The sequence below is a fragment of the Acomys russatus genome, chromosome 27 (genome assembly GCF_903995435.1).
Source record: "Acomys russatus chromosome 27, mAcoRus1.1, whole genome shotgun sequence".
NCBI classification, from domain to species: domain Eukaryota; kingdom Metazoa; phylum Chordata; class Mammalia; order Rodentia; family Muridae; genus Acomys; species Acomys russatus.
The window spans coordinates 7,738,325-7,860,220 of NC_067163.1; the positions used below are offsets into that span (position 1 = coordinate 7,738,325).

General features: G+C 50.6%; 2 protein-coding genes across 2 annotated transcripts in view; both read right to left on the reverse strand.

The window, feature by feature from the left end:
* Window positions 1-1,931, reverse strand: part of C27H13orf46 (chromosome 27 C13orf46 homolog) — a 10,051-nt gene extending 8,120 nt beyond the window's left edge. Inside the window, exon 1 of the mRNA XM_051169789.1 lies at window positions 1,630-1,931. Within this exon, the coding sequence (XP_051025746.1) occupies window positions 1,630-1,819 (190 nt within the window). The 5' untranslated portion in view covers window positions 1,820-1,931. The remainder of the gene's footprint in view (window positions 1-1,629) is intronic.
* A 6,136-nt stretch (window positions 1,932-8,067) lies between these two features.
* Rasa3 (RAS p21 protein activator 3) lies at window positions 8,068-120,790 on the reverse strand. The gene is made up of 24 exons (XM_051169963.1): window positions 120,579-120,790; window positions 76,420-76,537; window positions 59,340-59,443; window positions 50,343-50,437; window positions 42,940-43,016; window positions 38,570-38,650; window positions 38,103-38,175; window positions 34,511-34,587; window positions 32,856-32,960; window positions 31,542-31,698; window positions 30,671-30,819; window positions 29,801-29,915; window positions 28,964-29,038; window positions 28,233-28,356; window positions 26,992-27,098; window positions 25,859-25,936; window positions 24,886-24,963; window positions 21,078-21,151; window positions 19,601-19,707; window positions 18,696-18,778; window positions 18,251-18,459; window positions 16,823-16,926; window positions 10,695-10,878; window positions 8,068-9,259 (listed from the first exon to the last, which is right to left on the reverse strand). Exons 1-24 carry the CDS (start codon window positions 120,631-120,633, stop codon window positions 9,184-9,186), a joined length of 2,505 nt encoding a protein of 834 aa, XP_051025920.1. The 5' UTR covers window positions 120,634-120,790; the 3' UTR covers window positions 8,068-9,183.
* Window positions 120,791-121,896: the final 1,106 nt, after the last annotated feature.

The window sequence follows — 121,896 nt, forward strand, 5'->3', positions numbered from 1 at the left end:
AGGCCTCCTTCTGGACTCTCCTCCAGTGTTGCCATCTGTGCCAGAGCTCAGCATGGACAGCTGGTGTTGCCTGATCCTCGTGGTGGCTATGGGGCTCAGACAGGAGTTTCAAAGTGTGAAATAAGGGTTCTGACAAAAACCCGAGCTCAGAGACTGGGTCGGGGGCTGCGCTGTTCTGGAGGGTTCTGACACAGAACCAGCCAGCCCTTTCTTGGAGGTTAGCTTGCAGGCTAATTGAGGCCAGTACAGGGGAAACTTCCTCACCAGTTGTTCCTCTCATCTTTCCATGCATCCCAGCCCCCACCCTCACCCCACATGCTGTCCTTCAGAGGTGTGCTGGGCACTTTGCAACCTGCCTCCTTCCCATAGGAGGCTTGTGTCTTCCTGTGCTCAGCACACCTGGCGTTGGCCTATGCCATGTGTCCCCTTTCTCAAGAGACCTGTTCTTGTCACTCTGCCGCCTGCAGTGCTGCACTCAAGACTTGTGGACACCTGTGGAGGCAGCTGCCTGCCCAACATCTGTGAATGGCAGCTGCCTGCCCAACAGAGAGAAGCAGGAGGCTGAGGCCTTTTAGCGGGGGGGGGGGGGGATGGGGGGGAGGGAGATGGGGGACGGGACGGGACTGTTGGGGGGTAGAGGAGGCTGTTACACAACTTTGCACCTTGGCAGTTCTCACATCCTTCAGGGAGGAAAAAAAAAAGGAGGCTTCAGTCCCATCCCAGCCACAGATTGAGTCCAAAGGCTCAAAAGGATAAGAGGAGAGCGCAAAGGAAGGCCTGCACTCTGAAGGACTTAAAAATGGAATGGAGCCGGGCAGTGGTGGCACACACCTTTAATCCCAGCAATTGGGAAGCAGAGGCAGGCAGATCTCTGAGTTCAAGGCCAGCCTGGTCTACAGAGTGAGTTCCAAGGCAGCCAAGGCTACACAGAGAAACCCTGTCTCAAAAAATCAAACATACATACATAATTATTTTTTAAATGGCTGGAGAAATGGTGTTAAAAGCACTGGCTGCTCTTCCAGAGGTCCAGAGTTAGATTCCCAGCATCCACATTGGGGCTCATAACTCTAATTCAATTCCAGTGGGATCCAATGCCCTCTTCTGGTCTCCACTACAGTGCACAAACACGGTGTAGACATGTAGACAAAACGTCCATACATATAAAAATAAAGGAGTGGGCCAGGCGGTGGTGGCGCACGCCTTTAATTCCAGCATTTGGGAGGCAGAGGCAGGCAGATCGCTGTGAGTTCGAGGCCAGCCTGGTCTACAAAGTGAGTCCAGGACAGTCAAGGCTACACAGAGAAACCCTGTCTCAACAAAACAAAACAACAACGACAATAATAGTAATAATAAAATAAAATAAGGAATGGAAGCTCTCTAGCAGGCCCACCTGAGGACACATGGACACGTGTTTGTTTTAGAAGATGCTAACTATTAGGCAAATCCTTTAGTCCTGATCCTCCCCGTTAAGTGCACTTAGGAAAGAGTAGTCAAGAGAAATGTAGGATTCCTACTGCTTGGAAAGTAGCTACCGTCTCCTAATAGGAATGTGTCCTTCATGATGGCAGACTGTCCTTTCTGGAGGCTGGGCCAGGCCTGCCTGCCCTCCGGGAGGGCACCACCCCCTACCTAGCTCCTTGTGTAGTAGCTTGCGGATGCAGACCGGTGGATCTCCCTTCTGGTGCAAGCCACCCACGCTCCTGCTCCTCTGGAGTTCAGCCCCCTCACAGGCTGCCTTGGAGTATCCATGGGTTATTCCTGAGGACTGGGCTCCAGGCCCAGGTCGGTGCCTCCTGTGAGTGGTGGGATCCTTCTCCATCCTGACTCGGAGCGGAGGAGGGGAGCCACTGGCGCAGCCTCAGACCAAGAGCATCTCTGCCAGCCTTTTCCCTGTCTCTCCTCCAGCAAAATGGTCCAATGCGACCCACTCCCTGTTGCTATGGCGCTGCTGTGATGTCACATGTTAGAGTTGAATGGTTGTTGAGGGCCATCCCAGAGGTCCCTGTAGGCTCGAGGTTTTTTGAGTGGTTTGGCGACTGTGGCTTTCCTGTACTTCTGGATTCTTCAACAGCCAGGGCCTTCCAGTTCTGTGTGTCCCTGACGCCTGCACTCTCTCCCATTTAAGAACCTTCCTTTTTCTTCAGAGATGAGGACAGCAGGAAACAAAGTCAGGAGAACGTCCCTGGGGCAGTGTGATCTGATTTACATCCTCTGGGTCAGAACTCACCAGCAAGAGCACGGCTTGGTAGAAGACATGTTGGTGGTTTAAATTACACTGACATTAAAACCCTGCCCTTACAGGATGGCAGCCTTGATGGCTTCAATGGGAAAAATGTCTCCCAGCTGATGGTTGGAGGGTAAGATCAAGGAGAGGCAGGGCTGGCTCCCCTGCAGCCTCGCTCAGGGTCTACAGATGTCATCTTTATGAGACCGTCACTCAATCTGTGCCTTTGTCTCTTCTATGATGATAAGCACACTGGATTGGGGCTCTCCCCAGTGTCAATACAACACACAACTCTCCACTCAAAGGAGATAAAGGTTTATACTGAGCTAAATACAAGTGACCATGCCCCAGAACACATTCAAATGACCCTCAGCTCCATGCTCCAAATGGGAATAGTTGGTCCAAGTTTTCTTTTAAATCGTGTGTGTCTGTGCGCGTGTGTGCGTGCGCATGGTGTGTGTGTGTGTGTGTGCGCGTGTGTGCATGGTGTGTGTGTACATGGTGTGTGTGTACATGGTATGTGTGCATACGTGGTATGTGTGTGTGTGCATGTGTGTGTGTGTGTGTCTGTGTGTGAGTGCAGGTGCAGCTGCTGGCATGGTCCAGAAGAGGATGTTGGATCCCTTGGAGTTGGAGTTACAGGCAGTTGTGAGGCATCTGATTTAAGTGCTGGGAACTGAACTCTATGAGTGATGTGTGCGCTCAGCAGTGAGCTATCTTCAGCAGGGCAAAGAAAGTCATAAACAAGGGGACTTCTCAAATACATTGGTGGGGAAATTAAATAGATGGGCCACAAAAACCCGCAGGGAATCTCAGCTCTCAGCTCGGGGACTAGCCAGTGGCATTTCTAGCCTTTTGGTTGGGGAAACGAGTTTTGCTACTACATCCCAAACGGTCGCACCTGCTAGTCACAGACAGACGTTGGCAAGGGATGGCTATGAAGGTGGCTGAAAGAGGGCCCAAGATAAATTGTAATTAGGCTCTGGACTGGCAACATTCCAACCTCCCCACAATCATTGAGGGTCTTATCAGTTACAGCCAGGTGCAGTCCAGGTGTCCGTTCATACAGAAGCATTTAGTCACAGTCCCCTCTACTGGCCAAGAATCATAGTTTGTGTCCATGAGACCATGTGTGTTATTTACTAAGCACTGTGAATGTCCCATGTCTATGGAGAAGCCTTCCTAGGGTCTGATGAAGTGACAAAGGTAACGCTGAGTAGTGGTGAGTAGTGTTCAGGAGATCGCGGCGGGGTGTGTGTGTGTGTGTGGTGAGTGGGGGTTGGGGGCAAGGAGGGGTGGATAAAGGTGCTATGGAAGAGACTCTTGGATCCTGTCATTAAAAACTACCAATCCTTTGTATCTCACATAATGTGACATTTAATAGTAATATACCTAAAATTAAAATAATCCAGAATATTTATTATCTTATTAGACAGAGTGAAGGTACAGATGAGGATAATGCGCACTTTAAACAAACAAAATTTACTAGATCAACTCTGCTTCCTGTGTATTTACAGCTATTTGTTTTCTATGAACTGTTTCGTGTTTGGAGGACTTAGATTATATTTTCATTTTAATCTTTCTATTGGCTAGATTTATTTTACAGGTATAATCTGTTGTGGCGAGGCCGGCTCTAATCCTTAAGAAAGATTGGCGTCTCACTAGGTCCTCTGGGTATACAATATAGATATATTAGGCTTTCAGTTTACCATTTCTATGGGGCTCCTGAATATGTGGAAGAGTGGGTCTGACTCCTGTGCCTTCCCTTGGGCTCTTTTCCGATGGTTTGCCTTGTCCAACTTCAGTGTGGTTGCCGCTGTTCCAGCTTATTTTTCATTTTGTTATATTTAGTTCTTTCCTTTCTTACAAGCCTGTTCTTCTTTATCGGGAATCAAAAGGGAATGGATCAGAATGGGGTGGGGGAGAGAGGGGGACCTGGGAGGGACAGAGGGAGGGAAAACCGTAATCAAGACATATTGTATGAGAAACTAATCACTTTTAGTAAAAAGAGGAAAAGGAAAAAATGGTCTTCATTTTATAAGTTCATAATGCTCACCTGTGGGTACTATGACACTGGCATTGTGCCAGACTTACCTGGGGACAGGAAATGGGAAGTTGCATGACAGGAGAGGTTTGGCCTGGTACAGGAGAGTATAGCGACATGGTACTCCTTTAATTTCCTTTTAACAAGATTATCTTTTCCCGTATTTTGGCACAAATAATACCAAATATTATTTGTAACAGTGATAAAAATGAGATGATGTCAGACCTGCTAGAACAGGAAACGCCAGTCTCTAACAATAACAATATCCATGATGTTTTATACCATAAATACAGGTGTTTCTTGATTAAATGAGTATTTAAGGTATCCTATAGCGGAGAATAATAGCCCACGGTAAAGTGCACTTAGGCTCTGGATCTGCAACCTTCCAACCTGTCCACACTCACAGAGTCCTTACCAGTCAGCCAGGCCTGCAGAAGGCTCAGCATAAGGTAGCGTCCTTGCTAGGGACCCTGATTCGCACTAAGCACCTTATTTCAGTTTCCTAACTTCCCAACATGGCCGTGCTGAGGCCATACGTCTTCAGTGTATGATGCTGGGGGCGCAGCTCGACCTAACACTGCCTAACAAGGTGCTGCTCAGGTGAACAACCATGTACAGCCACAGGGCTGGGGGAAGGGCAACCTTACTTTCCAGGGTTTCTGGTTGGGCCTGAGAAAGGAAGAAATTTAGGTGAACTTATTTGCCTGACATGAGACCTATGCTGGTTAGATTTTGTTAACTTGATACACAAACACATCAGCATTAAAACCATACATTTTCCTTTGTTGTTTGTCGTCCCTAAGATGTCATGTTAATATGACAATAGAAAACAGAGTTTAGCTTTTAAAAGCCCAAGTCCTTTAACAATTCCAATAATTTAAAAGTTTAAGTTCTCTTTACAAGTCCAGCATCTCTTTAAAAACCCAAGGTTTTTCAACTGCGGGCTCTTGTACAGTAAAAAACTTCCATATTTTCTTATTCCAAGAGGGGAGAACCAGGGTAGTTAAAAGCAAAGCAAAGCAAAGCAAAACCAAAATCAAATAGCTTAGTGTCCGAAGCCTGGGACTCACACATGATCCTCTAGGCTCCATGGGGCAACCCAAGCACTGCACCAGCCACTTTGCTCAATGGGCCCTGCCTCCACCCAGACTGGAGCTACTACTGTGTCTTCCCAGTGGCTGGCTCTGATGGTGATGTATCAGACAAACCCCTTTCCTCCCCAAGCTACTCTTGGGATTTATCACAGGAATGACAAGTTGACTAAAACACAGCTTCATAAGGAGTGAAGCCTTAAGTAGCAGAACAAAGGTTTTTCTTCTAGTTAGATAGTGAAGAGTGCTGAGGGCATTGGGAGGGGTGGGGGAAGGAGGGCAGGCATCCTGCGGGGTGGGGGAAGGAGGGCAGGCATCCTGCGGGGTGGGAGAGGGAGGGCAGGCATTGAGTGGAGTGGGGAGGGAGGGCAGGCATCGTGTGGGGTGGGGGAGGGAGGGCAGGCATCGTGCGGGGTGGGGGAAGGAGGGCAGGCATCCTGCGGGGTGGGGGAGGGGGGAGGGGCATTGCGTGGAGTGGGGAGGGAGGGCAGGCATCGTGTGGGGTGGGGGAGGGAGGGCAGGCATCGTGGGGGGTGGGGGAGGGAGGGCAGGCATCGTGCGGGGTGGGGGAGGGAGGGCAGGCATCGTGCGGGGTGGGGGAGGGAGGGCAGGCATCGTGCGGGGTGGGGGAGGGAGGGCAGGCATCGTGTGGGGTGGGAGAGGGAGGGCAGGCATTGCGTGGCGTGGGGAAGGAGGGCAGGCATCCTGCGGGGTGGGAGAGGGAGGGCAGGCAGGGTGGGTCAATGCGGTCTGCACGCAGAGTCCCTTATTCCCCTCTCGGTGGAGACAGAGTTACCCTCTTCCTGGCACGGGGAGGATGTGAACTGGGGTTATCACCGCCCTTGCTGGGTTTTCAAGTGGCTCTAACATCATTCCTGTCAAAGAGGCTGCTCTACCCTCTTCAGAGACAGTCAGCTTGCCTTCTGCAAGATGGAAGCCTAGAGGTAGCTCATGGAGACTGCTTTCTCCAGTGACTACAGGCCTTCTGGACGAAAAGCACACAGACACGACTGAGGTGTCTACCATAGAGAGCTATGGAGGGGCTGTGGGCCCCTGGGGCTCTGTGTCATCTTCTGTACCACCACCCTGCCAGGGGCACGTCTATTCCTAGCCTCCTAGTTCTCATCCCTAGGTTGACTCTTAACCTGACACACCAAGTGTGAACCCCTCGCACACTTCAATGAGCTGAATCCTAACTAGGCTGGGGTGTATGTAAGCTGGGCCTGGGCTTGACATCTTGGAGCAAACCGAGCCTTACCTAGGCATGTCTCAGTGTGAACGGAGTCCAGTTAGGCTCGTTTTGATCTGAGCTCAGGTGTAAGATGAGTTCTGGCTAGGCATGCTTGAACATGAGGTGAGCCCTGTCTGTATTGTCCACTTCCTCATGTCTGCTTTGCTTCCTGACGACCAGGCTGACAAATTTGCCTGTGGCCAGGGCAGCAGACACTCCGAGTGCGACAAAGAGTTCACTGGCAGACAAGAGGCCAAGGAGCCAGGCCACACCTTCCTCACTCCACTCCACACTCTTCTGTGGCCAGAGGAGGCTATCAGTGACCCATGCCAGCCTCACCCTGTCCGGAGACACCTTTTGGCCTGAGTTCTTGGCCCCAGCAAGTCCCCCAGAGAAATGTCTGACTCGGTGCTCTCAAAGCTAAACTCCAGCCTTTTCTTCTAATGGTTCAGCCTTCCAATGGTGGAGGAGGAGGAAGAGGGGGAGGGGGAGGAGGAAGAGGAAGAGGGGGAGGAGGAAGAGGAGAAGAGGAAGAGGAGGAGGAGAGGAGAGGGAGGAGGAGGAAGAGGAGGGGAGGAGGAAGAGAGGGAAGAAGAGGAGGAGGGAGAGGAGGAGGAGGAGAAGGGGGAGGAGGAGGAGAAGGGGGAGGAGGAGGAGAAGGGGAAGAGCAGGAGGAGGAGGAGGAAGAACTGAGCGAAACCAAATGGAAAAGAGGGGGGAAGGCAATTAGGTGCTGTAAGTGAGGAGCCGCCATCACTCCCTGGGTCTCCCAAAGGCCTCTGCTTGTTCTCTCCACACATTTCTGCTGCGACCCCAGCTCACTGTAACCATGGAGACACGGGAGGACTCTGCTTCCCCTCCTCCCAGGGCACCCAATGCCATGACCCTTTGGAGGGCACCATAAATTCAGGCTGTCACAGAGTCATACATGGACACATGTCAGAGACATCACGAGCTATCAGAGATGCCACCTGCCATCAGAGGCATGCCACCTATCTGGTGTGACAATGACGCTATCTCCCTTTATCTGCCACCCCCTCCCTATAGGGAACCTCCTGCCCACTACTCCCCTCAGGTGAGCCCCTCCGGAAATCCAAACCACTCCTCAGAAAGAATAAAACATCTGTTTTAATTGACCAGTAAAATACATTGCAAATTGTTAGTATCTTATAAACAGAAACATTAAGTTACAAATCCATGTTAAAAATGAGATCAGTGCAGCCTGACTGCTGTGTCCGTCGCTGTGCGTTTTTGTTTGTTTGTTTGTTTTATCCTCCACTTCTGTGACAACCAAGGCTGCTGTCATGTCTTCTAAATGCAGAGTAAACTTCCCAACAAAGAGGGACCAGTACCGGGATGTGTGGTTCTGCTCTGAAGCAGCGCCTGCCCACAGGGCGCCTCTCTCACAGCCTGTGGAGATGCGACCTGGGACGAGGCTCCAGCAGCACTGTGGGACCAAGCTGATACGATATGATTCAGCACCCTCCCATCCCAATCAAAATGGCTCCAAACACTGCCACACGCATCTTGTTGGGCTTAGAGACATAGGTGTGCGAAATACCACGTTTGGCCTTTATTGCTGACGGTGCAGCCTCCAGCATAGGGCTCCATCCCTGAGGGCCCTTTGGCTTTGTGAGAAATCAATACTGTTCCCTTTGGGTGTCCCTGTGATATTCCCCTTTAGTGTGTATAGGTGTTGATGTCCCCAACTGCTTTGTATCAAAATGCTATTTAGAAACAACCCTTTAAAAACATTAAGAGAAACAGCTTGGAAAATGCACATTTTAAAAATTGTTGCCAAACTTTCACCAAGGTAGCAAGCTAGTTTAAAACCTCACCTGACATCCATACCTGTGTTCAAACTGAGGGGTGATGGTCACCCAGAGAAGGCTGGGCTCACAGGGACTCTGAAAAATAAAGGACCCTGTGCTCCCAAAGATCAAAGGCCTCCTGCACCATCCTGACCATCCCAGGCACCAAAAGACCCTATAGCCGGGAACAGACCAGCATAAGCCAAGGAGAAAAGCTGCCTGCCAGGAAAATACTGCTTCTAACACCCCAGACAGGGGTCAAGTAGAAACACCAGGAGTAAGTACAATGCTAGGGCTAGGACCAGACCACAATGTGTGTGTAGACACAGAGGCCAGCAGGCAACAAACAGGAGACAGTGCACACTGCAGAAGGTGCGCGTCACCATGAATAAGCCAGCCATGCCTCCGTGAAGAGGAACTGGGCTACGTGGAAACAGGTTTCAACAAAGTCCACACTTCCTAATATTTAACAGATCCCTGGATCCCCATAAAACCAAAGTAGTAAAAAAAAAACAAAAAAAAAAAAACCAAATGATCATACATTCCAGAGTGGCTCGGGTCACCCGTGCTGGCAACCAAGGAGAGTGCACAGCCCAGGCGACAGTCCCTGCAGAGGAAGAGCATGCTTGGCCCCCAGTGGCCCCACCAGTTTGGTAGGACCTGTGTGGATGGGCAAATGTGGCTCCTCTCCACGTATGTGTTCTGTCTTTTTGTGTCTGCTTTTAAAGGTCGTTGGTTTCCTGGCATGGCTCAACAGCCCCATTCTGGGAGGTGCTGCGGCCTTAAATGGAATGGGTGGAGATCTCAGACTGCTGCCTGATGTAGTTCTGGAAGCTCTTGTCTCCAATAGGGTGCTCCCTGGAGAGGAAGCAGAGAGGAGGAAGTGAGGCCCTGCTCCCCAAACCCCAATAACCACTGTTCTCTCAGGGGTCTTGCGCATATTTGTCACTGCCAACACATGCTCATCATAAAAAAGAAATATGCAAAGTGCAGATCCATAAAGAGCACGGCATATAGCACACGCTACGTGTGTGTGTGTGAGATGTGATGTGTATGTGTGTGTGTGGTGTGTGATGTGACGTTGTGTGTGTGTCACATTTAGGACATACACACTATATACACATGCATGTGGGCTGTGCATTCTGACCATGTATGGCACATGTACACAGATGTATGCATGTGTTAGTGTGGACATATGTGGGCTATGCGCACACATGTGTACTGCACAAAGCATGCAACAGTTGTAGTATGTGTATATGTGTGTTCTGGGAGGGCATGGCTTTGCCTTCCCATGTGCTGGTAAATGCCCTATGCTAGGACAGGGCCTAGAGCATTGTGGGTGCTTGGTAACTGCTGCTCCTTGGTGAGTGCACACCTCACCTCTCTCCATGAAAAGCGGGATAATGCCTCTCACTGTTCTCAGCCTGTGAGCTTTGACACACGTGTTCAATATGAACAAAGCAACACTTCTAGAAGGCAAACGTGCGTACCATTGTGTGTCCAAAGGGATCTGGTAGGACATGAGACTGGTTGGGAACCAGTACAGGTAGCTCTGAGACCAGAGTTAGCACCACCTGTGGCTGCTAATACTCAAGTCATGTGAGTACCTGGGGCAGCCAGGCCATGGACCACAGCCATCTCCAAGGCTCCCAGTGCAGTTGGGACTGGGCCCTGTCAGTGTCCCTGAGCATGGCTGTATCTTCCTCTGGAGGGGGACATGTAGGTTTCTGGGCTCCATGTGGCTCACCCACCCCTTAAGGGATATGCCACAGGCACTTGTAGAGAAGCCCCAAGCAGTCCTTAGGTGGACGCAGTGTCACGCCACCTGCTCGGTGTAGTTCAGGAGTGGCCCTAGCCTTTCTGGAACAACTTGATCTTTTCCAACTCTTCAGCAGCAAAGCTTGACCCACTTGGGGTCACACGGCCAGAGTTAAATAGGCTGACTGTCCTCATCTAGTGTGTGTGTCCTCTACCTCTACCAGGGACAAGGAGGTGGTCAGGTTAGTGACCCTGTACTCAGAGGCCCCAATGGCCTGGGAAGATGGCAAAGGGCATGTGTGACAGTAGATTGGTTGGCCTGAGCTGCTGCTAAGGCCTCAAGCTGGAGACTAGTGGGATGGGGCTGGCTCCATGCCTGCCAGGGAACAGAGCTGGGTACCTATTCTAAAGGAGGCAAAAGGCTAAGCTAAGTCCAGGTCAGTCACTGACCTCCACGGCACCCCGGGACCCGTTCACATGACTTAGACGCTCTACATAGCCAACCCCGCTGGTCCCGGAGCACCCCGGCACTCACTGGCTCCCGTATCTCGTCTTCTTGAACTTGTCCCTCCTGTATTGTGCGTGTTCCTGCTCGAGGGTCCCCACCCCAGCGATGACCTGCTTCAGCGTCTTGTAGGTCTCCTGGGGGTCATCGATGACGAACGTCGAGTATTCTTCCTGCTCAGGGCCGTCGTACACAGACTTGCTGCCACAGGCCTCTGCCACAGGGTGTATGCGGAGGGAGGTGTCAATGTGGGATGTAGCTGAGGATTCCGCTTTCACTAGTCCTGTCTACACAGAATACTCCAGTGTGCTCCTCAGAGCACTGCCTCCCTCAAAAAGCTTCCATATCCTGCCAGGCAGGCAGGCCAAGAGAGATGCCCACACTTGCACACTGGGCTCATCTCTCCGTGGGCCTGTCAGGATGAACTCACCAGTGGCTTCTGGCCAGGACGTGCCAGCTAGGAGGATAGCAGGATAGAATGGCTGTTCAGCAGTGGCCAAGGACCTTTGCCCTCTTCTACTGTCATCTCCCTGGATTGCCTTCCTGGTCACTCCCACTGCAGCCACGCTATAGCCTCTGGCCATCAACAAGGAGCAGCCAAGTGCCCGAGCTGCTCCCATATGACCCCAAATACTTCAGCTCGCATGCTTCTGTCTCAGTGTCACAGGCTAGGCACATACCCAGACTAGGAACTTAAGGCCTGCAATTCTGCATATGTCATAGAATGAAAGTGTTTTCCTTCAAAGTTATACATTGAAGTCTTTTTTGCCTTTTGAGCTAAAGCAGTGAGTCTCAACCCTCATGATGCTACGACCCTTTAACACAGTTGCTCACGTTGTGGTGACCCCCAACCATAGAATAATTTTGTTGCTATTTCATAATCATAATTTTGCTACTGTTATGAATTGTAATGTAAACACCTGCACTTTCCAATGATCTTAAGCAACTCTTGTGAAAGGGTTGTTTGATCCCCAAAGGGGGTCTCAACCCACAGGCTGAGAACCACTGCACTAGAGTCTTGTTGCCTAGACCTGATTGGCCCCCACTCGGTATGCAAATCAGGACGACCTTGAACTCTCTGAGGTCATCCTGCTTCTGTCTATTGAATGCTTAGGTTTCAGGCAAGTGTCACATGCCTGGTTTATGTATGGAAGACTTCGCCTCTAAGTGCAGTGTCAGGAGGTGGCCGGATCACGAAAGCCAAACTCCTGTGCAGCAGTGTGGTGTCTGGATTGCAGGTGCCCCATCCTCCAGAGGGTGCCACTGTGACCACAGTTCATGGCAGTCCAAAGTGACCAGTGCAGAAAAGGATGTGAAAGGTCAGAGCTGCTATGCAAGCGACCCAAGGACGAGAAGTGACTTGGGACCTGGACAGCAGAGGCTGGCAACTGCTGGGCACAGAGTCGGATAGGTGGCTGTGGTGAGGGGAGGTTGATGGCAGGTGCGTGTTCCCGGAACACCAACAAATAATGGGAAGAAAATGGCAGACAAGGCCATTCTGCTCAGGTCTCGCATCGACTAGGAAGAGTGACAAACGCAGAGAGAAGGTGGTCTTTGTCATGAGGTAACAAAGAACTTGGCCGAACTGGGTTTTGTGATCTGTTCCACGCAAGACAGAACTTGCTCATGACTTGCACATTTAGCTGAGGAGGTTTCTAAGTGAAGAGGTGGGTAGACGTCAGGTTGCCCCTGGCTGCTTATAGTGAAAGCCGGGAAGAGAGAAGCAGGTCAGTGGCAAAGTCTCAGCTTCCCGGGCTGTGAGGGAGGCAGCATTTGGAGGCTGGGAACACAGGGAGGGATACACAGGCCCCTCCCAGCAGGATCCGTGTGGTGCAAGCCTTGAACTCACCTCCCCATCTCCACAGAGTACAGGGGGCAAAGCAGGGCTCGCTCCACAGAAACTGCAGCAGGGACAAAGGGACACAGTGGACAGGAGGGAAGGCTACATCACAGCTTGGGCCCTACAGGACTGGACCAGGAGCTGCTGGCTATTGCTATGTGTGTTTGCCAAGATCAGGGAAAGCGGACCTGAGAGGCAAATCAGAGAGGAGCAGGGCTGACCCCCTCAGCACCCCGCCACAGAGAAGCCAGCCCTTAAGCTGCTGTCAGAAGCGGGATTCCTGACCGCGTTATTAAATTGATTCTGAACCAGAAGAGAAAAAGATAAAACTGGTATAAACAAGAGCAAATCAAGTAAGGAAATGGCATCTACTTGGAGTGGGGCAGCTTCGATTGTCAACTGGACACGATACAGAGTCATCTGGGAAGAGAGTATCAATGAGTTATTATCTAGACCAGATTGACACGTGTGTGAGTGTGCATGTGTGTATGTGCACGCATGTTTGTGCAAGTGTATGTGAGTGTGCATGAGTGTGTGTGAGTGTGCATGAGTGTGTATGTGCACCCATGACTGTGTGCATGTGTATGTGTGTGCGCATGTGTATGTGAGTGTGAGCATGTGTGTGAGAGTGAGTGTGCATGAGTGTGTGTGTGAGTGTGCATGTGTGTGATTATCTTATTTATGGTAACTGAGGTGGGATAACCCACCTACTGTGGGTGACACCATTCCTGGAGCAGGAGACTTTGAACGCATAGGAACTGAGCTCAGCACTGGTGTGAATACCTTAACTCACTGCTCTCTGCTCTCTGCTCTCAGCTGTGGCTGTAAGTTGACTGCCTGTTTCAATTCCCTGCTGCCTGGATTTTCCCCAACAGCTGGCTGTAACCTGGAGTTGTAAGCTAAGTAAATATTTTTCTCCCTGAAGTTGCTTTGGTCAGGACGTTGGAACCCAGTATCAGGAAAGGAAACCAAGACACTGTTAAGCCAGGTGTTCAGGGACCTGTATTGCATTTTCAGACTTCAGCAAGGTCACTGGCATGTCTGTACCGTGACTGAGATGTAAACTGTGTGCAGAAAATGACCAGCCAGGCAGGTACTTTTACTGACCAGGCCCCTCTGTTACCATTTGCCTGACTGAGAATGAGACTGAGGTGCTGGTCCAAGTCCAGAGCCTTGACTCAGGTGAAGTGGCAGTTGGAGACACCTTGGCTGTCAGCAGTGTGCACAAAAACTACAAGGGACGTCGAGCCATTGTCTGCTCTGTGGACACAGACCAGAGTGAACTCTGGCCTCTGAATCTGCTTTAGAGACCGTGACATGTGGAGACAGTGTCCCCGTTGCTGATGCAAACGCATGGAGTGATGATTGGAAGACTTCACATCTGATGGTTGTGCATAAGATGCTGGCACCAGAGACTACAGATGCTACCCGACTCGATCTCTCTTTCAGAAGGGATATTAAGGAACAACCATGGGTGCATGTGGCTGGACAGAGAAGAGATGGCGACACCAGAGGGACAAAGCAAGCTGTGGCCCACTGAGGACGGGGCTTTTTACTTAGATGAGATCAAGCTCCATTGTTGGCAGAAAGGGGTCTGTCTAATAGAATCTGAGTGTCCCAAAGCACTGGAACACTCCAGCAAAATGTGCAGAGAGAGACTTTGGAACACTTAGTCCCAAGTGGGATGTTGTCACTAGACTCTTCCTCTCAGGACTTGAGGAACTATGTAGAAGGGGAGGTGGGAAGATTCTAAGATCCAGAGGGGATGGCACCATGGAACCAGTGTCTTCCAGACACAACGGGACTGATGCACATATGCACCACAGAGACAGTGGCAGCATGCACAGGGTCTGCACAGGTCCAAGCTAGACAGGGTCCCAGTGTTGAGAAGGAGAAGTGCATATGAGCTCACATCCCTAACCAAAAAGCCATCTCCAATGGACAACTGTTTGCAAATGAAAACTTACTTTTCTTCAGTGAGGTCTCATTGGGTATATCAAACCACACTCAAGGGCAGGTGCCATGCCCAGAGTAGATGGCTCACACAAAACAAATGCTGGTATTTCTGTAGATTGTTTAGGTCTCATGTTACTCTGTTTGGTCTGTTTTTATTTTCTTTTATTTGCCTATTTGTTTTCTAAAGAGAAAAGGTGGAGCTGGATGGGTGGGAGGATTTAGGAGGAGATTTTTAACAAAACAAAGCCCCAAAACTCTCTAGCAACAAAACCACCAGGACAGTACTGAGATGTGAGGCAAACGCCTGCAAGCTGTGAAGCCCCTCACGTCACAGGACATGGTGCTGGATAAGGTGGGTGCCAAGGTTTCAGCCATCAACCAATGGACCCTTGCTGTTAAGGCAATCCCTTGCAGGGCGGGAGGATGCAGATGTGAGAACAGACCTCACTTGTCTTTCTATTTTCCATCCGTCCACTTGTCTCTCAACCCACATGTCTGCCCACCTGCCTGTTCAAAAGATAGCCATCTGTCTATTCCTATCTCTCACCATCATCTGTTCATTACTTATTCATCTGTTTGTCTATCTACCCAACCATAAGTCCATCTACCAGCTATTTACCCATTTGTCCGTCTATCTACCCATCAACTTGTCCATCTATCTGTTCATTTTTCCATCTACATGTCCATCTGTTCATCTGTCTGAGTCTGTCCATCTATCCACCCACCCATCTACCCATCCATCCATCCACCCATCTTTCCATCCATTCATCCCATCTTTCCAACCATCCATCCATCCATCCACCCATCCATCCACCTATCCTCCCACCCACCCATCTAATAGTGTTGGCATCTCCTTTGCACCAGGTAGATAAAACCTGTCCTTTGTTCATAGACGATCAGAGTATATAGTGAACAGTTCCGGGATGGCTGTGCCTGCAGCGATGGAGGTAAGAGCCCAGGCTGCTGAGCAACAGAGACTGGGCGGAAAATGCATTGGGAAACTGGGCACCAGCCGGAGTGAGGAGGGTAGGCTTTCCAGGTTGAGGGAGGAGTAGGGTCCTGGGACAGGAGTGGACCTCCACAGTGCAGGAGAGCCCCAGAATATGCAGCATTGCTAAAGCAGGAAGATACCTAGTCCCAGGTGTAATAAGCCCAGGACTGACTGAGTCTTCCACAGAGGCCTTGACCTTTCCAAGTCTCCTGTATTCTACCCTACTCTGCTTCAGCTACTGCTGTTGGAGCTGCCCACAGCTGGCCACATGTTTCCTGGGTAGTTTTAGGTCATGGCTGCATGGCACCCTGGAACCTCAGAGTAGGTACTGTGAGTGCCAAGCTTGCTGAGGGTGAAGATGTCACTTACATGTGCATGAGCGTGAGCCTATGTTGTGTTCAAGAGTCCAAGTGGACGTGCACAGTTGCCTTGCGTTGTCTGTGTATAGGTGTGTACATGCCCAGTACACTGTCTGTGTATCCACCAAAGCAAGTCAGTTGACGTGGGTAGTGACTGGAGAGCAGAGTGGCTGGGCTCACATGTGGGTACTGACATGAGGTCCACGGAGGTCCCACACTCACCCTACCAACCACTCTAATGCTGCTGGGACAGAGCAGAACCAGAAGGAACATGGCAGGCTCATTTCTTGGCTTTATTGAACATTTTCAGTTGGGCATAGGGCCGTTCCCATAATCCCTAAGAACAGAGCTGAAACCTCCCAACTCTAGGATGGACAAGGGTTCACTTGCCTTTGGTGGGCTCTGCACCTGCGCCTGAGTTATAGACCTCAAACAGCGTTCCGGTCACATCTAATTTGTCCCATCTAAAGACTCCCTGCTTTAATTCTGTGAAGTAATTACACGTCAAGGTCGACAAAGTAACAGATTATTTGAGACACACAGTATGTCTGCTTCACAAGCTGCTAGGCATGTGGCATACTCATGTGTGTCCACACTTGTGTGTGTATCCACATCCACATGTGTGCATGCATAACACACACACACATACACACACACACACACACACACACACACACACACACACACACACACACACACACACACACACATCCTCTGGAAAGCCACAAAAGAATGAAATCCTTTGGTGGTGTAGATGTCATTAAGAAAGGCTGAAGGCTTTGGGAGTTCATAGTTTGCATGTTAAAATCTACCTGAAAATGCCAGAATATTTCACAGGCAGACTACTTTCTACCAACTGCTCTTTAACCCCCACCATAAGCTCCCTATCCGTACGTGGCGTAACAGACACCCACGGGCACCAAGGAACCTCAGAGGCTCTGTAGTGGCATTTCGAATGTGACTCACCCCATCTTACAGCTGCCCATGGTTGGCGCCCAGGGCCCACACTCACCCTGCATCTTTTCCAGCTTGCCCATGTACAGGTTAAAGAGAGAGTAGATGCGCTCTGTTTCACGGTCCCCATCAATGTCCAGCTGGATGTTTGCTGGGAGCCCCCTGTCCAAACACGGCAAGAACAGAATGGTGAGTGAGCTTTCTTAAACACTGCGTGTGTGTGTGTGTGTGTGTGTGCGAGAGAGAAAGAGAGAGAGAGAGAGAGACAGACAGACAGACAGACAGACAGAGTGACAGAGACATGGACAGAGAGAGACAGACCGACAGACAGACAGAGAGACAGAATGACAGAGACATGGACACAGAGAGACAGACAGACAGACAGACAGACAGACAGACAGAGAGACAGAGTGACAGAGACATGGACACACAGAGAGAGAGAGAGACAGACAGACAGACAGACAGAGACATGGACACAGAGAGAGAAAGAGACAGACAGACAGAGAGCATGCTGCAGCCTTGGCCACGGTACTGATGTGGAAAAGGACTATGTGAGAAGAGGCTTCTTGATGTACATACTGTGGGAATGATCCAGAACAGCCCCACACACGTGTCCGTGAGTCCCCTCATCCTTGAAGGCTGCGGGGTTCTGGCTCCTACCCGACCCTAAGATGGGAGGAAACTCTGATCCCCTCCCAGGAGGGTTCTGGGAATACAGGGCTACACACACACATTTGAGAACCTGACAGGGGGCCCTCCTGAACATCAGGCTTTGCACTAGGGAAGCTGGATACAGTGACTCCAGGGCTCTTGGGGTGGGGGCTAAATCAGAGCCTGCAGAGTGAGTGCACCTGAACAGCCCTCCATTTTCAACAGCATGAGGATCTCATTGCTTCTTTTATGTGCACAAGCTACATACAAGTGAACAAGGGGGCACTGCCAATCTTTATAGCATAGGCTGCTTCCAGGATTGGCAGAGTTGGTACAGCCTTGCCAACTGCAGGAGGGCCAGCTGACCACAGGGCCCGGAAGGCAATGGCCTGCCTCAGTTTCTAAGAAGGCGATGCATGCAGTGGAGCAAATGAAGGCACAGGGGGAGGCACCTGTGAGCTAAGCATGTTCTCAGGGATGCACAAGCCATTCGTGCTTGTCTTTGTTTGTTTGTTTGTTTGTTTGTGTTTGTTTTTTGTAGAAGAGCACCTTGTCCTGGGTTCTCTGTCTTTAAATCTTCCACACAAGCCTACCACTCTGAAGACGTCTCTGCCTCAGGCAGGCGACAGATAGAAACGTGGGGCCCCCAACCAGCCTATGCAGAGCCTTTCAGAGGAGCACACCAAGGACTCTGTCAAAAACAGCTCTGTGCACGCGGCTTCTGGGCAGCTATTGCGTTTTGGTCACTATTCAGTACCTTAGCTGATGCGCCTTATATAGCCCAAAAGCTGACAGCTGGGCCTGGTTGAACAGGGCTGTAGAGCCACGGACCTACCCAGTGCAGGGAGAGCAGCCAGCAGCCGTGTCTGAGGAGGCCCTGCAGCAAAGCCAGTGGCCATTCAGGTAGGCAGACGGATGGTACGTGGTGAGGCGTTTCTGGTTGCACTGACTCACTTTGGTGAGAATGTCGATCCAGTCCTTGGCCTCCACACAGTTGTTGGCCTGGATGTACAGTGCACGCTCTGGCTGGATAACCTGGAACATCTGAGCACGTAGGGTGGGAGCGGGGCTGTTAGGCCAGCAGGTGCCAGGCCACATTCTTAACATCTGGTAGGTTCTACCACTAGGTTAGGTAGAGAAGGAGGTAGGAGGTATGAATGCCCAGGTGGCAGAGTCCCCAGGTCTGGATATGCGGGGGTGGGGTGGGGTGGGGTGGGGGTGGCACAGCGCCAACAGGAGAGGTGGACGACGAGGAGGAGGGACATCCTGTTGTCACTCACGTTTTTCATTCGGAAGGACTCCTCCTCTAGCCTCTCCACAGCCAAGATGTTCTCGATGGGGATGCTGCAGAGGGGCTGGTCACCTACAAAGAAGGTGTGAGAGTTGTACTCAGTGGCACAGCACGCCCTAGGTGTGAGGCTCCCCACGGCCCAGCGGCTGCAGAGCCACAGCTCCTGGTTGTCCCTTCCTGAAGGCCATATATATATATATATATATATATATTTTTTTTTTTTTTAATATATATATCCAACCCCGTGGATGCGGGGTTGGGGTAGGCATGGGGCTCTCAGAGCACAGTGAATATATAAAGGCAGGGCCTCAGGCCTGCTCTCACATTGGTGATAGTGTTTCACCCAGGCCCACAGGAACATGGCCCACACCATCTCGCACTGCAGCACACTAGCCAGTGTGAGCAGGACCGCTCAGCTCGATCCCTATGACTGAAACCCAGAACTTGGAGGTCCCTAGCCTGATGAGATACAAACAGGCCCAGCTAAGCAGGGTCTCCCCTAAGGAAAGCTTGCAGCTGCCAAGCCCAAGGCACCTTTCCTCTTCCCTTTGTTAAACCGCTGCCCTGAGGGGCTCAGCATCCTACATAGGAACAGGAGCAAGAAAGACAAAAGGGGGTGCCAGGGGCAGCAACGCTATAGACAGTTGAGAAAGTGAAAATAGGGTGGGGGGGAGACGTGGAGGGTCTGCTGCACCACCGTCAGCTCGGCACCCTCTGGTTCTATGGGGAGCAGATTCCCAAAACTAGAGTCATTTGCTCTCAAAGGGTCACACGCCCTAGGCTGAGACTTGTCTCGGGTCTCCCGGGCTCCTGTGGCAGTCAGCTTGCACTGTTACCTGGGGGAGCCTCCTGCCTTGCTGGGACCCAAGAGAGGGAATCAGAGAACCTCATTACCTTTGCTTTTCTGGTAGGTGAACTCGTGGTTCGTCAGCCGGAACCACCTCTTTTTAAAGTTCTTCATTCCAAACCGTTTCCTTCCTTGGGCCCGCTTGATCATGAAGCTGTCACAAAGGGCACAGGGCACTCAGTGGATGTTCTCAGGCCCGAGCTACCTCCAGACGCATGGCCATGATGATTCCACATCCCCGTGAGGCCTGGGTGGGCGGTGGCGCTGAAACCCTGTTCTCTGACTTTTTTGTACTAAGACTGAAGTGGAAGGGCACATGCTGCTGCTTTTTTTGAGCAGTTCTGCCCTTTACTAGTACTTTCTTAGAAGCCACAATTTTCTTTGACCTGTAAACACGTGTGTGTGTGTGTGTGTGTGTGTGTGTGTGTGTGTATGTAAAATTTGTGAACACAGCATCACTTGGAATGTTGGGGTTTACCATATAGAGGGGCAACTGTGTGCAGCTCTGTATGGCTGTAAGGAGAGGAACCCGTGGATCCCTCGGTAAAGGATTCGTACATTTTCTTGCTCAGTTCTTAACTCAAGTACCGCATGCACTAGTGAGGTTTTCTAACCGCCACTAGTTTTTCCTCAGCGGTGGAGGAGGAGGCAGTAGTTGTTCTTGGCAGTTTTCTATCACTCGAGGCTGCAGGAAGACCCCTGGCCTCACATGAGCAGGGCTAACTTAACCCAGAAACATGCTTAACTGTGCAACACTGACCTCACAGCCCTCTGCGTATTGGCAGGTATCGGACTGAGGAATGCTACGGCAGAGGTGGGAGTGATTCTAATCACAGTGTGGCACAGTTATCACGAGTGGACGTGGATGGTTAGACAGGACATGGCGAGAAGTGACAGGCCAGTCTCCAGGGTGCTGCTGCTCTACCGCATAGAGCTTCATCCGGTCTGGTGACAGGACTCTGAAGGGGAACAGCTAGCCCTTTCATATGGGGTAAAAGTCCAAAGCCTCTGCACGAGAAAGCAAGTGAAATTCTCACGGTGTGTTGGCTGAGCCAGAGAGGGTGCACCCACCACTCCTGCAATAGCCAGTCACCCTTCAGGCTTGCTACCATCAGCATAAGGGTTGCAAGCCCTGTACATGCTGGACCAAGGTAGATTGGTCCAAACCTGATGCTTTGGAAGTTGTGAATTAAATGCACATCACATGTCATGTGTAAAAGAAAGCGATTTAACGAAAGACAGCAGATACCGTTAGGGCAGTGTGGTGTGACCGACAAATGGCTCAAGCTGGAGCCAAAGGGACACTAAGGGACGCTAAGGGCCTCGCTGAACATAGTCTGAACAACTGGGCACTGGGATGCGGGGCAGGGCTCATGTAAAGTAGGCAATGCCTCTCAAAGTGCGTGCAAACAGGAGCAGGATGCATTCCCAGGACCCCTTAGGCAGGACACCATGGCGTGGATGCGGTGGGGGCGGAGGAGGAGGCAACCATGATACGGTCTCGACCACCAAGACCTAACTTACCCTTCTTTAAGCAGGATGGGCTGCTCTATGCTCTTGGGGTCCCTTCTCCCCGAGGATGAAATCAAATCCAGGAACTGAAGTGGAAGGAAATGAGACCATCAGGAGGGGAAACATGTGGACAGCATCTGTTCCACCAGAACCCTACCGGGGTGCTTAGAGCGCCTCTGAACCCAGCAGAGAGGTTTGGGGAGGCGAGTCCTGTGACAGCTGGTGTGTCTGCTCTTGTCTTCAGTATAGTAACCCAGTTCATCCCACCAGGTCTTGTCCCTCTGCTATGATGTTGCCAGAGCTGTTACCAGGAGCCAGAGGTGTGCTAGCAAAGCTACCTGAGCTTCATAGGCCTAAGTCAGGTTCTAGTGATACATCCTGGGGGCCTGATGGGATAGTGGTACATCCTGAGGGTCCTGATGGGATAGTGGTACATCCTTGGGGTCTGATGGGATAGTGTTACATCCTGGGGGTCTGACGGGATAGTGGTACATCCTGGGGGCCTGATGGGATAGTGGTACATCCTGAGGGTCCTGATGGGATAGTGGTACATCCTGGGGGTCTGATGGGACAGTGGTACATCCTGAGGGTCCTGATGGGACAGTGGTACATCCTGAGGGGTCTGATGGGATAGTGGTACATCCTGAGGGTCCTGATGGGACAGTGGTACATCCTGAGGGTCCTGATGGGATAGTGGTATATCCTGGGGGCCTGATGGGACAGTGGTACATCCTGAGGGGCCTGATGGGATAGTGGTACATCCTGAGGGTCCTGATGGGATAGTGGTACATCCTGAGGGTCCTGATGGGACAGTGGTACATCCTTGGGGCCTGATGGGATAGTGGTACATCCTGGGGGTCTGACAGGACAGTGGTACATCCTGAGGGTCCTGATGGGATAGTGGTACATCCTGGGGGCCTGATGGGATAGTGGTACATCCTGGGGGCCTGATGGGATAGTGGTACATCCTGAGGGGCTGATGGGATAGTGGTACATCCTGGGGCCTGATGGGACAGTGGTACATCCTGGGGTTCTAATGGGATAGTGGTACATCCTGGGGTTCTGATGGATAGTGGTACATCCTGGGGTTCTGATGGGATAGTGGTACATCCTGGGGTTCTGATGGGATAGTGGTACATCCTGGGGTCCTGATGGGATAGTGGTACATCCTTGGGGCCTGATGGGATAGTGGTACATCCTGAGGGTCCTGACGGGATAGTGGTACATCCTGGGGGCCTGATGGGATAGTGGTACATCCTGAGGGGCCTGATGGGATAGTGGTACATCCTGAGGGTCCTGATGGGATAGTGGTACATCCTGAGGGTCCTGATGGGACAGTGGTACATCCTTGGGGCCTGATGGGATAGTGGTACATCCTGAGGGTCCTGATGGGATAGTGGTACATCCTGGGGGTCTGACAGGATAGTGGTACATCCTGAGGGTCCTGATGGGATAGTGGTACATCCTGGGGGCCTGATGGGATAGTGGTACATCCTGGGGGCCTGATGGGATAGTGGTACATCCTGAGGGGCCTGATGGGATAGTGGTACATCCTGGGGGCCTGATGGGACAGTGGTACATCCTGGGGTTCTAATGGGATAGTGGTACATCCTGGGGTTCTGATGGGATAGTGGTACATCCTGGGGTTCTGATGGGATAGTGGTACATCCTGGGGTTCTGATGGGATAGTGGTACATCCTGGGGGCCTGATGGGATAGTGGTACATCCTTGGGGCCTGATGGGATAGTGGTACATCCTGAGGGTCCTGACGGGATAGTGGTACATCCTGGGGGCCTGATGGGATAGTGGTACATCCTGAGGGTCCTGATGGGATAGTGGTACATCCTGAGGGTCCTGATGGGATAGTGGTACATCCTGGGGGCCTGATGGGACAGGGGTACATCCTGGGGGTCCTGATGGGATAGTGGTACATCCTGGGGGCCTGATGGGATAGTGGTACATCCTGGGGGCCTGATGGGATAGTGATACATCCTGGGGTCCTGATGGGACAGTGGTACATCCTGAGGGTCCTGATGGGACAATGGTACATCCTGAGGGTCCTGATGGGATAGTGGTACATCCTGGGGGCCTGATGGGATAGTGGTACATCCTGAGGGTCCTGATGGGATAGTGGTACATCCTGAGGGGCCTGATGGGATAGTGGTACATCCTTGGGGCCTGATGGGATAGTGGTACATCCTGAGGGTCCTGATGGGATAGTGGTACATCCTGAGGGTCCTGATGGGATAGTGGTACATCCTTGGGGCCTGATGGGACAGTGGTACATCCTTGGGGCCTGATGGGATAGTGGTACATCCTGGGGGCCTGATGGGATAGTGGTACATCCTTGGGGCCTGATGGGATAGTGGTACATCCTGGGGTCCTGATGGGATAGTGGTACATCCTGGGGTCCTGATGGGACAGTGGTACATCCTGAGGGTCCTGATGGGATAGTGGTACATCCTGAGGGTCCTGATGGGACAGTGGTACATCCTTGGGGCCTGATGGGACAGTGGTACATCCTGGGGTCCTGATGGGACAGTGGTACATCCTGGGGTCCTGATGGGACAGTGGTACATCCTGGGTGTCTGACAGGATAGTGGTACATCCTGGGGGCCTGATGGGATAGTGGTACATCCTGGGGCCTGATGGGATAGTGGTACATTCTGGGGGCCTGATGGGATAGTGGTACATCCTGGGGGTCTGATGGGATAGTGGTACATCCTGGGGTTCTGATGGGATAGTGGTACATCCTGGGGGTCTGATGGGATAGTGGTACATCCTGGGGGTCTGATGGGATAGTGGTACATCCTGAGGGGCCTGATGGGATAGTGGTACATCCTGGGGTTCTGATGGGATAGTGGTACATCCTGGGGTTCTGATGGGATAGTGGTACATCCTGGGGTGCTGATGGGATAGTGGTACATCCTGGGGGCCTGATGGGAACCCCACTAGCTCTGCCTGGCTGAGATCACTCTTGCCCCTGGCCCCCAGCTTTGGTGTGTGACCACTCCATTCTTGGGATTCCTTCCGTCAGCTGAAGGTCATCCTGAGCTGCAATCCCGTCTTCCCTCGCACTGTCCAGGACTTTTATAATTTCTACGGGATAAGTCGGGTAGACTGTTTCTGAATGGCAGAGAGAAAGCCAAGCCCAGGATCCTGAGGTGTCTTTCTCTATACGTGCACCGGGTCAGGACTCAGGTGGCACACACAGGTATTAACACGTAGTCAACGTAAGACCTGTGCTGACCAGTTTCGGTCAATTTGGCATGACTCTAGACATAGCTAGGAAGCGGGACTTTCAATTGAGGGAATGTCTCCATCCACTAGTATGCTTGTCTGTAGGACATTTTCCTGATTAGTGACTGATGTGGGAGGCCCAGCCCACATGAGGCAGTGCTGCCCCTGAGCAGGTGATGTGGGCGGTATAAGAAAGCAAGCTGAGCAAGCTATGAAAAGCAAACCAGCCAATGGCATTCCTCTATGGTTTTTTGCTTTAGTTCCTGCCTCGAGGTTCCTGCTTGAGTCCTTGGCCTGACTTCCCTCGGCGAGGGCCTGTGATACAGAAGTGTAAGCCAAATAAACCCTTCACCGCCACTCCCCCCCCCACACCCCCCCTCCCCAAGTTGGTTGCACTTAATGTTTTATCCCAGCAACAGAAAGTAACTTAATAGGAAGCCCTTGGCACAGGAAACTGAGGGCGAGCCTCCATTTGAGACTGTGAGGGGAGACAAAGGTGCATTTAAGGCTGGTACACCTGCCTCAGTTTAAGCAGCGAGGCAGGTCCTGGGAACTGTGCCTTGAAGGATGTAACACTCACATTCTTTACAGCGTCTGCGTACTTCTGCTCGTTGAAGAACTCATAGAACGTTGCCATGTATGACTCCTTAAAGCTGGCCTAAAAATGAAACAGGTAACCTGCTTGATAAGAGCCACCAACGCTCATGGCCCAGGTCTGAAAGCTATAACATGCAGCGACAAGCTTGCAGTGTAACGGATGAGGTGATTCCAGGCCACATGGGTGAATGGTAAGCATGCTGCTCCACCCAGAGGCTTTGGCATGAAGCAGGGATGCTAAGCCACAAGCCACAGATATTTCTAGGGTGTCTATGTTGAAGCCTCTGGCACAAATCACATCTTTAGATTTTTATCAGCACCTGGGAATGGGGCTGTGGGCTACAAACGAGCTACTGATGGAGTCACCACAGCCTGGGGCTATGGGCATGGATCAAAGCTAAGGTAAGTCTGGAAGAACGGGGAGTCCAGGGCAGACCAGAGACCGTGGCATCAACCCTTGGTCTGGGACAAGTGACAATGAAGGAGAAATGCAGACTTGTGACCAAAGGGGTGAGAAGGGCTCAGCCTTTGCTTTCCAGGGTGCGGAGACTGCGTATGGACGACTGGAGCTGCAGACCTTCCCTGGGTTTCCACCTATAGCACCGACAGCCCAGCACAGCGATGGTCAGTACCACACGTTCCGCCTACTATGGCTACGGGTCCTGGGGCAAAGCTGAGAAAGCTCAGCTACCTCGTCCACCTAAAGTGTAGGATGGGGCTGATCTCACTACGGACAGTGAACCTCCCCATGATGCCTGGTCAGGGCGGAGGCAGTGGGAAGCTCTAGACTGCTTACTTTTGGAGCTGGCAGCTGGAGACACTGGCTTTAATTCTCTTCACCACCCTCTTAACTGTGATGAACATGCCCTCCCCTCTATGCCAAACATTTCATGTACAGCTTCTAAAGAGAAGAAAGCCCAAAGCCAGCGTTCATAGGGACAAAAGAGCAAACTTACAGACTTGGACTTGGACAAGCTCCCGAGAGTCTGGATCGTTTTTGAGATAAGTGTCAGAGTTCTAGAAGTCTGTGGATCCTGAGGAGACAGGACAAAAGGAATGTGAGTTTCACTAGTTCTGTCAAAGAGCAGCTGTCAAGCCCAGGATAAGACCATAAGAGCAAGGACACGGTCTAAAACCCACCACAGCAGGTCAGGAGCCTGTTTCATCAAGATACCAGGTCCCTGGCATTGCTAGCTGAGAAGACCCACCTTAGCCTCTCTGCCTGATATGTAAGGGACCCTCTCAAAATGAGAGCAGTCTTGCAGATCACTGCAGTCCTAGTTGAGTCTCCTCAGACCTTACTAGGAATGCCTGCAGCAATGTTATGGCTTGGAGGGTCTAACTTAAACCAAAGAAAGCTCCAAGAGGTCACATTATGACCTGCTGTGACCTGCTAGGGGGTTGCTCTCCCACACCTTGCCTCTACCAGGCGTATGTCTGTCACCCGGTGGAAAGCTATGCCCCACCCAGACAGGGCTCAGCCGTAGCACGTGCACTATGTGTAGATGAAGAAGTGTTTGTGTACCTTATACGGTGGGCAGGACACTGATCAAGGCTGTCGTGTAAGACCCTGGTCAGACCACGAGTTATTATTTAAAACAGTACTGAATGGGGGTTAGAGAGATAGTTCCGCTGGCAAAGTATTGTCATATGAGTGTAAGTTTGGTCCCCAGCACCCGCATAAGAAGTGGGACATGGTAGAATGCACTTGTAATCCAAGCGTTGAGGAAGTGGAGACAGATACTTGGAGCTCACTGGACAGTCAGTCTAGGGTAATTGGTAAGCTCCCAGTGAAGAGACCCCGCCACAAAAAACAAGATGGCTAGTGCATGAAGAAAGAAATCCGAGATTGACCTGTGCACCAACACATACCTACATACGCACAAATACAGAATAAGATAAAATAGTATTGATTCTTTCATCAGAGGGAAGAAGAAAGCTGCCCAACCCATTCTTCTCTCTCTTCCACGTGTAGAAGCTTTGCTGGTTAAGGAGAACCAGTTGGCTAAGTTAAGGAGGACTGGTTGGTTGAGGTGGACTGGCTAGTTGAGATGGACTGGCTGCCTGGCTTACAGGACAACTCGCTTACCGTGTGGTGGGGTGTCAGCTGGAAAAGGTTCGGGGACAGGATGGCAGGAGCGAAGAACCTCAGGAAGATGAAGCTGCTCACAGCAGTGTACCTCACATCCAAGTCATCTGAAGCAGACAGGGGACAGTTTCAGTCTGGGACAGAAGCAGGGCACAGGGGTTCCGATCTTGCCTGTCAATTCTCAAGGCCTCATAGGCAAGCCAGATCTGGCTTAAGACTCTGTTTCTGCCTCTGTGCCTGTTTATGCATTCCTTCTGTGCTTTCAGCTCTCTTCAGTCTATCTCTGTCTGTCTGTCACTCCTTGGTCTCTGTCTCTATAGTACTGTCAGTGTGCTTCTACGTGTCTCCCCCTGTCTGTCTCTTGCCTGTTTCTCCGTCTCCCTCTCTGTTTCTCTCATTATGTCACAAGAGGACATGGTCTGGCAGCTGAGCATCATAGATGTAACCTGACTCACTAAGGCCTCCTGAGGCCTCACTGTTGGGAGGTCTACTCCAATATAGGGTGAGCTGATCACTTTGTGTGTTTTGTTGTTGGAAACTCCCTCCCTAGTCTGCTGAGGCCTGCAGCCCCAGAGCTCTGGGGATGGAGCACCCTCGGGTCTGCAAAACACATGCAGACCCGTGTCTCCCCGGAGGCTGTGTGGCATAGTAATGGGGGCTCACATTGCTTGTGCAATGATCTGCTTGGGGTGGTAGGGGTGGGGCCTGGAGGGCTGTGGGTGGGCCAGGGGTTAGAATAGGAGAGCACTGGGGCAAGGGTTTGGAGGAGTAAGGGGACCTCCTGAGAGGTCTGGTCTGGTCTGCATAGCACAGGCTGATAGGGTCCAAGAAGTCTGGGGAATATCACGGTGTGAAGGGAGGTTGCCCTAAGGAGATGGTGTTTTGGTGTGTGTGGGGGCAGGGCATGCAGTTTAGGGAGGGCTGTGGGGAAGGCATCTCTGCTTCTCCAGGAGCCAGTGTGAGTAAGGACAGTGAGTAGAAGTGAGTCACCAAGAAACCTTTTCCCAGATCTCCTGACACATGGGGTTCTTCACGAGGAAAGGGCCCCTAAGGGGTTGGTCTACTTGGCAAGGCAGTAATTCAGAGTTCATGACCCTAAGAAGAAAACACGCAGAGGCAGTTCTGGAAGGACATCTTCACACTACAGGATTGGTGCTACTTCCTAGAAACCGGGAAATTACGAGCCAAGACGTCTGGTGGGGCCGAGTGCTCACCCCCTAGCTCAGGCCTCGGTGGCTCACCTTGGAAGCGCTTGGCGGCTGCCTCTCGCAGGGAAAAGAAGATGTCACACATGACAGTGGGACAGCTCACCCCGGACTTAGTGATGACGGTGAAGATGCGATCCACATACTGCCTCAGGCTCTCCTACAAGGGGTGAGCAATCAGACCCTGAGGCCAAGACAGCACCAGAGCCACGCCCAGGGGTAGGGGAGCCCAGACCTCCGCGATGTTTACAAACACCCCCTCTGCGAAGATCAGTATGGAGTGACCACAGTGATCCATCCCCTGGGTCCCTTTGCTGGGAGTCACAGAATGTAGACTGAGCCTCACAAGGAACCTGCACTTCTGTTTAAAAGTACGAGCCCAACAAAGCCTGCTCTGTAAGAAGTCATAAGGAGACACTAACACAGCGAGCCCTTGAGCAGCCTGGCATGCTGCATGCGGAGAGGTTTGTTTGTCCTGAGTTGAGAACTGGTGGAGTTCACGGGTCAGGTCAGAGCACAGCTGGAGCTGATGGAGCCTCTAAGACTCAAGTGAGTGGAGCAGTGGTTGATGGGAGGTGATTGGCGTGTGACGGTGATAGATCTTATGAGTTCTATATACTGTACTCAGGGCCAAGGGCCAGAGAAGTCGGGACCCAGCCATCCTTGCTCTGCCTGAGATCTTCAAACAAGTGTCCATGCGGCCATGAGCAGAACCCCGACAGGTGCCTGCCTTTGGCAAGTGCCCCAGGACAAAGCAAGTCCCTTACCATGTTGTTTTCAAGGTTTTCCCCATCCTTCAGCTTCACGGGGTCGATTTCACAGGACTTGTGGCTCTGGCAGATCTGGAAGAGTGTTAACATGCGCTGCCCAAGGTGGCAAGAGGGAGCTGAAAGGCTTCCCGCGGGAGCTGGCCCTCCTGTTTGGCAGCTCCCACAATGGACGCTGGACAGCTACAGGCATGGGGTAGCATCACAGGTCGTGGGCTGGACTGCAGCCACCCTAAGGGCCAGCCTTGACCTCACATAGCCCTATGAAATCCCTTAAGGTCCCATGGGACCCCACACAGGAGACTGCTGCCCCTACAGGAAGTGCAGCCCTCTATACTAGCCAGGCGGTGGCCATTTCCCCAAGACTGAATGCTCGGTTTACTCAGATGCCTCAAAACTTCAAGGACATTTTTCCTCCTCGAGTGTTCCCATGATTCTGCTCATAGATAAAAGCAGTATTCTAATTTAAATTCCACACATTGCAAAGAACTTGCTTTTCACAACCTGCTTTTAGCAATGAGGAAATATTTATCATCTATGTATCTATCTATGCATCTATCTCTGTATCTATCTATCTATCTATCTATCTATCTACCTACCTATATCTATCATCTATCTATATCCATCCATCTAGCTGGCTATCCACCCCCACTGTGTCTCTCTCCATCCATCTCCATCTGTATCCATTGATAATCTACCTGAAAGCAAAGAGGATTCTGGGATATACAACACATCCTCTGTAAAGCTAATAAAAACGAGGTCCCTATGGGTGGCTGGGTAGCACTGTCCCTCACAGAAGCCCTGATCGCCATGCCCAAGTGGCTAGGGTCGTCGCACCTCCTCGATGGCGGGCTTCAGGGTCACATGGAGGTAGTGCATGCCCGCCAGCTTCATCGTCTCATCGATGCACTTAGACGTCAGGGAGTTTCCTCGGAAGATGGTATTGGGGTCCCTGGAAAACAGCACAGGGGTGACTTCTGCCTTGTCAAGGCTCTAAAGGAGCAAAGCCTGGTCACCACATGGGGGACATGAATGCCAGCAGGCCTGGGGCTCTGTGGGGAAAATCCTGATTTCAACAATCTCCCTGGCTATTGATGTGCAGAGCCCGGTGGGCTCCGCCTCCACCCCTCTAGGAAGGGTGCCCCTGCAAGAACTTGGGCTTTTAGCACCAGAGCCTTGGGCTGCACACAAAGCCAGGCAGCAACTGGCTGCTGACCAGCACGCCACCTTCACTCTGGTTCACTCATCAATGAGCCTTACTGTTTGGGGGTGGGGGCAGATCCCACCTTTTGACTCAATAGTGTGGCTCTCCAGGGACACCTGGAGCTCACTAGAGTAGATGGACGTGGTCCTTCAAGCCCTACGTCCTAGTCCACTCCCTCCCCACTCTTTCTGGATATTTCCAGAAATGGTGATTTCTGAGACCAATAAGGAAATCTGATAAAGAGGGTCAGAAACGTGATTGGCCCCTGACGAGTCTGACACCTTCCCCCTCCCCCCAGTACTGTGCACAGCTTTGATGTTTAGCCACTGGGTAGCCAGGGGCCTAGCTTCCCATCAAGGAAACAGACAGTTGGGGAGCAGCAAGGTCAAGAGGAAGGCACAAAGAATGGGAGTGGATCTTTGTATGGGGCTGGAGGTACAGGGAAAATAGCATGGTGGTGGGAAGGGGGCTGGGCATGAAGGGGGGCAGCAGGGGGCACTTACTGGGTCCTCTTCACCTCTGCACTGGCGATTGCACTGATGAAGGGCACTACCCTGCCATAGTGCAGCAGGAGCCGTACCAGCGGGATGGCCGCCTCCTGCTTGTCTCGGCAGACCTCCCCCAGGATGTGAGCAGCTGAGGCTGAGACAGGCTGGACAGAGGGGCGGGGTGAACAGTGAGCTCATGATGTGCACCCACCCTCTGCACGGTGTGCCCCAACCACAGGCCAGTGACTCTGGACCTCACCCTGTGGCCACGGAGGCCACCGTGCAGAGGGCCATTCACCCCTGCTGTGGGCTCCTTTCAACATCCACTAACTATCCCATGTCTCTTTGCAGAGAAACCCACACCTCATGAAAACGGGAGTTAACACCGCTGGAGCCGTGCTTCTCAACCTTCCTAATGCCGCAAAATTGTTTTTGCTGCTACTTTACAGCCGTAATTTTGCTACTGTTATGAACAGGCATGTAAGTATCTGATATGCGACCCCTGTGAAAGGGTCACTAGGCCCTCACAGGGTTGCGACCCACAGGTTGAGAACCACTGCTCTAGCATGGACCTTGCCAGCTCTGCCCCCCCCCCCCCCCACCCCATGAGTGTGGCCTAAGCCACTCGCATCAACTCCCAAATCCAGCCGCACTGGGGTTGGAACACAGCAACCTGAGTTGGTCAGGCTCCTGCCACTATGACGCGAGAAGGGTAAGCGTCAGTCACGTGCACAGCGAAATGGATACAGGCATCCCCAGGTACCAAAAACAGGGTAGCAAAGGCGCAGTGTGCTTTGGGTAGGCAGAGCCTAACAGGTGAGCGTACGCAGGGCATGTTTGTGGAGCTGGACTAGGGCCTTCACCAACAAACGTGGCTGACACGCACCTCCACATCTGCAGACCTCAGCAGGAGGTCCCGCAGTGGGCTGTAGTACTCTGAGGAGAAGACGTGGTCTTCTGTGTAAACTACGTTTAGCCTCAGTGACCCCAAGTCATCTGGCTTCAGGCTCTTGCTGCCATTGTCTCGGGGCTGGAGGAAGTACCTGGGAAGGAAGGGTGTGGGCCCGCAGGTAAGGGCAGAGTCCTCCCAAGGGTGTTTCCAGGGCAGCCCAGTGCCCTGCCCCTGGAAGTCCTCAGCTGTCACAGATGGGTCTTGGGCAGAAAGACAAGGACCTGGGGCTATTCTCCAGGATGTCTCAGGGGCATGGCCACATGGATGTCCCCTGTAGCAGAGCCACAGACTTACGGGCTCAGGGGACATTAAAGCAGCAAGGATGAGGGAGGGGTGAGGAAAGAGAGAAGATAAAGACAGGAGGCAAGGAGCTTTGTTGTCAGCATCCTCTGAGGATGGCCCACCATGGACACTTTTAACACAGGTGTGTGACCTACACAAGAGAGGGTTAGGTTGTGCTGCTAGCCAGTGGGTCACTACAGTAGTATCTGAGGACTTCTCTCTCTCTCTGTGTGGCCCACCCTGGTCGGCCTTCTCTACCCAAACGTCCCTAGCCAGGCAGCCTCTCATCTGCTGGGGTGGAGTCCTGTGTCCCCAAAGCTGGCCATGGGACTATCGGGGGGACTTTGTAGAATTAGGAGCCTGCTTCAGAACCCTCAGAGTGACACACGGCATGGGACACGGGACAACAGGACACGGGAATCCATTAGCTTGGTGTCTTTAAAGAACCAAACTTGGAATAAAATGAAGACGCACTCTGGCTAAAAGCAGAGTGTCTGCAGAAACCAGAAATAAAGTCATGAGGAGCAAGCCTTATGAGTACCTGCAGGGGGACCGGGGTGCCCCAAGACCAAGAAAGTCTGTCCAAGGAGCCCATGAAGACACATACACCCTGCACACTGGCCCTGACCAGGGATCCGGAACGATCAGAAAGGCCATCCACAGCAAAGCCAGCCACATGCTGACTCGCTCTCCCAGAAGAGGCCCAAAGCTGTTCTCAGTTCTAAGACTTGCTTTTAACTGGGCCCTTCTTTCTCGTTAGGTTTCTGGCATCACTGGCCTCCTTCTCAGCGTGGTCACCTCTCTCCACCTGCTGTGTGTTACCTACTGTACCAAAGAAGCCTGGTCAGCAAGCTGAACCCTGTAAGAGCAGGCGGTGGTGAGGTCAAAGGTCAGTGCAGGACAGTGCCCCTTGCGGTTAGAAGCTATTTTGCATTCCAGGACTTACACGTTGAAATGCACACCTACCAGGCTTCGTAAGAGCTGGAGTGTCGCAGCACCTTCAGGGGGATCCTCAGCTCCCCAAGAAACTCGTCCCCAAACTTCAGGTTGCTGGCATTCCAGAGGTCAACTCTGAAACAGATGAGCAAGTGTCAGTCAGCTCTCACCAAGCAGGGCCAGCTAGTGGGCAGATGGAGGGAACCTGCTTCCCAGTGCAGGGGTGGGGGGCGGGGAATGAAGATGCCCCCCGCCCCCCTGCCCAGTTCTCAAAGCGTGTCTGTAAAGAATTTCACTGGGAGCAGGCGAGCCAGGCTACATGGTGGATAGATTTTGACTCTCAGTGCAACAGACAAGGAGTAGACAGACAAGATACCTGTGTCTGGGAGCCAGTGGGGGCCCCCAGCTCAGACTGGTGGAGGGAACTACTGGGGTCACTACCCATGCCAGAGCCAAATAGCTGCTCCACTCTTGGCTATGTCCTGGGTGTTTTCATCTAGGGGTGGCCCAAGGAGTCTAAGCAGGCAGTAGAGACACGCTAAGGACCAGAGGCCTTGGCTCTGCCCCAGATGTTTCTGTAGGACCAGCACATCGAGCAATAGAGGTGTCATGAGGCTGAGCAGCTGCCCACAAGACAAACCAGCAATCCAGGACAGATGCTCTGCCACGGCTATACCCGGGGGTGGGGCAGCACTGCACACCTGCTAGCTCTGCTCCTAAAACTTAAGAGCCCTGCCTCTGTCTCTGTCAACCACTAGACTGTGGGGGTATGAACCATGATCAAGGGAGTACCCTCTGGAGGGCCTGTAGCTGGGTCCCAAGGAACCACAAGCTACAACACAGTCTGCGGCCTGTTTGCTTCTTGCGGGGATGGGCCACTCGGTGATGCCTTGTCCCCAAGAGATTATTCCTTGATACCTCAAATTAAGAGCTGAAAATAGCACCAGGATAACGGTGGGTTGGGGGCACTAACTGCTTGACAAGGCTCATGGCCAGAGAGAGCCGAAAGCCTCATACAGGTTCTGTCACACCGTGGCTAATAAGGCATTGCTACTGAAGAGGGCGGTTCAGAAGACTGGGCTGTCCTTCTGTCATCCTTGCCAGCCCTACAGTCCTACAGAGCATACCTGTAGGATGGGGAAGGGGACTTCACGCAGAACAAATAGATGTTGGAACCCAGAGGGCGGCTGGTGTCTCCCACCCCAGTGATGAAGGCCCCTGCTGGCCAGCGTGTTTCCCAAACAGCTGAGATGGACTTAGTCCACAGCGGCGAGGGGGTGGTGCATACCAACCTTTACAGAAGACTTGGTTTCTATAGCAACAGAGAGGGAAGACCCATCCAGGGCCCACACGGCATCCAAAAAGAATCAATAACATCAGAGGAGACAGGCTCTGCAGGGGCAGCCAAAGCCCCATGGGCCAGACTCTGCTCAGAAAATAGCCTGGCGGAAGAGGTCTGCTGGGTGCCAGCAGCCTTTCCATGAGGCAGCGCTGATGAGAAGGCTCATCTTCTTCCCTGGTGCTTTCTAAAACTGATCCTAGACCTTTGAGGGTGAGGCCCCCAAACAGCTGTGGCTGCCATGTGCCAGGGTTACCTTAATAGTTTGGGGGGAGGCAGGGTGGAAGCTGTTTAAGTAACTATTCTTTGCCTCTTAGATGCCACCTACCCTTTGTCAGCGACTCACCGAATTTCGAGTTTGTCTATGTCTTCCTCCTCAAAGTCAAAGTGGGACCTTCTGTTGGAGTTGCAGGGTTTGGTCACCTGGATTCAGATGGGGATAAGCAATGTCAGATGCCTCTGCCAAGCAGCCGGGAGGGTACAGCTTGGCATCCCAAGGGGAAGGGCCATACACTTGCCCATGAGAATTGGGGCTGAGGGTTTCTAGGCTAGGAACTTGCCCTGAGGCCACAACAAGCCATTGGCAGGGGCTGGCTTCTCAAGACAGAGGCAGCTCCTTCTATCTCTAAACTGCCCGTCGAGTTCACGACCTTGTAGGCCTCAAGGATGCTGGTCCTAATGTCATGAGGCAGGAAGGCAGGTCTACAGGGCAGCAACCTGGGTTCTTACAGTTTCCTTTTTACCCTCAAAAAGTTATGGACAAGCCCCTCTCCCTCCCCCAACACAGCAGGTCACAGCAACAGTGACAAGTCACAACTCTTGTGGTGGTTCAACCTGTCTTCCAACCTTAGCAAGACACTCTGGGGAGTTTGCACCCTGGGAGAGGTGAGAAAACTGAAGGAAGGATCTAACATCCTTCTCTTCTGCAGTTAGAATGGCGAGCTCCTGGCCGATGATGTAGTGCCTGTCCACCATGCACAAAGCAATGAGGTCAACCCCTAGCACCGTATTAACACTCATGCCTGTACCCACAGCACTCAGAAGACAGAATCAGGGCAATCAGAAGTTCAAAGTCCTCCCAGCTGCATAGCGAGTTCAAAGGCAGCCTGAGATACATGAGATCTTTATCTAAAAATAATAATGATAATAATAATAATAATCAAGTACAGGAACTACAGTTCAGGCTCAGAGTACTGGCCAAGGGTTTGGCCCTACTTTGACTGTGCTGGGTGTGATGCTGCCGCACTCAGCATCCTTTGCAAGGGCTGGAGGGAGGCCGTCTGCTCCAAGCCCTAGTCTCCAACCTGACACTCACGCTCCTAACCCTACGTGCTTTAATTTACTGGATGCTGAGGCAATGGTGAGCACCTGCCTCCCTCCTAAACACCACACCTGCCTCAGCTGCTTCTCCCAGAAACGCCCACGGGACACGCTGTCTTCTCACACCAACCTGTCCGGATAGCACTTTGTCCCTACCGTCTCCTTGTCTTCTCACTAAGATGTCGGTGCAGCCCACCCATGGCGACGCTCAGGGACACATGCCCCATCTCAGCCTTGGGTATTCCTGAAGCATCACCTTCCCGGGCAGGCTCCAGGCTTCCGATCACCGCTACCCCCCAGCAAGGAGGACCCTATGTAAGTCTAGGAAGAAAGTGGTCTGGAAGCTACCTCCTCCTAAAATGTGCGCGCGCGCGCGCGCGCGCGCGTGTGTGTGTGTGTGTGTGTGTGTGTGTGTGTGTGTGAACAGTCAGCCAGGCATTTTACTTTACTTTCTTCCCATGTGTGCCCCACCCCCACAAGTCTGTGCCCAGCTTAAGCCATACAGTGATAAGGACTTGTAAGCTGGGTGTAGCTGCTGAGTCATAGGACAGTAAAGCTAACAGTGGCAGCACCTGAGTCTGGGACGGGAGGAACAGGGACCCAACCTGCCTTTGGCAGCCTGGTAGGTTCCCCTACAACACGGTTCTTAAGTTTCTCCAGGTCACCTAGTTAATCTAGGTTTGGAGCTCATATCTCTAGCAAGTAAATTAGCCGCACGTAGCCCCGAAATGCAGGGTCTCACATGGTAGGACAGTGGATGCAGTGTCAGGAGTGCCTGGCCTCACTCCTGCCTCGTTGTAACAGCCTAGGGGAGCTACTTCAGGGGGCCCAGACAAGGACAGACATGGCTGGCTTTGACTTTCAGTTCCTACTAAAGTCTCACATTTTCTGACCACACGTTCAGCCCTACCGGGAGAGCCTGCGGCTGGAGTGAGGCCTCAGGGCACTGCCTCACTCTGTGGCATCTCTGCGTGCCTGTATGGCAGGGATTTCCTAGCTGCACAGTGGTGGAGGGCTACTCCCCATCACACCGCCCTGTACCCTTCAGGCCGCATTCCTGCCTCGGGCATCTTGCTCCTGCCTCTAACCAACCTCCACTGTGGAGGAGCCCATGGGGTTGACTCTGAAGACTGTCCATTGCTCTGACTCCTAACTCAATGCCACAGCAGTCGTTCGTGCAGATTTATAGCATCGCACAGTTGTGATAGTGCCAGTCTTAGGGTGGGAGCCCTGTTCAGGCAATTCAAGATTCTACATCTGAGAAGCTGTGCCCCCCACAGCACCGCAGCAAGTCTTTGTGCCACCAAAGCTGTGTGGCTTTTATTAGTTGGGTTTGTGGATCTGTGTATGCTCTGTGCACTGTGTGTGTTTGTGTGGTGTGTGGGGTGTGTGTATGTGGTGTGTATGTGTGTGGCACGTGTGTGCTGTGTGGGGTGTGTGTATGTGGTGTGTATGTGTGTCATGTGTGTGCTGTGTGTATGTGGTGTGTATGTGTGTCATGTGTGTGGTGTGTGTGGTGTGTGTATGTGGTGTGTATGTGGTGTGTATGTGTGTCATGTGTGTGGTGTGTGGTGTGTGTATGTGGTGTGTGTGTATGTGTGTGTGGCATGTGTGTGTGTATGGCATGTGTATGTGTGTTTGTGTGTGGTGTGTGTGGCATGTGTTTGTGTGGTGTGTGTGATATGTATGTATGTGTGTGTGGCATGTCCTTTTCACTAAAGCAAAGCTCACTGATTGGCTGGCTGGCCTATGAGCATCAGGGATCCACCCCGCCTCCTCACCCTAAGAACTGCAATTACAGGTGTGCACTGCCATACCTGGATTTTTATGTGGGTTCTGGGGACCTGAACTCAGGTCTCTATGCTTGCATAGCAAACACTTTACAAACTGAGGCGCCCTCTCCCCAGGCCCTATGCTCTTGAAGTTAAGGCCTAGCTATGTAACCCCCATCGGCCTATAGACCAGGCTGTGCTTAAACTTGTGGTGACCTTTCTGTGTCTAACTCTTGAGTGCAGGAAGCTAAAGGCATTGGACCACCATGCTGGTCTACAGCCCGTCACACCACGAGGCCACGTGGCAGCTATGTTTTTGCCTTTCCCTCCTTCTATGTGGCAGGCTCTGAAGATGGGTCCCCCACACCCCCCAGAACCTGGTGCTAAAAAGTAAACAGGAGGTAGCACGGCTGAGAGGAGCCCCCAGCCTCACCCTTCTGGACTATCCTGGACTAGTTCTAAGAGGCCCCAGCGTGCTCTGACTGAATCATTTCCGCTTTTTGCTCAAACCCTCACGTTTCCGGTGAAATAAACCTCACCCTGCTTGGGGAAGCTGTGGTGAACAGGCAGGAAAACAAAAGCCTCAAAACCAAACAAACAACCCAAACGCAAATCCTGGTAACTGTGACAGCATAGATCTGCTTGGTCCAACCAGTGCCAGCTGGTTCAGAAAGAGACCTATGGCTTTTCTGTCCTGAGCGGGAGGAAACCTCTCAGGGACCTAAGTGCCATGAGGAGCTGAGGCTCCCTGGCCTGGGCCTGGACAGCTCCCGAGACACAGGTGGCTCACGGGTCTTAGGTGCCAAGGCTGAAAATTCTTCAGGACGTCTGAACTGAAGCACCAACCTCGAAGTAAAACACCTCATCGAACTGGGGGTTGTTCGTTTTCTTCCTCACCTTCGTTTTCTTTGCTTCAGACCTGTAGCGAAGAAAGGAAGAGTCAGGATTTGCAAAATGGCTGTCAGCTCCAGATGGGTTGGAAAGTGAGCTGTCAAACACACACTTGCTTACCACCTTTATTTATCTCACAAGCATTGTCTGTCTCCACCTCCAGATGGTATGTAAAACAGAGACCTTTTCTGAGCCCAAAAATACCCGGAATGAAGTCCACGAAGGCTTTCCGAGAAGCAAAGGCACTTTACCGCCATAAATCTATAAAACACACTCTGCTTCAAAGTGCACCCCCACCCCCCGCTCACCCCCCTGAAAAGGGTGCCACCCTCTTGAATCCAGAGCATGGCCTGCCATCCCCCACCCCCACCCAACCCAGATCTGAAACCCAGGCAGGGAAAGATGTCAGAAAGATGACTTGCCTGAAGGGTCCGGCCAAGGTCACTGTGGCGTAAGGGTCACACTGCCCGTTCACAATGGGGAGGCCCTGGCACTCGAAGATGCTGAGACAAAGGAAGACAGTAGTTAGGGAAAGGACACGTTGGTCACAGTAGACCAAGCCACTGCCCAGGAGTTCTAGGCCAGGAGGTCTATGGCCTGGCAATGATGTGGATTGGTAATTACAAATTCTCTAGGGTATTGAGCCCTGTGGCCACTGCAGTCATAACCCCTCCACTGAACCTAGGTGACATCTAAGCATCAGGGTGTCACCCCAGGGCTAGCACTGCCCTCTGCTGCTCAGAGGCCTGCATTTGCAGCCCCTTCCTGGGGCCTCTCTTGCCTTCCCATAGTACAAGCTCTCAGCCTGGGATCCCTGTCTACGGGCAGGCTGTTCATAGAGTTTTGACACCTGCTCCTTCCTTTCCTATACCGGCCTGCGAGTCCGATGTCTCCACCACTCTTGGTCTTTCTGCCGACTGTACCTCCTGGTTTTTAATTCCACTCTCCATTAACATGGACTTTTTGAGCAGATACTAGGCTCTATAAAAAGTTGAGGTCAGATATCCAGCTTTTTTTAATTTTTATTTTATTATTTTTCTTATTTTGCAGCCAGGTTATTAAAGAACAAAGTTGCCAGACTCGGCTTTGAGCTGTGGTTAAGGGTTCTTCTGGTTCAGTAGGTTTTGTTTTATGCCTTCTGGGGGAGGCTACCCTTTGTGCGAGACAGTTCATCATTCACAACGCTGCAGCTCCCCTATGTGTTCTGAGCAACAGCAAGGCTCTTCCCTAGGCTGGAAGAAATACAAGAGGTTCTTAGACACATGCAAGCCCAGGAAGCTCTCAGTGGTCCTCTATGCATGGCTGAGATTGACCCCCCCCCCCGCCCCGGACATACATCCCACCCTACAGCTCCCCTCAGCCTGTGCTCTGCCCATGCTGCCCATGGGAGTGGGAGACTCCATGTCTTAAGATGTATCCCTTCTCAGGGGGATTGGAGCACTCCTTTGAACATTGCTCCTGAAGTGGTAAAGGTATACATGGCGCCTCCCATGTACCGTTGTTCATAAGGGCCCAGTTCCTGGGACTCAGTCATTCAGAAACAGAAGCATCTCAAGCCTGATCCAAGCTGACGGCACAGCTGGACAGACCACAACAGGGCCCCCAGCACCTCTGCCTGCATCTTGAGAGGCTGAAGGCACATCTCTGAGAGGCGTTGCATGAAGCACACGCCTAAGAGCTCAGGCCCACTCTGAGTGCCGGGGACTATTTTACCTGAGTGTTCTCTGTGTGTGGTATCAGAGGGGCTTGTCTCTCCCTCCTCCTTGTCACCCGTGGGTCCGTGAGACCGTTACACCCTGCCAGGCTTTCTTTACCCAACCCTCTTGTTTTCCAGGACTCCCTGCTGGGGGAAATGTGCCTTGTGGGGTGCCCAGCACTACCCAGTATTCCCCAACCCTGTGTCGTCCTCTGTCTTCTGGGACATGTTTTTCATCTGTTCTGATCACGTAGCCCTTGGTTACTCTTCTCTCTTCATTGGCTCATCCATCAACAGGCCCACTGGAGAAATGCCCTTCAGACCCTGTCACCATCCCAGCTACTCTGAAAATAGCGGCGTGCATGGAGCTGTGAAAAGGCGGCTCCACACAGTTCAGGTCTGCTTGTCTGGCACAGCAGGAAGACACAAGATGGTAGTCGGACTCGGAGTGCTGACTGTCTGGCCGCGACTCCATACTGAGTTTTGTGTGATAAGCGCAGGGAAGAAAACCAGAACCATCAGAGACACGTAGGTAGCAGCCAACCCGGGACAGCTGCTGGCCCAGGAAGAACTGCCTGGGCGGACAGTCGTCAACCCGGGACAGCTGCTGGCCCAGGAAGAACTGCCTGGGCGGACAGTCTCAATCTACAGCAGACTGTGTTCTACGGGATTCAGCTATTGATCAGAAAACAGCATTAGGCTCTGCAGACATGACCACATTTGGGGCATACTGGGATGGAGTGACTTTCACAGCCTGTGACATAGATGGAACATCTTTGCTTGACCCGTTGCAGCATCTGCAGAGCACTGCTACAGCCTCTCCCCAGCTCTTGGGGAGATTCGTAGGAAAGCCTACGCTATCCAGTCCAACATGAGACCAGCCCTGCAGTGGAGATCAGTGGGAAAGCCTTCCCTCTCCAGTTCAACATGAGACCAGCCCTGCAGTGGAGATCAGTGGGAAAGCCTTCCCTCTCCAGTCCAACATGAGACCAGCCCTGCAGTGGAGATCAGTGGGAAAGCCTTCCCTCTCCAGTTCAACATGAGACCAGCCCTGAAATGGCCAGAGTAACCTCAGACCAGAAAGAGCCCAGAACCCTCCATCTGCATGTAGGGTGTGTCACTTCAAATAAAAACCTGCTAGCCAGCTGGGTGGTGGTAGCACACACCTTTAACCCCAGTGCTCAGAAGACAAGAGGCAGGCAGACCTCTGTGAGTTCAAGGCCAGCCTAGTCTACAGAGCAAGTTCCAGAACAGTCAGGGCTACCCAAAGAAATCCTATCTCGAAAGCCAGCTGGCCTTCTATGTCCCTCATAGTGCAGAGAAGTATATCACCTTGACTGTTTAAATTGTCCACCCTAAGAGTGTACTCACTAGAGTCTCATATTTTTAAAGGTTTATTTTATTTTTATTTACATGCATGCATGTGCACATATGTGTGTGTGCATGTGTGCATATATGAACATGTATGTATCTGTGTGGGCTCCGATGGAGTCTAGAAAGCTTTAGATTCCCAGGATCTGGAGTTTGTGAGCTACCCAAGAGTGGGTACTGGAAACCAAACTCTGGACCCCTGCAAGAACAGCAAATGTGCTTAACCACTGAGCCACCCTTGACATTTGGAAGCCAGGTTGATTTGACTTAGAAGCAGGAATAGTCCCACACTGTGCACTTCATTCATCTAAGCCCAACTTTACATCAGTCAAGTTTCACGAACACAGGGCATGATCTGTGTGAACAAGAGAAATTAACAAAGTGTCCGCTGTATCTCCACCACCACCGCTAAACCATTCCTAAAGTTTGTGAATGAAACATTTGAAACGCACCAAGTTTCCAAATCTAGAGTTGACAGTACAAGAACAGTGGCACTCCGTGTTTAATATTTACAAGATTCGCTCTTCAACTGAACCCTCAGGATGCGCCTGTGCTGTGTGGGTGCAATGATGTTGAGGTGTAGCACATGTATCAGTGAGCTCCTCAGGAAAACCCTGCATAGGGAGAAGTCTCAGAAGGTCATATCTACACTAACTCCTGACCAAGCCAACACTGAAACCTTATATCCCATTGCTGCAGTGAGGGCTGGGGTGGACACTGTGGGCTGCTAGCCTCCCATCTTTACTGGACAGCTGAAGGTGAGTGGGTGTGTCCAGTGGTCACTACAGGACTAGACCCTTCTCGGGGTCACTCTTCTATATCCCTATCACAAATGGCCTTTTTGTCTTATCTGAGGCCTCTTCAAGGCTCCCAGAGCATAGCAACCATGCTCAGGGTAGTGAGAGGAAAGCTCAGCCGATAGCTGAATTTCAGTCTCACTGTGAGGTGTTCTACCTTATTAGGACATTAGCACAAAGCCTAACTGAACCGTGGCCAAACAAATCTCTGTTCTTTGTAAGTTACCTGGCCTCAGGTATTTTGATACAGTAACACAAAAGAGATGGTGACATTTCTGGCCACCAGATCCCACTCCTACTTGTCCAACCACATAGAAGACCCTCCAAGACACAACTTGGATCCCCAGTAGATGGAGAGAACACCAATGAGATGCAAAAGCCAGCAGGACAGAAGTGATGCGTGAGCCACTCTGCCACTGAGACCCGAGAGCCAGAAGGACAGGAGTGATGTGTGGACCACTCTGCACATGATATAAAAAGAGGAAGCAAAGAATCTGCCTAGGACATTTAGGGGCAGGGTCTGATGGGCAGGTCTCAACTTGGTGTGCACGCCCAGGACCAGGGTGAGGCCAATCTGAAACATGCATGCAAAATGGAATCCGTATATCCACACTTCCTGGGAGCCACAGATTGCTGTAAGGGCTGGCCACCCTTAACAGGGAGGCTGACTGCTCTGGGAAAATCCTGGGACTAGCTTTAGCTAGGGGTGGGTCTCACACATACGTTCCTATGCACCCACGTGACCTCACTGTTGTTGTGCTACCCCCTTGTGCCAGCTCATTTCCATTTTTAGCTCTGGAAGGTGGCGTTCCACTTCTTAGCTGCATGAGTCAGGCTATCTTCAAGAGCTGCACATCACGCTGGGGGTGGGCATCAGTTCTGTCGAGGACAAGAGGGACGCAAAGGGCAACTTCCTTGGGTGACTTACCGTGCAGCGAGTTTGTGACAGACAACACCCGAGTCTGTAATGACCTCACTCAGTCTCAGCTCCAGGTGGACCTTGCCCTACGAGGCACAAGGACAGTGTCACAATTAGACAAGGTCTGAAGGAAGTCTGTGGCCCTTCAAGTGGCTGGCACTTACACCAGTAGGTGCTAAACCTAGGCTCAGACACTAAGAGTGGGTGCAGCCCACTGACATACTAGCTAGAAGGTAATGCATTCAGGAGCATTAAAAAAAAAAAAAAAAAAAAAAAGGACACTTGGTCACGTGGCCCCTAAAAGTGCTGTGTAAATTATATGCAGGACATGTTGTAGGGAGACACAGTAGGAAAGGCTCTCCCATGAGGGCTACAATCACCATGGGGAGGTCAGAGCATCCGAGTTTTATTCTTCATGAAGAATGTTAATTTTCATGCATGCTTCTAGAAGGGTAGCAAGTAGCTGGCAGCCCAAGTGTCCTGTTCATCTATACCACACCATGAGAATGCAGAGGGAAAGGCACCAGGAGAAAAAGACTTGGTCCCCGGCAGGATCCACGTGTGATGTGGGACCTCCCATGGGTTAGGGGCACACAAATATTAATCCAAGATGTCTGTACCTAGAGAAGGGAAGGCTAAACCAGGCAGTCTCCATGGCTGTCTGTGATCAAAACCTTTGGGCTCCGGAGCCTTCAAACAATGCCCTGCCTCGGAGAGCCCAAAACTGTGAACTTAGTTTACATCACAGACATCCTACCGCTCTCTGTCACTCACGGCAGCTAGGCTTTCACCTGATCAGATGGAATTCTGTCAGGAGCCCCTCAGAAGCTCCTCAGCGACCGACCGACCGCAGTTAGGCTCAGCATCTCTTCAAAGATAGTGGACTTCAAACATTACCCAAACCCTACATCCTATCGTAAAGAACAGTGAACTGTGACAGTCCTTGCGGAACCTGTACCCACACTGGGCGTTCCACTTTCTGCCACTCTCTGTAAAGATTACACCCATGCTCTCAAGTGTGTCCTTCTCCTGAGAACCTTTCTCTTAACCTTCATGCTTAAGTCTACATATTATACTCATTAAATCCCAGCTCTGCTCTCTACCAGGCAGTTCTGAGATTCTCATTTGCACCGAAGCCACAAATCCTGATTTGACTTGACCTGAGGCCTCTAAACATCTAGGGAAACTCCTTCAGGCTGCTGAAGGTGATGGCGCTGTGCCTCCTGCTTCTGCCACCCCCAAAATGTTGACATAAGGTGTCTTGGTTGGCTTTTTTTTTTTTTTTTTTTGTCAACTCAACACAAAGGTATACATATCTGAGAAGAGAGAACCACACAATATCTCCGTAAGATCAGGCTGCAGGCAAGCCTGTGGAGCATTTTCTTAATCAGTGATTGATGGAGAGGGAGGGCCCAGCCCTCTGTCGGTCATGCCACCCTTGGGCTGAGCAAGCCATGAAGAGAAAGACAGTATGTGACACTCCTACATGGCCTGTGCACCAGCTCCTGCCTCCAGGTTCCTGTCCTGGGTGATGGACTGCAAGCTGTAAGGTAGAATAAACCTTTTCCTCCCCAAATTGCTTTTTTGCCATGGTGGTTTTTTCCCCCACAATAACAGGAACCCTAACAAAGGCAGAAGGACCCAGGAAGGTGGGCACTAGCTCCTCCTCACAGCTGTTTGGTGGGGAGGGGAAAAAAAACCCAAAGACTAAGAACCACAACATCAAGTTATTTTTGTGGCTCCATTTCCCAAGACTGGTAGAGACTGCCTGAAGCTTGCGTGGCTGCAGAGTCAGGCCAGAACACGGGCCAGAGCTTAGGAAGAGGAACGGCCATCCCGGGTCCATGAAGTCAGCTTTCCCCCCAGCAGGCCATTTTCACAGCCCAGCTGTGCGCTGCTCCAATGGATGGGACACAGCTCATCTTTAGGCTCTAAAAGGCAGAAGCACTGGGGTGAGAGAGATGACCCCTCCGCCCACAGCTGATGGCAGCTGCCTTCCTGTTTCCTGTTTTTCCCACACACACCAGCAGCAGTGCCCCGAGACTCAGCACAAACACCCCTCACAAGGGCGGCTCAATGAGCAGCAGCTTCCGTTTCTAGAGGTCTGGGAGAGGCCAGAAGGAGGTGAAACAGCCGACTACGCCGTGACCCCCTCTACACCACAAAGCTGCCCTAAGCAAGCCTGTGGGCCAGAAGTCACTCTGGTTCCATCCCTGTACCCACGGGCGTTTCCTACAGGGTGAGGTGTCAGGGTGGAGGCTGGGAGGGGCCTCTTGCACTGTGGGCGTGTGGTGCACAACCATCAGGTTTACACCTGTGTTTCAGCTCCTCAGAGCCACACCCTGTGTCCCCAGGTCCCATGTCTGGGTCCAGTTAGTTCCCCCACACACCACAGGAACAGGTGCCTTCCTTCTTTTCGAGACCTACTGAAGGACGGGCAGGTGGCCCTGAATTCACTCCGACCCACGAGAGGAACACCTTTTGGTGGTCCAGAAGGAAGCAGTGTAACTCGCCCCTCCAGTCTTACAAAGATGAGTATCAAGGATGCCCATGAAAGAAAGCAGTGACAGGAGGTGACAGGGAGCAGGGTTCCACTGTATGAGGCCCTCAGAGGAGCCAATCAGAGTTCCTAGATCTTGTCATAGAGCGGGAATGCCCTGTTCAGTTCACCAGGGACAAGAGAGGTACCTTTAATGCAATTCATTAGATACCTGCAGGGAGACCACAGGGGTCACTCTCAGAGCTCATGGGAACAAACTGGAAACCAGTAACGACCATAAATGGAGATGACGATGACTCCTGAATACCACACCGGTAACAGAAATCTCAAGAGGGATGTTAAAATAGGGGTTTTGGGGGGAGGGTTGTGGGGTTGTTGTTGTTTGTTTTTACATTTGCTGCACGTTCTGGGAAGAAGAAAGACCCAGAATCAGTAACCCTTAGAGCAGAATTAATCCTCTAAAAGCAGAAATAACCAAACCCTCGATTCGAAGCACAAATACAAAAAAAAAAAAAACAAAAAAAACAAAAACAAAAACAAAAATCTGAAAGCAGAGAGGCAGAGGAAATCAAAACCCCAATCAGATTCTCTGAAGAGACCATCAAAGCGATAGACCCGAATCAGGCTACCAAAAACAAAAGAGAAAGGCGCAGCTTCTCAAGACCACAACGAGGGTGTGCCCAGCCCCAACAGGCAGGGGAAGGCTGCCCGGGCAGCAAGCTAGCTGCAGCCCGCTTTACACTGAGGGCGTGAATGTGAACGGTGTGCTCTTGGGGAACGAGGACTGGCAACACCCGTCACGGGGGGGGGGGGGGGGGGACTGTCAAGGCCCCAGGAAGATGTATACAGCTCAGGTCTCTGCTTAGTTTCCTATAAACATAAAACTAACAAAACTTCAAGTTTCTTGCTGCCTCATGAAACAGGAGACTATTCCTGGCCAGGGCCCCGTGAGAAGGTGGCTCGTGCTAGTGGATGCTCCTCTCTAAATTTTCCCTACAAGCTGAGAGGCCACTAGGCCAAGACATGGCGAAGTGTGGTGCTGTCTCTAGGTGAGATTTATGTAGCAAACACAGGGAAAGGCAAGCAAAAAGAAAGGCAGGACTGGGCCAGGGGAGGAAGGAAGTCAATACTTTCCCTGGCCCCCATGCCCTCAAAACCCTCAGAGAAGAAAGTGGCTCTTGACCTTTGACAACCAATGGCAACCTTTTGGATTGCCTGACGCGCCAGAGATGAATCCCCAAACAGTCCGGGGACAGCTGCAATGCTCACCCGTTCTCAGACCTTCAGGGCCAGCGCTAACCCCAGGTTGGTATTTCCTTGCACGTGTAATGAGTTACAGATCTATGGTGATGCTCTATGCGTCCTGAATCCATCGCATGCCCGTAACTCGTTCAGAAACACTGGTCTGGGAGGGCACAGCAGGGGCGGGGCCTGTGAGAGAACGGTCAGTGCTGTCCATCCCCTCACCATTCAGAACTGGAGGGCCTTGGACGTTGCAGGGTGCCCTGCCAGCTGGAGCCCCTGCCTTCTCGATAAGGTCATCGCTGTAGCTAACATGTCCCCTGTGAGGGGAGTGGCAGAGATGACTGGCCCTATATAATAACGTGGCTTATCAAAGGTTTTTGAAAAGCACCAGTTCCAGAAGGAAGCCAAGCATTTAGCTGTCTTTTTCTCTGTGTCTGTGACACATGGTGTCTCACGTGGGCTCAGCTCCCTCTGTCATAATGCGTGATTCTTTCCCGTGAGTTACAAAACAGGTGGATCCAAGAACCCAAATGCCACTTTCTGCCCTTCTAGAAACGGTGACATTTCAAAACAAGCCACAGCTGTGGCGCAAAGATGGCGATTACCATTTAAAGGTCAGACTGAGGGGAGGAGCCGTCTCAGCCTCTCTGTGAATGCATCAGAGAGATGCCTAGTCCTATGGAGATCCACGTACTTATTCTTCGGCCCAGCAACAGCAGCTTAATCTTATTTTTTAAATTATTTTTTGAGATTTATTTTTTATCGTGTGTGTGTGTGTGTGTGTGTGTGTGTGTGTGTGTGTGTGTGTTGCCTGCATATATATCTGTGCGCCACGTGCATGCAGTTCCCAAAGCAACCAGGAGAGGGCGCTAGACCTCTTGGAACCAGAGTTACAGATGGTTGTGAGCACCCAAGTGGATGCTGGGCCCTCTGAAAGAACAGTCAGTGTTTTTAATTGTTGATCCATCTCTCCATCTCTTTCATGATCCAAGGTCTCAGGAGAGCGGAGGGCTGGGGTCCCTGCCAGAGACCCAAGCTCCTGGGGAGGAGACCCTGCCCCGACAGTACCTTAGTCACTTTCTGACATTGATTAGAAGTTCCCCTCCAGATATGAGACTGACATATGCATCTATATTTACAGCTTTGTGGTGACAGGATGATTCTGGATCTTGATTCTAGTAGCTGCTGTACGAATGTGTACACGGAATAAAGTTACAAAAAAGCCCTAATAGCCAAGCAGTAGCGTCGACAGCTTGCGGACGCCAACCATTGCTTAGCAGGTTTGTAAAATGTGGTCCAGGCCCCAGCCTTAGGAAGGCAGGGAATCCTGACACACGACAACACTCATGGGCCTGGGACATAACAGTCAGTGAAACGAGACAGTTACAGGAAGAGACAGGCTTCAGGGGTTTACTCACATGAGTTCTAAGCAAAGACGATGTCCCTCTACCCCCTCCCTCACTCCTGGCCTAGCAGAGCAGTGGATTCAGGGTCTGGGAACCTCATGCCTTCCTTTCTCTTATGAGGCTCTCACTGCCAACTCTATGGATGACGTTTGATTGGTTGAAAAGCGTTCTGGAGATGGGTAGTGGCAGGGTACTACCACACAATGACATTGAATTTTACTTAGCAATGGTTAAGGTGGCAAGTTTTATGTGTGTTTTCAATCAGCTTTTGTTTTTGTTTTGAAACAGGGTTTCTCTGTGTAGCCTTGGCTGTCCTGGAACTGGGTCTGTAGACCAGGCAGGTCTCACACTCACAGATACTCACCTGCTTCTGCCTCCCAAGCGCTGGGATTAAAGGTGTGCGCAACTACTGCCCAGAGAGATGTGTGTTTTACCACACTAAAAAAAAAGCTGAACAGGAACCAGGCATAGTGGCGCACACCTTTAATCCCAGCACTCGGGAGGCAGAGGCAGGATCTCTGTGAGTTCAAGGTCAGCCTGGTCTACAAAGTGAGTCTAGGACAGCCAAGGCTACACAAAGAAACCAAAGGGGAAAAAAAACTGCTGAACAGAGTACATGTGCATGCACTTGTGTGTGTGTGTGTATGTGTGTGTGTGTGTGGTGTGAGTTCTTGCAAGATCAGACATAGTAAGTGCACAGTCATGTGATATGTATCAGCCACACTAGGAACCACAAGGCCCTCCCATCTCTCGATAGGAAAAAGGTAACACCCAACCTTCCCGGCCACGTCCCCTGGGCACCTCTGTTCGCAGCTTCCTGTGCATCTGCACCCATTTAAAAATTAAACAACTAGTTAAAAAGCAGGAACCGAGAAATGTCACACTTGTCAATGAACTCTTAAGCCGAGGGAAACCATGCCCCAGAGGGATCTCTGCAGCTCTGTGGAGGTGCTGAGGTGACCGTGGTCTTGGGAGTCTCAGGAGGAACAGACCTGAAACCCCTATAGCAATGGAGAAGCTCCCTGGGCCGGGGGTGGAGAGGATGGCAACTGGCTGCAGAAGGTCTCTGCTTTCCCACTAGGGCACCGCCATGGCTTCTGTCAGTGACCAGTGTGTTCTTCAGCTCCCACCTTGGGAGGCCAGGGAACTGTCCCTCCAGGGCTGACACTTCCACAGGCCCATTTGCAGCCTGGTTATGTGGTTCTCCTTGGTTCCTTCCTTTCTCTTGTGAGGCTCTCACTGCCAACTCTATGGATGACATTTGACCTTGACAAGGAAACCCTTGGCCCGTGCACAGAAAACCCAGGCTGAGGAGGGGAAACCTTGAGGGTGTGGGGCAGGCAGGCTAGCCTGGCCTGTGGTCCTTGAGGGACACATGGCTCAGAGCTTCCCTGGTTAGCTCTGCTAAATTTACAGCCCAGGTCTTTGCGACATGTCTGCTTTGTGGACTTTTCCCAGACTCTGCCTTCTTGGTATAAGAAGAGCATAAATCCTCATATCCCACCATGTAGCTAGCACTGCTAAGCTCCATGTAAGTCTCCTCAGCCTACAAAATCCCCGCTCTACAGGTGAGAAACTGAGGTTTGCAGAGGCTGGCCACCTGGTGGGTTCTGATTGACCCAGCTTCCAGGCATGACATGTCCACAGCAGGCCACCCACAAAGTGAAAGATCGTGCCAGCATTCTTTACCTAGAATAGGGGCTCATGACAGTCCCACAGTCATGAACAGGTTTGTGCCCCGGACGAGTGACCCCCTGCTGCATCCTCTCCTATGGGCAAGTCCAAGAGTGACCATGCTAAGGATGTAGCCATGCCAGGCTCTAGTGTTTTACATTGCTTCTCAAGGGTCACACATAGCAGGCCTGCTTACCAAGCCCACATAATCTCTCTGTCCCTGTAATCTGGGTACACAGTCCCAGAGGGCAAATTATGCAGGTCAGCCATGGGGAAGGCGTGAGGTGATGGAACGTGGAGGCTGGCTAGTTCCTGTGGCTCAGCTGCCCTCACCCAGCATAGCAGAACACAGCCGCGACCCAAAGATACTCTGTGCTCTCTTTGCCTGCTCTGTGCCACCTCCCCTTCCCACCTTCTGTGTTTTTGAAGCTGCTTCCATCTGCCCGGCAAAGTGTGCCAACAACCAGAGCAGCAAACACGAGCATCAGGCAGGCCCGAGGAGCCTGATCATGGAGAAAACACAGCATGCAGGCGCTGCGGAGTCTGCAGCTTATCTCACCACTGCCCGACACTCCTGCGAGCCTCACCTGCACCTCCGAGTCAGCATCCACATGCTGTAGCTGGAACCATGTGTCCCTGTTGTGGTACCTCTGCAAGTCTTCCTTCTGGATGGCCACCTTGCCTGGGACACAAAAAGAGAGTAAAGGCTGTGGAGGAGGAGCCGTGGGGACACAGGGGTGGGGGTGGGGAGGCGGAGGTCAAGGAGGTGGGGTCCCTACAAGGTTAAGACATGGATAGTCCACATTTCAGAACACACTTCACGATGGCTTCGGCCAAGGCTCCAGACTTGCCTGTTGGTGTAACAGCACTTCCTGCAAGCTAGACGGCACAGGAGCCAGTCCTCACAAATAAGCACTCTTCCACCCTGCCTGCTTCCTCAGTTGCTGCAGCAAGCAGGCACTAAGAGAAAGGGGTCAGCCTGTTTTCCGTCATTAATAGCCTACCAGGCCCCCAGGCAGCAGATCAGGCTGCCCTACTACCTCCTGGCTGCTGTCCTTCCCGCAAAAACATAGACGGGAACAAAACACGCTTTATAAGTTTGTGATAATGTGTGTCTACTAATAAAAGCTGTAGAATGGAACACAAATGTGCATCTTTAATTTACATATCATGTGGCATGTATGCGTATGGCACGTGGTCATGCTCATGCGCCTGAAGGGCAGTGGTTGTCACAAGGGCCTTCCTCCCCTCCCCCACCTGCTGGGCACTCCTTTGATTTTTTTCCACTATGGGGTCCTGAGGCCTCTGGCCACTAAAAGCAGCTACTATGTGGCTCTTGCAAAACAGACCTTTACCCTACAGGAGAGCTGACTTTCTTTTTTTTTAAGTCTCTTGTGAATAAGCCACATGAAACAAAAGTTTCATAGATTGAGCTTTTGTCTATGAAGAAGAATAAAGAATCTTTGGGTTCTGTGCTCAGCACACTGCACAGGAGGCTAGCCTCTGAAGTGTGAAGCTCTCACCATTATGTCTTTGCTACGCAAGGCTTTCATGGGCTGGCTGACACCGGCGGACGGAGTGCTGGGCATATGTCACCCTCCGTCCTGAGCCATAGATGTCACTATGAGCATTTGTCGTTAGATGTACTTCATTCAGCTTTTACAAAATGCGAGACACGCAGAAGGGTGAAGGAACCAAGGGGCACCTCTCTCCTGGGCTCTAGCTCCCACAAGGAGGTGCCTGTCAATAGCTCCTTCTTGTTCTCCCAGCTGTGAAATGGATTAGGTCTCCTCAAAGCAGGCGGTGGTAAAATGAGGCTACCCCACCTCCCCATCTGCCCAAAGCCATCTTTTTCTTTTTGTTGTGACACAGTCGGGGGGGGGAGTGCGGCTTGTCAGATAGGAGCACCCTGCCTCCCTCCCCCCAGCCACAGAACCACCACTCACATCAGCTTCTGTACAGAGAGGCTCTCACTTCAAGAACTTGGTTAGAACGCCTCAGGTAAGCCAGAACACCTGCCACCCACACTGCTGACCGGGGCGCGGTAGGTAATGCGCCAATTTAGGAAAAAACCAGTGAGTTCAGTTCATGGTACGCGCCTGCTGTGGCCCACGCTTTGTAAGTAGCAGATCCAACCAAAGCCTCGTCCATCTCTAAGGCAGAGCAACTCGTGTGTGTCTTGGTAAATTTTCCCTAACTGTGGATGTCTCCAGTGGGACTATTTTGTGAGACATACACTTACTTTGGTATATGAGGCAAACACTGGTAGAAATGTGGTGATGCAGCTGGAGTTTCAATTATAATATTTTACACTTTCTGGTGTGCCTGGCCTGTGCCTCAGTGAGGTGGGGTCTTGTCTTTTCATGTTTCGCCTGTTACCCCCTCCTCTTTCGGAGCTTCTGCTGAAATTGACCTCATTTTGTTCTTCTAGAACACACACAACTGGGTCCCCCAAGCCCTTTCCCTTCTTGATAAGAGAAACCTGTCACCTGGGGGTGGGGGTGCCCATTCCTCCTAGCCTGAAACCTAGAGGCCATCGGGTCAGTCACTGGGGGGTGGTGGTGAGGGCCTATAGATGTCTCATTATGTGTCTGAGGTCCTGACAGCAACACCTCTGATACCTCAGGAGTACCCAAGAACGAAAACCAGCAGTGCTAGATCCTGAGAGGAGCCCCATGCCCACAACCTCAGAGATAAACCAAAAATCTTCAGACACCAGATCCTAGAAAGCCTTCTGTGCCTCAGAAAGCACCCCAAACCTGAGAGTAGCATCAAATCCTGACCCTCAGTGCCTCTGGGAGATCCCCAAATCCTCAAGCACCCCTTTAGTAGAGAGGCTGGTAGTAAAGGCCTGTTGGGAAGAACTGGCTTCTAGGGTGTGAGTATTTCACATTTAGAAGGGGAAGCACTCTACTGTCTACTGGACTCGGGGGCCGAGAGCCCAGAGCTGTGCGGAAGCCATGAGTCAGGAAGGAATCGGCCTAAAAGCAAGGACAGCGGTCACAGGAAACAGACACAGATGAAACCCAGTCAATGTCACTGTGATCAAAAGGGGACGCTTTCACAGCAGGCCTTCTTAGCCTGTGCCTGTGAGCCATGGTCCAGGGGAGTCCCTGGGAAGAACCAGATTCCAAGCTACGAGTGAGCTGCCAGCAGAGCAGCCCAGGCCCAACACTCCCAGGAGACTGCAGCCAAGGACATAACCCTGAGAACGCCTGAAATCCGTAGCTAAGTCCTGATACAGTCAGAACAGCAGATGGTGCCACGGCAAGTTCCCCGACAGGGAGTTTTCACATGCAGTACATGCCCAGCTACAGGAAAACCACCTGCCCTAGCTTCCTGCCTTGGTAAAACACCTGAGTTAACAACATTCATTCATTCATGGACACCACGACCCACTTTTCCCTCAGCATGTTTGAGATGCACATGGCTTGTTGGAGCTCAGGAACACTCCTGGTTTTGTCTCTCTCCGGGTGACACTCAAACAGTAGGCTGGCTGTGGCAGATGTGGGGTTCTCCCACCCTTTTCTGGTGGAAGCCACAGCTGACTCGGGCATATGAAACAATCAGAGAAAAACAGCCCTCCTGCCCCCCCCAACCCCCCCCCATGAGGCAATCTTCCCACCAGCTTCCACTATTCCTGTAAAAAAAGTAAAACAGGCTGGGGAATAGTGCGGTTGGCAGAGTGGCTGCCTAACATGCGTGCGGCCCTAGAGTCTGTCTCTGGCATCCCATAAGCCAGGCACGGCAGTGCACCTCAGCACTCAGGCACGGAGGGCAGAAAGGCCAGAAGTTCAAGTTCATCAGCTGCGCAGCGAGTTTGAGGTTGTGCTAAATGAGACCTTGTTTAGGAAAAGAGGAAAGAGAAGACAAAGAAAACAAAGCACCAACAAAATCCACCGGCGTACAAGTGTGCCCCACAAACAGCACCTCTGGGAGCTCGGGGGTTCTCTGGGTCAGGGTTGGACTGGCCTATGTAGGAGAGGAAAGTACGAGAACAGCCTACAGCAAAGAGCAGGAAACGCCCACCACACAGACACACAGAGATCTGAGGAGGAGGAAGGATGAAGAGCACAGTCCTCATGAGGGGTGCCCAGGAAAGGGAGGTGGAGCCTGGCCACCCCCAGATCTCCCAAGAACAAAGTCAAAATAGTCTTCAAACTGGGGCCCTATAAAGTATCCCAAGTAATTCACATCCATTTCTAATAATGTAATGCTACTGATGAAAAAACCAGGATGCTCTTGCTGATTTTGAAAGTGAAAATCTGGCTCCTAGGTCACTTCAGCTCCCCAGGCGCACAGCAGCTCAGGTAGCCCTGGGCGCTCCGAATAGCACCCCACTAGTGACTTACACATGTAGAGCTGCCGCCAGACAGATGTACAATGCTTCGAGCATCACATCCCCTTCAGACAGAGACTCATCAGGACACAGGTCTTTGTGTGTCTTGCTCCCCTCACCTGGACTTCAGTCTAGGCTTGGGACATAAGGTGAGTACAGAAATTCCAGATCCTCGTCCACTCAACCAACTTCACTCATTTTCTTTACCCCATGCCAAATCCATGATATTGTTGGTTGGACATAGTTTTTTTTTTTTTTTTTAATCAGATGTCCAAACCACGTCATGCTAACAGGGACAAGCAACCAGTCACCCTGACAGGGACAGGCTGGAATGTAGGGGACTGAGTTCTAGGGCGGCTCTCAGTTGGTACCATCTGGTGGCCATGTGACAGTCTAATTGTCTGAAGAACTTCAGATCAACATGCCTCCGCGTCCCCGAAGGAAGGTACGGGAGGCCACAGACGCCAAATGGACACTGAGACGTTCCACTCAGAGAAAATGAAGGGAAGCAAGATGGGAAATGAAAGGTCTGTCCTAGGAATTACGATTGCACAAAATAATCTCTACGAATAAGAGAGGGAGTGGAGGAAAGGTGTCCTTGAGGGCTGGCACCACTAGGACCCTGAGCAGCAAACTCGCCGACCTGGTTGGCAATGAGCCCTCCACAAATGCCTGCAAAACGTCTAAATAAATTAAGGAACAACACAATGTACAAAATCCAGATGTGCAGGGCTGGAAAAGCACTATAGGCATGACTGGCGTCTCTAGTTTACACTTCCTTTACGTGCTTAAAGATAACGTGAGTGTCTACATATGCACAACTCTAATCGTGTTTATGCATGCCCATGGCACACTGACCATATGCCAAGGGCACACCTAAGGAACACAGAAAATAACCACATCCCTGTCTACAGACATCTTACAGACACGGAACACAGACAGACACACAGGCAAGTAACCCTGACATCAGATGTGGAGGAGCTCTAGGGACGATGAGACAGAGAAGGGACTAAGACAAGCCATAAGAGAAAAAAGCAGTATGAAGAGCAAGTGAGAGAGAAAGCGTGTGCAGGGGTAGGCATGAGAAATGGTGTGGGGTATGCGTGCGGAGTGGCTGAGCTGCCCGTGCGCGCGTGGAGAGGGAGGCTGGGTGTGAAAAGCAAGCTGAGGACTGGTATGACGGACAAAGTGGGGTAGGGGGCGGTGGAGTAAGACGTGAGCGCTAAGAGGGTATGAAGGAGTAAGGGGTCAGGTGTGAGGAAAGAGATGAAATGCAGGTGAAGAGGCGTGGATGAGTTCAGCCATGGACGGCAAGGTGAGGTCTGGTGTGATGAGGAAGGTGAGATGCGCGCACAGAGTGAGGTAAGGGGGGTAAGCGGAGGGAGGCAGTCTGTGTGAGGACTGTAGCGTGCAGGGGTGAGGGAAGGTGGGTACAGCGGAGGGAGGCAGTCTGTGTGAGGACTGTAGCGTGCAGGGGTGAGGGAAGGTGGGTACAGCGGAGGGAGGCAGTCTGTGTGAGGACTGTAGCGTACAGAGTGAGGTAAGGTGGGTACAGCGGAGGGAGGCAGTCTGTGTGAGGACTGTAGTGTGCAGGGGTGAGGGAAGGTGGGTACAGCGGAGGGAGGCAGTCTGTGTGAGGACTGTAGCGTGCAGGGGTGAGGTAAGGTGGGTACAGCGGAGGGAGGTAGTCTGTGTGAGGACTGTAGTGTGCAGGGGTGAGGTAAGGTGGGTACAGTGGAGGGAGGCAGTCTGTGTGAGGACTGTAGTGTGCAGGGGTGAGGTAAGGTGGGTACAGCGGAGGGAGGCAGTCTGTGTGAGGACTGTAGCGTGCAGGGGTGAGGTAAGGTGGGTACAGCGGAGGGAGGTAGTCTGTGTGAGGACTGTAGTGTGCAGGGGTGAGGTAAGGTGGGTACAGCGGAGGGAGGCAGTCTGTGTGAGGACTGTAGTGTGCAGGGGTGAGGTAAGGTGGGTACAGCGGAGGGAGGCAGTCTGTGTGAGGACTGTAGTGTGCAGGGGTGAGGTGCAGGGCGGCGTGGGGATGGCATGAAGGTGTTAAGGGCAAAGTGAGATGAGGAATGAAGGAATGTGAAGGGTGGAATGAGGTAATGGAGGTGACATATAGTAGAAGTGAAAACAAGTGTGAGGGTGTGAGGAGTATGAAGCCGGTGTGAGCAGTGACTATGACGCTGAGTGTGAGGCATCTGTAAGGTTCAGACTCAAGGAGCAAGGTGAGATCTCTGTGAAAGGAGCGGAGTTGACGTGGGACCTAAGGGAGGAGGTGAGGCTGGCATGAAGGGCAAAGGTGAGGGGTGAAGTACAGAGGGGGGTGATTGCTGATGAGAAGGGAAAGCAGTAAGGACAAGGCGAAAGCGAGGTGTGAGGGCCATGGTGAGGTCTGGTGTGAGGACGAGGTTAAGTGGACATGAAAAACAAGTGAGAGACGTATGGTGATCCGAATGAAAATGGCCCGTAGGGGAGTCAGGCGATGGTGGCGCACACCTTTAACCCCAGCACTCTGGAAGCAGAGGTAGGCGGATCGCTGTGAGTTCGAGGCCAGCCTGGTCTACAAAGCGAGTCCAGACAGCCAAGGCTACACAGAGAAACCCTGTATCAAAAAAAAAAAAAAAAAAAAGTGGAGGGGAAAAAAAAAGAAAGAAAAAGAAAACAAAGTCTGAATGATTGGTTCTCAGTAGAATTGTTTGGGGAGGGATTAGGTGGTGTGGCCTTGTTGGAGGAAATACGTCACCAGAGGTGGGCTCTGAGGTTCAAAAGGTCCACACCAGACCCAGTCTTAGGCTCTCTGCTCCTCTTTCTCTCTCTCTCTCTCCCTCTCTCTATGCCTACAACTTTTGGGTAAGATGTAAGCTCCCAGCTACTGCTCCAGTGCCATGCCTGCCTGACACTATGCTCACTACGATGACGATATTGGGTTAACCCTCTGAAACTGTAAGAGAGTCCCCAATTCAATGCTTTCCTTTCTAAGAGTTGCCTTGGGCTGGGTGGCGCATGCCTTTAATCCCAGCACTCGGGAGGCAGAGGCAGAGGCAGGTGGATCGCTGTGGGTTGGAGGCCAGGCTGGTCTACAAAAGTGAGTCCAGGATAGCCAAGGCTACAGAGAGAAACCCTGACTTTTTTTTTTTTTACTATTTTTTTTAATTTTTAATTTTAATTTTATTAATTTATCCAGATTGCAACTCAATTGTTATCCCATCACTTGTATCCTCCTATTCCTCCCTCCCTCCCGCTTTCACCCTATTCCCCTCCCCTAGGTCTATGACCGAGGGGTACCTCCTCCCCCACTATATGGTCATAGGCTATCAAGTCTCATCTTGGTAGCCTGCTTATTCTTTCTTTGAGTGCCATCAGGCCTCCCCACAAAGGGGAGGTGGTCAAATATGGAGCATCAGAGTTCATGTCAAAGTCAGTCCCTGCTCTCCACATAACTGTGGAGAATGTCCTGTCCATTGGGTAGATGAGAGTAGGGGTTCGATGTTCACCACTTTGGAAAGCTGTCTGGCGATTTCTCAGGAAACTGGGAATAGGGCTTCCTCAAGACCCAGCTATTCCACTCCTTGAAATATACCCAGAAAATGTTCTACCACACAACAAGGACATATGCTCAACCATGTTCATAGCAGCCTTACTCATAATAGCCAGAACCTGGAAACAGCCTAAATGCCCCTCAGCTGAAGAATGGATAAAGAAACTATGGTACATTTACACTATGGAATACTACTCAACTATTAAAAACAAGGAAATCCTGAAATTTGTCGACAAATGGATGGGACTAGAAACAATCATAACGAGTGAGTTAACCTAGAAGCAGAAAGACTCACATGGAGAAACTCTGTCTTGAAAAACAAAAAACCAAACAAAAAAAGAGGTGTCTTGGTCACAGCATCTCCTCACAGCAACAGGACAGTGACAAAGACACGGTATGAAGGATACAGAGTGAGGCTGAGTATGAGAAGTGTATGAAGTCAGATGTGAGTTCTGAGGTAAGACGGGTGTAAGAGATACAGTAAAATGGTAAAGTCTGAGGTGAGGAGGAAGGTAAGGTGGCACGTGAAGGCTAAAGGTAGGTGGAACAGAAGAGCCGAGGTGCTGTGGAGAGGTGGGGTAAGGAGTGTGGAAGCGAGGGTGAAATGGTTGTGACGGGTGAAGGGAGACAGATGAGGGGTGAAAAATGATGGGGTAGGAGCCCCGAGCACGAAGCTGAGTATGAAGTAAGTGATGGCAGAAGTGGGGGATGTCCCTCCCACTTCCAGGCCAAACCCCAGTTTTATTGGCATGTACCCACCAAGCCTCTGGCTGAAAGGCTCAGGGCTCCCATGCGTCCGGGCTTAGGTTGGTGTCCTCTGGCCTTCAGCAGTATTATCCCTGGCATCCCCGTGACTTGTTCATCTTAACTAATATGGGGCCTCTGACAACACAGAGGAAGCCAGGCACTTCCTACTTGAACAATGCAGTTCAGACAGCAGTGACACCCTCTGCCCCTGTAGTGGGGGAACTCTGGTCCTACGCCATTACCGCTCTCCTACTTTGGATAATCTTGGATTAGAGAGAGTACCAGAATAGTACCTACCCTTTGGCCTGTTCCATAACCTACACTCCTCGTATAACTGTGTCTCCGGAGAATATCAGGATTGAAGCCACGGGGAAACTGAGGCTCAGAGACACAAGGGGTTAACATGGACTTCAAACACGTCTGACTGGCCCTGAACCCTCTTGGTGGCCTTTTTTTTTTTTTTTAAATCCCTACCACTATGCTGGGGTTAGGGATGAGAGCGGCCTAGAGTTAGTGAAGAAGAAAGGTTCACAGCCCATACTGCCCTGCGGCACCCTGGGAAGAAGCTCTTGACATGTGGGGACATATGGGGACATGTGGGGACATGCTATATGGTGGGCTTTAAAGTGCTGCTCAGAAGGTCCTGATCAACACGTTCCAGACATGAGATTCCAGCATCGAGCTCTCCTGCACACTGTGAGGCCAAAAGGCAGGACGATGCAGAGACCACACACGCCAGGCCAGGCCACCCTGGCAAGCCACCAAGCCACTCCCATCAGGAGTGACTCAGAGCCATACAGTCTTTTCCAGGACGGCTTCAAATTAAACGTTAATCTCCCTCTCCTAGTCATGAGGGCAGCAGGTGCTTAGGAGAGATTTCCCGTTTCTCCCAGCATGAGATCCTGTTTGTAGAAGGGAGAAAGCATCCGTTTCCATACCTACCATTCAAGTACCTACCTATGATGGAATCCCTTCGGAAAACGTCTCTATCAAAAATGTAAAAAGACAGGTGACGAAAGCTCCGAGGGATTTCACAGTAAAAGTCCTCTCCATAAAAGGGGCTAGACAAACAAACAAAATGCACATGGTTAGAATATATGTGGCTGAGTCCTCTCAAAAACTGACATGTCCAGGGAAATCAGAAAGCTCACTAGCAGGGAGCTGGGGGGCCCTGTCTTTAACAAGTCTCCAGCGCCAACCTCAGGATTGTTGCTGTGACCTGATCATAGCTGACAGGAGGGTGGCTACACTCACACACTGATGCATCCAAAGGAAAACACACAGTGAAGTCTCAGATACAGGCCTTTCGCCCAGAGACCTGGCTGCGCTTGGGTCTCCCATGCAAGGGGCCTGGCCCCGGAGCTGACTCCCACTGCTCTCAAGGTTCGTCAGGTCCCTCGTGAGTCACCCCGCAGCTGCAGCAGGCCCTCCAAATGGAAACTTGAAATAAACCGAAGTTCTAGTTAAAGGGGCAGAAAGCCAGAGGGCTTTGTCACTAAACAAACTTCCTATTGTTGTGGGCTAGGACAAACTGGCTCACGACACTAGGAAGACGACACTGGACCTGGGGAACTGTTTAGGAAGTCCAGCGATGACTTCAGCACAGACACGGGGGGGGGGGGCAGTGCGCCGCAATCAGAGAAAGTGGCGGAGAGCACACGAGGGGAGGGCCAGTGGCATTCACGTGTCACTTACTCAACATCACACACAAAACGAACTCAAAACAGATCATACACCAAACCTAAGGGCTCAAAGTGTCAAATGCTCAGAAATACATGGGAGCAAAGCTATGACCTAGAGTTAGGTAAAGATTTCTTAAATATGATATCATAAGAAAGACTGATTTTTTTTTTTTAAAAAAAATGGTTAAGACCATTAAAACGTAAAACATTAATTTAAGATGTCTAGGCTGGGGACTGGACAGATGGCCCAGTGTTTAAAAGCACTTGCCGTTCTTCTGGAAGATCTGAGTTCAGCTCTCAATACCCACACTGGGCAGCTCACAACTGCCTATTGCTACAGCTCTGAAGAATCCAGAACCCTTGTCTGGTGTCTCTGGGCACATGCACACACATGTAAACACATGTAATACACACACACACACACACACACACAGGAAAATAAAAATAAGTCTTTGAAAACTTTATGCTTTAAAATGCATAATTAAGAGAGTGGAAATGCAAAGTTACAGAAGAAAATATCTACAAGCCGGTTATCTGACAATGGGCTTGTATCCAAATAGGCACACCTGCATCACTCTTAAGCCAAACGGCCAAGAAGCATACAAAAATGCCAAATATCATCAGCATCACACATCTGGATGTGTGGCGTCTCCCCACAGGCACATATGTTTGAACACTTGACTCTTAGTTGTGGCACTACTTTGGGATGTTGTGGAACCTTTGGGACTTCTGCCTTACTAGCAAAATTGGGTTCCTGAAGGCAGGCCTTGACATGAGTGGGATCCTGAAGGCAGGCCTTGACATGAGTGGGATCCTGAAGGCAGGCCTTGACATGAGTGGGATCCTGAAGGCAGGCCTTGACATGAGTGGGATCCTGAAGGCAGGTCTTGACATGAGTGGGTTCCTGAAGGCAGGCCTTGACATGAGTGGGATCCTGAAGGCAGGCCTTGACATGAGTGGGATCCTGAAGGCAGGTCTTGACATGAGTGGGTTCCTGAAGGCAGGCCTTGACATGAGTGGGATCCTGAAGGCAGGCCTTGACATGAGTGGGATCCTGAAGGCAGGCCTTGACATGACACCTACTTCTAGTTGCAGACTGAGCTCCCTGCTTCTTGATCCCCCAGAACGTGAGAAATGAGAAATGGCAGCTGCTTCTGTCAGTTTTTTTTTTTTCTCATAGCAATGAAATAAGTAGCCATGGGGAAATGCGAATTAACCCAGGAGATGCAGGTGAGCCTTCCATCCTGGGCTCAGAGAGAGAGAGAGAGCTCAGCACACTTGCCTTCTCAGGCCAGGACTGTGGACACACAACTCCATTTGTATGTACCATCTTTAGTGTACTTTGCCAGAAATGTGGTGAAGTCTACATTAGAAACTACCTCTTTGAGATGAAAACAAAACCCTCAAGGGGAAATCTAAGACCTGAAGTTGTTCCGAGCATGTTGGGTACGGAGAAGTAGTAAAGTAAAGATGACAAGGAATACCACAGATGGGACGCCCAAGGCCTCCCGTCCAGGCTTTCTTAGGGTAACCACGGTTTTTACGGAAACTGCACTTAGCTGCTGGATTCTTGTGTGCCTTTGATTCTCCTGTATGTGTGCCAGGCACAGATCCAACAAGAGAGCACGGCCCTCTGTAAAGCACCATCCCTCGGCCTACTTGCACTGGGCACTAGTCTCTCAGGTTCTCTCTGTAGCAAAGAACCTTAAATATAGCATGAAGATCAACGGCGTGCAAGAAACACTCGAAGCCATAGGAGTTAGAACCTCCAGGCCAGGAGTCCAAGTGTGTGTACGGGTGCATAAGTGCAAGCAATCCTGGGTGTGTACCTCTGGGTGTGGTATGTACTCACACGCCTGTGGGTGCAGATGTGAGTTTGTGTGGCACACCAGTGGACACATGTACTTGTGGACACAGATGTGTGCTGATGGGTGTGAGCACCTGTGAATATGTGTGCACGTGTGCATGTGTCTATGTGCTTGGACTCTGATGCGTCTTTGTGTTCACTCATATGCATACATGAGCCCATGAAGTGCATGTGTGACCCACAGACCCATGCACGTCTCCCACAGTGCAGCCTTTATGGGGTTAAAACCTGCCCACCTTCACATGAAGCTACAGATGCTAGGAAATGATGGGATTTTATTCCCATCTTTATTCCTATCTATAAACACCTCAAGAAGAAGTGTCACTGTGGAAAGAGCCCATGCCCCAAAGGCTTTGGTCCAATAACAGAAATACTATCATCAATTCTAAAACTCAAAGGGGGAACAAGCCCAGACAAGCACTTTGTCATCCACTAAAAAAAAACAAAAAACAAAAACAAAACAAAAAAAACCCAAAAAACCCAAACAAACTCAATAGCCATAAGAGCTACTAAATGGCTCTGTTTAATACTCAATCATAAAACATCCAGGTTTTTTAAAAGTATAAAATAGATTCTTTGTGCATACCATTGTCAACACTCAGGGATCGGCGCTGAAGTGACTATTTGGGTTAAGACACTTGAACATCCACCCTCAAACCCCATCAGGCATTTCTGCCCCTTCTGGGAAGCCTGTCAGGAGGCCATCTGAGAACCAGACTCCAGTAACTGACCTTCAGTGCAATCCTTGGTCACAGCAAGGCTTGCTCACCTAGGGTTCCATTGTAACCCACCTACTGAGAGGCTCAGAGGATGTGTCACTTAGCTTTTCACTGCAATAGGAGATACTTGAGATGACAGGTTTACAAAGGGAAAGGGATTCTTTTGGCTGAGAGGTTTACAGATTCCAGTCCATGACTGTTTGGCATGTTGTCCTGGGGTGGTGTGAGACACATCATGCCAGAGGCATATGGTGAAGCAAAAGTTTACTTCCTGTTAAGGAACCAAAAGGGGGAAACAGAAAGGGGGATGGGACCTCACTGTTGACACTGGGCCTGCCCTCGGTACCTACGGATGCCCGATAGGCCCAATACAGCAGACAAGTGAGCATTTTTTTGTCTTATATCTTTTTGTAATTTTTTTCTATTATGTTCAACCATCTGAAATGTTTTTCTTCTTTTATTTCTTGTAATTTGTTCTTAGTTTGGGTAGGTGTTTGTTTGCTTGTTTGTATGGGTCAGGGTCTCACCATATAGCCCAGGTTGGCCTGGGGTTCACTATGTAGCCAGGCTAGCCTTGAATTCACAGTGATCCCCCTGCTTTAGTGTTCTGAGTGTTGAGATTATAGGTGTGTGCCACCATGCTTGGCATTCTCTTCCATATATCTTTTTTATTTGAATTTTACTAGTTAATGTTACTTCCTGTGAGTCACCTCAAAACCTTGGGAATTAAGGTGGGACACTGGCAGGCGAGGGAAGGATTTTACAAACGGAGGAGCTACTGTGCGCTGGTTAATTTCTCAGGAACGGGCTCAGCTGAGCTGGTAAACAGGGAGAGAAAGGGAGGAGTGGAGAGGGAGGGAGGGAGGGAGGGAGGGAGGGAGGGAGAGAGAGAGAGAGAGAGAGAGAGAGAGAGAGAGAGAGAGAGAGAGAGAGAGAGAGAGAGATCCGGAGAGCAAGATGCCCACAGAGAACGAAGAAGTGTCACTTGTGCTGAGCTTGGAGGGAGGGGGGCTCTTTGCCAAGAAGCCAACCCATGAAGCTTTGAGGTTTGAGGACTCCTCAAGAGAAGAGGCCAAGGAGGCTGGCCTGGCAGAGCTGATGTTTGTTTTTATGGGAGGCAAGGGTTTCAGAGAGAGACAGATTCCACATCCTGAATAAAATTCATTCAGCTTTCTTTTTTATTTATTTATTATTTTTAATTTTACTTTTTTTTTTTTTTTTTTTTTTTTTTTTTTGGTTTCTCAAGACAGGGTTTCTCTGTGTAGCCTTGGCTGTCCTGGACTCACTCTGTAGACCAGGCTGGCCTCAAACTTAAAGAGATCTGTCTCCTTCTGCCTCCTGAGTTCAGGCATTAAAGGTGTGCACCACCACCACTTGGCAGCTTTCTTTTTTAAAGAGAGTTTGGAGTAGTTTTTGCTTTAATATATATTTGTGTGTGTGTGTGTGTATGTCTGTATATGCAGTGTGTTGTGTGTATGTGTGCATGTGCCACAGTGAGCATGTGCACACCAATGGGCAACTTGGAGGCAGTCTTCTCTTTCCACCGTGTGGGATTCAGGAATCAGACTTAGATCATGAGGCTTGGTGGTCAGCACTGTTACCCCCCCCCCCATCCCCACCAACCCATAATTCACTTGGGGTTTAGACTCATGACTCCTTTTTGAATGATAAGAAGGAAACCACAACCCGTAAGCCTTCCCACTCCCAGTCACCCTACCCTGCTCAGCAGCTGTGCTCTCAGTCCAATGAGAACCCAGCAGGACTAGCTTTCCTGGAGCATGGAGACTTGCAGGGCATTGGGGACCCTGATTTGTAGCCAGCAGGCACCTTCAAGCCTGTAGACACATGAGTTTCTCGAGTCCAAACGACAGCAGGCCGTGGGTTGGCTGGGCAAGCTGCAGTGGGTTGCACATTCCCTGGGGTGTGTGTAGCCCAGCTCTGCTGCCTGCCCTAGAGCAGAAGTCAGAGTTCACAGAATTCTCGCTCATGCCTGGCTACTGGGTGAGACTCCAGAGCAGGTGGGTCAGCTCTTAGAAACAAAGTGCCCACAATGGTATCTGGCCACAGAGCTGCTGTGAGCACTACTGAGACTACCCAGGCTCTGAACCACTTCTAATTATTAGCACTGTTACAACCCACACACCTAATGGGAAACATAAATGGCCATGTGCAGCCAGCCACACACCCCGGCCTGGCAGTCTATTCACAAACTGGACTCCAAGCCACTCTCTTGTGCAACAATCAACTTGAGACTTCCAAAGCATCTGGATTGAGTGTTCCTGGAACTCCAAGTACCAGAGACTCATTCCTATTAGGAGAGTGGGCATGTAATCTAAGTAGTGTTTAGAAGCGGGGCCTTTTGGGTATGATTGGGTGTAGATACAGGAAGCTGGGCTTTTGCTCATAATCTCTGCTGCCTGGGAGGCTGAAGGGTTATCAGTGCCAGCCCAGCCTGGGCTACACAGCAAGGCATTGTCAAAAGGCTGGAAGGCAGGGAAGAAGGAAGGAAGGAAGGAAGGAAGGAAGGAAGGGAGGAAGGGAGGGAGGGAGGGAGGGAGGGAGGAAGATTGGATAAAGCCATGATTGAGCCCCAGCTAGAGAGACAGATCACGCACATGAATTCACACACATTGATCATGCACCCTGTCTGTCCCACCATGAAGCCTCTGCTGCCTGGGGGCACTACCAGCAAGACAGCTGCTGCCCAGATGTAACCCACTAAACTACCTCAGGTATTTTAGAAAGTCTGTAAAAAAAAAAAAAAAAAAAAAAAAAAAAAAGAAAAAGAAAAGAAAAAAAAGCCAAAAAACCAACAACAACAAAACTAACGTGACACCGCTACTTAAGTTTGCAGCGATTTCAATCTTTACATTTAGGATTCAGTTCCTGCTTGCTCAATAGCCACCCATGATCCGTGGCCACTTGACTGGACAGAGCATGGACAGGCCATGGGTGTGCAGAGAAGAGCATTGCCTGTCCCCTTGGGCAGGCAATCTCATGTTGAGGTGTGGAGAGGGAAGTGGCAGCTCGTTTGTGCTATCAGTAACTTTACACTAGACATGGTGCCACGCCACAGCCCTGTCTCTGCTCCAGAAACAGAAAAGGCAGAACTGGTGGGTACCAGCTTACCTGGTATAAATCCTCCAGTAAGTCTCTTGTCACAGAGAGTGGCCCTAGATTCTCCGGTCTTCGATGAAATGGGTGTAAGACTGGCGCCAGTACTTTCCTTAGCTAGTGTGGGATGTCAGTGAGAGAAACACAGAAGCCTCTGTCTGTAGCACTCCATGGTCATCAGCATAGGCAGGATGGCCCAGCCATACCGGCTCTGGCATGGGAGTGAGGCTGGGGAATAGCAGGGACTCCAGGCTGATTGATAGGAACTGAAGCAACACTGGGCCAGATGACACCCTCACACTTGACAGGTCAGCAAACCTTCTCTTCCAAGTCGGATCATAACCAGGAAGGCACTAGGGATTTTTTTTTTTTGTTTGGTTTTTTGGTATGGTTTTCTTTGTTTGTTTTTGTGACAAATTGATTCACAATATGATTGACGTAAAGTTTTGTGGAATTGCCCATGTTTTACCCCTTTATACTCTGAATCTGTGGGGCTTTTGAGAAAAAATATTCCCTTACATTTTAACTAACATTTAAAAATATCTTTTTTTAATGAGAAATAAAACTAAATTAAATATAAAAGTTTAAAAGAACAAAAATATATTGAGGTTATATTGCTAATGAGTATTTACTTTTAAGGCCAGGTCTATCATGACAGTACATGCCTTTAATCCTAGTACTCAGGAGGCAGAGGCAGGTGAATCTCTGGGATTTTGAGGCCAGCCTGGTCTACATAGAGAGTTCTGAGTCAGACAGGACAACATAGTGAGGCCTTGTCTCACAAAACACCAAACACAGTGTCCTAAAACGACTATGACCAAAACCCTCACATTCAATGTGAGGCCCAGGGAGCTGAAATGCTAGTGGCAGCTCTTGTGGAGATGCTTGTGTGCATGGTATTAGGAGATGACCTGGAAGTCCTGGTTGTCACCCATAGCTGCCAGAGGACCCACAGCTCCACCCCTAGGTATACACCTGAGAGAAACGAAATCTTAGCAAACCGCAACTTACACACAAATGTTCACAACACATCAGCAAGAAAAGGGGAAATCAGATATGACGGCACACACTCAGAACTCGGGATGCAGAGACAACAAGTGGTCTCTGAGTTCGAGGCCAGCCTGGTCTATTTATTGAGTTCCAGGACAGCCAGGGCTACATGAAGATACCCTGTCTCAAAAGAACAGCAACAAGGAAGAAGCATCTCCACCAGCAGATGGTGCAGAACGCAGCCATTTCGAGGAGCGCAGCCTGTGTGTGTCTTGAGGACACTGGGTGAAGAGTCCCCACGCGGAAGCCCGTTGTGCTTACAGCTCCACTGCCTTGAGATGCCTGGGATTCCAGACAGTGTGAGGAATATGGCGGTGGTTACAGGACCCACCACACTTCCTTTGATGAAGTGTAATGTTCTAAAAGCGACTGTGGCGATGGTTGCACAAGCCTCTAAAGTACGCCAGAAGCCACAGAGTTGTGATTTTAAATGGCTGAGTTGTACAAACTGCAAATTATATAGAAAAAAAAAAAAAGAACCTATTTTAAAAACAAAAATATAGCCAGATGTCAGAAAACTGGAAACTGGGATTAACATTCTGAGGTAAGCCCTAGTAGAACACTTTGCCTTGAATATATACAGATTAAAAAAAAAAAACGAATAGTTACAGATGGGGTTTAAAGGAAAAGTGGGGTCACCCTACACACTCTGACAGTCACAGCTTGCTTAGCCTCGTGTCTACAGCCACTTTCGGGATACACAAGCCTAACACCAGGGGCCAAGTGTCCCCATGGCTACCAACACAGTCACCAGGTTCCTTCACCATTGATGTTTCCAACCTTCACAGCTAGAAGCAGTGTCATGGTGACCACTCAGACCGTGGGTCTTCAGGGCTCCTGCCTGTTCCCACAGAACCATGAGGTGGGATTGTTGGCGGAGAATGCTCCGTGGATCTGGAGGCATCATGTCACAGAGCCTTCCCCAGAGCAACTACTGGCTCACGCCTTGCTATGCCAGGTCATGTCAATACAGTCAAGAGTTTGCTCATACAGGAGTGTGCCTCTGACCTTGGTGTATTCGTCTCCAAGCACCAAAAATAAATCTGGTTCAGTTGATAGCAGGAAAAAAAAAAGGAATGAAGAAAGTATTTAACATAAAATGTTTAAATTACAGGTGAGCTTGAGATGCTTCCATATAGTTATGAGTTTTTAAAACTTTACTCTTCTTAATGACGTTGGCCTGTTTTCCATTAGTATCTTTTCTCCCTCAGGATTTTGATCCGCTAGGAACTTTTGAATCTGTGTTCCAATAATTCACAGCACATGAGGAGCCCTTTTAAAGGAAGCACACACCCCACATCTGTGAACAGTTTTCTTACTACTGGCTGACTGGAGACCCTGCGCCCCCAACTCTGAACAGCAGGACTTGGGTCTCTCACCTACTGGGCCATGGCTATCTCGACTTTACACAGTCCCATGATGGAGACCCATGGGCGTGCTCACAGCAAGGACCTCCAGGTAAGGGCAGAGACACCCAGGCTGGGGTGAACTGCAGGCTAGCTTTCCTCCTGGGTCGGGGCGCTAAGAGCCAGGCTAGACTCCGGCCCAGGACCTCAACACCCTTTGCTCTGGGTTCTCTCATCAATGGGAGCCTGCTTGGGTCCCTTCCTGGGCATTAGAGTTTAAAACATATTTTCAAAAGAAAAAGGAAACAAGCTAAACACGAGGGAGGACATTCTTCTACCGCCCCCCTTCCTGGGCCTCCCTCTGGACAAAGCCTCCTTTCTGCGGCCATCAAAGGGGCACACAGTGAGGGCGCTTCCCTTCCCAGGCACTGCTTAGCCACAGTTGTGTCCACACAGGCTGCCTTTGTGCAGGCCACAGCCAGTGGCAAGAGAGGCATGCACTGCTAGCCAGGAAACCCCCGTTTAAGCCCTAGGGCTTCAGAAACCACTTTCCCAATGGGGAAAAAAGACCCATAGGGAAGGGCTGGGCTCCTCTCTCCTCCTTGCTGTTTGACAAGAGGAAATTAATCTAGCCAGCAGCTTCGGCCTTGAGGCCACCAGAATGACAGGCATGCTGTCTTTTACCTCATCAAAAAGGAAAGACGCCAGAGGCTCAAAGGAGTTTCACAGAATCAAGGAACTTTCATCGAGAAAAAGAAAAGCTGACAACGGGCCATTATCTCCAAGTGGGGCCTCTGGCAGGGACTCTGTATACCCCTCCTCTCTTCTACTTTTCCTTCCCCACTTTTCCCTCCCGTCCTCCCTCCCAGAGTCCTCTGAATCCCTTCTCTCACAGTCCTCCAATTGCCCCGCCTCCACCTCCTCCTGCCCATAGGACTGGGCACAGGGCTCACACAAGCCTCGCTTGGGACCTGCAGAGAAACCACCAAGTCATTTCCCGACATCTACTGCTGCCCCACCCCATCCCAGCTGCGGGCTGCTTGTTGCCTGCACTTCGTGACAAGTGACACTGGTCATGAGAAAATGATAGAGCTGGGTCCCCAGTGTCCTGCCTGGAGCAAACTCCTGGACCCATTTCCCAACATCAGGAACGGGATGGAGACTTGAGGGGAGTGTCAGGGCTCTGTGGAGAAGTATGAGAGGAGTGGGTGGAACTCTGTGTGCCTGGCCTTTGTGCCCCAGTGTCTGAGGAGACACAGACAAGTCCAGTCTCGGGGGTGGGGGGGCACCTAGGGAAGAAGCCAAATGACCCTCAGGCTCTAAGACTGCTGGGCTGGAAACAGCTCTCTAAGAAGCTTCAGCCTGTTTCTCAATGGCTGAACATTCAGCTATAAAATAGCCACTGGGCTAACCACTAATTAAAAGCTAGATTAAACTTTCATTAAAGCCAACAGTATATCAAATGTCCTCAGGAGATAGGCTGAGGTAGAACAAAGCTGCAGGGCACAGAAGGATCCTGTAGGGGCACCAGTCAGTTCCAAAAGGGCTTCAGGTAACAGAGGGACTCAGGCCTGAAGGAAGCCTCCACTGCTTCCAATTCCGTCTCTTAAACTCCGTGGATTGGGATTCTCAAAGCTCCTGGGAGCTTGCATCGCAGGTGGCCAGGAAGACAGAGCAGTCCAGATTTAACCACTGGTGCTGAGCCTGATCCCCTGGGAACTGCTACCAGAATAGTCCAGGGAGAATCCACAGAACAGGGAGGGGCCAGGGAGAGAAAACCATGCTGTCATCCGGTAAGAAACGGGGAAAACTTCACTGGGGCCTCTCAGTCCATTTACACGTCTACAGAGGAGACTGGGAACACAGTGACCCTGAGGTCAGGTCACGCAGCTTCTATACCAAGCTAACTTCCTGCCTGGTGCCCTGTATGTCACAGCCTAACACCCCAGGGTTTTGGCAGGAAGCCTGCAGCGCACTGGCTGCCGGGTACCTAAGCATAGTTAAGACATGGGGTGGGATTGTTTATCTTGAAACTGTGGCACATGGAACTGCGAATTTTCTAACTAAACACAGGCCTGGGGTGAACAGCTGGGCCCGGCTCGCGACTCATGGTGTGGGGCTGGAGGGTGAAAAATGTGGGCTGGGTATCCGCCTTGACTGGTCGTGTAGGACCAGGAAGCAACTGGCACCTGTGTCATTGGCCCCGGAACCTTGGGCATCAGGCAGGTGGTGGGATAAAGCAGCCTCTCGCTCCCACACCTCTTTCCTCTTAGACAGCCCTTGCACCTAGACAAGCCATGAGTCCATAGGAATCTTTTGATGCTATCAAGAAAAAGATTCCTTGGAAAACCCACACAGTCAGACACCAGGCCAATTGTGGGACTGAACTGTTCCAAGACCATGTCAAACAGACAAGGGCACAGGAGGGAAATGCAGTCCTTAGAGAGACACCCCACAGTTCTCAGACAGAACAGAGGAACCCAGTACAGAGGAGGAGGTCAGTGTTGGGCCTAGCTCTCTAGCACCTCATGGGAAAGGGACCCACAGTCCCTCCCTGCAGCCTCCTGGGGGCCAGGAGGTGTCCATGAGTGATACAGGCTGATAAGCCCCAACTTGGCTGGGATGACTGGAAAGAAGAATGTAGCCACTGTTTAGAGAGCTTGGGACATAGAAACACACTGATGTTTCCAGCTGCTGTCCACGGTGTAGGTGCCTGTATTCTGCCACAGGTGCGCTCCTGCTAGGACAGGGCGTCCAGGGGCGGGGTTTGGACAAATTAGCTGAGGGTGTTGGCTAAAACAAGGTGATAGAAGTAGGGAACTTGGTGGCCACACCCACACGGGGATGCACACTGGCTTTCCGAGCTGTTGAAGGCCCGATCTGGACTTGGAGAAGCCCCTTGCAGTCGTTCTAAACCCAGGGAACTCTTAGGCTGTGTCCAAACGACCCAGGAACTTACGCATTAGCCAGACCCTTGGAGAGACAGCATAGCCAAATGGTGAAATTGTGCAAAGGCCCCAGAGCCTTGTGGCTCCCACAGGTAATTCGAATTTAATGAGACTAACTCCCTTCAGGACACCATAGACCCAAACCATTCCTAGATTAAGAAAACAACCGCTTCCTTTACTGGCAGGATCATCTCAGATGCCTTCATGGGCATAGCCCTTCTCCAGAACCCAGAATCAAAAAGACACAGAAGGGAGAAGACATGGCAAGCTCAGGCCTTTTCTCTGCTAGGCTCAACCCTGGCTCGCACTCTTTTGTTGCACCAGCCTCTTGCACTAGAACCATTGACTAGAAGAGTCACCATGAGTATTTGTCATTACCACTGCCAAGACTCATGAAGTCTGCCACAGATCCTTAATGCCCTAGTACCCTACCCTGGACACATCACCACCATGGGCCAAAGCGGCCAGCACTGTAATTTCCCTGAGTGAGCACCGCTCCCAGCCAGTGATTCTGGCTGTAGACTAATACCAGGAAGTGAAGTTACCACACTGGATGGACTCTCTTGCAGCTATGAGAGTATTGATCCTTTTGAAGTTGGTTATTCTGTATGACAGCAATACACTCCTCTACTGGTCTGACAGTAACTCCATACACATAGACTCCTCTTCCTTCTAGTTGTTTCTTTCTGGTGTGGAGGATACTGGGGATTTTAACAGTGGCAGCCCTGAGCTGCTTTCTCAGCCATCCAGACCAGGGTCCCAGAGCACTTTGAGTGAACGAGAAGGTGAGTGTTGAGTTACTCTCACAGAAAAGGAAAAGGCTGGAGCTCTGTGAGGCCAGGAGGGAGGAAAGTGTTGTGTGGTGGTTTGAATAACAGTGGCTCCCATAGGCTAAGAGATTTCAATGTTTAGAACCAGGAAGTGGGACTGTGTGAGAAGGGTTAGGAGGTGTGGCCTCAGGAGAGGAGGTGTGTCGCTGGGATTTGAGGCCCGGTGTCTGTGTGTTGATTCATCACCCTCCCCCACTCAAGCCAACTAACTGCCTGTGGATCAGGATGTAAAGCTTAGGTAATACTCCAGGCATGACTGCCTGCTTCCCACCATGATGATAAAGGACAAACCCTCTGAAACTGTAACCAAGCCCCCAATTAAAGGTTTTCTTTTATAAGAGTTGCCTTGGTCATGATGTCTCTTCACAGCAATAAAACAGTAACTGAGGCAGTTTGTTTTCATCATCAGGAGCCCCTCTCCCAGGGGACCATGCCCAGCTCCTGCTGCTCTCACGGCTCTGCCAGGCTGTGTACGTTTAACCAGAACACCCTTCCATGCCTCCCAGCTCAGCCTTGCAGTCCTGTGAGCCTTCATCACTGCAGCAAGGCTGCTAAACCAGCATTTGATCCAAAGGGTGATGCTGGAGGGCACCGGAGAGCCATGGAGGGTCTGTTTTCTGATGACTGAGGCCAGGAAGCTGTTCAATGGGCACAGCTGCCCTCTGTGGGGCAGCAGCTATATGACAGGGATGGTGGCATCTAGCCGTAGGCTCCCAGTCTGGACCAGTGGGCCCCACTTGCTCTGTCCCTCTACTCATCATCGTCACAGTCGCCACTGGGTCTGTTCCTTCCCATCTCTCGTCTCAACATCTGCTGCTGGGTCCCGTCCCCTCCTGGAAGGCCGCCCCAGAACCTGACTAGGACCTGGGCCTTTCAGGCCTGGCTCCTTTGTGCCCTGGTAAGCCGTGCCACTGTCACCTCACTGCCCTCCACTACTCTAAACTCTTTTGCACTTCCCATTTCATTCTATTTCAAACTTACTTTCAGTTTCCTCTTCAGCTACGTCTATGGACAATGTAACTCATTCGCCAAACTTTGCACTTAGGTTGTCCCACTATTCCTGCATAGGCCACTTTTAAAAGAAAATGTTCTTTACAGCCCTCTGTCCTGCTGCTGTGTGTCCCCTCCGATCCCATTTTATCACTCCCTGTGGCAATCCCTTCATACACACACACACACACACACACACACACACACTTTATTTGCACCCATGCCCATCTTAGCTTACATTCTTTGAAACTTCATATAGGAAAATTCATTGAGACTTTAAACGGAAAGAGAAGAGCGGATTTGCTCTGTTGGGCACACGATTGCCTGAGTGGATGCTGGCCCAGGACCGACCCAGAACACATGGGCAGAGGCTTTCAGGCCACAGATGTGGACTCAGCATCAGGCTGAGCAGCACTTGCCACAGCTCACTTCTTCCACAAGTCACACGGCCCAGTGTGGGGATTAGGGTGTCAGTCTGAAGGCCTACATATGAAGTGGCCACGCTGACCCACACTTGAAGCTCTGGCCATAGTTATACCTGTATTTACTTCTGTGCTTATCAGTTTGAACTGAAGAGACGGTGCCCACTCCTCAGCTGGCACATTGCACAGGCAGCCTGAGGCAGGATGGCTGAGAAAGCAGCTCAGGGCTGCCACTGTTAAAATCCCCAGTATCCTCCACACCAGAAAGAAACAACTAGAAGGAAGGGGAGTCTATGCATATGGAGTTTCTGTCAGCAGCTCAGTTCTCACCTTGCAGCCTGACTCCATATCCCAATGAGTCTCACCTTGGTTTGTTATCATCCCACGTTTGTCAGGTTCCCTGTTCTCAAGGCTTCTGAGAACCCATGAGCCCTGCCGCAGCATAGATACATGTGTGCATTTACACCTGCTGTGTGATATGCAGCGAGTAACTTGAGAGTTAATATTAGTAGCTAAGATTAGAATAAAAGAATCTGTGTTCACTTCCATCAAGGCTAAATGGGAATTGCCTGATAAATTGTTGTCATCGAAACCTCTGTGTGAACTTGTTATTATTTGTAGAAATGTCTTCTGACATTGTGGAAAGACACAAATGCGTCTGCCCATGTTCCTGACATAGCACGTTCAGGACACAACCCTTTGAGATGCAACTCTGGGAGCCACCAAACCAAACGCACACATTGTGAAGACACTTAAACAAGACTTGCTTGAGGAGCCCACACTACTACAGGTAGGGGCATGCTACCCGTTCCCTAAGTCCCTCTCTAGGAACGTCTGTGCTGACGCCTATGTGAAAGCCTCTTTCTTTCTAAAAACTTGCAGCCCTGCTTCATACTGACTCACCCGACACAGAATTCTATGACGAAGCCCAGAACTCTGGCTTCACCTGAGCGGAAGTCTCTGAAAAGGTCTTCCTAGGCGGCTGCAGGAAGTTGTGTGGCACTCCTAGTCCCTAGCCCATTGCTGCTGACGTTTGAGGTAAAGTATAAACCAATAAAGCAGAAGTCAAGACCAGAAAGACGGCTTGGTGGGCAAAAGGACTTTGCACCTTGCGCCTTGCGACTTGAGTTTGGAAGCCAGGACCCACACAGTGGAAAAGCAGAACCATTTCCCACAAGATGACCTCTGACCTCCATGTGCCATGGCCAGCGTACCCCCTCTGCCAATATGCACATGTCCTTTTGTTTTTTTAAAGCCCAGAAGTCAGCTTCCTAAAGCTGTCTGAGAGAAGAGAGTCCCTGCGAGGGATCACTGGTGTGGGCTGGGGTGCTCTTGACACATGCATGGGAAGGGTTCTCATGGCAGCAGTTCAGGGGAGCAGCAGATCTGGGGCTCGCTGTAAATGGGTACCCAAGCTCCCGAGGGCTGGTATCAATACCCACCTGCCTTTGTTTGGCTGTTAGCCCTGCTTCCTGCATCTGAAAACCCGCATCTAGGCCCCAAGTTAGAAACAATGATTCTCTTTCTAAACCAGCCAGTGTCGGGCAAGCCCTGATCCCTCGCCCATCAAAGGGTCCTAGGCAGACATCCTTCCCACCGATTCACAACACTGCCGTGGCCCCAGGGCTTCGATCTATGGGCCTATACCAGCACACTGCTCAGATAAGAGAGGACCATGCTCAGGTGTCCACCGCTGACGGGAGGACAACACACACCATGTTTCTAAAGGCTAAACTGTCCCCAGCTGCTTCTCCACTGGCCCTACAAGACATTCTTCAACAGAGACTTGACTCCTGACAGTATCCTTCAGACTCTTGTTTTGTTTTAAATCCAAGTGTGCATAAATAACAACACCAACAGCTGTAGCTGTGGGGCCTCAGCAGGGTGGCTTCAAGGCAGACAGAATTGAGTATACCATCTTACCTCCCTCAGGGGCGGGCAGCACTAGTGGTTTTCCAAAAATTAAACTCATTAAGTCATCAGGACATGCTGTTTGCTACCACTTGAAGTGGCAATAGGAAAGGATGTAATTCAGCTGCTAAAAATGCTCTCAAAATCAGAATAGTGTTTTGAAACCACACAGCCCATAATTCTAAACCCAAAAGGTGGAGTCCCTGGCTCACGGCTGTCTCCTTTGATCTTGCAGAACCGCGGGGGAGGCTGGCACGCCTGCCTTGATGACAGTCCCGGCTCCCTTACCAGCTCCTAGTATGTTCACAGCCTCCCTGCTATTTTCACTCTTACTCTCAGATCACTGCGAAGGTCTCCACAATGTCACTTCCTGTCCCCACATGCTCCTAGCTGCAGCCTGGAGCCTCCTCAGACTGGGAGCCTATTGGCAAGGCAAGGTCTGAGTCCCATGTTAAAGGTGAAAAGAGCTCATCCTGGACCACCAACGCACAACTTATAGGTCTCCTTACATTCTCTTTCTCCTTGGCTTTCCCTCCCTTACTCAGAGCACGCCAATGAGTGCTTCCTAGGTCTTTCTCCTCAGTTAACAACTCTGGATACATGTGTCTCTTAATTGTTTTTTTAAAAAGAAATGCAGTGGGTTGGGGGGCAGGTGAGGAAGCTTTAAAATACCTCCTTTCTTAAAATTCTCACTTGACCCCTTAATGCAGACATCTTTTGTAACTTTACGTATATGAATATTTTGCCTGCATATGTGTGTGTGTGCCCTGTGTGCATGCCCGGTTTCTGCAGAGGCAGAGGCCAGAAAAGGGTGCCACCCCCTTGAACTGAAGGCCAGGTTGTGAGCCACCCTGTGGGTGCTAGAAACTGAGCCCAGGTCCTCTGCAAGAACTGTAAACGCTCTTAACCGCTGAGCCATCTCTCCAGCCTCATTTTCAGACTTTCTCAAGATGTTCTTTTCATATCTAGGGGGAAGGAAGCAGCTCCAAAACTTTCTCAGGCTTTGGGGCCCTAGAGATCAAGGACGTTAGCTCATCGGGCCATAGGTGCCCGGTACAGTCCACACCAAAGCCCCGTGGGTACTTCTTTATATAGGAAAGATGCATCCCGGCAGAGACAGGCAGACACGGAATCGATAAGAGCAGCAGTAGACCTCACCAGAGTGACTTCTCTACAATTTTGGTCCGGAAAACCTCCTCCTGGTCCAGGTTCACGGTGCAATAGCAGTCCCTCATCTTGTTTGGCCCCGGGTAGGAAGGAAGGTTCTTGGCTTCACCTAAGGAGTAAATGGGACACACACCAACTTAGCACAGATTGCGCAACACTCTCACTGCCGCACGCATCATCAACCTAGGCACAGTCACCAGTCGCACGCACGCACGCACGCACGCACGCACGCACCCAGTCAGCAGAGTCACTACACGGGGAGGCGCGTGCCTTCACCTTGTACACTCATTCTCTCTTCATGTGGTTTGGTTTTCTTCCAAGTCAAAATACTGTCTGGAATGATGCCTGGCCCACGTGCATCCACCTCCAGAGCAAAACCAGGAGAGTGCGGAGCCCTGCCTTGGCATAGAAGGTTATTGTTTGTCTGCCCCACACGAGTCCCTTTAGTTTATACACATTTTAACCAAGGTAAAATGCACACAGAGTGCACAGTGCCATAGCCATCTCTAAGTGGAAAAAGCCATGTAAGCGTGGTCACACACCGCTGTGCATCAACCCACAGCTTCCGTCATCTCACTTTGGACCTCTCCTCTCGGAAGGGTCTCCCCATGCCTCCCTTGGACTTCCCCTGCGCACTCCCAGCATCCACCATTCTGCTTTCTGCCTCTGTGACACTGATGGCTCTGGGGACAGCCCTAATGAAACCATGTCTGCCTCCTGTGACTGCCTTACTTTGCTGAATCCATATTGCAGCGTGCCATGGCTTAGGTGTGATAAAGGAATAGTCCCTCTGTGTAGTTTTTGTGATGTGCTTGCAGGTCCCTCTTTTGCTTCCTGGCCATTAGGTGAGCAGTTCGTGTCACCACTGTTGTCACCATCCCACCAAAGCCCTAGAGCCACAGGTCTACAGTCTTAGCCCGTGAGCTCCAAAACTGTGGAACATGTTGGAAGTTTCTTCCTTTCAAGGCCAAATAATGACCCATGCTTGCACAGACAACACAGTGTCCATTTGTGTGTCAGCTGGCTTTTTTAGGTTTAATTTTATTATCATGATAAAGATAGCAATAACCACCAGGACTCATTTTTCATTCACAAAATTAAACTATAACCTCCAGCTAGAATTTTCCAGTTGGGAAAAAAAGTCTAAAAGAAGAAACCTGACATGGACCTCACTTCCCTTCTATTGACCCTTCTCCCTCTGAGAAGCCCTACAAGAGTTCTGAATGGGTCTAGAGATTGCAGAAGATTCCGAGGCAGCCAGTGCCTGCGGTCCCAGTAGAAGAGTCTGCCATACTGGAGCTGTCCACCTACCCCTGGACAGCTGGGATAGGAGATTTTCCAATCCCAGACATTGGCTCCTGGGCCAGAAGCACAGAACAGCTCTGCAAGTGACCCAGCCTATAGGTGAACAAGAAGGGAGGTTGAAGGCTCGGTTTCCAATGTTCTCCATTGTAATTTCTTATGAGTTGAAGCCTTCCATCCTATAAAGATTTTCTCTTTAAGACTCTGGAATTTCTAAAGGAAGACTCATTAAAACTCAGGAAGTAAGGCCAGATGTGGTGGTGCATGCCTTTAATCCTAGCACTCAGTAGGCAGAGGCAGGCAGATTGATGTGAGTTCGAGGCCAGCCTGGTCTACAAAGTGAATCCAGGACAGCCAAGGCTACACAGAGAAACCCTATCTCGAAAAACCAAACCAAACAAACAAACTCAGGAAGTAAGCAACTCACAAGTCCCAGGAACTCCCTAAAAGGTACCAGACTCACAAGGTTCCCCACCCACCCACCCATGCCTCCTGCCCTGCCAAGATTATACAAATAGCAAGGGCTGCTTAAAAGAGACTCTCCCACTTACTGAACTGCAAGTCCTGCAGAGGTCTTCAGGTTTCCAGTTTTTGTGAGTCATCACCCATGCTTGGGTGGGCTTTCAGTGATTCAGCTGCTTTGAGTTATTCCTGTTCCTGAATGTAATCCCTCACCCACACTCCTTTAAGTAACCTCAGTAAACTCAAGCTGGATTTTGGTCGTATCAGTACTTTGGTCTGTCATCGGTTGACTATTGGGTAAGCAGATAATTTGCTCATATCTTCCCAGGAGTAGTGCCACACAACAGCCAGCAACACGGAAGGCACCTACTGGCACCTGTCAATCCTACTCTATGTTGGTATTGACAAGCAACACAACCAACTATGCCATGACAGGGCTCTTTAGTCAGAGTTGGGTTGGACAGCACCAAACAGCATTTATACTCCTCACAAGACAAGCAAGCACATATGCTCAGCTTTTTTTGAGGAAAACAACTCAACCAGAAAGATGCCTACTTACAAACTAGTCAAGCAAAATTTCCACAGCGCATCTAGGTCATTTTTAAACTTTTCATTACAGTTGTTCACCTGAGACATGGAATGAAGGGAAAGGTTAATATGATTTTTTTTCCTAATGAGCAATATTACATTTACATTACATTTTCTTTCTGATGACCTGTGGCAGTACATGTTATATCTTGGGGTGGCTCACAGGTCTTAATTTCCATGAGGTTGTTTCCAACAGTGGGTGCATAGAGTCTGTATGGGGCCTCAGTTACCTCTACCAAGACAAGATACTGGGCTCTAAATCTGATCAGGTCAAAGACCCTGGAATTCATTCATGTGGAGGGGGAGGAAGCTTTACTCTAGTAAGCAAGTATTCTACCACTAGTCTTCATTCTTGGCCCTCTTTTTTTCTTAGACAGAGTCTTGCTAAGTCGATCAGGCTGGCCTTGAGTTTGTCATCTACCCTCTCAGCCTCCTGAGTAGCTGGGATTACAGTTCTGTGCCACCAGGCTGAACTGGCCCTGGAGTTCTTAAGGACTACTTGAGGAATCATCTATGACCAATAGTGGTTCAGAAAAAACCCACAAAGACTGTTTCTCATAGCCACCCTCACCCTATAAACACAGCTCTCCCAGAACATCCAGTTCTTCATGGCTAGAATCAAGACATGACCAACCTGTTTGAGGCAGGTAAAGCTGAGCCCAGACTCAACATGTCAGAAGACCAACCTGTGTGGTTTCCTGAGACACAGCAGCCTTACACCACCTGCATTGTGGGGCCCATGATGCATCCACAGGAAAGAGCCACATTCACAGCTTCTACAAAGAGCTAAGCTCCAAGCATGACTGCCCTGCTACTCTTAGAGGTGGCACTGCAGCTCAGGCCACATGGAAAAAGGATTCTCCATCTCAGGTCTGGTTGGAGACCAAAAGCTCCAACAGAGTTCACAAATTCTGAGCTGAAATCAGCAGCGCTCTACTAACTTCCCAGCAAACACCGTTATGACGTGAATTAGTGCTTCCCTTTCCACTGGATTTAAACTGTTTTCTCTTCTTTGTTTTTATGTCTGGGTTCGTGTTGTTTGTGTGAGCAAGTTTTTATGATGAGTGTAGAGTGAAGTGTAGATAGTCAGCCACAAGTTACCCTGTTTCTTGAAGGAAAATGTTCTTTGAAAGTCCTGTGGGAGATGGCTTTTGGTAGAAGATACAGAGCAAATAGATGCGCTGTTAATTATCCACAGAAAGTCAAAATAGGAGAAAGAGCAACTGTATATTCCCTGACAGCTTGTGGGAGTTGCCCCCTGGCACTGCAGTCTGGTCTCCATCTTCCCCATGTGTTCCACCTAGACAGGGGCAGAGACATCCTGATCACTATGACAACAGCAACACCAGGCAGCACGTGAGTGTCCTGAGTCATCCCTGCATCAGGAAAAATGGGAGACATCACACATCTGCCCTGTGACTTCTCACAGGGTCCCTAGACTTAGGAACTCTGTCCGTATCATAAGGAACCAAGAGCAGTGAGTTATCCCAAGGGTACATCCGTCTGAGAGACGACAGAACATCTGGCTGCCAGGTGTCTTCTTACACCTTTCTCTTGTCTTCACTCGCTGAGACCTCGGAGACTATAATGACTAAGAATGAAGGAAGTGGGCACCCATGTCCTGTTCCTGGTTTTAGTGGAACTGCTTTGAGGTATCCCCATATGATAAAATGTTTATATGGGCTTATCATAAAGAGCCTTTATTATGCTGAGGGATAATCTTTCTACTCTAGCTTAAGGTTTTTAACCTAGAAGGGTTATTGAACTCTCTCAAAGACCTGTTCTGCATCTGTCGAGATGGCCATGTGATTTTTTTCCCTTTGAGACAATTAAAGTGATATATTGTATTTATAGATTCATATATGTTGAGCCACTCTTGCATTCTTGAAATGAAGTACTTGACCGTGATGCTTTTGATGCGTAGTCAAGTTCCGTTTGGAAGGATTTTATTGTCATTACTTTTGAGTTCCTGATTTCGTCGATTGCCCAACCATCCTTCAGCAGTGTGTGTTTTTTCACGATCCAAGAGTTTCGGCATGTTCTTCTGTTCATCCCTAGTTTTACTCATTGTGACCAGATAGAACACAAGCGATCACTTGAGGCTTTGGTCTTTGCTAACCCTTGCTTTTTGTCCTAAAATGAAGAATAAATATGATGTACTGTTTGGGTAGAACACTCTGTAGACATTTATTAGGTATATTTCATTCTTCTCTGCTATGGCAGGGTCTTACTACACAGCCCCAGTTGTCTTGGAATTCAGCCTGGGGTCCAGGTTGGCCTTGAACTCAGAGATTCACACGCCTCCATCACCAAAGTGCTAGGATTAAAGACATGCTCCACCACACCTGGCCCCTATTTCATTTTATAATTATTAAACTCTAATGTCTCTTTGTTGAGTGTGTGCATGTGTGTGCATGCGTGGGTGTGTGTGTGTGTGTGTGTGTGTGTGTGTGTGTTTGAAGTCAATCATTGTTATTGTGTTGAGGTCAATCTGTGCTTGAAGATGATAAATGGCACTCACATAAAGACTGCTACAATCTCCGAGGAATAAGCCAGAGATAGTTGGGGTACAGCTATCCTAATAGGTAGGGGATGGTGGTAAAACACAGGTTTCATTCTCAGAGCCATGAAAGTAACCATGCTCTCATGACTGCAGCCCTCATTAACCACATCTCCAATCCTTGCTACCTGCCAAGGGACTTCCCAGACTCCGAAAACACACCAACAGAAGTCAATGGCAGCACCTGGAAGCTAACAAAATAAACTAGAAGCCAGCATAACCTGAGTCTAAGTTCAGGGAACCGGGAAGGATTCAGCTGCCTCCCTCCCAGACTCCGCACTGAGGAGGGCGAGAGGGGCAGCTGGAGCCCAGGCGCCTCTGCAGCACAGAAGCCAACGCCTTTGAACCGATGATCGGGCCTCAAAGTTTACATCTCTCCAGACCATGTATTATACCAACACTGCAGTGTTTTTCCAAAAAGCAGACTTTTGCCATTAAAATATTCTATCCTTGGAACACGCTTTTACTGTCTTATTATCTCAGTGAGCCTGGATTTCTAGGTCACCTTACACAGTCGGTGGGCACGCTGAGTTAGAGAGCTCAGGCCCCACAGGCCTCCAACCCAGAGCAGGCCCCTGGGAAGAGCCTGCACAGTGGCCACCGCAACATCTCAGAGTCTCCCGGTTTCCACAAAGAACAGGAAGCACTTTACAGTGAGAAAGACATAAAACAAGACTGTTATGTGGCAATAAAGAGACCGAGAATGGCAAAAAGAATGAAAATTACATCTACCCATCGCCAGCTTGTGGGAACAGCATTCCACTGAGCTTTCTGGGAAATGTGGTATAACATAATTTTTAATTTTATTTAAAAATGAAATGCACCAACTCTCCAGGAGGGACTTGCCAGACATCTTATGCAAGAGATATTAAATAATGAATCAGACGTAATAACGCGAAGTCTTCCGTGAAGACTTAAAAAAGATGCAGAAAGAAGGCCATATTTTGTACCCCATTAAGAGCAGCGACGGCGTGGGTAAACTACAAGTTCGCAGGGAAGATTTCTCAGCAGAAGAAATGAGTACTAATCAAGGGAGATTAACTCTCAGGGCTGTTCTGCCCTCCACCCATGCTTAGAAGAATCCCTCATCTCACAGCTGGGCTCTGAGAACATCAGTAGGAGGAGCTCATAGGTCAGCTGACCACGTAGGAGCACCGGGCCCCTCCCACCTCATGCCCCGGAGGCTCTGCCTGTCCACCTAATTTACTGGTCTCCCTCCTGAACCCGAAATCCTAGTGGCAAGACTAGGCCTCGGCTGGTCTTCGCGTTCTGACTCCCGAGCAGCTATGTGGGGAACTAGTGTGGGGATTCTCAAGCCCTTGCGATGCAGAAGCAGAAGCCCCGTGGGAGTACATCGGGGGACTGATGTGGCTGCTTCTAACTTGTTTAAATATGAAATAAATGAGAGTGGCACTCTGACGAGCCAAGGATAATAAACTACACTAATGGAGACAGGCACCTCAAAAGAAGAGAACGCCTCCACAGACACACCACCGGAAGACACGTATACACCCACAAACGTCCCACGGGCCGCTGAGCTGTGAGCCACAGACACTGGGAAAGGTGGAAAGAGGAAAAAGCTCGGGGTTCCACGTGGATCCATTCAAATTCACACACACACACACACACACACACACACACACACACACACACACACACACGTAAAGAAGCAGCCACACTCTATATGGATTTTCATATCTACACATACTGCAGGTCTACAGTCTCTATGCACTTGAAGGCTGATGCGAGGTTGGGTGACTGCCACATCATATAAAACCTATGACAATAGCTACGGGTCAGGGCCCACAATTCTAGCCAGGTGTTTGTGCATCGTGCCACCAATAGAGGTGGCTCTAAACTTCCCTCACCTCTGAAAGTCTTTCTTCGGAAGATGTACAGCCACCCGGAGTTCAAATCCTAATGGAGGTTTCAGGAACCAGGCGTGAACACTCCTGAGTGGCTCTGGGGAGCAGCCTAGGCTTGAGACACCAGCCTCTGTCAAGAGCTGTTTGCCATAAACCAGCTCCCGGCTGCAGCAGGAACCAGTGACTCTTGGTGCAAGATAAAGGGATTTTGCATTATTAACTCCAAAGGTTGCTGCAGTTTTTAATACTCCAAACCCAGGAGCAGCTGGACACCAGTGCTGCCTGCACCCATGTGCGAAGAGCCCAAGCTTGGGCAGCCTGCATCACAGGATGGGCAGGAAGATGGGACGTGTTTTTCTATTGTGCCTCCGCTTGTTCAGAGGTTATGGCCAAAAAGGTGGTGGGCAAAGGGAACAGAATCTCTGCCTACAAGGCATGGAGACAATTGTCTCTGTGGAATCACGCTTTAAGAGGCAGGCAGAGACATGGGAGGAGCAATCCCACCCTGGATGATGCCTAAACTCCAGACAACGCCACTGTGGAAGGGACCATGCTGAGCCATGCTGGGAAGTCCTGGCAACAAGCTCTCCAGGGGAAACGCACGTGTGTGTGTTTACACAGGATTGGCACAGATCACTCAAGCATCAAATACAGCATATCCAAACTACTAAAATTCGGAAAAGCAGCTAGATTTTCAAAGCTGATGGGTTCTCACTGGGGCTTCATTGGCTTGTCCCCGTAGCCGACCTGTGATTATTGTTGCTTGACTGTTGAGCACACAAAATGGCTCCTCCAACACAAGTTTCAGAGTCTTTTTGTTGGTCTTAAATTCTTCAAGTTGTGTCAGTCAGGCCTCTTCCAGCCTCACCCTAGGAATGCTGGCACTTCCCTGATCTGTCAATGTCCCAAGTGACTGGGTTGATCAAAGTATTAAATCCTAGAAGATATATGCATAGCTAGTCACAGTGTGACAGCCTTAGGCGCCAGATCTAGCTCACAGTCACATTTCTCCCATCATTTTCTAAACCCAGACCATGGACAAGCAACCCGCCACCAGAAAGCCTGATGTACACTCCCTCAAGCTGCCACTGGGCCCAACTCAGGAAGACGTGATATACACACTGTGTGCATGCGGCACTGCCAGGAGGTGAGCCGTGCAGGGAATGACAACTGGGTATTTTCCACCCTAACTCTTGATGCAACATACTCGATGCAAGACTATACTGCAGGTCTTAAACAGAACTGTGTGTGTCAGCAGATCACAGACTTTCCTTAGATTCTTACTGGCAGGAGGTGCCATGGCAGGTTAGACAAGTTGGCGGTGTGTGCTACTTAAAACGTGTGCTAAGGACCTGCCTGGAGACAGAAGCTGGACATGGACAACAAACACAAATGGGGTGAGAGTTACACGGGACCCTGTGGAAGGAGACCCAGGCACCCACAGGAAGCAGGCCTGCTGGTCCACCTATCTTCTGAATGACTTATGTTGGAGCACCACAGGGCAGGCAGCTCCGCCCTTCACCAGTTACTGAACCAAACAGGAGCCTGCGCCAGAGCTGCCATTCAGTGAAGGATAGACACTCCCCATGGGCCGACGTCATGTTCTGTCATCAGCTTCCCAGAGGATGAGAACACTGTCCCCTTCCAGTAAACTTCACGCTGTCAGCTGCCAACCTGCAAGCCTCCCAAATACGTGTGGATATCACTGACGTCCACAGCTGTCCCAAACTATAGGCCCAGGTAGAGATGCCAGGAGAGGGCTCTCTCCAGCTGTCTGTACATGTCACCCAATAGAGCTGTGTTATCGCATCCCATCTGGCCTCTGGGGCCTATCTGCATTGCAGGAGCCACAGAGGGGACCTGTTCATACAGCTAGCTCTACAAGCTCAAACCTGAGTGATGTGGGAGGCCTGTCCTGACCCTGGACCCGGTGCAGAGCTGTCAGAACTACTCGGCTCTATCCCGGCCCCTGCATTTGCTGAGTAAAAATAAAGGAGGCATAGAAACCCACAGGCTTGCAATGCTTTATGGTCTCATTATGCCTCTGTTCAGCCCCCATCAGCCATACCCAGTTCCCTCCAGCCACTCCCACTCCCCACCAGCCATGGAACCCAGGAGTGAAAGCTCTGAATCCTAGCCACTAGACCACCAGAGAACTACAGCACCCAGTAGTGAAGTCACAGGTGTCAACTGGTTTCCAGCACAGTCAGAAAGGTACAGCCACTGTGGTTTTTGATGATGGTTCACTGAGTAGGGCTGTGGGTGCCGGGCACCTGCATTATATGCTGGCAATGGGCAAGCCAACCCAGGCTCCTGGGGTGCAGACTGCTGACCCAGGGCGAGTATTAATTGCTAGTCCTTAAGGTAGCTGAGTGAAGAGTCCAAAGTAGATCCAGGTACATTTCAAATACTATTTAAAATTAGACGCCACTAGTGTTGTACCACATTTGGGAAGCTTCACACTGCTGTGCACACACATGACATACCTAGGACAGGAGCTTCACACTGCTGTGCACACACACACGACATACCTAGGACAGGAGCTTCACACTGCTGTGCACACACACACGACATACCTAGGACAGGAGCTTCACACTGCTGTGCACACACACACGACATACCTAGGACAGGAGCTTCACACTGCTGTGCACACACACACGACATACCTAGGACAGGAGCTTCACACTGCTGTGCACACACACACGACATACCTAGGACAGGAGCTTCACACTGCTGTGCACACACACGACATACCTAGGACAGGAGCTTCACACTGCTGTGCACACACACGACACCTAGGACAGGAGCTTCACACTGCTGTGCACACACACACGACATACCTAGGACAGGAGCTTCACACTGCTGTGCACACACATGACACCTAGGACAGGAGCTTCACACTGCTGTGCACACACACGACATACCTAGGACAGGAGCTTCACACTGCTGTGCACACACACGACACCTAGGACAGGAGCTTCACACTGCTGTGCACACACAACATACCTAGGACAGGAGTTTCACACTGCTGTGCACACACACGACATACCTAGGACAGGAGCTTCACACTGCTGTGCACACACACGACATACCTAGGACAGGAGCTTCACACTGCTGTGCACACACACGACATACCTAGGACAGGAGCTTCACACTGCTGTGCACACACACACGACATACCTAGGACAGGAGCTTCACACTGCTGTGCACACACACGACACCTAGGACAGGAGCTTCACACTGCTGTGCACACACAACATACCTAGGACAGGAGTTTCACACTGCTGTGCACACACACGCACACCTAGGACAGGAGCTTCAGACTGCTGTGCACACACACATGACATACCTAGGACAAGAGCTTCACACTGCTGTGCACACACACATGACATACCTAGGACAAGAGCTTCACACTGCTATGCACACACATGACATACCTAGAACAGGAGCTTCACACTGCTGTGCACACAGGACATACCTAGGACAAGGTTGCAAAGCTCCACATAAAACAAGTGCTATAATGAGTGGCAATTTTCAGAAGCAGAAGTAATCATCCTGCCTTTGAATAAGAAACTACTGTGCTCTGCTTTCCAAAGCCCACAGTGCGTGCCCTATGCTACCCACACTGAGCTCCAGAGCTACACCACCACCTCCCTCAGGTCCACAGCGAGCTCCAGAGCCACAACCCCCCACCCCTCTGTCAGGTCCAGCCCAGCTAACAGTGGCTTCTCTCATTGCCTTCTAGCCCAAGTCACTTTTTTTGTTTGTTTGTTTTGTTTTTCGAGACAGGGTTTCTTTGTGTAGCCTTGGCTGTCCTGGATGCTCTTTGTAGACAAGGCTGGCCTCAAACTCACATCAATCCACCTGCCTCTGCCTCACGAGTGCTGGGATTAAAGGCATGCACCACCACAGCAGGTGCCGAAGTCACTTCTAAGATGATACTCTTTTTTTTTAATTTATTTATTCAGATTACAACTAAAATGTTATCCCATCACTTGTATCCTCCTATTCCCCTCCCCCAGGTCCATGACCAAGGGGGATCTCCTCCCCCACTTTATGGTCACAGGCTATCAAGTCTCATCTTAGTAGCCTACCTATTCTTTCTTTGAGTGCCACCAGGGCTCCCCACCAAGGGAAGGTCGTCAAATATGGGGCACCAGAGTTCATGTCAGAGTTAGTCCCTGCTCTCTACATAACTGTGGAGAATGTCCTGTCCACTGGCTAGGTCATAGTAGGGGTTTGATGTTTACTACTTGTATTGTCCTTGGTTAGTACAATAGTTTGAGCAGACCCCCCTGGGCTCTGATCTACCTGTTACGATGTTCTTCTTGTAGGTTTCTAAGATCCCTTGGATCCTCCTATTTCCCCATCTCCTATATTTCTCTTACCTAGAGTCCCAGTAGGATGTCCTCACATCTATCCCAATCTCCTGGTAAGTGAAGACTTTCATGGGACATGCCTCTTGGGCTAGTGCCCAATTATAAGTGAGTATATACCATGTGAGTCTTTCTGCTTCTGGGTTAACTCACTCATTATGATCATCTCTAGTCCCATCCATTTGTCCACAAATGTCAGGATTTCCTTGTTTTTAATAGCTGAGTAGTATTCCACAGTGTAAATGTACCACAATTTCTTTATCCATTCTTCAACTGAGGGACATTTAGGCTGTTTCCAGGTTCTGGCTATTATGAATAAGGCTGCTATGAACATGGTTGAGCATATGTCCCTGTTGTGTGGTGGAGCATTTTCTTCACTGCTGGTGGGAATGCAAACTTGTACAACCACTTTGGAAATCTATCTGGCGCTTTCTCAGAAAACTGGGAATAGGGCTTCCTCAAGACCCAGCTATTCCACTCCTTGGAATATACCCAGGAAATGCTCCACCACACAATAAGATGATCCTCTCGTGTCACCTAAACTGCCTCCTTCCCACTCAGAGCTTAACCCTTGAAGGAAGGGAGTCGCTATAGCAGATACGGGGAGCTCCTGAGTTTGGGAGTCTGGAGGCTGAGTCAATCTACATCTGGACGTTCCCAACTCATCTCTGTGTCTTTCCACTGGAATGCTGCTCCTTAAGTCAATGAATAAAAAACAAACATGAAAGAATCCCAGACATCAACAAGGGCTGTCGCTCATGCTTAGCAACCTGCAGCTCTCCCAGCCAGGAGTGGTCAGACCTGGGATGCAGGTCCCTCCTGTCTCCTGCAGGGCTGTCTCTGGGAATCTTGTTGCAATTAAGTGTTGGTCTTAGTCACTGCACAGCAATTTCTAGAGAGTTGTCACTAAGCCAGTAGGGTGGGACGCTCAGGGTAGCTGTGAAGGGAAGAAAATAAAAGGAAACAGAGTGGGTGGGGGTATGATGAGGCTAAAAAGGGAACAGCGCTGGGAGGCTATGGCTGGTACATCACAGAAGCTTCCAAAAGACGCAGAAACCCCCCACCCCCACCAGGGAAATGTGCACCGAGGAAGGCGATCTGAATAAAACGTGCTTTCCTGGGGGGCAGGGAGGTGACAGGAGGTGTCAAAATAACACAGGCCAAGGGAAAATGCCAAGCGAGAGCAAGAACATGCCTGTCCTCTGTGCAGAGAGCCTCACAGAGGAACGCCTGCTCCTTAAGAATTAGGATGGGGGATGCCAGCCAACTGTAAGGCTCTCCAGCACTGCAGGTTGCAGCAGCCAACTGTTCTCGGCAGTAAGGTATGTGCGACACGTTTTGTATATCTCTTGTGTCTTGGGTGCTGATTTTTTCTGGGGGGGTTGGATTTTTTAACAGTTCTACTGAGACGGCATTTCCACACCACACAGTGCACAACTGACTAGTTCCCAGGAGAGTGGCAGTTACGCAAGCATCGCCAAAGCCAATATGAGAACATTCTCGTCCCCTGGAAGAGGCCAGTCCTGCTTGCTGCCACTTCCTCTTCCCTTCCTCCACCCCTGAACCCTACACTATGTGGTGACATTTCTTCTCGGGGAGAAGGGGGGGGTCATTTACATTGGCTCACGACTGTGTATGGCTCCTCCACTTCTCAGGCTGGATGGACCAGGCTGTGCATGGACCACAGTGATGGATGTTCGGGTTGGAGCCAGCATCATGCTTTCACGGCACCAGAATGCATGGAAGAAAACACTCAACCAGTGAGGTCCAAGATTCGCCCAAGTGCAGCCACATGCCTGCGTCCCCGCTGTAGAACAGCCATGTCACCAACGCCTACCCCAACAGCCAGCCTCCCTGCCATTTGTATCTCATCCTGCCATTTGTATCTCGTCCAAGCTCCCTGCTGAGAGATGGGAGAACGAAGCCAGCTGCCACCTTCACTATCAGAGCGGGTGCTCTGTCCAAACTGAATTCTTTCCTGTGTCTGCAACTAACCCTATTTTCTATAAAAAGTCAACTATTAAATATCTTGGCTGTCCCTCCCACAAATGTCATCTACAGCGTCAGCATCACCCAACCATCTGCTAAGAACCAAGTGTCAAGCACGGCCTGGTCAGGGGTCCCTGGCATCCATGGTAAATCACAAGCACCTGGGCTGGAGAGATGGCTCAGTGGTTAAGAGCACTGTCTGCTCTTCCTGAGGTCCTAAGTTCAATTCCCAGCAACCACATGGCAGCTCACAACCATCTATAATGAGACCTAATGCCCTCTTCTGGCCTGCAGGTGTATACCGTATACATAATAAATAAATAAATAAATAAATCTTAAAGAGTAAACCAAGAAACCCCACCTATATGCAAAAAAAATATTAAAATAGTTAAAAAGTCCCAAGCATCACCTTGTGACATGGCCTGAGTCATTGCAGTTCTGTCCAGCCACTGCCATCTATTTCAGCATCAGCATCCATCCTTTTCTGCCTTGATTCTCCAGTACCCACCACATCTAAGGAGGAAGGCTGGTACCTCCACTGCCCACAGGTCCTGGCTTGGGGCCCCTAAGCAGAACAGACCTCTATGGATTCCATTTCTGTGTGATAAATTCCTAGAATTAAAATATCTGGTGCAAAATCCACTTTTAAATTACCACCTTGCTAGACCAATAAAAATGAGTCTCCCATGGCCCCTCTATGGTGTCTCCTTATGCATGTCTTTTTATTACAGAGAGCTTTTTTTTTTTTAAGAGTTCTAATCCTACGCCATTAATTCAAAAGGTAGAGGCATTCCCTGGCTGGTAGTCTAGACTACTTATGCATGACATATCTCCCCAGCTCTCTTTCTTCCTCCTCAGGACAAGGGACAGGTACAGACGGAGGCTCCACACAAACTGTCTAACGGGATCCCTGAAGACACAGTTTAAGGGAGCCAAAATCATCTTTACTATCAAAGTTCCCATTTTCCCAGCATCTTCCAGACCTATCACTTCCCAGTTACTAAAGCCACATGTCAGGCTGGAGGCTCAAGGACTACAGGGTCCCTGCACCTCCCTTGAGCCCTCCCTGCCAGCCATCTCTGGAGGGAGCACAGATCTGAGACATGCAGCGAGAGCTCCTCTGTCATGTGCAGCGGTGGTCAAGCAGTTGGATCTGGGAAACTGGAAACATTGCATTTGGGGACTCGGCCACAGGGGCACTGTGACTGGGATGGATTAGAAAGTCTTACGTCCCCAAGACAGGAAATAACACTGTCAAAGCACTGTTAATGGTAAGTCTATATTGTAAGCATTCCCTTTGATGCTAATTTGTTCTTTTGTTTTGTTTTGTTTTTGTTTTTCAAGACAGGGTTTCTCTATGTAGCCCTGGCTAATCTGGGACTCACTCTAGTCCAGGCTGGCCTTGAACTCATTGGTCCATCTGCTCTGCCTCCTAGAGTGCTGGAACTAAAACCGTACACCACCAGTGCCTGGCACTAATTTGCTGTCCTCACCCCTACTTCTTCAGTGACCCCTGGTCCTCTGGATGCACTGAGGACCACTCACACAGCCAGCTAGACTTTCCGCATGTCCACAGCCTGCTGCTATAAACGCTGAATGTGGCCAGCATGACAACTGGGCCTGCTTCCTGCTGGTGGGAATCCAGCTGACCCCTCTCCCACCCTCCAAGGAGACTCAACCCCAACCAGCACTATTTCAAGTAGTTTGTGAGGCCTCTAATGAAGCCTTCCCCATCTAGACCAGAAGGGAAGGACTTCCTCTGGGGGTCCATCTGAAGGCCCCTCACTGGTACAAACACCTCTTTAGTCCACTAGCCCAGAAACCCGGTGGGGGGGGGGGGAGGGCGCAGACTGCCGTGATTGGTCCAAGTGCAGTTTGCAGGCCGGGACGGTGCCATGATTGGTGGAAATGCAGCCTTCATTTGCATAGAGGGTTTGCTGAGATTGGTGCAAATATCTCTTTGGCTTTTCTTTTTCTTTTAGTAGAGCACGAAGATGACGAAGGGGAAGCTCCAGCCACAGTGAGAGCTGGCAGCTGGAAGGCCAGGCAGAGTGGACCACGTGCACACATGCTGGCGCGCCCACCTGCCCGCGGCTGATCGCACCGGTCTGGTCTGTCCTAACTGCTGTCAAATGCCAAGACATACCCATGGTACCAAAGACCAGGCCTGGGCGAGCTTCTCCTCACCCATCTGTGACTTCTCTCTGGGTAGAGTAAAAGAACCCTAGCTAGCCCAGTGGAACCACCACCAAGCTCACTAGTCCTGACCTGGGGACAAGGGCTCCCTCCTGCAACACTCCTGCTCCCCACTAGAGAGAAAAACCTCACTCTCTGAGACCAACAGGACTCCACTCTGAGCTCCTTCATCCTCTAATTTTGGGGCTATTTTACTTCTCTTTCTCCTTCCATACCATTCACTCAAAGAGTCCTGGTTTGGATGTAAGAAAGAAAAGTATTTAATATCAAAACATTTTGTTTCGATTTTATTCTATCTAATCACTTTACAACCTAATCTCAGTCCCCTCCCCCGTGTCCTCCCAGCCCCACCCTCATGCTCCCTCCCTTATTTTCCTCCTCTCCTTCTAGTCAGAGAAGGGAAGGACCCTAACAGGTACCAACCCACCCTGGCACTTCAAGTCACAGCAGGACTAAGAGCATCCTCTCCCACTGAGGCTAGACAAGGCAGCCCAGCTAGGGGAAGGGGATCCAGAGGTCAGCAACAGAGTCAGAGACAGCTCCTACTCCTATTGTTAGGGGACCCACATGTTGGCCATGTTGCACATCTGCTACATATGTGTAGAGGGCTAGGACCAGCCCAGGCATGCTCTTTGGTTGGTGGTTCTGTCTTTGCGAGCCCCCATGGGCCCAGGTTAGTTGACACTGTAGGTCTTCTCGTGGTGTCCTTGACCCCTCTGGCTCCCTCAATCCTTCCTCCCACTCTTCCACAGAACTCCCCGACCTCAGCCTATTGCTTGCCTGTGGGTCTCTGCATCTGTTTCCATCAGGTGCTGGATGATGGCTCTCAGAAGACAGCTATGCTAGGCTCCTGTCCACAAGCATAACAGAGTATTATTAATAGTGTCAGGGTTGGCTTCCTTCCATGGAATGGGTCTCAAGTTGGGCCAGTCACTGGTTGGCCACTCCCTCAATCTCTGCTCCATCTCAGTCCTTACACTTTTTGTAGGTGAGACAAGTTTTGGGTGGAAGGTTTTATGGGTGGGTTGGTGTCCTCTTCCCTCCACTGGAAGTCCCACCTGGCTACAGGAATTGGCAGGATGTCAAGAAGTTTTAGCAAAACCTTTTCCCCTCTTCTAATCAGAACATCAGGACCAATCCTCAATACAGCTGATTTTTTAAAAATCTAGAATAAATTGTAAGTGGATGGTATCAATTTGATCATAAGCCTCTGACGAGAAGGGAAACTGCTTAACTATTTTCTGGCAAGTGACAGAATATCCCGTCACCACAACTAGAACACTGACTAGATGTCAGCCACACGTTATTCAGGCTTACGAAACAGTGAGAATGGTCCCAGCCAAAGCCAGGTTTTTCACGGAACAGAAGGCAGATGGCCTTCTCAAGTGACTCGTTGGCACTTCAGATTATCTTGGACATTTCCTGGGAGACTTTCGAGTACAAATAGACAGGACACGCTCACTGCAATTTGGAGCTTTTGTGCAGCAAGAGTCAACATGCATGTGCAACCTTGGTGAAGACATGAGAGTAGCTACCCAGTCACACTGTCCCAATCACACTGTCCCAGTGACACTTTCCATCTCCAGTTAGTGGGGAGGCCATGGTCTCATTATAGGACAGTAAATTCTTCCCTCCCCTCTCCTCTTGTCCCCTCCACTCCCCTTCCCTCCCTTTCCCTGCTGTCAGAAGACTGAGGCAGGAACAGTCAGACAAACAACAAAGAAGGACCTAGTTGTCACAATCCCAAGGAGCCCTCAGAGTCTCTGATACTTAGAACAGTTGCCCCCTCCGAGGGCATATTCAGCATGCCCCCTTACCCATGCATCCACCAGCAGTGGTAAGGGAAGGACAGCCAATGACACCTGTGCCTGGGAACAAACACCTCAGACAGTACAAAGACTAAATAGGAAGGTTATTCACAGAATGAGGCAGTGAGTGTCAAGTCACAACTCTGATGAGAGTCGTGTGTGTGTGTGTGTGTGTGTGTGTGTGTGTGTGTGTGTGTGTGTGTTGCTATGAATAGAACCCAGGGCCTTGCACAAACTTAGCATGTGCTCTACCACAGAGCCATACTCCTAGCCCTAGAATTCAGTTTTAAAACCTTTTTCAAGTCATCAAAGAAAACTAAACTGAAAAAGACAAGTACTTCCTCAAAGAAATACAAAATGTCAATATCATTAGTCATTACAAAATCTCAACCCCAAACCACAAGCTATCACTTCACAAAGGACAGCTACAATTTAAGAGAGAAAAATGGAACATACAAGCAAGCAAAGCAGAGAACGCAGAAAAACTGGAAGACCAGAGCATTGCTCCTGGGACAAAACCAAAGTGGCACTAGAGCGTGACCATGCCAGAACTAAGCTACCTGAGTACCACTATGGACCTGCAGAGCCCTTTGCTTATCTAGGAGGGGGAAGGGACAGAGACAATCAGAGAGATAGACAGAGACATAGAGTGTGAGAGATAGAGACACAGTGACAGAGAGTGTGAGAGACAGAGTCACAGAGGCGGGAGAGAAAGGGGAGAGAGACAGACAGACAGTGACAGAGAGACAGAGAGACAGAGTGAGTGAGGCATAGACACAGTGACAGAGAGAGACAGAGACACAGGAGAGAGGGGGGAGAGAGACAGACAGAGAGACAGAAACACAGGAGAGAGAGAGGGCAGAGAGAGACAGAGACAGTGACAGAGAGACAAATTGAGAGAGGCAGAGACACAGTGACAGAGACAGAGACACAGGAGAGAGAGACAGGGAGATGGAGGGGAGGGGGAGGAGGAGAGGAGGGAGAATAGATCCTAAAACAAAATGTTGGCTATGGTTAACCACAATACCGAGCAGGCTATGGATATAGGAGGTGACAAACCATAGCCAATCACCTGGACAGGTATGGATGATGCTACTTGAAATGACAGGGTGTTCTGGTAGTGATTTTTTTTTTTTTAATTAACTAGATATCCGTGGTGTCATAATGCAATAAACAGTTAATGGGAATTGTACACTTTAAGATGGATGGGTTACTGCTGCAGAATTCTATGTTGTGTGCAATTTAGAAACTTCTTTTGTATTTTTTTTGTTCTATGTGTGTATGTGTACGGGTGCACTGTATGTGCATACACAAAGAGCCAGGGGCCCACCTTGAGTGTCATTCCTCAGGAGCCATCCGCCTTATCTATCTTTTGAGACAGGGTCTCTCACTCCCTGGAGCTCAGCACGTGAGCTGGGCTGGCTGTGCAGAGTCCCAGGGATCTGCCTGTCTCCGTCTCCACAGTGCTGGGGATGTAAGTGTATACCGAAGTGTCCAGCTTTTTGATGTGGGTTCTGGGGTGTTGAAATTATTTTTATAAGACTGTGTTTGGTTCTATTAGCTTATTTCTTAACGCAGCTATCACACAAATATTTGAGACTCTTTTATATTTGTTTATATGGCTTTACAACACAATCTTGAGCAGTTTAAGTCTGTTCTTAACCCTCTATGCTATCTTGTCTCACTCCCAGCAGACACCCCAGCGATACCTACACTGGGTAGCTTTCCTCAGCTCCAGCTCTTTCCTCCTGATCTTCCTTGGACCCCTTGGCTGAATCCACCACTACCTCCTCTAACTCCTCCTCCCCTGCTGGCAGGAAGTCCAGCCCTATTCTCTCCCCTGTTCGTTGATTGGCTGTAAGCTGCTTTATTGACATAACAGGGGGGCAATTGGGAAGCAGAGTTTACACAACATCCACAGAGTAAATTCTCAGAACAAAGCTTGCAACAAGGCATGAGGGGTACAGAAATCAGCATTTAAACCACACGATTTAAACCACACTGGGGTTCAAAATTGGGTCATAATGCTCACAAGGCCAACACTTTACTTACTAGGCTATCTCCCTGACCCGGTGCTGGTCTCTTTAAAAGACAGTTGCCTCCATATCAACAGAGGCCATCACGCACAGGTGTGATTGCGTGGTCCTTACACCAGCTCATATTCTAATCCTCATCTTTGTAAGGAACCCGAAAACACAGAAAGAAACACATCTTAGGGCAGTTTATTTTTGGCTCTGTTATTGTCACATACCCAGTGGGATATGGCAAACATTTGATAAGCTCAGCTCAAGGATTCTCACATAGGCTCACAGCAGTGAGTATGGAACGCCAGCTGGGATGCCGGCCACCTCTAGCACCTTCTCTCCCAGCTCGGCACATCTCAGAATTCTAGATCCTCCCTCTGCCTCTTCTTACAGGCGAGGAAGCAGAGTACGATGCAAAGCTACTCCTCGTCTCCACCGATAAGCTGAACTAAACTGGCAAGAAGCTCTCGTCTGCTTCAGTGAGCCAGTCATGACGCCACCAAGTGAATTTTTTTTTTTTTACTCTATTTCCTGAGTTCTCAAGTGATGACTTGGTCCCCTGTGGCCCTCAGAAAGTAGCTGTCTAGTTTCATGGTAACTTGACAGAGGCTAGAGTCATTGAAGAGGAGGGAACTTTCAATTGAGAAGATGCTTCTATAAGAAAGATCAATCAGGCGGTAGGCAACCCTATAGGACATTTACTTAATTAGTGATGGATGCGGGAGGGCCCAGCCCACTCTGGGTGGTGCCATTCCTAGGCTGTTGGTCCTGGGTTCTTTAAGAAAGTAGGCCGAGCAAGCCATAGGGGGCAAGGCAGACCCAGCACCCCTCCACGACCTCTGCTCCAGTTCCTGCCTCCAGAGTCCTACCCTGCTTGAGTTTCTGCTTTTGACACTGAACTATGATAGAGAAGAGTGAGTGAAGTAAACCCTTTCCTCCCCAAGTTGCTCCTGGCAACAGCATTTCAACACAACAGTAGTCACCCTAACTAAGACAGCAGCTAATCTGAGAAAACGTTGTTTGCAATTATGTTTCACTGAGATGGAATTCACTATCATGATTCTCCCTTTGTAAGTTTGCACCTTGGAGGCTTTGAGTGTGTCAGAGGGCAGTAACACACTCGCTGTGTTAGAAAGCATGTCACCTGAGAAAGCAACCCACTACCACCTTCTACTGCACGGTGAAACCCACACTTCTATTCATTTCTGTGGGTTTACCAAGGACACGGACATTTCACAGAAGTGAACAAACTGGGCTCTTTGTACCCAACTTCTGTAGCCGTGCTGTGCTTCTAGGCTCTGCCGTGACATGGCCTGTCTCGGATGGTTCCACAGTTCACCACAGCACAGGACGAAGAGTAGACCTGGGAGAAAAGCACCACAGCCAGAAGTTCTCACAGAAGCACTCACAAGCACCCAGACTTCCTCCCTGAGAGGGATCGCCCTGAAGACCGCCCCGCCCATTCTCTTTTGCTTATGGATGCCAGGTCACAGCCATCCTCCTGTCTCATGTGACATCTGTGAATTGCTTTCCCCACTCAGTGTCCTGTGCTTCTTGCCAGACACTCGATATGGCTTGCCATCCGACAGACAGCTCCCAGCCTGCACTCCATCTCCCAGACAGGACTCCCCTTCGCTACTATGCAAATATTCCCACTCGAAGACCCTACACAGGAAGATTTGCTCCTTCCCTGATAAAGGAACGCCCCAAGTCCTCCACCTCTCCCCATTCTCAGGAGGGCTCCTCTCCCCCTCAAAGGCAGGCGAGGGCTCTCTGTTGCCTCCAGTTCAGCTCTATGCCCAGCCAACATGGAAGCCTCACCCAGAGCATGGCCACCTGGGCCCAGGCTGATCCAGCTTTTCCCCTGGCCTTTCCTGCACATGCTCTATCTGCAGCCCACACTGCCTGGGACACACCCTTCCCTCTTGATGATACCTAAAGCCACCCCATCCCAATGTTCAGGTCCCCTCTCCTCCTTCAGGCTTCACTGGGCACCCACTGGAGCCAGAGCCGCTCAAGTCTCTGAGTTCCCTCAGCAATGCCATTGTCACCTCTGTCTCAGCCCTCACAACTCATGCACAGAACAGCTTTTTCTCTAAGCTCTGATATCACTTCCTCAGACCAAGCATTTCTGACCAAGCACCCACTTGAACCTCTCCAGACCCAAACGGTAATTGCTTAATGGTCAAAGTCTTAAAGGAACTCAGACTTGTCCCTAATCCTGCATCAGCTACCTGGGCAATAAAATCCTGACTTATGTTACAGATCAGTCCTCAGTGGGCCACTAGCTGAGCTCCATACAGGACACCACTGTTACAGATGACCATCTTCCCCACCTCACCGCTAGTTTGGGGGAAACAGATGCAAATGGTACAATGCCACTGTGCCACCACGACCCTATGGCACCACCATGGGCCTATGGCACCACCACAGTAGCCTCCACATGCACAGCAGCCGTTCCTTGATGTTCACACACAAGCAAACTTTATTTGACCAAAATACTGTTTCAAATTTCCAAAATGACTTGTTAACATTCTTAAGGAAAACCGCCCTGTGTTTACATTGTCATCTGCATTGGACGGGCTGTGTGGGCTGTCAAGCCTGAGACTGGATTCACACACCTGAGTGCGGTTTCTTTTTCGTTCGCTAGAATAAGGAAGCCACTGAGAAGAGTCAGAGGATGTGCACACATCTTAACTCTAGTTTAACCTCCTTATTTAGACCTCCTCCCGAGTGTGTGTGTGTGTGTGTGTGTGTGTGTGTGTGTGTGTGTGTGTATGTGTGTGTGTGTGTGTGTGTGCGCGCACGCGCGCGCACATACACATGGAAGCTCAAGGTCAACCTCAGGTGTTGCTCCTAAGGAGCCATCGCTGGGACCTGGGGTCCACTGGTTAGGCTACAGTGACTGGCTAGCGATCCTCAGGGATCTACTTGTCATGCCTCCCCCCCCACACACACACACCCCAGAGCCAGACTCAGAAGCACAAGCCACCATGCTGGACTTCGTATGTGCATTCTGGGAATTGAAGTCCGGTCCTCGTGCTTGCATGACAAGAATTTTAGGGACTGTACTATCTGCCCAATCTTCCCATCCTGTTTTTTGTCAAGATAGGGTCTCATGTATCTCAGGCTCTATAGCTGGTGATGACCTTGAACTCCCGCTGCTCAGATTACAGGCAGGGGCACCACACTTGGGCTCTGTCGTGCTAGGAGTAGAACACAGGGTTTAAACCTGCTACCAGCTTGGCTTAGCTCCCTAAGTCCAGACCATCCATCTCTAAAGAACTGGAGAGCAGCTGAGGGTCAGGCTCCTCCCTGTCCCTGCCTCTTCTGTCCCTTGGAGGGGACCTTCATGGTGAAACCACAGTTCATGGTTTCTGCTTCCTATAATACGTTATTCTCTATAACGAACACTGATTGGTCAAAACTTCGGTGTTTTGTTCCTAAAGAATATTCAGAATATTAATTCGCTTCTACAGTGCCTCTTAAGCAGGTATTCTTTAAAGGCGGAGAAGCAACTGAGCTTGTCACCACTGCCAGTGTAAGAGGAGAGGGCCGGAGCCAGAGCCTGCTGCTCTGCACACTTTGCCTTGGCTGACTCCGTGCCAACTCTGAGGCTGATGAGCAAGGAGGTGTGTTCTCATCTTGTCCTCCGGATGCTCTGGTCCCTGGGAAACAGTAGTCATTGTCCCTGTGATGGAGCTGGACCTGCCAGCACAGCTCTGCTCACAGGGCTCCACTTGCTCCCAGTAGCATGAAAGCCGGCCTCTGGAGAGCTCGTGGGCAATGGTCGCCTCACCAGCAGCTACCTCTGGGCTGCTTGGCTCAGCCTTCCAAGCAACCTCATGTCACCAATTCATATGGCCCATCGAGCCAGCCCAGTGGTGACCAAGGTTGACGGGTCCAGGTGTCTTAGCAGCTGGAGCTTCTTTGAAACAGGCTCTGTGGACTCTTGTTAAGGCCGTTTTCAAACCCCCAAGGTCTCCTCCTCTCAGGAAAGCCCAAAGGTGCTATCTCCCTGGGGTGCTCGGTGGTACAGAGAGCCACCTCTCTGGGGTTCTGGGGCAAAATGAGAACTTACATGCAGTGGCTGCTAAGTGGAGCAGGGAGGAAATTTATGGTCCTTCTCAGAAGCTGAGGCCAGAGGGAGGACACATGGCCACTCTGTTCTAAAGAAAGCCACTTTTTTCCTCTCCCATATGACATATTCCAACCGCAGCCTCCCCTCCCTCCACTCCTCCCAGCGCCCCCCACGCCCCACTTCCCATCTCTCCCAGATCGATTGCCACCCTCATAACATGGCTGGATGAAGCAAACCAGTGGGAGGAAAAGGATCCCAAGAGCAGGAAAAAGAGTCAGAGATCCCCCCTACTCCCACAGTTAGTAGTCCCACAGACACCCCAAGCTAAACACCGCAAACATGTATACAGAGGACCCAGCATAGACCCATGCAGGCTCCGCGATTGCCACTTCATTGAGAGCCAATGTTCTGATGGGGTTTCTAACATTAAGATACTAGGCTGAAGAACACACATGTGAACTCCGATCTCTGCTCACCAGCCACCGTGTCACTGGCAGTAGATAAGGAAAGAAACCCAAAGTCCTAGTTTTCCTGTTTCCTCCTCATCTAAAGCCATTGCCAAGAATTCAGAAGAGGCAGGGCTAGTTCAGGCTTGGATTTGTGGTTCTCCACAGAGAGAGAATGGAGACATGCTCTACTCACTCTGTAATCATTCTGGGTACACTACATGAGCCCATGCTGTGGCATGCTGATGACTGGGCCAAGCAAGGAAACCCACTGCTGCTGGACACAGGCCATAGGCCATGGACACCTGCAGGGGCCCTCTGTAGGCTGTATCATCCATGGTGGAAATGCAAGAAAGGCTATGGCTCCCTGCTGTAACTATAGCTCCCCGCTGGGCTCCAGCAGTGTGGGTGGGCAAGGTAACTCCACCATTTTCATTGTGAGTTCCCTTAAGCCTTTGGCGCTTCTCTGTGGGTCTCCTCCAATCTGCAGCCATTAGCATCTTGTCATAGAGACATTTAAATTTTTATATGTAGTCTTCTCAGCACCCATGGGGACTGGTCCTTGTATCCCCCAGAGATGGATGCTCAAGTCCCTTACAGAAAATGGTGCCGTGTTTACATGTAGCCTCTGCACGTCTTTATCTGTATTTTAAATCTCCCTGGGTGACTTACTGTATTAGGCCTGTAGGTGCTACACAAGTGACTGTCTCACTGTACTGTCTGTGGAACAAGTGAAAAGTCTCTGTGTGTTCAGTAGAGGCACGTTTTGTTTTGTTTTGTTTTGTTTTTTATTCCCAGCTGGTAGACTCCGGAGTCGCAGTTCTGCTTTCTGGTTTGCTCCCCTCTTAGTGAACTTTTCCCGTGTTTCTGGGGCTATTCAGGACAATTTGGTGCTTTACCAACTTTGTCGTTGCTTTATTTTTTTTTCCACAATGCAACCTTTACTCACTTATAACTCTAATGTGTGAGCTACACTGCAACTCCTTTCAAGGTGACTAGGTAACGAGGCCACCCATTTATTAAACCCACCCGTTCTCTCAGGGAATTAAAATGCCTACTAGGCCATCCCCTGGGCTTTGAACCCACTGTGGTATGTTCCTGCATCACTTCCTGCCCACCAGGAAGCCTGACTCCTATGGCCAGCATGAAAAACTGACCACATGCTCATCCCAGGACAATGTGCAAGATGCAAAAGCCACCTAGTTCCTAGCAACTGTATTACCTTTCACAGCTCCCAGTTATAAACCCAACTTCAACCCTGTCTGAAAACAAACAAACAAAACAAACAAACAACAAAAGCCAATTTCCTATCAGAATAGACTCTAGCCCAAATAATTGGACTGGCAGGATAGCTCGATGGTTAAGAGCACTGACTCTCCCAGAGGGCCAAGTTGACTCCCAGCACCCACAATGTAATTAACAACCGTCTGTCACTCCAGCTCCTGGGTATCTGACACTTTCTCCTGGCCTCCAAGGGCAATGCATTCAGGCGGTGCACAGACATATGTGCACACATGGAATAAAAATGAAATCTTTTTTTTTAAAGCTTCCTAATAATTTTTCCTTTTTAAAGTTTAACCAGAACTAAAAAACCAAAATTTAAAGTGTCATCTCTTGTTCTTCACTTTACTGCAATTTAAAGTACTCACTTCTACCAAGCTGTGCACTGCTTGATTAAAGCAGTGTCTGCACGGGGTCCCGCACCCACGCGTGGCCGTTTTCTCCACTCTGTGCCAACAGAACCCTTCCACCCTGAGTCTTGCTCCCTGGAGTTTCATCTTCAGCTTAATCCTTCTCTAAACGGTTCTTTCCCCCACTGGTTCTATTTTTAGCTCCCAGAACCGGAGCCTTCAGCTGGTGGGAGATGCCATTTACTATCCAACCAGCAACTGACCTCAATCTTCTGTAGATTAAAATCAATTGGAAATCCCCTTACTGACTTCCACCGTCCCATCTAATAAATGACCTCCTGGGGCTCTAACCCTGACTAAGGACCCCCAAATTCCACAAGCCCAGGCAGAAAGAAAGGCACAGAAGCCAGCATGTGGGAGAAGACAGTGCTATGATTAACCCCAGGCTCACACCACCGTGGAGCCAGAGGCAGCGCTCCATCAAAGGTTTCGCGGTGGAGAAGGGTTTTTCCTGCATCTTTCCTGTCACACGGGCTTTGGGGTCTGATCTTCCCGCCCCTCAACCTGCTGCCGGAGAGCGAGGCACATGTTTTCTCTCACCTCCTCTTTCTCCACGCCCAGCGTGAGATTCTAGACAGTGCCCTTGACACTTTCTCACATTCCTCCCCTGTCTCTCCTGGAGCACCTGTCTCCTCTCCCATCACCACCCATGGTACCCAGTCAGCTCAGAAGGTACCAAACCTCTGACAGAAGCAGCAAAAGCCAGTACAACCCAGTAGCAGTTGACAGGTTTCAGCAAGGCAGGCTGGATCAATGGCCACTGGAGAAGGGCTCACCTCACAGCTGTCGTTTCCAACTGGACCACATGGCCCCGGGTCCTCAGGGTCAGAAGCCTGTACTCATCTGAGGACACTTATCCCGAGACAGAAGACAGTGCGCAGAACAGATAGGAGCCACTCCAAGCCTCAGTTTCCCTACCAGGAAAGTAGATCAATTCTCCTTGCCTGCTTGGGTCTCCAGGGACAGACTGCCCACATGAAATGAACAACCTTGCCCCATCCACCTTCCACGTGTGGCCAGCAGAGTTCCAGCAATGGCGGCTGCAAGACAGGGACAGACTATGCATCCCTCTGTCCAGCACCACACACTAGTGCTTGAGTCAAGGGCTAACTTCAGCTGGCACACAGCCTTCCAGTGGACAAGAATGCCTCCTTTTACAAATAGCTCTCTGGACAGCCCAGAGGCACCCGTGTCCCTGTGGTGGGCATGGCCTTCCTGCAAAGCTCTGGTCCCACTGGGCTCTACACAATGACTGTCCAGTGTCACAGGGCAACTTTTCAGGGCAGAAAAGCCAGAAGAAGCCTAGGCAGATGTCTCCCCCCAACCCAACTCAAAATAATGGACTCAGGGAGGCAGGGGTACCAGGGTACAGAAGCCCTCTGTTACAAACATCTCCCGTGCATCCACCGCTCACTGCTGTGACCCTAGATTAAGTGAAATTCCCAAGACTTTCCCAAGGGAGCAACGTTAGCAACACTCTAGATTCCAGGCCAAAGGGTTTTGCGGTGACAAACGGGCTCCCGGGTTCTTCTCAAGACTTCGGCTTAGTGACAGTGCGGGGTGGATATGCAGCCCGTACCTACAGTTTGGGCACTCTCCAAGTCCTGAGGCAAAGTAGCCAAAGCAAAGAAGCTTTGCTTTGAGGAAAAGGCGCCGTAAGCCGAGGAGCGCTTCAATAGCTGCATGTACTTTGCCTTCCTTCACCCGCCTGCTGACCCAGGATCAGGGAGACATCGACATCAACAGGGGTTTCAAAGCTCAGTTTTAGTCGACGCTCCACACGCTTAGGCAGAGAATAACATTACAAAACCAGCAAACACGTGGCTGGCTTAGAACTCCGATTTCACCTTGCTGTGGCTATGATGATACGGAGTTACTAATAACTAGGCTGGTGACCCAAACTGCTCTGACAACCCACAGCCAGTGTGACAGAGCAAAAAACCAACCCCCCAAGTAAAACCAACCCCCCAAATAGAACCAACCCCCCAAATAGAACCCCTTATCATCCTCTGTCCACCGAACAAAACTTGCAAGTCCTTGTCTGAACAGTAACAGGGCCTTCAGGTCTCTGCGAGCACCTTCCAACTATGGCTTTTAAGTAGGGCTGGCCATACACAAGGTCAACATGGGGCCAGGTCACGGAATTAGAGGGTGTTCAGATAAGAGGGTCTCCCCTCAACACGGTTCAACTTGAAAATACACAAGACAGGCCCCAGAAGTGGAGCTCATCTCACCCAGTGAGCGCACTCCAGCTCTGAGACTTTCCCAAAGCCCAGTCCTCCAGAAGAAACCAAGGCGCCCAGTGTGGAACTACAGCTATCCGTGTTTTAAGCTTGCTTTTGTGTATCCCCCTCCCCAAAATACCTTCTACGGTGATCATATAACCAGCACTCCATACACATATGTAAAAACCCTGCAAAGACCTAGAGCAATAGTTGCCAGGCACCCACAGGCGACACGAGCAGAAGAGGATTTAGAGTGGGAATCCAGGGTAGAGGCCAGAGGAAAGAGAAGAGATACACACTTCACCACTCTCTGTGTCCCCCATCTCAGCTGATCCCACATCACGTCACCAAAAGTCCTCAACAGAAGCTAGTCCCAGCCTAGCTCAGGGACTTGAGGAGTTGAATGTGCTTTTGGGTTGTTTGGGGGCTCCCAACAGCTCTGACGTTAGGCAAGGAGCCATGAGTCATTCCTGAGGTTCCTCACTAAAGAAATCCTAGCATGGCAGCCTTACAGGGACACCCCGCGTGTCTCTATATGCTTTAAGCTTCTGCCCTGCAAGCATCAACACAGCTAGCGATGTGAGCTGGGAGAGGCCAAGCTGTGAGCATGTGTCTAGCACCGGCCCTGCGCAGGGGTACCAGCTCACCGACTCAGGCAAGAAAGAGGGATAGTTCTCTGTATTAAGGCCTGGGCCTGTTTTGTAACAGGTTTATCTCACAACCATCGGGTCCCATAAGCTGAGCTCTGCTAAGCACATTGGTCTCAAGAAAAAAAAATTACTGCCATGCAATGTACCCCCTAAAAGATGAAAGCAAAGAAGTAGGTGCTGGCTTCACACATGAGTGATGCAGCAGGGGGCTCGCCCAGGATGGCGGGGAGCTCACACCGTAGTAGTGAAGTGCTGACACCATGGATGGCCACCTCTTAAACAGACTAAAATAAATGGCTTCGGCCCCTACTAGCCCAAGAAGCTTTGTGCTTCTGGCCCAGAAGTTTCTGCAGCAAGAATTCCAACTAAAACACCTCAAAGGATTGTTTGGCCCACAGAAGCCAAGCAATTGCCCTAATCCTTGACTCTCCAAGTTTTGCTTTCCCTGCAACCAGCTCAGAGAGCTTATAGAGCATGGAACCTTCTGTCCGAAGGATGAGGCTCTGACACAGCCAAGCCCTATGTCGGGGCAGACCCTTAAACCAGACCCTCTCATGATCGAGAGACACTAGTAGCCTCGCTTGGCTGCGGTCTGCATGAGGATTGAGGAAAAACATTCTTTCTATAAATGGAAGAGTCAGTGCGTCGAGAAATAGAAATGGTCAGACAGAGTCCGACATAAAAACGGAGAATCTGGTGACAGAGCAGCACTGAGCCAGGACCCCTTCCCGCAGGCTGCAGGCTGCTCCACATCTAGACTTTAGCACTCAGCAAAGCAGACAGAGGCCCACATCAATTACTGTGTTTGCCAACGAAGGATTAAAATGGCTTTTTACACCTCTTTTTTGTTGTTGTTGTTTGTTTGTGTGTGTGCATGGAGGGGTGTGTGTACATGGAAGGTAAACATTCATGTGGGTGTATATATCTATGCAAATGGTATTTCTAAGCATGTATGTGCATGTAAGGTCAGCATTGGGTGTCTTCCTCAATCCCTCTCGACTTCAGTTTTTGAGGCAGGGTCTCTCACTGAGCCTGGAGCTCAGAGGGGGAACCAGTGAGCACCGAGACCTCCTTCTCTACCTTCCTTCCCCCAGCACTGGCATTACAGATGTCACTTACTGTGCCCAGACTTTATTTTATTTTATCTTTTAATTGAAAAGTTTTTTCCCCCAGCTGGGTACGGTGGCGCATGCTGTAATCCTAGCACTGAGGGAGGCAGAGGCAGACGGATCGCTGTGAGTTCGAGGCCAGCCTGGTCTACAAAGTGTGTCCAGGACAGCCAAGGCTACACAGAGAAACCCTGTCTTGAAAAAAAAAAAAACGAGATTTTTTTCATACAATATATTCTGATCTTAGTTTTCCCTTCCCTAACTCCTCCCAGATCCTCCCTGCATCCCCACCCACCCTAATCCAGATTCTTTTTCCCTCCCTCCCCCTCATTAAAATAAAAATAGGCATCTAAAATAATAAGGTAAAATAAACACAAACAAACCAGAATGGGACAAAGCAAACATATAGGGGGCAAAAGAATCCAAAGAAAAAGCACAAGCAACAGGCATAGACACTGAGACACACACATTCTCCTACACGAACAAAATTGGGAACCATAAAAAACAGGCAAAAGATCCGTAACGTAAAAAGAAAAAAGTCCAGACAAAGCACTGTGAGGGAAAAAAAAAAAAAAAAGACCTCCAAAAATACCACTGAGTTCGTTTTGTGTTGGCCACCTGCTGGACGTGGGGCCTGCCCTTACCTGTGGTGAGACTCCATTGGAGAAAACTGGTTTTCCTTTGTGAAGATTATCAATTGGAGACCGCTTCTGGTTCTGGGTGGGCTTGGTGTCCGCTTCCCCTCTCAGCACTGGGACCCCATCTGGTTTAGAGCTGTGCATGCCAGCATGTGCTACTCCACCCCCCCCCCCTCCACCCCAGCCCCACCTCTGTGAGCTCATGTGTATGTCAGGCCCATTGCATCTAGAAGGCCTTGTCCCTCGATCCTTCCTCCATCTCATTAGCTCTCAACAATCTTTCCACCTTCTCTTCTACGGAGTTCCCTGAGCCTTGAGGGGAGGTGTTTGGTGGAGACATCCCATTTAGGACTGAGTGCCCCCAAGGTCTCCCCAACTCTCTTGTGCCCAGATTTCGGCAATGTGCTACTGATCTAAACTCCTTATTCTTGCATGGCAGGCATTACTTTTTTTTTTCTTTTTTTTTTTTTTTTTTGACTGAGCCATCTCTCCAGACATGGCTTTTATATTTCAAAAATAACCTTATCAAAAAGATATCACATAGCATGTGAAAATTATGTGCAACCCAAATGTCAGTGTCCATAAATAAGGCTCCACAGACATGCAGTCACACTTCCCCTGTGACACACTGTCTGGATACTTTGAGCTACAGCAGCGAGGCCAAGTAGCCACAGGCTCCAAGTGTCCCAGTTCCCAGCCCACACAGGTAGTGCTCACGGTGGCTCCCAAGCCACGTGAGCATCACCACTTGAACTCAACACAATGGTGTCTATCTTGTGCTTGCTGGAGAGTCAGGGATCACTTGAAGAGCCCTATATCTGCATCGATGGCAGGATGAGATTCTAGCCCAAACTTTGATGTGGCGGTCAAGCCACAAGTCCAGAGCATGTATCCACCATGCAAGATGTCATCGTTATTAGCGCTGCAGGAGGCAGCAGGAACAGCACCTGCTGATGTCATCCTCAGCTGGACCACAAACTGAATGATGCTGACTGATGCCTTCACAGAGGAAATGCCGCCTTTCACCCATAGGACATCCAGCCTCTCAGAGTGCCACACCAATGCTCAGTACTCTCGGTACCTGGCATCGGCTGCCTTTTTTTTTTTTTAATCCCAAATGGCTTCTAAATGCATAGCTCCTCCAAATACCTTAAGTGTAGCAAATCAACACCAGGGATAAGCTACAGATGTGTTTCTAGAGGGCCACGGAGCCATCTGGATCATTCCAAGTGTAACTCGGAGCAATATTCTCTTTTGTAGGTATTGATGGGAAAGAGTGGATCCCCACTCTTACTCCAAAGAGAAATGAGGGATGGATGGTACCCAGAGTAAGACAGGAAGACTAGGGGGGCACAGAGATGCTATGAAGCCTTAAGCCCACAAAGTGGGCAGGCTGGCCCAGTGTGGCAATGGGGAAGCCTGACAAGGCTACAGGGCTCCGTTATCTAGCAGGCAGGCAGGACTCAGAGGACGAGTGGTTACTGGTGGCCACTCATCGGGGAGTCACATGCCTCCGTGACCTCGGGCCCCTTTCTCCTTTGTGGTCTCCTGCAAGACTATTCACTCTGCTGTCAAGGAGCGGGTTTGAAGGGCTGCTATGGAGGCACCAGCAGCATGCCAATGATGGCATCCCTGTAAGCTGCTGCTCCTAATGGAAGGTATATCAGCAATGCAGAGCGCTGCGGAGTTTCCTCCCAGTGACCAAGTAAGAGAAGCCTAAAAAGAGACCTAGACCCAGCTCGTAAAATGGTAGATGTCAGATAGCCACTAGCTGAGCTCATTAAACACCGTAAATCCTTAACCTGCATTTACGGGTTTCAAGTGGACACTGAACCCGGTCCCCTGGGTGAATGGGACACCCCTTGTCTTCTGCGAGCCGACTGGTGTGGTGCTTTTAGAAAGTCAAACCGCTAACTTATCTGCAGGGCTTAAAATGAACTTCCTCTAGCCATGTGCTTTCTATTCTGGCTTTCCTGAGGTTTCCTTTATTAGACTCGAGTCCAAAACTATCTTGGAAAGAGCTGTGGGACATATGGGTCTTGCGTGTTTGAGGGTAAGGAGAGGGGGCCAGGACAGTCAGCATTTCCCAGCTCTGACAGCCTGCATGAACTCCACCCATTAAAAACCAGCCGTTTGCTTCTTAAGAATGCACTGAACCCAGACCTTATTTTACCCTGAAAAAAATATAAAATAGTTTATTCTTGTGGCCTTTAAGCCACGTGGGACACCCTGCCTCCCACACTCCTCCTGTGTCAACTTCCAAATGCATCAACAATAAAGTGGCCCAATTTGCCCCAGGAGAGTTAGGGAACGAAGTCAGGGAGACTCCTGGTATTTCTGGACTTGAAGTGTTACCAGCAGGTCACCCAGCCCTCATGAGCAGCTACAGGCCTGGGCAAGAAAGACAAGTTCCAGGGACAGGCTGCTATGTGGGGCACAGAGCCAACCAAGGTCTGGCAACCTAGAACTCCTTCAGATACCCTGAGGCCTCCACTGTAGGTGCACAGGGCACTGTGCTGCTGTCTGTGGGCAGTGAAGTACCTGGCCTTTGTGCCACTGTGGAGGGGCGTTCCTGGGTATCCTGCTGGAGCCATTGCAGTAAGCTTTGCTAGGTACAAGACTGGCAAACGAACGTATCTTAACAGAAAGTGAGCAAGAGCCTCAGAGTACAACCCTGGGACCCAGTGCTGACCCCTGGCCTTGCCTTCCATGTGTGGACTATATGGCATCTACTGTAAGCCAGGCCCAATGTAGGATCACGTTGTGTATTCCGGAAAATAAACTGCAGGTATGCTGTGTCCATCACCTGACAGAGAGGTTGGCTTTGTCTCATCTCTGGGGGTCCCTGTCACAGTAGGTTACCCTCTAGACGTGTGTTAGCACACCATGAGTGGACTGTGTGAGGAAGCAAAGCTGTTTACCTCATAGCCAAGAATGGGCAAGAAGAAGTAAGGGGATCAGGACTCCAGCATCCTCCATGCCCTACTGCCTAAGGACATGTCCTCCCACAGCACCAGCCTGGAGATCAAGCCTCCGATACACAGGCCTTTGGGGACATTCAACTCTCTTACCATAGCACATGGCATCTGCTGTGCTGATGGCCTGTGTAGCAAGACACAGGCACAGGATGGCTCAGGAAACAAAGCTGAAGACTGTGCTAAGTGGTTTTGGGCTACCTGTTCCACACACGCAAGTGTTTCAGTTTTAGTATCCTGTACCAACTACTCATCGCTAGTGGACAGGAGCCCAGGGACAGCTCCTGGGAAAGCAGCCTTGGTCGCCCTGATATACAGCTCCACGCCTTGGCGAGGCACTGCGGCAGGCAGTGCATAAAGACTGTACATAAACACAAGGCCACATTAAGGTTAGCATTTCATAGTAGGTCAGAGCACACTAGGGAAGACATGTGGACACTGTCGGTTAATGCGGGACACATAGTCTTTAGTTTATAGGGGTCCCCCACTAATCCCTCCCAGCCCAAGTCCACACATGGTGCCCACTCACCAAAGAAAACTCTGTCCCCTTATGAAGAGTTTCTGCTGGTCACCCACAGCCCAGCCCCTTGGCTCACCAGTAGGAGTCAGAGACCCTGAGCAGACACCGGCTGTCACCAACCCCCACATGGCTCCTGAGTGAGATAAGACGCCAGAAGAGAGAGAGCAATGACAGCATCGAGCTCAACTTATCCCGTGCCCACACGGAAGTGGCCCTTCACAAGCTACCCAACCTCAATGTCACTAGAAAGGAGCTGTGATAATCTTCATTATATGACACTAAATCAAGGCACAGCGAGCTCAAGTGGCCTGTGAAGGTCTTCTGGCTGCTGAACTGCAAAGGCCTCTGCCCCTTGGCTCCGCCCCCGTGGCCGTGAAGCAGCCGTCACATAGGACACAGCTTTGGGGTCTTTTCTCCCGCAGATGCGCAAACAGATCTTTACTCCCTGCTCCCAAAACATGGCTGACAGTAAGGGGTTTATTTTCTATTTCCTGAAGAGGGGACATGAGTCAGACACATTCTTGGTGTTCACAGCCCTTAACAATGTCCCCGTTCCGCTTTCTCCCCACCACGCTGTTCAAGAACGCCATCAAGCAAGGGCTTTACTTCAGGACCCATGCATGCCCCATGGATGCCTGTGGCTTCCACCCTCCATGTAGCAAACAGGAGTCCCAGCCATTGACGCCAAAGGAGCCTTGTGGGTGCAAAACTGCCTGATAAAACCTCTGCATCGGAGGACCACCCCTCTGGACGTGCTTCCTTCCAGGCAGACCAGCACAGAGGGCAGCGCCAGTTTTGCTGTGTGTTAGGCTGACCTGTCCTCTTGGGAAGAACGTGACAGGTGCTCTGAGTTTTCAGTCTGACCGGACAGAAACCAAAGCTTTCTCAGCCATGTATAGCGAAGCCAGGGGTAATGGGACCCTTTTGAGCCAGCATGGAGGAATGACGGCATTCTACAGCTGCATCAGTTCATGCCCATGGAGGCCAAGGTTCTGGGTAAACCCCAGGGCTTCTCCCAGGCCCTCCTGCCTCCCTCCAAGCCCTCTCTTTGATGACCACTCTGGAAGAATGGCTTTTCTATCACTCCTTCCTTGGCCTGATGACAAGAGCTATGCAAACTGAGAAGTCATCTTAGGGGAAGCCAAAGCTCCCTACGTGCAGCCCCCTGATGATGTCAGAACCCTCCCAAGCAACACCTGCCCTGTGCTCCCAAGGTGGGCAGCCATTATGAAACACAGCGGAACCCAAGCATATAAAGTTACAGCTGTAATCTGCCCATCCCATTTCAAACCAGTGCAGCATATCTGCCTCCAGACCCTACCCAGCCCATCAGCCTCCAGACCCTCGCAGCTTCCCAGCCCCCAACCCCTTACCCAGCTGCCCTACTTCCGCTCTGCAACAACAGAATGGCAGAAGACTACCTTATGTCCACAACACCGCTAGGTGCAGCGTAGCTACGGACATGGTGTACTCCGGCCCTGAGGTGCGTGGCTTCCGTGGAACGGGAGCTGGGGCTGAGAGGTGAACCACACTGCTGCAGCGAGTGGCAACCGCAAGAAGTAAGCAAGCTGTGTGTGACTCAGGGCATGAGACCCCGTGGGAGCCCTCTGCCTGCCAAACCCTCCTGACCCACTCCCTCCCTCTGGCCCTCTGAAGGAAATTACATTCCGGGGGCCCATGAAGAAGACAGCAAAGGAGAAAGACGTTCCCTGCACAAGTCATGAAGTATATTTCACGGGAAACAAATCTTTAAATCAAGACACTCGGCAAAAGCAGTGAAAAAATTTTTTTCTTTCCATGTGACCCTTCGTTTCCACTCAGGGCACGCATAAACACATTCCTGGGTCCCAATGCTGAGAAAACCTTTCCAAACACCGAATGCAGTGCTGCCCGAAACAGGAAATGATGAACAGCAAAAGGAATGTCACAGATTCCAGACGGATGGGACCAGCTGGGGAGCTGGGCAGCCACACGAATGTTTCAGATGGTGCCTCCAGGACCCCTCAAGGGACCTGTCGCTGTATAGCCGCAGCCCAGGAACAGCCAGGAACCTGCGCATCCAGCACAGCTCACAGAGGCTTGGTGTCTCTGCGGGGCCTTCACTCACCCTCTGGTGAAAGTCCACCTAGCCCAGTCTGGGCCTAAAACAACCTACAGGTAGAAACTGCCCGTGAACCACCCAAAATGTACGTCAGAACCCGGGGATCCTCAGGTGCCCGCCTCCTGCCTCTCCCACAGGCTATGGTTCATATCTGCCTGGGGTCCCCAGTCAGGTCTTACCTACTGAAGTTCTTCCCGTGGCTTCCTTCACAAAGCTCAGGATTCAGCTTTGCCCTGTAGCCACCTGGGTCTCGCTATGGCTTCCTGAGCACACACACACAGCTCAGGAGGCTGGGCCTTAGCTCCTGCCAACAAAAGCCACCTCAGAGAACAGGTCAGAAGCAAACAGAAGTGCCACAGAAAAACGCTAAGCTATGGCCCTGAAAACGTGAGTGTGCTACACAAATATAAAAGTATGTAAAAATCTAAGACACACACACACACACACACACACACACACACACACACACACACACACGTCCATATGTCAATGAGATTCGAACCATATCACAAGAGGACACCTTGTAAGAAAGAGGATGGCCCTGGCTCTAACTCATGGGTACAAATAAGTCCTCCCTTCCTCCCTCCCTCCCCCGCTCCCTCCCTTCTCACTCAGTGATGCCCAGTGTCAGGAGACCTCCAGCAGTACATGCTAGCATAGGGCACAGTTCCAGCCCTTTGAACTCAGCTTCACAAGGCGGAGGAAATGCCCCATTGTGTGTTCCTAGGTCAACAGCTTTGCAGCTCTTATGACCGCTACTCAGAGATAGCCTCGACCCTTGGGAATGGATCTCTTCAGTGTCACTTCCAGCTTGAGCCAGCAGCCTGCTTCCTTCTTCCTGTGCCCAGCCTAGGTCCAGGCTCAAGGGCTGTGTGGCAGAACTGCATTCTCTCTTCAGGGACCTGAGGCTGCTGTACAGAGGAAAAGCTGGCACAGACTGCGGACCCAGCAGCATGGTTTTGGAGATCAGCCACTGGGACAAGAGACAGGGTCCTCTTGAGGCTCTTGTGTTGGTTGAGCTTTCCCAGAATTCCATCCTGCAGCAGTCGGCCTGCACTGAAGGCCTCAGGCCAGCTCAGCAAGGCTTCCCAAGGAAGCTAAGTGTGCCATCTATAGCTCCAAGGGTCTGGAATTCCCCAGCTCAGCCCTCACCCCAAAGGCCGTGGGAAAAACCATCCCCATCATAACACTCACCCCAGACTCCAGACAAGAGTCCAGGCTGGCCAGGGCCTTTGGGGCCTGTACACAGATGAATTTTCTGGAAGTGCCTTGTGTTCCTGGACTAATGCTAAGAGCCCTCTGCCCCAGTCTGACCCCAGCCTTGGAAAATCCCAAGTGAGGCAGAACCAAAACAAAGCAGATGCCCAGAGGCCCAGGGTCTTAGGACTGAGATACCTCCTCACACTGGAACGGAACGGCACCCCACCCACTCTGTGCCTGCCAAAGTCAGGGTTTCTTCACCAGATGGGTTTTCCTGGCACAAGGCAGCAGGAGAGAGTGAATCTCACCCCTCCTAAGAGAAGTGTCTAACATCAAGGCCCCTGGAAGCCAAGGCTGAGAAGAGAGCGGCGTCTCTAGGCGGTCACGTGTTGTGATGCTGGTCTGAAGGTTTCCACTGGACAAGATGTTGCTCAGCTGGAACATGGGCTACACATGGTCACGCCTGACTCTGACTCCTCAGCTCTTTCTTCTCCACGCAGCCTGCTGACACCTGCACTGGCCAGTGTTAAGGCTGTGCTCCACAGACTAGTCCCATGAAGGCTGCTCTTAAGAGGTACTGAGAAGGAAGGGCACTCGTGGGGAGGCCAGCCACTCTTGTCTGTAGGACAAGTCCACAAGGGCCACTCTTGACAACCATGAAGACTCCCGGGCCTTGTGAAGCACTTACCAGAGGACCATTAGTGGGAAGCCACCTGGCTTCTCTGTGCCTTGGATAAAAACTGAGAAATACCTACCAGGACCATAGCCATCTGTGTGGCCTCAGCTTCCCTACCAGCTCTGAGGGAAGTGGCTGGCACTGGGGCAGCGCCACGGTGAACAGAGTCCAGCATCTAAGCAAATGCCAGCAGTTGACTTGGAACCAGGAGAACCCTAATATGATATGAAAGTGAGTCCCAAAGAGAACATGGACTAGCAGTCTTCAACTAAGAGAGAAGCTTAAGTATCATATGACCATCCTTTGTAGCCTCTCCACAGTGAGGAGAGACCAAGGAAGAACCCAAGGAAATGTAACTTAGTACACAATGGACCAGAGACGACCTCCCTTGTCCCTCAATGGATGCTCCACGGTAGCACCCTGTCAATTAGCAGTCACTTCGCTGTTTCTACTTTTGTTATCTGTTCAATTAACTGCTGGCTATGGGGCTAGCCAGAGAGCACTTCTGTACCCCAACTCCATTTTGTCAAAGCTGGACCAGTCCAGTCGTGCAGGTGGCTCCCCTTCTGCACCAGCATAGACTGCTACCTTGACAGGAGACCAGCTGTGACCTATGAGGTCCCTCCCAGCCCAGCGTGCATAACTGTACAGCACTCCCTCACCCTGTACCTTCCAGAAGCCAACCAGCACTTCCGAGTCCATAGATCTGAGTCCTGGCATGACCTTCCTACATGTGCTTTCTACCCACAGGGAAGCCCCCATCTACTCACCAGGTTGAAAGCTCTAGGCAAGTCATCTGTGCCAAAAGTTGTATGCCCCACCAGTCGATACATCACAATATCAGACAGGGAGGGACACTGGGATCCATGGATGCATGGTACCCTCCCCTCATGGACAAGGTCGAAGCCATCTCTCCAGTCTCCAACCCCTATCCACTATTCAAAGTCCTGCCCTGTCTTACCTATGCATTGCGCGTAGGTGGAACTCTAATTTGTTACAAATTAACAAAACCAAAGCCTTCCAGTTATACTGGACATTTTGCCTCTGCCAGTGAAGACCTGGCCCTTGGCCCATCTGCAGTTGCTGAGGTCGCTTCACAGAAGCATCACTCTCCACTTAGATAAATGTCACTTCATCTAAATTTGGAGAATTATCAAGAACCAGCCACTACCCTATCTTGAGTTTCTGCTTCCGAGAATGGATCATCACCTCCTGTCTTCACTGGCTGTCTGGGGCTCTGGTCCTAACAACCAGCCATGCCACCTCTAAGGTCATTCAGCCACCAGGACCTTCAAAGGCCATTTGCAAAGATCAATTTTTCTTTCTCATTCCACAGACAAAGCTACCAGCTTCCACCTCACCGGTGGCCACCTCCAGAGAAGCGGAATATATCCACCCTGCTAAATAGCTTTAGCCTCACACGTTAAACACACGGCCCCTTGCCCTCAGCCAGCTGCAGTTAATTCCTCAGTGTGCATACGGACACATGTATGGCTTATGCCTTCAAATGCACCTAATCAGCCTCAGGGAATCAAATCAAAACATTGCCGGCCTTTGAGGTAATACCTGCCACACGTCATCACTTCGGGGCTACTACGTGAAAGCCGGACCTCAGGCTGGGCCCCCTCGCACAGACTTACAGCTCTTCACAGATCCCAGCCCTCCACTGGTCAGCAAGCCTTAGGGCTGCTCTGCCAGTGGTGAAGCCAGCACAGCCCTGCTGTCTACAAGCATGAACCAGTGTGTCCTTCACTCTCCTGAACACCAGCTGCCTCCTCGCTCCAAAGCTCCTCCTCAGCCCTCCACTAGCTACCATTCAAATCTAAGATCATGAGGAAGTAAGCAGCCTTGTGAACTGACCCAGACTGGCCATGTTTTATATATACGTGTGTGTGTGTGTGTGTGTGTGTGTGTGTGTGTGTGTGTGTGTGTGTGTGTGTACATAGTCTCCCTTTGTGGATATCAATGCCATGAGGTTGTGAGAATTTAAAATCAATGAGAAAAGCTCAGGGGCTAAGTGTAGTTGCTACTCTTCCAGAGGGCCCGCGTTCTGTTCCCAGCACCCCTGAGCAATCCACAAGAGACAGCAATGCTATCTCGAGAAAAAATCCAATACCCTCTTCTGGCCTCTGCAGGCATGGCATGCATGTGTACACACGCACATAGTAAGATAAAATCTTTAAAATTAATGAGATAAATGGGGAGAGACCCTTCGCTTGAAATCTGCATTTCTCTGCTCACCAGAGGCAGAGCAAACTCAGCACCCCAGCAGGCAACATCTGGAACAGCAGGCTGAAGCAGCCAACCCTGAGTTTCCCTGGCTTCCACAGGTACAGCCTAGATCTGCACAGTAGTTCCGGCCAGTTAAAAATAGCACAGGCAGCTGATCTGAGCTCGGTTAATGGAATACCCAAGTTAATTTTAGCTTGAGAGTGCTCAAGAGAGTCTAAAACTCTCTCATGCCAAGGACCACACTTGGCCCACAAGGCTTCTTCTTAAACCAAGGCTCGGCAGCTACTGTAGCACAAAGGCCACTGCCGTGACTCACCACACCTCTTCTCTCTGAACCAGCCTTGGCCAGCCCACAGCGACTGTGTTAAGCAATAAAGCATAGCTGCCCCCTGCAGGTCCATGGCCCGCTGTGACCCACAGCAGCCCTGGTGTCAACACGTTGTGGCCAGTGGAGATGGTAACTCTGTTCAGTGGGCTAACTGGAGCCCGGGCTTCCATCCCTTACTCTAGGGCTTTGTTACTTGCTGCCTCCTCACAGCTGACCAGCCAGGCATTTCCCTGCTTGTCCCCATCTTTCACTTCCGCCTATCCTCACCTCACTGGCTCCTCCTGCTTCCGGTTAGACTTTGTTGTTGGCAGAAAGGCAAGGGAAAGCACTGAAGGCCAGAAACCATCCCTGGTCCTTAGCAACCCAATCCCCACTGGGTGAGATGAGCTACCATCCACACACCACGCTTGCTGCTGCACTTCTCCACAGGCACCTTCTAACCTCAGGGCAAAAGCATGGAGCCTGGGGAGGATGCAGAGTTGCTGCCATGATATCCAGGCAGAAAGACTGGAGTCCCCGAGAGTCTAGTAGAACAGCAGGAAGCAGAGCCTGGCTTCCTGGGAACCCAGGGAGCTGAACAGAGACCTCAACAGCGAGGAGACAACAGAGCCATCCATAACAGCTCAGGAGAACATGTCTGGTCTGGGAATGCAAAGCCAGAGTTCTACGTCTTTATTTATTACTTGACAGATGATAATTGCTTCTCTGCACTCAACATTTTTATCAAGAGAGCACTTTTTTTTTAAACAAGTAATAAATAGTATGCCAAAGAAAAACACGACTGGGAAGTAAAGCTGTATTGCAACCCTAGGGAACACCAAGCCCAAAATAGCACTGCTGGGCAGATGAGCTCCGGCCACAGCTATTCGCCCAATCACAGGCCAGTGCCGACTCTAGAGACTTGGGCTACACACTTCCTCAATACAGCAGCCTCAAGGAAGCGTGGGTCAGTCACATGTGATGGCTGAAGACGGCTGTAACAAAGCAGTAATTGTTACCAAAGATACTTAAGATTCTAAGTGCACGGAAGAACACATCCAAATAACCATGCAAATTTTAAATGGGGAAGACAGGGCTTGAAATGCTCTTTTTAAAAGTATTGTTAAGATACTTAATTTTTATGTGGCTTTTTTTTTCCCTGTATAAGCAAAGTGTAGATGGAATGAGAAAGAGGAAGAAGAACAGAGATAGTCATTTCTGATGAAACCAAGTACTATCTTGTGTTCTAAAACCAAGAAGTAGAGGCCAAACCTCCTAACGTTAGCCCTTTCCCTAGGTTCTGGGCAACAACAGTGGTGATGTTGTTTATCTGTATGATTTGAGGGGCAGTTGTCTCTCTTTCCTTCTCTGGGTGGGGGAGGGTGTTGACTAGGACAGATCACAGCCTTGTGCATCCCCCACCAGATGCAGCACACATGGGCTCTTGCTTTACTCAGACGGCTGTGACAAGAAAGAGGCTCACCCTATAAGTCGCCAGCAGGCTTGCTGGAAGCCAATGTGGCTGGAAAGAAACCTCAGGGGAGGGGTGTGTGTGTGTGTGTATGTGTGTCTGTCTGTCTGTCTGTGTGTCTGTGTGTCTGTCTGTCTCTGTGTGTGTGTCTGTGTCTCTCTTTGTGTATATGTGTGTGTCTCTGTATGTGTGTATGTGTGTATCTCTGTGTGTGTGTCTGTCTGTGTGTGTGTGTCTGTGTCTCTGTGTGTGTGTGTCTGTGTCTCTCTGTGCGTGTGTCTGTGGGTGTGTATCTGTGCCTGTGTCTGTGTGTATGTCTCTGTGTGTGCGTCTGTGTCTCTGTGTGTGTGTGTGTCTGTGTAAGACAGAGAGAGAGAGAAAGAGAGACAGACAGACAGACAGACAGACAGACAGAGTCAGACAAATGGGGGCAGGATGGATCAACACTCCTGCCCTCAAATCAACTACAGTGTCATAGGCAGTGATACTGGGGCAGATGTAGATCATAGAGTAACCAGACCACAAACCAGAACTGCAAAAGGAAACCTGGGAGGCCAACACCTGGTGCCCAGCATGCCACCTGCCTTGCTAGGAGCTCTATTCTTCTGATGGGATTTGCCCCCGTGATATCAGGGTATATAAGCAACACCAAACCCAAACCAGTTGCCACAGCTATTTCCTGGACTCCAAAAGGCTAACCCAACACCCCCACACCTGTGTTCAGACCCAGGAGGCAGGATCTACATACAGAGCAGTGTCCCCTACATACTCCAGAAAGCACACAGCCATCCCTCTCCACTAACCCTGCAGGTAAGGACCTCCGAGAAAAATGATGAGGAAAGATAAGCCTCTTGGAGACAGGGCGCATTTAGGGAGGCAGTGGGAGCTTGGAGACCTCTCCCGAACCCTATTGCCACCATCCTAAACACATGCATGTTGCCCAGCCCCCTATGCAGCCAGAGGCGATGAAGGCTCCAGTCATATAGAGCCTTATTTAAAGTGTAGCATTAGAGGAGAGACCTTCTGACTCGCTCCTGCTGCCGCTCCTCTAGTGAAGACCCTACCCCGGCAGACAGGTTGCATTGCTGTCTTGGCCATCAGAACCTTTCCTTTCCCCTTCTCTTACTTACTATGCCATTCTGGAAACGGAACCCCCATTGGTTAGAACTAAGCCTTTCCCTGTGTGCACAGTGGCTGACCTAGGCACACTGTACGGAACAGTTACCAGCTGGCCTGAGGACCCTGATTCTCCCCTAAAAGTATTCCACAGCAGCCTCCCCGCTCCTCGAGTAGAGGGGCACAGCACCCCTGGAGCCCTGTGGAGACTCACTCGGTGAGACGGTCTTGGCTGAAGGAAACTGAAGCTGGCCACCCTCACACAGGTGAGCTTTGCCTTGCCCCACACTGGACTGAGAACTGCCCGTTTCCTCAGACTGAAATTGACAGCAATTCCGGGCACAAAAGCAAGAGAAATCCCTCCCGTGCCCTCTGCTCCAGCCCAAACACCACATGCTATCTGCAGCGCTTCTGAACCGAGGATCAAACTGTCTCGGCGATGATTCAAAATCAAAATAAAGCAGACAGGAAGCAACACGCTGATTGCGAGTAGCTGGCATTCTCCAGACAGCATCGAATGTCATCAACAACTGACACTCAGGGTTAGGGCTGTGACTGTTGCCACCCACTAGGGGCCTTTTCGCTTGGGAACAAGCCAGTAATGTGGGACGCAGTTCAGAGGGGAAAGACTACAGGAACAGCGCACTAGGACCCAGAATTCCTTCCAAGAAAATTGGCCTTGCCCAATGCGCTAATGACTTGATGTGTAACGGTCATTTCAGAAAGCCACTGCACGGAAGCAGACTCACACATCATTCCCAAGATTTGGAAAAAAAAAAAAAAAACCAACAACTGGGAAAGGCAAAATCTTCAGGTTAAAAAAAAAAAAAAAAATCAGGAAGTCCTCTCCAGTTCACTCCAGCTCTACACTTCACTCCCTGCCCCCAGAGTTGCTGCCAAAGTCCGAACCAGCCTAGTGCAGCCTGAATGCCAGGCCTGGGCCTGGGCTCCCAAGGCTAGTTCTCAATGAAAGGAGGGGGAGGTGCTGGCGGCTCCATCACCACGCCTGCAGCGCGCAGACACACACACACACACAGAGAGAGAGAGAGAGAGAGAGAGAGAGAGAGAGAGAGAGAGAGAGAGAGAGAGAGAGAGAGAGAGAGAACACACACACACACACACACACACACACACACACACACACACACACACACACACACGGCCTCAAAGCCTGCACCACAGCTGAAAGGGTGAAGGGGCGCCCCCTCCTAGGGAAGGAAGTTTCTGAGCACAATTGTAAAGGGGACACCGGGAGGACTGGCATCAGTAGATCCCCGAAGTAGGAGCACCCAGACGGATCCGCGCGTGCTCGTGCATGTAAACTCGGGCGCCCGAGACCCGGAGCGGTCCTGCGCACACGGACACACGCAGGCAGCCACGCGCGCTCACACAAACAGACGCCCCCTGATGCAGGTCCCGCCTCCCCCACAGTGCCACAGAGAACTGGGCCGTCTGGACCGGGAAGCAATGAGGAGCAGGTCCAGCCGGGCCAGACACCAGGAGCAGGGGTCTGGGAGCTGCCCACACCACCACGGTCCTCACCGATCTTGATCCTCACGCTCTGGAAGACCCGCAGCCCCTCTTCCTCCACCGCCATGCTGCTTGTCGACCTCGCCAACGCGCGAGGGCTCGGCAGCGCGGCCGCAGGAGGGGGACAAGACTAGCGGACGAGGCCCGCAAACGGAGCCGAGCGGCGGATGCCCCCGGAGCCCCGCGCGCTGCGGTCCGCGCTCTGCCCGGGTGCACCGCCTCGCTCCCTTCCATTGGCAGAGCTCGGGGGCGGTGCGGTGGGCGTCTTCTTCCACCAGACCCCCGATCTTCATTGGCTAAGGCTCCGCATGGGGTGGGGCAGTACGACTCCGCCTACTGTGAAACACTGCATTCCATTGGTCAGACCTGTAAGGGGACGGAGTCTGACTCTAAGGCGGGATCGGAAGGGACTCCATGGAGTGCCGCAGAAGCAGGTCCTTGTTATCATGGTCCCCACTGGTCTGGTCTCTCTGGACCTGGGACAAAGAGAGGGTCGAGAATATTGATCTCTGATTTAACTGCCAGGTCCCAAGAGACAGACTCGCACTTAAAATTTTTAAAGCTCTATTCAAGCAAAAGGTATGAAAGGGAAAGATTTCCTCTGGCCTCAGCTTCAGCTACTAAAAAAAGCGACCCCTGCCCATCCATGGATCCATAGTTCAAAAGAAATTAGGATCCCAATATCTTCATACCTGGTGCTTCCTGGCAATTTGATTGGTACCCAACTTTGGAATTGTTGGGTCTCTTCAGCGATACTGTGAGGTCCTATGATCTTTCCCCTAAGTTTTTCCTGCAGCTGGGATAACTCCCAGCTTTCCTAGAGGAGCAAGAGCTCCTGGCTCCTTGGCTCCCTTATAGCCAAGAGGTGTCTGCCACAGACTTGGGCCAGGTGGGTCGGGAGTGGTGGCAGAGGCAGCCTCTGCAGTAGGTTTGAAGGAGGCCCTTCCTTCTGCAGTGAAGGCTGGTAGGAGACCTGTGGGATAAGTACAATGCCTTTGGGACGTCTGAAAAGCCAAAATGAAATTGGTTGTGGAGTCAGGATGCTAGATCATTGATAATACCAACTGAAAGAAAGGGATGACACCTTGGTGCAATACAGTAGCTCACCAGCAACCAGGAAACAGAAACACATTGCACAGGCCAGAACAGTCAGAAAGGCAGTGGAATTCCAGAGAAGATGAAGGTTGGAACCCTCCAGAAGCTGCTATGTCATAGTCAGGCTCTGCCTGGGAAGAAGAGAGCCCCTGTGGGCTCAGAAATCTTGGCTCAGGAATTGAGCTCAGTGGTAGAGAATTTGTCTAGCAAGCACATAGCTGGACAGGGACACAGA

Bases quoted from the DNA above. Each gene is read 5' to 3' on its own strand.
- Rasa3 (XM_051169963.1), bottom strand. From the start codon at position 120,633: ATGGCGGTGGAGGAAGAGGGGCTGCGGGTCTTCCAGAGCGTGAGGATC. The intron at 27,099-28,232 runs GTGAGCCACCGA...TGTCTGCTTCAG, and splicing joins AGCCGCCAAGCGCTTCCAAG to ATGACTTGGATGTGAGGTAC. The intron at 18,779-19,600 runs GTAATGAGGTTC...CCTTCTTTGTAG, and splicing joins CACCTACCAGAAAAGCAAAG to GTGACCAGCCCCTCTGCAGC.